We start from the raw sequence: 104516 nt of genomic DNA on the forward strand, positions 1-104516 counted from the left end.
GTGGAGACCCTAACCCAGCAGTGCTAGAGGAATTAAGACAAAGGCACAGGAATACAGTATAAAGTGAGGATTAGGGGGCTGACAGCTTTCAGAGCTGAGAGCCACAAACAGAGTTTGACCCAGAGATTTATTGACAGAAAGCCAGTGATAAGCATTGCTTCTGCAGATTGTAGATTAGCTAAAAGCATTCCTTATGGGAAACAAAGCAATTTCAGTGAGGAGCAGAGAAACAGGCTCCAGATTATCTGCAGCAAAAACATGCTCTCAAGGCACAAGCCTCTCCTGCTATCATTTGTAGTTTGAGCAGTTTTTCACTCCAGGCAGGGCCAAGTGTTCCTTGTCCTGCTCCATTAATCCAACAACTTTTAGCAGTGTGCACAACAGCCATCATGAGCATGTCATATTGCTGCAGAAATCCTGTTTATGGCCAGTTTCTTTAAGGTTTGTTTATGACAGGGTTAGGGCTTGCTACCAACATATCCCCCCTTTTTGTTTTTGCAAAGTGATAAAGGCATAGGTAGCTATGTCACAGTAGGCTACTTCTCACAGGATTCGGGATCCACATCTGCAGACTATATAAAGACAAACAACACCAATTAAAAGCACAGTCATCATTGAAATCACAGAACCTCCAAGAGTCTTGATCCATTTTAACAGGTTAATAGCTGCTAATCCATCTGAAGCACCTTCAAGCACTTCAGTTCCTGGCATTAGCGTCAGATGTGCCTGAGAAGCTTGAAATATTTGTTCCTTCAGTTTTGTAATATCTAAAGTAAATTTCCAATATGACCTTTCAAATGTTTCTTAACTCTTTCCCACTCATGCTCTGTTTCATTATACAGATAAGGAGTAATGCAAAAATCAGAAGTATTCCAATCACATTGTAGCTGCATTCTATATTCTAGACTAACTACTCGATCTCCTAGCCACATTACAGTTTGTTGGAGATAACTGATTTGATTAGCTAGTTTCTGGTCTATCTTAGTTTGGGAATTCCACAGGAAAGTAGAATTTTTCTGCCAATTATTTACATAGTCTGCTGTTTGTACTGTGGAATGCAAAGCAACTCCATCTGCCGCAGCAGTAACTGTGACAGCAATCAATCCTATAATGATTAAAATTAAAGTAGCGATGAAATGCTGAGAGTGTCTCAGAATCTTCTGAAGAATTTCAGTAATAATATGCACAGAAGGAGAGGCTTCCCAAGGATGGGAAAGCTTTACAGGTATCCATACTCCTTCTTGGGCTCTTACCACTAAAATAGAATGATCAGTATTATACAAGGAATAATTCACACAAGAAAACAATCTACATTCTTGACAAGTTACGTGATGATTAGGGAGATCAAGTTTTAAATCACCCACTACAAGCAGGAAAGGTGGACTTATTGTCAGTCTCGACATGGCTGCAAGTGGGGGATCCTCAGGTTCCTCCCAAAATCTCTTCCTCAGCGTCTGGCTCATGATAAAGTTTCAGGTGTCTTGATGATATCCAAATCGGCTGCTGGTTTTGGCCTGGAGAAACACAAACATAACCTCTACCCCCATGTTATTATTTTACCTATTTCCCAACTTTTTGTTATTGGATCTCTCCACCAAACCAGTTGTGCTGCTTCTGTCTTTGAAGCTGGTGTCTGTAGATGCTGTTCAGCTGCTAATAGCATCTGGCCTTTAGGCAGGCTCAAAAAATTTAAAGTTAATAATGCTAGATTTAGTTGTATGTGTGGAGTCCTATAATCACTGTTCCTCTAATAACTGTTCCCCCTCTTCTGCTTTTGTAATTGTTGTTTTAGGGAGTGATTCATTCTTTCCACAATGGCTTGCCCTTGTGAATTATATGGGATGCCAGTAATGTATTTAATATTCCATATAGAGAAAAATGTAGCTAGAGCTTGGCTTGTATAGCCTGGAGCATTGTCCATTTTAACTGAAGCTGGAATGCCCATGACTGCAAAGCACTGCAGAAGATGCCATTTAACACAGAAGATTCCCCCATTTGGCATGTAGCCCAAACAAAGTGAGAAAATGTATCTACACATACATGTACATGAGCTGGTCTCCCAAAAGAGGGAACGTGAATGACATCCATTTGCCAAAGAGAATTAGGTTCCAATCCTCGAGGATTAACTCCTCCTGTAAAAGATGAGGAATGCACCATTTGGCAAGTTGGGCATTGCTGGATAATAGCTTTAGCTTCTTTCCAGGTAATGCTGCATCTGCATTTGAGACCAAAGGCATTAACATGGGTTAAATTGTGAAAGTGTCTAGCATTAGATAATGCCATAGCAACTAGGCGATCAGCCATTTGATTTCCTGCAGTCAAAGGTCCTGGAAGAGGTGTATGAGCTCTAATATGAGTAATGTAAAAAGGGTGCATTCTACTCTTAACTGCTGTTTGCAATTGGGTAAATAAAGTCATCAGTTGTTTATCTGCATGAAATTGTAACTGAGCATTTTCAATTAATTGTGTGGAATGAACCACGTATAAAGAACCAGAAATTACACTGACAGGCATCTCAAAAGCAGTCAGCACCTCAATTACAACTACAAGCTCCGCTTTTGGAGCTGAAGTATAGGGTGTCTGGAAAACTTTACTTTTTGATCCAGAATGAGCAGCTCTACCATTACTAGACCCATCTGTAAAAACATTTTCAGCACCTTCAGTTGGTTTGAATTTAGTTATTCTAGGGAGAATCCAATTAGTTTCAAAAATTGAAATAATTTTGTCTTTGGAAAGTGATTATCAAGAGCACATACGAAATCAGCTAAATGGGTTGGCAATTAAGACTATTTATACAGGCTTTTTGTATTTATGCCTTTGTAAGAGGAAAAATAATTTTTCCAGAATCATACCCATGTAATTTAACAATTTCAGTTCTCCTATTTCCTATCAGAGTAGCAATTTGATCCAAATAGGGAGTGAGAGTCCGTGAATTAGTATGTGGAGGGAAAGCAGCTCTACAAGATCCTGCTGTTGGACAATAACACCAGTAGGTGAATGCTGAGTTGGAAAAATCAATAAGTCTAAAGTCTTTTCTGGATCTATTCTATTTATTTGAGCTTTATGCACTTACTTTTCAATCAGCTGTAACTCTGCCTCAGCCTCCTTTGTTAATTGCTGAGGGCTTGAGAGACTAGGATCTCCTCTAAGGACAGAAAATAGATTACTCATGGCATAGGTAGGAATGCCTAGAGCAGGTCATGCCCAATTAATGTTTCCTAGTAGTTTTTGAAAGTCATTCAATGTTTTCAATTGATCCCTACATGTGGTTACTTTCTGTGGCACAATGGTAGTGTCATTTACTAAGGTCCCCAAGTAGGAGTAAGGAGTAGGAGTCTGAATTTTGTCAGGAGCTATAATTAAACCAGCATGAGAAATCGAGTTTTGCGAGTGATTATAACATTGGACTAATATTTCCTGAGCGGGGACAGCACAAAGTGTATCGTGCATAAAATGAATAATGTAACACTGTGAACATTTTTTACAAGTAGGTTCCATTGCTTGTCCTACATAAGTCTGACAAATTGTTGGACTGTTTAACATGCCTTGTGGCAACACTTTCCAGTGAAAACATTTAGCAGGCTGCAGGTCGTTGACCGCAGGAATTATAAATGCAAACCATTCACAGTCTTGCTCAGCTAAGGGGATAGTAAAGAAACAGTCTTTTGAATCTATGACTATTAAAGGCCAATTTTTTGGAATCATAGCAGCAAAAGGCAGTCCAGGCTGCAATGCTCCCGATAGGTTGTATAACTGAATTAATGGCTCTAAGATCTGTCAACAATCTCCATTTACCACATTTTTTCTTAATAACAAAGAGTGGAAAACGTTAGAGCTATATATCCTGTTTCTAATTGTTCAGTAACTAAGACCTCTAAAGCCTCCAGTTTCTCTTTACTCAGCAGCCATTGTTCTATCCAAATTGGCTTACTTGTTAACCATTTTAAAGGTATAGGTTCTGGAGGCTTAACAATTGCCACCATCAAAAATGATCTCCTAAACCCTGACAAGAATTTTTTCCTTCCGCTTGAAGTGGTTTCTTTAACCCTTGTACATTTTTTCCTAATCCCATGCCAGGCACATACCCCATCTCTTGTATCATATGCTGATTTTGAGGGCTATATAATTGTTGTATATAAAGGGGAACTTGTACTCCCCATTGTTGTAATAAATCTCTCCCCCATAAATGTATAGGTACAGAAGTTATAGTTGGCTGAATAGTCCCAAATTGTTCATCAGGTCCTTCACAATGCAAAATATAAATACTTTGATATACTTCAGGGGCTTTACCAACTCCAACTATGTTAAATTGAGCAGGTTGAATTGACCACACAGACGGCCAGTGCTGTAGAGAAATGACTGAAATGTCTGCTCCTGTGTCTACCAAACCTTTAAATTTCTTTCCCTGAATAGTTATTGCACAGGTAGGATGTTTATCAGTAATTTGATTTACCCAGTAAGCTGCTTTCCTTGTTTATTTGTACTTCCAGATCCTCCTGTCCATTTAGTTTCACTTCTCCCCATTTCCACATACAGCACAATCAGGAGCTGTGCTATGCACTCTCCTGGCTCTGCTTTCCAGGGAACAGAAGTAGATATAACAATTTGAATTTCCCCCTTATAATCTGAATCAATGACTCCTGTTTGTACTTGCACTCCTTTTACATTTAAACTAGACCTACCTAGAAGTAATCCTGCCGTGCCCGCTGGCATCATCTGACTGGACACAGCAACATTCTTTAACAGTCCCATTACAAAAGGAAAACCTGGTCCATGTTGATTAATAGCTTGTTTAAATTCTTTAAGTATTTTAAAAGGGAAAGACTCCCATGTGGCCATAATATTTCCCTGTTGATCAGGTGGGTGCATTCTAACAGGAAACTGCCAAGTATCCAGATCACCCTCTCGTCTAGCTTGCTGGATTCCTGCCTGAATAGAACTGAGAGCGGTTGCTCGAGGCGCTGCTCAAACAGTCACTGGGGCAACTACTTTTCACCCAGTGTCTTCTGAAAAGGAAAGATTCAGAGGGTCAGGCCGCTCTTTTTCTTCAAAATAATGAGGGGGTGCAGAGGGGTAGGGACAAACCTCTCCCTCCTTTGTTGCTTTAGCTGGCAAGCAAACCTGTTCTGTCACCTCTTCTGTTACTTCATTAGACTCTCCTTCTTCCTCTGATTCCTCCTCCTCATAATCTGTGTGGAAAGGCTCCAAGGTGGAATGAACCAGAGCCCACACTGATCAGTTATAGGAATATCCCCAGCACCATCCTTGTATGCCTTTTTCAGTGTGCTGCCTACCTTCTCCCAGACCTCTACATTCATAGTTCCTCGGCTGGGAAACCAGGGGCAGTATCTCTCTACTGCACTAAAAAGCTGCATAAGTCAGCCAGTGCTAACCTTCACTCCTCCTTTTCTGAGATGTCGAAGCAGAATCAAATAAGCCTCATGCCTGCTCGACCCTTGTCCCATTGTTACCCTGATGCTTCTGAGCTCCCCTTCTTACCATGGGAATTGCTTTAACACGACTCAGGTGTCCTCCAGTGTAGTTCCACATTTTCTAACCGTCGCTCCGGTGATCCTTACACCTGGATTCAAGCCCCCACGTTGGGTACCGCTTGCTGAGACCAGCTCGGTCATGGAGACTCCAACCCAGTGGCGCTAGAGGAATTAAGACAAAGACACGGGAATATAGTATAAAGTGGGGATTGAGGGCTGACAGCCTTCAGAGCTGAGCGCCATGAACAGAGCTTGACCCACACATTTATTGACAGAAAGCCAGTGATAAGCATAGCTTTGACAGATGGTAGGTTAGCTAAAAGCATTCCTTATGGGAAACAAAGCAATCTCAGTGAGGAGCAGAGAAACAGGCTCTGGCTGATTATCTGCAGCAAAAACATGCTGTCAAAGCACAGGCCTCTCCTGCTATTGTTTGTGGTTTGAGCAGTTTTTTGCTCCAGGCAGGGACAGGTATTCCTTGCCCTGCTCCAGTAAACCAACAACTTTTAGCAGTGTGCATGACAGCCATCGTGAGCATGTCACATTGCTGCAGAAATCCTGTTTATGGCCAGTTTCTTTAAGGCTTGTTTATGACAGGGTTAGGGCTTGCTATCAACAACATGGCAAAACCCTGTCTCTACCAAAAAAGAAAAAAAGATTCTTTGAAAGATGCATATTATTAATATTGACACAAAAAGAAGTACAAAATCTGAAGGGCCATATATTTTTATTTCAATTGAATTTTAACTTAAAAGTTCCACAAAGAAAACATCTAACTACGATGGTTTCACTGGTGAATTCAATCAAATATTTAAGGAACACAGAATACCAAAACCATAACACATACATGGAAAACATTTGCCAAAATTCAAGACAAACCTACACATTCTTTTTAAACGTTCCTCCCCACCTCCAGCAAGAAAGGAAAGGAAATTTCTTAGCCCAACGGAGGGTGTATTCACACACACACTCTTAGTGATAAAATGCTGTCCCCTAAGATCAGCAACAAGGCAAGGATTATTGCTCTCCCTGCTTCCATTCAACCCTATACTAGACACTCTAATCGTTGCAGGAAGGCAAGACAATGAAATAAAATGCTTACAGATTGAAAAGAAGAAAACTGGCTTTGTTTTTACAGATGACATGACATGATGGATAGAAATCCTACATATCCTACTAATACAAAATACTACCATAACTAGTAAGTGAATTTAATAAAGTTGCAAGACACAAAATCAAACAAAAATGGATTCTTGTGGCCAGGCGTGGTGGCTTATGTCTGTAATCCCAGCACTTTGGGAGGCCAAGGTGGGTGGATCACAAGGTCGGGGGATTGAGACCATCCTGGCCAACATGGTGAAATCCCGTCTCTACTAAAAGTACAAAAATTAGCTGTGCATGGTGGCAGGTGCCTGTAATCCCAGTTACTCAGGAAGCTAAGGCAGGAGAATCGCTTGAACACAGGAGGCAGAGATTGTAGTGAGCCGAGATCGCGCCACTGCACTCCAGCCTGATGACAGAGCGAGACTCCATCTAAAAACAAAATGATTTTTGTATGTTAGCATCGAATAATTCCATATACCATAGACTATCCCTATATGCTAGCGAAAACAATCGAAAAAATGAAACACTTTTCCAACAGCATCAAAACAATTAAATGTGTACAAATGGCCAATAAGAACACGAAAAGTGCTTAACATCACTAGTCATTAGGAAAACACAAATCAAAACCACAATGAAACTTCACTTCACATCCATAAGGATGGCTATTATATATATATTTAAAAAAAGAAAAATAACAAGTGTTGACAAGGATGTAGAGAAACTAGATCCCTGTGCATTACTGCTGGGAATGTAAAATGGTGCAGCTACTGTGGAAAACTGTGGTGGGTCCTCAAAAAGTTAAACAGAATTACTGTATGATTCAGCAATTTCACTTCTAGGTATACACCTAAAAAATTGAAAGCACGGACTCAAACAGATGTTTGTACAGCAACGTTCATAGCAGCATTATTTACAATCACCAAAAGGTGAAAACAACTCAAATGTCCACTGATGGATGAATGGATAAACAGGATGTGGTATATAAAGACAGCAGAATATTATTCAGCCTTGCTACAATGTGAATGAACCTTTAAATTTAAAACATTAAAACATTAACTATTTTACATGTGTGTGGGATAAGCCAGACACAAGAGGACACATGTATGATACCACTTATATGAAAAGCCTAGAAGAGGCAAATCCATAGAGAGAAAGGATAGCGGTCATCAAGGGCTGGGGAGAGGAAAACAGGAGTTATTGTTTAGTGAGTAGAGCTGCAGCCTAGAATGATAAAAAGGTTTTGGAAATGTGTGGTGGTGATGGTAGCATAATATTGTGAATATACCTAACGCTACTGAATTTGATCTTTATATGTTCCCAATGAATAATTCAACATACCATGGAATATTCCTAAATGTTAGTAAAAACAATTGAAACAATGAACACTTTTCCACTTAAAAATGGTTAAAATGATAAATGTCATACATTTCATCACAAAATCTTTTTTAAAAATCAAATAATTTAACAAAATATGTGTAAGACATACACTAAAAACTATAAAACTTTGTTAAGGGGAATAAAAAGAATAATAGAGAATAATAGAGAACTGTCCTTTGTTTCTGGAATTTACCCCTCATTGGTACCTAGAGATCTTCCTCATTCTTTTTTATTGTGTGGATGCATTATAATCTATTCAATCTGTCCTATATTAATGTATATTTGCCTTTTCCCAAGTACTTTGCTATTATCAATAATTTCACAATAACCTTATACATACGTTATCTTGTATGTTGGAATTGTGTCTTTGTGCAGATTCCTATTGGAATGGTTCAGTCATACTCATATTTAGTTTTGTTAGATGTTGCCCAATTTCCCTCCTTAGGAGTCTCACAAAATTGCACTCCTACCAGAAATGTATATGAATGTCTATTGCTCCACAGTCATGGTAACACAGAATTTTATCAAACTCTTTGATTTTTGTCAGTAAGCATTTTAAAATATGCTTAAAGTGTATTTGCATTTTTTTCTGATACGTGTGTGTGTGTGTGTGTGTGTGTGTATATATACATATATATATTTTTTTTTTTTGAGATGGAGTCTTGCTCTGTTGCCCAGGCTGGAGTACAGTGCTGCCATCTCAGCTCACTGCAACTTCCGCCTTCCAGGTTCAAGTGATTCTCCTGTCTCAGTCTCCTGAGTAGCTGGGATTACAGGCGTCTGCGACCACGCCCACCTAACTTTTTTTTTGTATTTTTAGTAGAGACAGGGTTTCACCATGTTGGCCAGGCTGATCTTGAACTCCTGATCTCAGGTGATCCACTTGCTTCAGCCTCCCAAAGTTCTAGGATTACAGGCATGAGACACCATGCCCGACCTGCTGATACATATACAATTTTTTTATTTTTTTTTGAGACGAAGTCTCACTCTGTTGCCCAAGCTGGAGTGCAGTGGCGAGATCTCAGCTCACTGCAACCTCCACCTCTTGGGTTCAAGCGATTCTCCTGCCTCAGCCTCCCAAGCTGCTGGGACCACAGGCATGTATCACCATGCCCAGCTAATTTTTGTATTTTTAGTAGAGATGGGGTTTCACTATTTTGGCCAGGCTGGTCTTGAACTCCTGACCTCATGATCCGCCCGCCTTGGCCTCTTAAAGTGCTGCGATTACAGGCGTGAGCCACCATGCTCAGCCTAGAAACTGTCTTTTGAGCAACTGTGCCTGCTTGCTGCCCATATAAAGTTGGGGGTCCAGGGTTTTTTTTAACATTTAGTCCCTTTTAATCCTGGATAATGCCATTAGTATAGCTTCCTAAAATGTACTGTGGGTTTTATGTGTCTTATTGGAGTCTACGTACCAAAAGCCCACTCACAATTATTTTTGAGATAGCACCCTATGGGTTTAATCACTGATATGCCAGGTGTGTGAGGCTGCTGTGGGACAACAATCTTATGATTCCTAGAAGAGTCATAAGTTCCTGGGGACTACAGGCTCCTGCCACCATGCCTGGCTAATTTTTGTATTTTTTTGTAGAGATGGGGTTTCACCACGTTGGCCAAGCTGGTCTGGAACTCCTGAGCTCAAGCGATCCACCTGCCTCAGCCTCCCAAAGTGCTGGGATTACAGGTGTGAGTCATCATGCTTGCCCTAGAGGAGTATTCTTTATTATCAAGGTAGAAAGTTCAACATATATTCATTAGATCTACTTTATAGATACTGTTATTTAGATCACTTATATCCTTAAATGTATTTTTTGTCTCCTTAACTTCAGTCTTGGGTGAGACAGAGGTGTTTTAAAGTTCTCTGTTATTTCTAGGTTTCTATTCATTTTTCCTTGCATAATTTGTTATGCAAATGTTATGTGCTTTAACAAGGTAGAAGTAACACAATGGAAACAATGAAAAAAGAGGGAGAGAGAAAGAGGAAAGTACAAAGAGTTCTTTGTTGTACAGGCAATAGGTGGGAGCCAAAGAATATCATTTAAAGTTGACAAACCAGATAATTGAAGCTGTAACACTCATAAGTAGTATATCCTCATTGTGACTTGTGGCTTTTAGCATTTTAATGTATCCTTCATTGTCTTGTCTATTTTTTCCTGAATTCTACCTTTTCAGATATGGATACTGTAATCTTTGTCTTCTGTGGTCCTACTTGCCCAGTCTATTTTTGCCCATCTCTTTTTATTTAGCTTCTCTGAATCACTTATTTTAGATGTGTCTCTTATAAATAACAGACAATAAGACATTGGTTTGTAAGTCAATCTGATATTCCTTTTAATAGGTAAGTCCTTTCACATGTACTGATTTAACTTACATGTTGGACTTAATATATTTACTGTATGATGGCATGTTTTCACTGTAATCTATGCCTTTTTTCACTGTATGTTTTTCACTGTAATCTACTGCCTTTATTATTATTTCTTTGAGCATTGGAGATTTACATTTTTATTCTAGTAATTATACTATGTATTCTATACTATTACTTTAAATAGTATAGTACACCTTTAATGCTCCACATCTTCTTTTCCTTACTTACACTTCATATACTTGTTTTGTCAACTTTAAATAATGCTCTTTGACTTCTACATATTGCCTAAGCAACAAGGAGTTCTTTGTACTTTCCTCTTCCTCTCTCCCTTCTTTTTTGTTACTTCTATCTTGTCAAAGCATATACCATTTGATACTATTTCATGTGATTAGAACTTGTGTCCCCACCCAAATCTCATCTTGAATTGTAATCTCCAGGTGTTGAGGGTGAGACCTGGTGGGAGGTGACTGGATCATGGGGGTGGTTTCTCCCATGCTGTTCTCATGATAGTAAGTTCTCACGAGAGCTGATGGTTTTATAAGACAGTTTTCCCTGCTTGCTCTCGTGTGCGTTCATGCTCTTTTTGCCACCATGCGAAGGTCCTTGCTTCCCCTTCACCTTCTGCCATGATTGTAGGTTTCCTGAGGCCTCCCCAGCATGTGGAACTGTGAGTCAATTAAACCTCTTTTCTTTATAAATTACCCAGTCTTGAGTACTATCTTTATTTATTTTTTATTTTTTTGAGACAGACTCTCACTGTCGCCCAGGCTGGAGTGAAGTGGCATGATCTTGGTTCACTGCAATCTCTGCCCCCAGGTTCAAGCAATTCTCATGCCTCAGCCTCCTGAGTAGCTGAGATTACAGGGGTGCACCACCATACCCAGCTAATTTTTTTATTTTTAGTAAAGACGGGATTTCACCATGTTGGCCAGTCTGGTCTCAAACTCCTGACCTCAGGTGATCTTTCTGCCTTGGCTTCCCTAAGTGCTGGGATTACAGACATGAGCCACCATGCCCGGCTGGGTACTATCTTTATAGCAGTGTGAGAATAGACTAACACTATTCTTCCACCCTTATCCCCACTTCCATTTGGTCTCAGGTCTACAACCAAAGATATTCAAGGGTCACATCCAGTCCTTTTGCTCATTTCCCCAATCATCTCCTAGTTGGATGAAGCTTGTCTTTTAGTAGAATTCTAAGGAAGACGTTGTGGGTACAATAGTCCCTGGGTTCTTGTGTAATTAAAACTTCTTCCTATATCCTTGATACTTAAAGGACAGCTTGGAGAAATATGAAATCCTCAGTTCATGCTTTCTTTGAGTTTCTTGGAAAGGTTGCCCCATTGCTATCTCGCTTTGTTGAGAAGTCTGAGGCCAACCAGATCTTTCCTTTGTAAGAGACTAGGTCTTTTGGCCTAGAGGCTCACATAGTTCTTTTCCTTTGGCTTCAAAGTATAGTTGGCAGGATATGTCTCAGAGCTCATCATTCTGGGTCAATATTCGAAGTAACAAGATAGACCCTTTCAAGATAAAGTTTCAGGTTTTCTTTTGTTTTCAGAAAGTTCTTTTGGGTTTGAGTTTTAATATTTGAATTTTAAATATTAACTCTATTCCACTGTCTTATCTTTTGTCTTCATGAGTTCCAATTTTACCTGTATCATCTTTTCTTTGCCAATCTTCTTTATCTATCATTTTATTTCTGGGTCTTTTTGGCTCTTTCTTTAATATTGCTTTGTTTGTTTTGTTTCTCTTAGCTTTTCTTACTCCTACCTTCTACGTGCCTTAATGTACTTGTGACCATATCTATTTTCATTAAGATATAGTATAATTTAGTATTCATATTTGTGATGACTTATCTTTTTGTTCAAATTATTTCCCAAGTTCAGTCAGTTCTCTTCTCTTATATGCTTGTAGCTTTTTCATTTTTATTCTGAGGTTTTGAATTTCTGATCTCTGGTGTCCTTTTATATCCACAATTATTTATTTTCAAATTCATGTTGAAGTGTTTTGTTACAGTTTACTGTTTCATGCTCCAAGACAGCCTTTTTTCTGCTGGCCAATAATGTAAAATGTCTTTCAAAAGTAACATCTAGGGGGAGTTGTCTGTCTTCTTCGGAATCTTGGCCTTGCTGTCGTATCTAATGGGCCGTTATCTTTAGCCTCTTGCTTCCTTTGCCCCCTTTCGTCCACCATGCCTCCAAAGGACACCACTCCCTTTCAAGATGGCTTCATCTCCATCAGAAGTGATGCCTTTGATCCCACTCATTTTCTAAGCCCCTTCCTTTTAACTTCCCACTAGCTACTGCTCTGATCCACCAGGTCTTAAACCTATCTGCAGGATTTTGTCACTCTGGGTGAGAACATGAGTATTTTGATTTAGCTGGAGTCCTGAGCTCAGTAAAGACCTGGGGCAGAAGAAAAATCTGGAAGAGTCTGCAGGAGTCAGATCACAGAGGACTTTCTGTGGAGGCTTTTGCAATAATTTGAGCAAGGAATAGAGAGGTATAAAGTAAAACAGGAGGGATAAAGAGGAAGGAAAAAGGAACTCACTGTACAAATATAGGAAGAAAACTCAAAGTGAGAATCACAACTTTTCAGCTGATGAAATACTCCAATATAAAAAAGAAATCCAGAATTTGGGAAATTCTTCCAGAGAAATGACACAACTTCTTCAACAAGTGGACTGCAAGAAGAGAGAGGGAATGAGGGAGAAAAAGAGAGAGAAGTTCTAAACTGTGCCACTTGGGAGATGGTCCCTCTCAGTGATCTGTGGGAACAGCTAAAAGGAGGGCACAGGAAGCACGTCCACCAGGCCCACCGTTTGGGTGGGAGGTTGTGAATTATGCCAGGTGCGTTTGGGGAGGGAGGAGATGAAGGAGGGGGAGAGAACAGATGGTGAAAGGAGAGAATGGGGACAGCATGGAGAGGGTGAGCATAGGGCAAATAAGAGAGGCTCTGGGAGGCACCTCAGACAGCTGAAACAAGGAGGGCAGGGTGTGGGAGAGAAGAGGCTGTGGGGTTTGGATTGGGGGAGAGGATGGAAGGTAGGATCCAGATATGGGGTGGGGGCGGCTGTGGGTCATGGTTTGGGGAGGAGTGGGCAGAGAGTCAGGGTTGGAGAAAGAGATAGGATGAGGTTAGGGGGTGAGACAGGGCTTTGTCTCCCCCATTCTGCTAATTTGAGTCCCTAGATTAGCTTTAATTCTGCCTCTACAAGGGGAAAAGTCATAGTTTTTATCAGATATATCCCAGTCTCAGTGTTGTCCTGCCTCCTGGGATAAAAGACAGGAAAAGAGAGATGTTTTCCTGCCCTTGGGCACACGGGCACATGGGCACAAGGACACGAGTGCCTATCTATCTTCAGGCAGATGTGCTGAAGACGGCTTTAAAATGGTCCTGGACACTCCAAGGAGTCAGCAGAGGCAGGAAGAGCTGTTCAGAACAGGGAAGTGGATCCCTGCTGTCCGGGGCCATGTCTCCAAGTGGGGTCAGTAAATCTGGGCAGGCAGGGGCAACAAGGATGCCTGTTCACTCCAGAGGCCCCCGGGTCTGAGACAAGATTCTCTGCTCGAGTTTGGCATACTGGGGGAGGAGGGCCTCATAGACCTAGAAGAGCAGAAAAAGCAGTTTAGAACAGGGAGAGGGGAAATGCCTCTTACATCTGGTTGCACTTTGCAATTTAAAATTTTTAAATTTTGTTTACTTGCAATTTAACTTTTTTGCTGGGCAAAAGAAAGAAAGCATCAATTCACAAAAGAGGAAATGTTAGGAGTTCTCAAATCTGTAGTTTAAGATATTTTTAAACTATAAATTATGACAAGAAACTAATTTTTATGATCAAATCTACAAAAGTTTTAAAAAATTCTGGTGAGAGTACCTAGAAATGGCTGCCTCATTGCACAGCTGGTGAAAGTTGGTGATACAACTCTTTGGGAAATAGGCTTGACTTTATATCTGTATTAAGGAGCCCATAGTGTGGGACCCAGTTATTCTACTTTGGTGAAGCTCTCCTAAGGAAATAATCCTAAACATAGGATGCCAAGTCTGCCAAGGGTCTTCTTTGATACCATTGAACATTCAGATGTATAAGACCACCATGAGCCAAGGGAAGACAGCCTGGAGAAACACAGTGGCGGCAGGTGCTCCTCTCAGTGGAAGACCATGTAGCAGTTGATACAGCAGTTCACACAGTTGTACAGAAGAGGGTCTCTTTGCCTCCCAACCAGGTTACAGCCCAGGCAGAAAGAGCTGAGATCTGGCTGTGTGCGGTGGCTCATGCCTGTAATCCCAGCACTTTGGGAGGCCAAGGCGGGTGGATCACCTGAGGTCAGGAGTTCAAGACCAGCCTGACCAACCTGGTGAAACCCCGTCTCTACTAAAAATACAAAAATTAGCTGGGCATGGTGGCAGGCGCCTGTAATCCCAGCTACTCGAGAGGCTGAGGCAGGAGAATCACTTGAACCCAGGAGGATGAAGTTTCAGTGAGCTGAGATTGTACCACCGCACTCCAGACTGGGCGACAGAGTGAGACTCCGTCTCAAAAAAAAAAAAAAAAAAAAAAAAAAAAGAGTTGAGATCCACATCATACAGACAAAAGAATGACCCTGGCTTCAAAACCTCATATGCACTACAAAAGTATCTCCTGTAACAGCTTAGTAGGTAAGAGGCATGTCCAGGAGGAGTCACTGTACTCAAGGAGGCCCTGAGGAAGACTTCTCACCAGGTAGTTACAGTTTTCTCAGTTCAGATGCAGTTTCCCAAGCAAAGGCCATCTTTACAAAAGCAATGTTGCCTAGTAAAACTGTTGATATTCCACTTTTATGAGATCTCAAGGAAAAAAGAGCTAGAAAGTTAACCAAAGGTTAAATTCGCATGTAGAATAGGAAAGTTTTTTTTTTAATCCTTTATTTAAGAAGACTTAATTATAATTGTAAAACTAAAAACTGTGCTAAGGCATGGAAAATGCTCAAGTAAATTGTGATTCTGGCGAAAAATTTGCCAGACTTTTTTTTTTTTTTTTTGGTAGCGATGAGGCTGGTCTCCAAGTCCTGGCCTCAAGTGATCCTCCCGCCTCAGCCTCCCATAGTGCTGGGACTATAGGTATGAGCCATCATGCCTGGTCGACCCAGACAGAATATTATACAGTCATTAAAAATGGTATGCACATACATTTTTAAGAATGAAATATTTATGTTGTAATGTAGAAATTTTAAAGAAGCTACAAAATTATATATACAGTGTGCTTCCTTATAAGCCAAAACAAACAAAAAGTCCAACAGAGAAAAAAGACCAAAAAGAAGCACAAGCCCACATTCTTACCCTTCTTTTAACCCCCTCAGCAGTTTTCCCAGTGGCTGTCCGTCTTACCTGAGAAATGCAGATGCACTTCAGGTGAGCACATGCTGTCTCACAGACAAACAACACTGAAGACCAAGGACCTGGATTTTCCTGGGACTCGCAAGTAAACATAAGCAGGAGCTCATGCCAACCCCATTCCTTCTTAATTTAGTTTAATTTGCTCCAAAGTTAAGTTGTGTTTTTTTATTTCTTGAGACAGGGTCTCGCTGTTACCCAGGTTGGAGGTGCAGTGGTGCAATCTTGATTCACTGCAGCTTCTACCTCCTAGTTTCAAGCGATTCTCATGCCTCAACCTCTCGAGTAGCTGGGACTACAGGTGTGCACCACCACACCCGGCTAATTTTTGTGTTTTTTCTTTTTTAGTAGAGACGGGTTTTCACCATGTTGGCCAGGCTGGTTTGTAACTCCTGACCTCAGGTGATCCATCCGCCTCGGCCTCTGAAAGTGCTGGGATTACAGGCGTGAGTCACCACGCCCAGCTGGAAGTCAAGCATTTTAACAACTCACTATGCGACTGGGGCCTACTCGTGGCGCAGCTGCAGCAGCTCTGTCTGCGAAGGCTCAGGGACAGTTACACGGGGTGTCAGAGCCAGAGAGAGGGAGCCTGCTGGCTTCGAAGTCCACGATGAGTCTGTGCTGCCTAGAAGGGCTTAGCAGGATAAATTCCTTTGCTCTTCCAAATGAGGGTGACACAGCTGATGTTCTGGTTCTACCCTGTGAACTATGTGTTTGTGAAGTACTTGGGAATAGACCCCATGAGTAAAATAAAGCAAAAGATAACAGGTGACCCTTTATAAAGAGGCCCACAGGCGAGGAGCCTAAGGTTGTCCTAGCCTGTACTGGACATTAAGAAGTCAGAGAACAAAGGTAAGGGGCTTTGATTTCTCCCCATGGAGAAAACTGCAATTTGAGCCAAGGGAGAAAACATGCTTACTGCTTTGAGTTTCCGCTTGAGCACAAGCAGTGCTGTTGGTGCCACAGAAAGAATGAAGGATGTGGCCCTGCTCTCAAGGAGTTTAACTCTAGTCCACAAATGCAGTCTGCATATAAGTTGTGTATGCTGACAATCACGTAGACTGTCACTGCTTGCAACCCGCTGTTGGGAGGGCTTTTGAGGATTTGGATCCAACAACGGTAAAGGGTTCCACGAGTTGTCAGTGATTTTGGCCATGGGCAGGCCAGGGAGAGTGATGAGGCACTCTCACCAGCTCAGGGGACACAGCTCCGAGGATTTGCCACTCCATACTCTACATGAGGCAGATGCTGCTGTGCTGCCCTAAACCTTTCCCCAATTACCTTCCTCCTTGCTGGCCTCCTTCCAGATAGAATGAAAGAGCCAGACCCTACCCTAGCCTTTCCTACAATCAGAATTGACCATATATGACTAAGTGGTAGCCTGTTGGGGTGTGTGGGGTAGGGGAGGGATAGGCCAGTATTTTCCTCCCTGATGAGCAAGAGGGTGTGAGGAGAGGCTGTCTGCCCAGCGTCACCCTATGATCCCTGCCTTTGAACACAGCTGTGAAGACATGTGTGGGGCAGCTACAGCCATCCTCCCACCATGTGAGCACACCCAGAGCTGCACTATCCAGCACAGTAGCCACAAGCCATGTATACCTTTGCATACTTGAAGCATGCCCAGAACTGTAAGTATTAAATGCACACCAAATTTCAAAAGCTTCGTGCAAAAAAGGAAATGTAAAATATCATATTAGTAACTTTTTTTTTTTTTTAAAGACAGGGTCTCTGTCGCCCAGGCTGGAGTGCAGTGGTGTGATCTTGGCTTACTGCAACCTCCACCTCCTCCTGGGCTCAAGTGATGCTCCCACCTCAGCCTCCAGAGTAGCTGGGATTACAGGCATGCACCACCACACCCAGCTAATTTTTTTATTTTTTGTAGAGATGGGGTTTTTGCCATGCTGCCCGGGCTGCTCTTGAACTCCTGGGCTCAAGCAATCTGCCCACCTCGGCCTCCCAAAGTGCTGGGATTACAGGTGTGAGCCACTGCGTCCAGCCCCACATTAGTAACTTTTCTATTTATTACATGTTGACATGACAATACTTCAGATATAGTGGATTAAATAAAATGTATTATTAAAATTAATTTTAAGCATTTCTTTTTATTTTTACTTTTAAAAATGAGGCAACCAGAATATTTTAAATGACATATGTGGCTCACATTATGTTCCCATTGTCCACTGCTGACCTGAGGAATTGCAGGGAACATGACCAGAGTTCTCATGTTGAACAACTGAACCAATTCTACCTCCAGATTTCCTGTTAGACTATAATGCCATTTCGGTCAAGGATTGTTTTTAAGCCTCACAATTAGTAGGTGAAAGGGAGGCAGGACAGATGTTGTACCCACTTCACAGATAAAAAACAAAGGTCTAGAGACAAGGAGTGCTGCTTAAGGTCTCATGGTGAAGGAGAAGCAGAAAAATCAGAACTTAAATGCCCTTTATCTCGACATCGAATCTTTTCAGTGTTTCCAGTGGACTCTCAAACGTAAGAGAAAAGTGGTCTCTTACACACAACAGAAAAATCACAGATGCTTGGGCACACCTGTGTGTGTGGTTTGTCTGGGTCTCCTAGACAGCATGAGTTCCTACGTCCAAGGTATGCTGGGAGACAATTCTCCATGGTGTTTCTACATGTCTTGTGATAGCTTTCGTTTCAGACTATCTTTTCAAGGATGTTTGTAAAGCATAGAGACATATAGACAGTGTCTCCAGGGCAGAGACACTGGAGAGAGTGTTTGTCTGTTTGCTGACAAGAATAATAAGGATAATGTCTCCTTTGGTGGCAAAGTTTGGGCAGGTTTGCTCGCAGTTCCTTTACAAGGTTGGGAGTTTTCTATGCTCGGGATCATTTGGTTGTATCACAGCCTATTATGTGCACAGTATCCACCTGGGCCCACTTTGCATCACCCTGTGGAATTTGGAGGCCAAGGGAAACTGATGCAAGCATGAAGTTCATGCTTCCTGATGAACCATGAGTTCATCACGGTTCATCATCATAAAGCCCTTTGTCTCTGATCCAGGAGTCCTGTGTCTTCTGCCTGCCGCTACAAAACTGGCAGGCTCACCTGTTAGCTTGCAAGTCAGGTAAATGTCAGAGCCTTCACAGTTCCTTACAAGATGCACCCACCCCTGCTGCTGGGCTGCCAGACCCTTCTGCAAGCAGGTACAGCGGTGTGGCGGATGCTGTGGGTACCATCCAGATTCACCTCAGGAACGAAGAACTTATTCTCCCAACTGCTGGGAGTGCTGTTGGCAGACAGCCCTCAGCTGCCCGCTTTGGAGACTGCTTTCGCTATAAAGAGCTGCCTCACCCCCTCCTGGGGTGGCCCACATGTGATGACTGATTGACATGGGGTATAAAGGCCCAGCCCCTTAGCCCAACTGGATAAAACTCTAAAGGTCACCTCAGCTTCAGAGCTTTCTGTAGGAACAGCTTAGGCTCCAGAAATTGCACTGCCATTCACCTTCTCCCTCTGTCCAATCCTGTCTACTCCCTTTCCTTTCTACAGTTGTGGATTCCAAGAGCAACTCCTCCCACTCCCATAAACCTCATATATCTTAGTTGACATCTCAGACTCTGCTTTCTGAGGAACCCAACCTGCAACAAGCGAGGTCTGCCTTCACAGGGGTTTCCTGGCCTGGGTGACTGCACAGCTATCTTGGGTCTAGACTTGAGATTTGAGTGCTAGAAATCCAGCATGTCTTGAGTTTCAGTGACAGATCCTTTCAGTAGCTTTTATAGCCCAGTGACATGGAAGGGCCCACCGTGGGGCATACGAAGCAATAAAAATAGGCCCAGCAATCCACCTGACCCTGGCTGTAAAATCAGCAGCATCTGTAACTTGCAGCAGACAACCTGGCTCTTTTGCTCCGTTTTCTTGATGATTTCAATAAAGCGGAATTTCTCCTTTTGTTGAGCACATCAAGTTCAATGTAGGTGACCTGTTGGTGGGGGAAAAACCCTAGCGAGCTTTCATAATGCAAATGTTATAAACAAATTCCGACGGTCTCTCACCTGAGAAGCTCCCAGGCTTGGGGTAGCAGCTAGTCTGGGATTTGGAGCCAACTTCACAACCTCTGAAAAGGGCACATCTCTTCCACCTGCAAGACCTAGAAGGGAAAACTCACTTCACGTTAGTGCATGTTGCAAATGAAGACGTTAACCATAAACACCATGAAGGATCTCACTGGGGTGGCAAACTCTTCTAAAACTGGATTATAGTGACGGTTGCACAATTCAGTACATTTATGAAAAATCAATGGACACTTAAAATGTATGATTTTTATGTCATATAGATTGTACCTCAATAAAATTACGAAACAAAACAAAAAAATGCCAAGCGCAGGCTTGTCTCCAGCAGGACCTAGCTTGTCTTGCCCTTTGTGGTTGTGCCTTTCATGGAATGGGCCAGGTAACCTCAACATATGATGGGGAAGGGTCTGCCTGCCCCTCCTCTCTCCCCTCGTTCACCACATTCTGGACAGCCTGGTCTCCTCTCCACTCATGCTGCCTCAGAGCCTTTTCACTGTGCAGAATGTTCTTTCCACTCTTCACACGCCCGTTCCCTTCTCCTCAGCTAAGATGCACCTAGAACCATCACTTGTTCAAGAGGCCCTCCTTAGCCCTCAGCACCATCTGCTTTTCCTCAGAGCACTTTTCCCAACTTGTGCCATATATTTCAGTGAGTATTGGCTTAAGATCCCTCTTTGGCTGAGCTGTAAAGTCCACGAAGCCAGACATCGTGTCTCTCTGGGTCACCACTATAACCATGGTGCCTAGCACACCATCTGTATACAAAAGGGACTCAATAATTACTCACGAAGCAAATGAGTAGCAGGGGGAAGGTTGCCATTGGTGGGCAAGAAACAATGAGCAATTTCTAGGCAAGGTAAGTAGTAGCGTCAGATAGACAGAGAAACACACCACCACCAGGAGTGAAGAAGGGCCCTCTGAAGACGTGAGGAGCAGTTTTCCTAACCAAATGCTAGAAAATTCCAGCTCAGAGCAGAATGGGTGTGGGACTGGGATGGTGGTGGGGTGGACAGCAAGAGAAGACTCTAGTCCCATCTCTACTCATACTCGCAGACGCTACACAAGACAGTCATCCCCAGGCCCAGCTGGGGAGAAGAGATCTCTAAATGAAGCGGTTAGTAACCCTCTGGGTGGGGACCAGTGAGCTAAGATTTGGCTCAGGCTTTGGTTTTGGAGGGCAGAGCAGGGCAGTGGCCCAGGTACCCTTTGGCAAGCACAGAAAGGGAAAACGAACAAAACAAAACACAGTGCAGGATAGCAGTGAAGTCCTTAAAGGGCAACTCCTTTCCCACTTCCACAAAATAATTATGAAGCGGACCCCATACTTCTATTTAGCCACCCTGAAGGCCAGAAGATTATGGAAGAGTATCTTCAAAGCTCTCAGGAAAAGTATTTTGAACATAGAGTCTTTTGCCCAGGCAATCTTTGAGAGGATGAAACAAAAGGACTTGTTGGACATGTCAGGCCTCAAAACCATCACCTATTGAATTCTCTCTTACAATATTTATTTAGGTCGTATATTCCAACAAAACTACCACACAGCTTGGATGCGGTAATTGTAGCACTAGGATTCATGCCTGTAATCCTAGCCCTTTGGGAGGTTGAGGTGGGTGGATCACTTGAGCCCAGGAGTTCGAGTTCAGCCTGGGCAACATGGCCAAACCCTATCTCTACAAAAATTAGCCAGGTGTGGTGGTGTGTGCCTGTAGTCCCAGCTATCTGGGAGGCTGAGGTGGGGGTGGGAAGATCACCTGAGCCTAGGTGGTGGAGGCTGCAGTGAGCCATGACTACACCACTGCACTCCAGGCTGGACAACAGAGACCATGTCTCAAACAAAACAAAACAAAACCTCAGCATAGAAATAAAGGAGAAAGAAGAAGTTTTTTGTTTGTTTGTTTCTTTTTTTTTTTTGAGATGGAGTCTTGCTCTGTCGCCACGCTGGAGTGCAGTGGCGTGATCTTGGCTCACTGCAACAGCTCACTATAGCCTCCACCTCCCAGGTTCAAGCTATTCCCCTGCCTCAACCTCCCGAGTAGCTGGGACTACAGACATGTGCCACCATGCCCAGCTAATTTTTTTTTTTTTTTTTGTATTTTAGTAGAGATGGGGTTTCACTCTGTTGGCCTGTATGATCTCGATCTCCTGACCTTATAATCTGCCCGCCTTGGCCTCCCAAAGTGCTGGGATTACAGGTGTGAGCCACTGCGCCTGGCCGAAATGTCAGGAAGTTTTAAAAAAAAGAGAAAGTAAGAAACAGAGGAAGGAAGGAAGGAAGGAAGGAAGGAAGGAAGGAAGGAAGGAGGAGGGAAGGAAAGAAGGAGGGAAGGAAGGAAGGAAAGAAAGAGGGAAGGAAGGAAGGAAGGAAGGAAGGAAGGAAGGAAGGAAGGAAGGAAGGAACAAACGAACGAACGAACGAAAAAAGGCGGGCAGACTCATGGGTAAGTGTGAATAAAAGCCAATATGATGTTAAATGTATTTAATATAAGAATCTGGAAATAAATTCCCAAGTGATCTTGATATAGGATGTGGCATGAGGCGGGGTGAGGTAGACGGGGTGGGGAGAGAATAAAAGGGTAAGAGGTTAATTAATTATTTATTTTTTTTGAGATGGAGTCTCGCTTTGTCAACCAGGCTGGAGTGCAATGGTGCAGTCTCGGCTCACTGCAACCTCTGCCTCCCAGGTTCAAGCAATTCTCCTGCCTCAGCCTCCTGAGTAGCTGGGATTACAGTCGTGTGCCACCATGCCCAGCTAATTTTTGTATTTTTAGTAGAGACGTGGTTTCACCATACTAGCCAGGCTGGTCTCGAACTCCTGACCTTGTGATCCACCTGCCTCGGTCTCCCAAAGTGCTGGGATTACAGGCATGAGCCACCACACCCCGCCAAGGTTAATTATTAAGAGAAGGATATGTTGCCTGATTAATTCTCAACGTTGATAGAAAAATATAAGCTTAGGCCGGGTGTGGTGGCTCACACCTGTAATCCCAGTACTTTGGGAGGCCAAGAGCGGATCACGAAGTTAGGAGATCGAGACCATCCTGGCTAACACGGTGAAACCTCTCCTCTATTAAATATACAAAAAATTAGCTGGGCGTGGTGGCTGGTGCCTCTAGTCCCAGCTACTCAGGAGGCTGAGGCAGGAGAATGGTGTGAACCCAGGAGTTGGAGCTTGCAGTGAGCGGAGATTAAGCCACTGCACTCCAGCCTGGGTGACAGAGCAAGGCTCCGTCTCAGAAAAAAAAAAAAGAAAAAAAGAAAAAAGAAAAGAAATATATAAGCTGAAATAGGTATGTTAAAAAGTTAAGAACATGAAAAGAATAGAACCACTTGGGCTGCTACAGGAGCTCCCTGAACAGGCAGGAGGTAGGGCAAATTGATCCAACTTGAAGGATGAATGCCCTTGCGGGTATGTGCTGCTCCCGCCAGAACTCGCCTAGATCAGGGAGCTTCCCTTAATGCCGAGAGTTTCAGCGAGGCCTCCATCAGGGCAACAGGGCTCCATGGCGCTGTCCAGGGTCCTGGACTGCTTGGGCCTGAAGTCTTCCCCTTTGTTTCAACTTTTGTTCTGCTGAAAAGACGGCTCTGGACTTCGTCCACCTCTCCTGCTCTCTAGCTGTCCAGACCCATGCCCACGTGCCCTCAGCCATGCCCTGTGTTCTTTTCCCGTGTCCCGGTGCTGCCCTTAACTCTGACCAGACTTCATTCAGTTAGGACTCAGCCTCTTTTTCCCCACTTTAAGCAAAGAATAAAGGAAAAGAGAGTATGGGTTGGCTCTCATCTGCTGGGTGCTAGAAAAATGAAGCTGAAGTCCCCAAGACTCCAATGTCCCCAAAGACTGGGAACACCTCACTCTCCCCCTTCCACCCTCCTCAGCCCACCCCATGTCCTGGCCACTTCCAGAGACAGCTGTCTCCCTCCATCGACCTACCATGAAAAGCTCGGTATGCAGAACCCACACAGGCTGAGTTGGCAGTGTCTATAACATACACCGGGGCACCAAACACATCTGCAAGCACCTGAAAAGGACACAGAGGTTCTACTGTGGTGAGCCACTCCTCAGAGGGAACACAGATGTTGTGGGATGCACTTTCCAAGCTCTCTCCCTCATATGTCTTCTGACCCCCTTCCATTCCACTTCGACTGCCTTAAGAGGAGTACGCTTGGTCATGCTACCCTGGTGATAATAGTCAGGATGACCTGGGGAAAGTCCCTAGTGGAGGGCCACAGCTCCCCAGGCTGTCCCTGTACTTTTTAGCCATTTCACCAAAAACAGCAGAAGATTTAGGAAGTATGCTTAGCAAATGGCACCGACCTAGGGCTGGAGACAGCTGGGTATTAGACTAATCTTAACAAGCCCAAACAAACCCAAACTAACAAGGGCATGTTTCAAGGGGATAGTGGTGAAGTTTCCCATTTAGGTTCAAAAATAAATTGCACACATTTCAAATGGAGGACCTGTACTAAGAGGAGTTCACATGGGAAGAACTTGCGGGAGGTCTTAGTTGACCAGAGATATTGTAGTAGATGCCACTGATGCCTACACAGATCCCCCTCACTGGACCGTTGTGCATCCCGCCCCAGCTGCTGTGAGTACTGGCTACTAATGGCTTGCAGCACTACTTCCTCAAGAAAGCTGACCTTGGCTTAGCATAGGCCACTGCTCACAGGAAATTTATTCACCCTCCCTAAGGTGTCCTGTTGGCCCCTTGTTGCAAGGTAAAACCAGCTCTGTGGTATAATTCATGTTCTAGAGCCCTATCTCCCCACCAAGATGGAGGGGAAGTAGACTCCAGACAAGACGATATCCTCACTTATCCTTCTTCCTCTGCACTACCCTGAGTCCCACACTTCCTTCTTCCTGGGAGTACTCTCTCAACGAACTGCTCAGAGAAGAATTCCCATTTCAGGCTTTGTTTCTAGAAAATCTTACCTAAGATAGGTAATCACAAGTAAACAGCTAATACAATTACTCTAACAGTTAAGGCAGCCCCAGGCTACACCCAAAAATGCACAATGTCCCCATAACAGGATCTGACAGACCCACAGGTGACAGTCTGAGAGTCAGACATCTGCAGGTTGATTCTACTTTTGGTCATATGTTTCTGGCATAATGAAGGACCAGAAGGACAGTAACAGTCTGGCAACTGTGTTACAAGAGGACTAGTTGGAGAATCAGCGATGGTTAAATTGGAAGGCAGAGGCCTTGAGGAAGACAAGAACCCTGGCATTAGATGTGAGAAGGTTTGCCATGTGGAAGAACAGGCACTTTCCATGTGACTCCAGAGGACATGCTGGTGTCAGACAGTGGATTGTACACAGCCGTAGAATTCACCTGCATGTGAGACAGATCCCATCACAGTGTGAGCTGTAAGGCAACAGAGCTGCTTCCTGGAGAGTGTGAGCCAAGAACTCCCCATTCCTGCAGGAGTGGGAATGGAGACTGTACTTCCTGTTGAGTCTCTGGCTCTTAGAAGTAGCAGACATAAGAAAATGTGGCACATATACACCATGGAACACTATGCAGTCATAAAAAAGGATGAGTTCCTGTCCTTTGTAGGGACATGGATGCAGCTGGAAACCATCATTCTCAGCAAACTATCACAAGAACAGAAAACCAAACACCGCATGTTCTCACTCATAGGTGGGAATTGAACAATGAGATCACCTGGACACAGGAAGGGGAACATCACACACCGGGGCCTGTTGTGGGGAGGGGGGAGGGGGGAGGGATAGCATTAGGAGATATACCTAGTGTAAATGACGTGTTAATGGGTGCAGCACACCAACATGGCACATGTATACATATGTAACAAACCTGCACGTTGTGCACATGTACCCTAGAACATAAAATATAATATAAAAAAAAAAAGAAAAGAGAAAAGAAAAGCATGCATCAGAATGTATATTTACTCTTCAGTTTTCTTAGTGTACTGTGCATGTAGGCAAATAAAAATTTGGCACCAAAAAAAAAAAAAAAAGAAGTAACAGATATGGGAGAGGCCATGGTATAGGGCCCACTACCAACACTTACCTGTAAGATGTCTCTATTGTGAGATGCTCCTCCTGTGGCCAAAATCTTTGTCTTGGACACTGCAAGGGAAAAGAAAAAAAGTGAAATAGCTATGCCAGTTCTCCCAAGGCAGAAAGGGCTGTTTGTGCAGAGTTCTTCAGCTACAGAGGGTTCATGATGGGCCAATGCCTCCCGCTCATCACACAGGAATCTGGTAGAGATCCAAAGGTGGCTCTGTGCGTGCAGGCCTGTCACATTCATTTGCTTGTGAGGTTGCTGCCCCACTCACCTTAACTGTCCTTAATAATTTTTTTTGTTTTAAATATCTCAACAAAACAGGAGTAGAAGGTAACTTCTTTAAAGATAAAAGTCATATATCCACAACTTATAACGAATGTCATTCTTAACAGAGATTTAGAAGCACTTTCTTTCAGAATGGTGTACCAGCCAGATTCCAAAATGGCCTCCACATAATCCCTCCCTCCTGATATTCACACCTTCAAGTAGTCCCCTCCCACATTCAATAGGGCTGACTTGTATACCCAATAGAACCTTGTGTAAATGATGGAGTGTGAAGTCCAAGACTAGATGATAAAAGACATTGAGGCTTCTATCTCGCTCTGACACAGGTCACGCTCTCTTGGATCACTCACTTTGGGGGAAGCTAAGTGCCACATCCTGAAGACACTCAATCAGCCCTAGGGAGAGGTCTACACGGGAGGGGACTGAGGCCTCCTGCCAACAGTCATGCAAGTGAGCCAGCAGGGAGGCAGATCTTCCAGCCTCAGTCAAGCCTTCAGATGACTGCAGCCCCAGATGACGTTGTGACTGCAACCTCAGGAGATATCCTCAATCAGAATCACCCAACTATGCTGAAACCAAATTCTTGACCCAAAGAAACTGTATAAGAGAGTAAACATTTATTACTGTTTTAAGCTGCTAAATTTTGAGATAATTTGTTACATGGCAATAGATAACGAAGACAACTACAAACAAAACAAAGATTCACAGTATCCAGTCCACTGTTTAACACAGTATCAGATCTACCAGTCAATGCCACAAGATAACAAAAGCAACTAAAATGTTTAAGTATTGAAAGAAAGGAAAAGAAAACTGTCATTTGCAGACAATAGTCCATCTACTTGGAAAAAATAAAGAATAAGCAAACTAATAAAACTAACAAGAGTTTAATAAGTTTGCCGGATACAAAATCAACTTCTAATAATCAATGGCATTTCTAATAATAATCAACTAGCAAATGTGATAGAAAATAAATTATCATTCACAACAGCAACCAGAAATGTAAGGTAGCCTTACATATAAGGGAATACCTTAACAAAGAATTCAAAAGTCTCTATGAAGAAAAAGTTGAAATTGTTGTTAAAGTACAAAAAAAAATCTAAATAAATTAAAAGATATTCCACGAACTTGAATGAATATGAATTAACATTATAAACATGTCAATCTTTTCCAATTAATGTATACATTCTATTCAACCTAAATAAAAATTCCAACTGGACTCTTTTAAGGAACTAGACCAATTTCTTCTAAAATATTTATGGAAAAATGAAAACCTATAAACAGCTCAGACAGTATTTTAAAAAGAAAAGCAAGGAGGGGATAATTGCTATACTACATATTAAAACATTATTATGGGTTGAAGTGTGTCTACCCTAAGTTTATATGTGGAAGTCCTAAACCCCAGTATCTCAGAATGTAAGTGTATTTGAAGATAAAGGTAAAGACAGACATTACCTCTTTAAAGAGGTAATTAAGATAAAAATGAAGTCATTAGGGGTGGGCCCTAATCCAGTAGGACTGATGTCCTTATGAGAAGAGAAAATGAAGACACAGGGACACACAGGAGGAGACACAGGAAGAAGACGGCCGTCTACAAACTAAGGAAAGAGGCCTAAGAAGAAATCAGCCCTGCTGACACCTTGATCGCAGACATTCAGCCTCCAGAACTGTGAGAAAATTAATTTCTGTTGCTGAAGCCACCCATTCTGTGGCACATTCTTATGGCAGCCCTAGCCAGCTAATGCAAACATACTACAAAGCCACAATAATACAACAGGTTTTCTGCCTCAAGAACAAGACCCAATAAACCCATGAAGTAGAAACAGGAGTGCGGGTCGGGCGCCAGGGCTCACGCCTATAATCCCAGCACTTTGGGAGGCCAAGGCAGGCAGATCGCTTGAGCCCAGGAGTTTGAGACCAACCTGGGCAACATGGCAAGACCCTGTCTCTACAAAAAATATTTAAAAATTAGCCAGGCATGGTAGCACGTGTCTGTAGTCCTAGCTACTCGGGATGCTGAGGCGGGAGGAACACTTGAGCCCTGGAGGTGGAGGTTGCAGTGAGCTGAGACCGCGCCACTGCACTCCAGCCTGGGCGGCAAAGTGAGACCTTGTCTCCAAAAAAGGAAAAAAAAAATGAAAGGGAGTACAGAGAAAGAGAAAGACCTATGTATATAAAGGAACTGGATAAATGATAAAGGGGGCACTACAAGTAATGGGGTAAAACAGACCACTTAGTAGACAGTGTTTGGAAAACTGGACCAACATGTGGAAAAAATTAAATTGGATCCCAAGTTACACCATTCGCAATGACTCCAGATGGATCAAAGTCCTAAATGTGGAAGGTAAAATTGTAACATCAACAGGAGAAACATAAAACAGTACTTCTGTGATACTGGAGGAGGCGGAAAATATCTTAAATAATATCTCAAAAGCATAAAATGTAAGATGAAAAATTGATGAATTTAATCAAAATTCTGTTAAATTGCTGACACTATAAATAAGCAACAGACAAATGAGAGATATCTGCAACAAAAAACTGTCAACAACCTAATATTCAAAGCATGCAATAAACTCCTGCAAATCAGTAAGATAAAGATAGGAAATCAAATAGAAAAATGGGAAAGGATGTACATAGCCAATTCAGAGAAAGAAACCAGTTACAAAGAGCTGTTCAAAATCATTAATTGGCCGGGCATGGTGGCTCATGCCTGTAATCCCAGCACTTTGGGAGGCCGAGGCGGGTGGATCACCTGAGGTCAGGAGTTTGAGATCAGCCTGGTCAACATGGTGAAATCCTGTCTCTACTAAAAATAAAAAATTAGCTGGGCATGGTGGCGTGTGCCTGTAATCCCAGTTATTCGGGAGGCTGAGACAGGAGAATCACTTGAACCAGAAGGCGGAGGTTGCAGTGAGCTGAGATCGCGCCATCGCACTCCAACCTGGGCAAAAAAAGTGAAACTCCATCTCAAAACGAAATGAAACAAAACAAAATCATCATTAATTGAGAAAACACAAATTAAACTGACACTGAGATACCAGTTTGCACCCATCAGACTGGCAACAGATTTAAAGGTTGTTGCTGTGAAGTGTTGGTGGGGATATGGGAAAGAAGAACCCTCACAAACTGCTGCTGAGAGTACATGACCGACTTCATGACAGCAGGGCTCTCAAGCTCCTTCCCTCCACTCCCTCACACACAGCAGCAGAAGCAGCAGCAGTATTTGTCCCCAAGCTAAAGTAAAGAATTGCTCATTAGTGAAAGTGGGCTACTAGCTGGGGAGGGTGCTGGGGGCACCGAGTGAAGAGGAACTTGAAATGACACTGAGCAGCAGGCATGGAGACAAACACGGAAAGTAGCTCCACTCATCACAGAAAAAGGCTGGATTCCTCTTCTAACTAGAGTAAAATCCTGCTTATTTTGGGTTGGATAATTCTTTTTGTGAGGGATCATCCCATATATTGTAGAATGTTTAGCAGAATCCCCAGAATGCTATGTCCTCACAAGGCTGAAAAGCAGAAAACAGTGAACTCACTCCTGAAAGCACCTTTATAGTGGCATTAACACCTAAGAGCCCTCATGACCTAAACACCTTCCATCAGGCCCATCTCCCAACACTGTCACCTTGGGGATTAAGCTTTCAACATGTGAATTTGGGGAGACACGGTCAGGCCACAGAAAATGCATAAATGGTTGTATAATCACGTGATGGAATATCAGAATGCAATGAAAATTAACAGCTAATAGCTATCTATGCCCATTAACATGGATGAATTCATAAATTGACATTGAACTAAAGCAGCAAGTCACAACACATGTAGTATAATTCCATATATTATGAAGTTCAGAAAGGGCAAAAAAACACAGCGTATTAAAAGGAATGCATACACAGCTGACAAAGCCATAAAGAATTCCAGGGAAATGATAATACAAAAATCTGGATAGAGAGGGGAAGATGAGGATATAGTGGAAGAGGAGCACAGCAAGATTCTAAGGTTCTAGCAATGTTCTGTTTCTTTTTTTTTTCTTTTTTCTTTTTTTTTTCCTGAGACAAAGTCTCGCTGTGTCACCCAGGCTGGCGTGCAATGGGGCAATCTTGGCTCACTGCAAGCTCCGCCTCCTGGGTTCAAGTGATTCTCCCACCTCAGCCTCCCGAGTGGGTTATAAATGTCCAACACCATGCCCGGCTAATTTCTGTGTTTTTGGTAGAGACGGAGTTTCACCATGTTGGCCAGGCTGGTCTCGAACTCCTGACCTCAAGTGATCCGCCTGCCTCGGCATCCCAAAGTGCTGGGTTTACAGGTGTAAGTAACTGCGCCTGGCTGATGTTCTATTTCTTAACCCGAGTGCTGATCATCAGATGTTTATCAATATGTTTTATAATTAGCTGTAAGATACATATACTCTGCCATATACATGATATTTTTCACAATAAACTGAGCATAGTGGCTCATGCCTGTAATCCAAGCACTTCAGTAGGCCAAGGCAAGAGGAGGACTGCTTGAGCTCAAGAATTTGAGGCCAACCTGGACAACAAAGTAAGACCCTGTCCCTACAAAAAATACAAAAATTAGCTGGGCACGGTGGTGCATGCCTGTGGTCCCAGCTACTCGGGAGGTTGAGTGGGAGGATTGCTTGAGCCCAGGAAGTCAAGGCTGCAGTGAGCCATGATTACACCATTGTACTCCAGCCTGGGTGTATTCCTGCCTGACAAAGCCAGACTTTGTCTCCAAAAAATATAATAGGCTGGGCACAGTGGCTCATACCTGTAATCCCAGCACTTTAGGAGGCCGAGGCAGGAAGACCACCTGAGGTCAGGAGTTCGAGACCAGCCTGGTCAATATGGTAAAACCCCGTCTCTACTAAAGATACAAAAATTAGCCAGGTGTGGTGTTGGGCACCTGTAATCAGCTACTCAGGAGGTTGAGGCAGAAGAATTGCCTAAACCCAGGAGGCAGAGGTTGCAGTGAGCCAAGAATGCACCACTGCACTCCAGCCTGGGTCACGGAGCAAGCGAAACTCCATTTTAAGATAAATAGATAAAAATAAAAAATAAAAATAAATAGTAAAATAATAACAATAATAAACCTTAATCTAATAAAAGACATATAGTTCCACTTCCAGCTAAGATGATAATGGTCAAGAAAGAACACACTTGTGCTGTAACAGTGACAGAATGGAATAAACAACAACAACCAGAGCATCATATTTTTGTTTGAAGCTATCGAAAAATTATAAATTCAAGAAGTCTAAATAAAATAAATTCCAGAATGAGATGAGCCCTTAAGTGCTGATGCATACCTGCAACATGTGAAACATGAAGAAGTAAGACTCTATAGACAGATAAACTTTGCTAGAAAAGAAAAGCAACTACATTTGGGCTGGTATGGAGGACTGAAATCTGGAAGAGTCTCCAATACAGAGCTAGTCCTCCCCACCCACCAATTGTCTCCAATGAACTACTATGGAAGCAGTGATGTGGAAGTGAGGGAAGAGCTGGAAAACAGAGAAAGAGCTCTGTAATCTCAGTGGTTAGGTCCCAAAGACTTGATGGAGGGAGGGGCCTGATCCTGCTGATCCTGACCCAAGACACTGCAACGACTGGTGAACTAAAACTAATTAGTACTGATCCAACCCCTGATTAAACAAAAAAGACCACCACCTCACCCTTACTTCCTGATAGAAGGGCAAGTCTTTTGTGCAGGTAAACATTATTTATTTATTTAACAACTGCATGTGAATCTACAATTATCTCAAAAGTAAAAGGGTTAAAAATTAGCCACTGTAGTCAACACTGTACTTTTAAACACAACGTACAGCATTCAACCAAAATTAAACAGCATTTTAAGAGGCAGGAAATGGGAGTAAAATAGTAAATAGAAGCAGACTCTCAGATGAATTAGCAGATAGGAGCTTTATAATAATTATAAATATGATATAAAGTCAGAGGAAAAGATGAACAAAATGGTTAAAATATGAAAAATTTCAGCAGACAAATAAGAAAATACAAAAGAATGAAATGGAAATTCTAGAAATAGAAAAAATATAATATCCAAAATGAATTGGATATTGTTAGATGGACTTAATAGCAGACTGAATACAGCAGAAACATGAATAAAAAGAGGTGTGATAGAAATTGTCCATCTGAAGGCCAGGCACAGTAGCTCATGCCTGTAATCCCAGCACTTTGAGAGGCCAAGGCAGGTGGATCACCTGAGGTCAGGAGTTTAAGACCAGCTTGCCTAACATGGTGAAACCCCATCTCTACTAAAAATACAAAAAATTAGCTGGATGTGGTGGTACTTGCCTGTAGTCCCAGCAACTCAGGAGGCTGAGGCAGGAGAATTGCTTGAGCCTGGTAGGTGGAGCTTGCAGTGAGCCGAGATCATGCCACTGCACTCCAGCCTGAGCAACAGAGCAAGACTCCATCTCAAAAAAACAAAACATAACAAAACAAAACAAAAAATGAAATTATCCAACTGAAGCAGGGAGAGAGAGAGGAAAAAAAAAAGAACAGTGAAGTCAAAGTCCTAAGGGACAACAGCAAATGTGTAACTGAAGTCCAGAGGAAAGGAAAGAGGGAATAGGGAAAAATAAATATTTGAAGAAATAATGGCTAAGAATTTTCTAAAACTGATGAAAGAGATTAACCCACAGATCCAACAAGCTCAGTGAATCACAAAGAGGATACATACAAAATAATAATAATTAAAAAACCCTTACTTAGGTATACATCATAATCAAACTGCTGAAAATCAAAGATTAATAGAAAAATTTTAAATCAGCTAGAGAAGAAAACCCCATTACATTCAGGAGAACAACACTAAAAAGGACAGCTAATTTCTCATCTGAAACATCAGAAAACGGTGAAATGACATTTTCAAAGTGGTGAAAGTAAAAAGTGCCAACCTAGAATTCCAAAACAGAAAATGTTATTTGAATATGAGGTAAAATAAATACGTTTTCAGGCCGGGCGCGGTGGCTCACGCCTGTAATTCCAGCACTTTGGGAGGCCGAGACGGGCGGATCACGAGGTCAGGAGATCGAGACCATCCTGGCTAACATGGTGAAACGCCGTCTCTGCTAAAAATACAAAAAACTAGCCGGGCGAGGTGGCAGCGCCTGTAGTCCCAGCTGCTCGGGAGGCTGAGGCAGGAGAATGGCATGAACCCGGGAGGCGGAGCTTGCAGTGAGCTGAGATCCGGCCACTGCACTCCAGCCTAGGCGATGAGCAAGACTCCATCTCAAATAAAATAAAATAAAATAAAATAAAATAAAATAAAATAAAATAAAATAAAATAAAACAAAATAAATACGTTTTCAGAAAAAGTAAAACATAAGAGAATCCACTGTTTTTTGTTTTTTGTTTTTTTTTTGAGAAGGAGTCTCGCTCTGTCGCCCAGGCTGGAGTGTAGTGGCCGAATCTCAACTCACTGCAAGCTCCACCTCCCAGGATTACACCATTCTCCTGCCTCAGCCTCCCGAGTAGCTGGGACTACAGGTGCCCACCACCACGCCCGGCTAGTTTTTTGCATTTTTTTAGTAGAGATGGGGTTTCACCGTGTTAGCCAGGATGGTCTCGATCTCCTGCCCTCGTGATCCGCCTATCTCGGCCTCCCAAAGTGCTGGGATTATAGGCTTAAGCCACCGTGCCCAGCCGAGAATCCACTTCTTATAGATGTTCTACATTCCTTCCTGAAACTCTGACTTTCCATCTGGTATGATTTTCCCTTTAGCCCAGAAAACTTCTTTAGCTGTTTTTGTAGTGCAAGCATGTTGGTAAAAAATTCGAGTACAATATTAGTGCAAACCAGACTTTTCAAGTTAAGGATTTCAATTTAAAAATCAATTAAAAAGTGTATAGCTTAAAAAGCCAACAGAGGAGATAAAATGGAATACTAAACATTGCTCAGTTAATCCAAAAATAAGACAGGAAAAGAATAAGGAAGAAAAAAGAACATATAGAACAAAAGAAAAGAAAAAGCAAAATTGATATGTAATCCATTTTGTAAATGGATGGATTGAAAAGAATTAAAAAATAAAAAATAAATGGATGGATTGGATTAAATCCAATCATTTCAATAATTACATTAAATGTAAATGGACTCTTCCCTTTAAAAATATTTATTGCCTGCCTACCTTCCTACCTTTCTTTTTTTTCTTCCTTCCCTAAAAAGCCATTAGACAGGCAAACAGAAGTGGCTCAAGGGCCACATGTAAGTACATAACCAGAGTGGGGCAGATCCAAGAGGCTGCTGGAGAGAGGCCACAGAGACAACACAAGTAAAGGTAAGCAGAGAAGCCAAAATAGGGCCTGCATGTCAAGGAGGCAGCAATCTGGAGGGGTCAGAAGAATCAACTTTGTCACTGTTAGGATAAGATACAAATGTGGGAAGGAAGACAGCCAGAATGAACCCCATGGTGTTGGACTGGAAGTGGAGTGTATAGGGTTGAACTCATGTTTTTCAACACATGGAGAAGTAGATAGACAGATAAATAGAAAGGTAAATGTGTGTATAGATACAGACTTACATATATGATGCTGTTCCCAGCCCTTTTCAGTGGGCTGAGCTGGGAAATATTAGGATATATATATATTAGGACATATATGTATGTAGATTTATACATATACATATATACATATATATGTGCACTATATATGCTCTATACACTATATATACTCTATACACTATACACTCCCCTTCCTAATATATATATCCTAATATATACATATCCTACTATTTCCCAGCTGAGCCCACTGAAAGTGGCTGGGAACAGCATCATCCCAGTAGCAATGAGCATCCAGAGACAGCATCCAAACATCTCTCCCCACTCAAAGGAGTCAGGGCTCCTTGGATAAATGGAAGATTACAGGGCTGATCCAAGGAAAAAACAAGACGAGCCTGAAACTTTTTTTATGCTAGAAGCTATGGAAATGCTCAAGGAGTGATGGAAGATATACCAAAAGGACAAGGGGCCAGTTCACTCATTGGTGCATAAAAAGATGAAAATTACTTTCTTTTTAGAAATGAAAGATACGTTACATAAATAAAGTTAACATATAGCCTTCTGAAATGCACAAATTAGAAGTTAATACAGAATGGGAATAAATGAGCTAAGTTTTCAACTCAAAAATACAGAAAAAGAAAAAAATTCATAAAGTAGAAGGAAGGCATTTAAAAAGATAAAAGTAGAAATTAATAAAAGGGAGCACAAAACAAAATATTAACATTGCTTAATAAAATATACAAGCCTTTAGCTAACATGCTCAAGGGAAAAAAAATACACAAACAAGAATGAACTAGGGACAAGGGTACAGGACATAGAATGAGACGGTGAAAGTGGAAATTACAATCCCAGCACTTTGCGAGGCCAAGATGAGTGGATCACTTGAGGTCAAGAGTTTGAGACCAGCCTGGGCAACATGGCAAAACCTCATATCTACAAAAATACAAAAATTAGCCAGGCGGTATGGTGCACACCTGTAATCCCAGCTACTCAGGTGGCTGAGGCACAAGAATCGCTTGAACCCAGGAGGCGAAGGTTGCAGTGAGCTGAGATTGTGCCACTGCACTCCAGTCTGGGCAACAGAGTGAGACTCTGTCTCAAAACAAGAACAAAAACAAAAACAAAACAGAATAAACAATCTTAATGTCCTTCAACTAGGGCCGTAAAATAATTTAGCAGACCTCATGCCACTCATTAGAAAACATAAACGTAGACCTGTACATACTGTTATGGAAAGCAAGTCTCAGAATAACACATAGAATATAATAGCATTTCGGTTAAATATATATATACACATACACACATGTATCAGGTTGAACCATATGAAATCGCCATTTTTGTAAATCAAAACTTCTTCAATATTGGCAATTGCGTATGATTCACAGGAAGGAAGTCACAGTCTGGAAGGAAGAAAAGGAGTCTGAGAGGCATATGAAGGGGGCATTTGCTTCTTATTCCATATTTCTGTTTTGCATGAATCTTTTATGATAAAAAGACATCCATTCGTTATGTATTTTAAAACAAATAGTTGTTTTAAGACCCTGCTGCTTTCCATCCAGCCCCTTGGCTCTGTCCAGGAGAAGACATTCAGCCCCCACCTCTCAGCCTCTCTCAGCTTCATCGCTGGAACACCATCCTCCTGGGGAAACAATTCAAGCTATGGAAGATGTTCTAGTGTGATTCCACGTTGGAAAACCAAGAACAATGGCCAGGCACAGTGGCTCATGCTTGTAATCTCAGCGATTTGGGAGGCAGAGGTGGGTGGATCATTTGAGGTCAGGAGTTTGAGACCAGCCTGGCCAACATGGTGAAACCCCATCTCTACTGAAAATACAAAACTAGCTGGGCGTGGTGGTGCACACCTGTAGTCCCAGTTACTTGGGAGATTGAAGCAGGAGGATCACTTGAACCTGGGAGGCGGAGGTTGTAGTGAGCCGAGATCGCGCCACTGCACTCCAGCCTGGGCAACAGTGAAACCCTGTCCCAAAAAAACAAAAGAAGACAAACAAAAAAAACAAGAACACCTTCAGTGCCCAAATGCAGGAAAAGTAACCTGGCCATCATACGCAGCACCACAAAGATGACTTTTGACAAACTTTGGTTCTTGTATACACCCTTTGCATATAAGGTACAAAGGAACAAAACTATGGCTGTATGGAAATAAGCTCATAAAGGACACTGGGAGAAAATGCCCCCAAATGGTACCAGTGGTTGGAGAGAGGGGATGGGATTATGAGTCATTTTCCTTCATTTTTTTGAGACATGGTCTCGCTCTGTCACCCAGGCTAGAGTGCAGTGGCACAATCACAGCTCATTACAGCCTTGACCTTCCAGGCTCCAGCGATCCCCTCGGCCTCCTGCCACCCCTGCCACCTCCCTGCCACCCCACCCCCAGTAGCTGGGACCACAAGCACATGCCACTACACTGGGATATTTATAATTACTATTATTTGTAAAGATAGGGTCTCTCTGTTGCCGATCTCAAACTCCTGGGCTCAAGTGATCCTCCCACCTCCACCTCCCAAAGTGCCAGGATTACAGGTGTGAGCACTAGGCCCATTTTCTTTTCTTTATTTTTCACACTTGCTACAAGGTTTGACTGTTTTTACAATCAACCTAAACAACATGAAACACACTGAAATATAAGCTGAAAACTACGGCTTATTAGCCCTGCCCAGATGGTGTCTATCATGCCTGATGGTGTCTATAAACATCAAGAGGGCAATTGTTCCTTAAAAAAAGCAGGTTCAGCCAGTGGTTGAGAATCCAGCATCTGGAGCCAGAATGGCTTGGTTGAGATCCCAGCTCTGCCAGTCCTGACCAAGTTATTTAACCACTGCAAGATTTGGTTTCCTTGATTGTGAAGTGGGAATCATATCAGTACCTACTTCAGAGGTACTGTTGTTAATAAAGATTAATTGCTGGCCAGGTGCTGTGTTTTACGCCTGTAATCCCACCACTTTGGGAGATCGAGGTGGGCAGATCCCAAGGTCAGGAGATCGAGACCATCCTGGCTAACACAGCGAAACCCCGTCTCTACTAAAAATACAAAAAATTAGCTGGGTGTGGTGGCGGCCCCTGTAGTCCCAGCTACTTGGGAGGCTGAGGCAGGAGAATGGCGTGAACCTGGGAGGCGGAGCTTGCAGTGAGCAGGTATTGCACCACTGCACTCCAGCCTGGGCGACAGAGCGAGACTCCATCTCAAAAAGAAAAAAAAAAGATTAATTGCTAAGGAACTGGGCCGGGCACACAGTGCCCAGCAAATGCTGGCAGCTGTTCGTATCACAATAATCATTTTTATTCAAAGTGCCTCTTTATTCCTCTTAGACACTATTAAAACTAAATGAGATGATGACTGGGCAAGAACGAAAACTAGAGCTGGCCAGTCCACATGGCGGCCTGGAGAATGAGTCCTCGCGTGTGTGCAACCTCTGTTGGTTCCAAGTATGTCTATTTCAGTGATCACTCAGCAGATCGGCAAGACAGGTCTGATTCTGCATTTAAGCTTGCTAAGAGGATAAGTACCTCTATGCTGTTTTGCATAAGAAATGCTTTAGAGGCTGGGATTAATGCCACAATCCCATCAGCTCCTCCTGAGCCCATGGAGGCCTTCTACCCTAACTGCTTCTCCCTGTATGCTGGGCTGTTCCCTTCCCTGGGGTCCCCTTCTCAGAGCCAGAGGACCCCTGCCAGGCACTCCACCAACTCCAGCACCATCCCTGCCCTGCTCACCCAGTCTCATTTTCAGGGAACTTGGAAGTCTTTGCAGACCTTTGGGAAATGTCTTTGTACACTTAGGGTGGTGGGATGAGGGTATTCAGAATGCTCATGGTGGTAATTTTACATATTTTAAAATATTGTATTGACCTAGAACACACATCCTGAAAAATGCACACATCATAAGCCTATAATCTTCATAAATGTTTACAAACTAAACACACCCATGGAACATGAAACAGAACATCACCAGCACCCCACAGGCCCCTTCTGAAGGGCAACTACTAATTATCCCAACTTCCAATAACAGTAAATAGTTTTGTCTGCTTTTTAAATTTTTTTTTTGAGACAGGGTCTCATGGCTCATTACAGCCTCAACCTCCTAGGCTTAAGCGATCCTCCCACCTCAGTCTCCTGAGTAGCCAGGACTACAGGCATGGCCCACCACGCCTGGCTAATTTTTGTATTTTTTTGTACAGATGGGGTTTCACCATGTTGCCCAGTCTGGTCTCGAACTCCTGGACTCAAGTGATCTACCTGCCTTGGCCTCCCAAAATGCTGGGATTACAGGTGTGAGCCACTGTGCCTGGCCTGTAGTTTCATCTGCTTTTGAACTTGATGTACAGAGAACCCTGCCATATGTATGTCCGTGTTTGGCTTCTTTTGCTCAGTGTTACATTTGGTGAGATTCACCCATTTCATTGTGTATCACTGAGGCTGGTTCATTTTCATTTGTGTGTAGTATCCTGTTGTACAAATGCACCACCATGCATTTTTCCTGTCTACTGTTAATGGGCACTGGGCCACTTCCACTGTGGGGCTATTCAGCATAGTGCTGCCATGAATGTTCTCCTGTACATCTTTAGTAAACACATGCACAAATTCCTGTTGTGCCTTTACTTAGAAGTGAGATTGCTGGCTAGGCATTTATTCAGCTTTAGTAGATGCTGTCTAATAGGCTTTCCAGGAGGTTTCCCTAATGGGTATTTTTATAGTATCATTTTACTCTGTCAATTCAAAGGTATAAAATATATGTTACATAGAACTCGGATTGTCCATAAAGTGTCATAGGAAGGCCCTCAAGCAAAGCAGCTTCACTCTCTTCTCTAGTGACAACAGCTATAGCCCAGAGGGACAAATACATCTTAGAAACCTGGACTTTATAGGCAGCCAGTCCAACCTCCTTACAGAGCCCTAGACCATTTCAACGCCGCCTGTAAAGGGAACTCACTGACCCCCTAAAGCTGATTATTCTACAGCTCAAGTTCTCAGAAATCCCTTTCTCCTCCTTTTGTCTCCCCCAGCCCCGGGTCTGCCCTCTCCACGCCAGTTGCTATGGTTTGAGTATGTGTCCCCTCCAAAACTCATGTTGAAGCTTTACCCCCAACATCACATATTGAAAGATGGGGCCTTTAAGGAGATTGGGTTATGAGGGCTTTATGAGTGGATTAATCCATTCATGGGTTAACAGATTAACAGGTTAATGGATTAACGGGTTATCGTGGGAATGGGACTGGTGGCTTTCTGAGAAGAGGAAGGGAGACCTGAGCTAGCACACTCAGCTCCCTCACCATGTGATGCCCTCTACCTCCTTGGGACTCTGCAGAGAGCCCTACTAGCAAGCAAGCCCTCATCAGATATGATCCCTCAACCTTGGACTTCTCAGCCTCCATAATTGTAAGAAATAAATTCCTTTTCCTTATAAATTACCCAGGATCAGGTATTCTGTTATAGGCAACAGAAAATGAACTGAGATATCAGTCTTCTGAGTTTTGACAGTGCTACTACATCCCCCTCTTCCCTGTCCAAGTTGAAAGATGCAGACTGTGTCCCACAGGCAACGGGACCTGGCTAGGCTAGAAGGACAAGATCCACTCATGTCCCCAGACCTTGCACTGCCTATGTCTTTGGAGTCCAGAGCTCAAGACAGCTCATCTGCAGCTTGGAGCTTAGGGTTACAGAAAGACCTTTCCCAGGCCCTACAGGTCCTGGTCAAAAGGTCAGGCTATTGTGGACACAGCTGAGAAGCAGGAACAGCCTACCTGCTATTCTATGCCTGCCTACAAGTGCCAATTGACATACTTTCTCACCCCATCCCCAAGGTCAGGTCCACCTTCCTCCTGCACAAGGCCCCCTGAAAGAAAACTTTAGTAGACATTGACTCACTAGCCCTGGCCCCCCAGGGGTGAGCTGGCCCTGAGCCCCCACCCCGGGACACATGCTGCCAGTGGCTCACTTACTGATTCGATAGCCCAAGCCTTCTGCGTGAATCCTCTTGGCCATGAATTGTCCTTCAATCAGTGCTCGAACCTCCACATCCCCAGGGAATGCTGCGACCTGTCTCCAGGAAAAGGTGGGCACAGAGTAAGGAACTCTCATTGTCCATTCGTGTGTGTGTGTGTGTGTGTGTGTCTGTGTCTGTGTGTGTCTGTGTGTGATCTTTTTAAACAACAGCCCAGATTTGAAACTCATAGCTGGGCTCTTTAACCACTATCTTTGCCTGTCACACACACTCACACAAACACACTACTGAAGCACACAGGCCCACAGCCTCACATGCATGTCACTTTGAAGAGTCAGAGACATTACAGAATTTAGTCTCAGGCAGCTGAGAGTTCAAGTTCTGTCTACCATTCAGCTCTGCAATCTTTAATAAGTTACATTAGTCTTGCTATCATTCTTTTTCTTAACAAAACGAAGATAATAGTGGTGCCTGTTTTTTAGGGTTGTTGCAATGATCAGGTTAGACAACAGAGCCTGGAAAATGCAGTACATACTAGATAAGTGACAGCCACGAGCTTATGCTGAGATCCCACCCCTGTGGCATGTCCTTCAAGCTAGCACTGATGGGAATCAACCCCAGGCTCACCCCTGCTTCTCTGGCACCTGAGACCAATGCTAGAACCTGCCGCCATCCCCCTCATGAACAGCTACACTCTAACGTTACCTACCTTCTTCTAGTTCCCAAGCTGCTCCCTCTGCCTGGAAGTCTATCCTACTCTTTCCATGGTGAGATCCTGAGTACTTTCAGGTCTCAACCTAAAGGCCACCTTCTCAGAGAGGCCCAGACCCGATCACCCCACCCAGGGTAAGTCTCCAGCCCACCCACCAGCTGCTTTCCCTTGCAGCACTCTGTTCTGCTTCCCAGGCTTAGCACCTGCTGCATTCATGTACGTGCTCATTCACTCATCTACTGTCCCTCTCCCTCCTAGACAGCAGGCTCTAGAGAGCAAAGGCCACCGATGTCTTGTTCTCCTTTGTGTCCCGGGTGCCTGGCACCAATCATACACATCTGTTGGTTGAATGAATGAATGAAGAACACTACTTTCTCCTTGACAAATCTAGGATTGATATGCATGAAAGAGAACAGGCATAACTTCTCGCTCTAATAAAAGAAACCAAACTGATTCTCCATCAGAAGATTGAAATGAACTTCCTACTTTATACAAAGCTTTCCATTCATAATCCAACATGTAGTGCCATCATCTGCCATTGAATCCAATGCCAGCTCGGACAGTTACAGTTTCCAGACAGAGTGTCTTACATAAACTCCCCATTTACTGGGGTCAGAAACATCTCTCAGGTATAACCCAAAATGTGGTGATGACTCTCCAGTGACTATCTAACAGCAATGTCAATTTCGAGCAGCAAGAACCAACTAAATCCTTTCTGGGAAAGGTCACATTGTGGAGGAGAAAGAAAACAGCAGCTTCAGAGCCAGAGAGGACTGGATTTGAGCCCCCTCCACCACCTATGACCTGTGACTCTGGGCAGATTATTTAGCCTGAGCCTCTGAGTCTCAACCTCTCCATCTAGAAAGAGGAACAATAGTGCCTATTGCTTTGAAAAGTAAATGATAGCCGGGCATGGTGGCTCACACCTATAATCCCAGCATTTTGGGAGGGGGCGTATCACTTGAGGTCAGGAGTTCAAGACCAGCCTGGCCAACATGGAGAAATCCCTCTCTACTAAAAATACAAAACTTAGCTGGGCGTGGTGGCTTGGGTCTGTAATCCCAGCTACTCAGGAGGCTGAGGCAGGAGGATCGTTTGAACCCAGAAAGCAGGGGTTGCAGTGAGCCAAGATCGTCCCACTGCACTCGAGCCTGGGCAACAGAGTAAGACTCCAACTCAAAAAAATAAAAAAATAAAAAATAAAAGAAAAGTAAATGAGGAAGATATAGAAAACCATGAGCACAATGCCTGGCACCAAATGGGCTCAATAAACGTTAGAACCTCCCGGGCTCAGTGGCTCTTTCAACCACGAGGAAATTAATGATCTCAAGATCCATGGGTTCTTGATGGATACAGGATAAAACTCGCCAAGGAAATAAGCTCTGTGACACTCAATGATAGTGTTAGCATTTGCTAAATTGGAAGAGAACGCTCAGGTTTTCTGCATATTCCTCCCTGAGGGAAAGGACCGTGTCCTGCAGATTCCCCAGGATCTAGAATGCACGCTGGCACATCACAAGTGTGTATGATATCAGTGGATGAGTGAATGAATGAAGTCCGTAAAAGTCACACAATTTCATAGGCAATTGTTAAATTTTACACTCACAAATGGAGCCAGTGTAACTCCAATACCAACAGCACACGTACCTTGTGGTTTTCTGCGTTAAACCTATGACATCCAATAATTTCAGGGGTGATCTCCATTACATCAAAATAAATACCTGACATAAAACCAGGAAGACATCAGCTGTCATTAGTCAAAAAACAAAAGACCGGCCTCTCAACAGACGTAGAACAGGGCAAAATGACCCCATATCCCCGGGTCCCCTGGCTCTCTTTCATCCCCCAGATGAGACCTGCGAATATTCTCAGTTCTTCTCTCCAACAGGATAGAAGGGAACCAGGGAGCCCTGAGCTAGCTTTTCTCAGAGACAACTCTTCCTGCTCTCACTTGGCAGCCTTGAACAGGAAGCAGCTGCCCAGTCAATCCTAAAATACCAACACACGTTTGACCAAGGGAGGCACAGCCCCTCCCTGCTCAGGCCTTCCGAGACACTGGGCACTTTTCCTTGTGCCTGGGGCAGAGGACTGTGAACGGGGATACACCAGCGTAGAGGCTGCCCTCTCTGATGCTGTCACCAGGGGCTTGGTGGGGACAGAAGATGTAGCTATGGCCTGATCTTCTGCTCAGAGCAGAAGCCAAGGACAGCCTTACAGGCCCACCCTTGCTCAGAACACAGGGTTCCACACCAGCTTGTAGGATCTGTGGAATAGAAGTGCAGATAGACAGTGCTTCCCTGGACTTCTCCATGGCCCTCCTCTCCCCCAGTTCATGGGGCCCCAGGCCCTGCCCCTCCAGCCGGCAGCTGCTGACCCTTCACAGGCTTGGGCATCACCAACTGGCCTACCCAGGTTTCCACCGTTGCCCATCTCTGTGGACTGCAGTGCCTTAGAGAACTTGCTCCAGGAACGGGACGCGGACTTGTCGCGGATCTTCTCTCTCATGAGGGAGCCATTTTTAAAGCTGCAGAAGAGGGTATAGCTCTGAGGAAGGGAGCCAGTGCTTGCCCGCTGGACCCGTGAGTTTCAGTAAAGAGACCCAGGCAGAGGAACTGCAGGTCAGGCTGGACCACAAGCCCTAGTCAGTGCACAGCAGGCTCTGAAACTTAGGTATCAGAGGCGCTTCCTCAGATTCCAGGCCCCTGAACGTCCCTGGGAGGCACCGGAAATGCCCTTATCTTAGGCTGTTTACACAGGAGACTGACACAGAGCAGCTCCCGGTAGAGACAGGGAGCTCCAGTTTCTGCACATTCTACCATGGTCACAATGAGGCAGGGCGGGCTAGATTAACTAGCCACATTCTCCAACGCTTCTCAGGGCTTAGGAGCTCAGAAACCATTTCCCTCAGGAGCTCTGGACAGGTCTCCAAAGGCCTGTGGTCAGAGCACAGAGCATGTCCCTTCCATGAGAGCTGCTGGGAAGAAGGATGTCCTTTCCACTATGAGGGTCCACCACATGCCGGACAGGTCACAGCAACAATGTGCGGTAAATGCTCTTGCCCTCCCCATCTCATGAGGAAAGTGTGGCTCAGACATGCGACACTACGGAGTTTGCCCAAGGTCACACAGGATATAGGTGGTGAGGATAGGATTTGAACCCGGGCTTGAGGGACTCAGGGTCTTGGGTTATTCCCCACCCAGCTCTGCTGTCAGCAAGAGTCGGTGAGTCCTTGGGGGTCTCAGTTGCCCAGCAGAGCCTGGGAAAGTGGAGGGAGTCATTCTAGAGCTTAGTGGAATGACTTGGGGTCCTCAAGATGGTGCCAGATCTGCCCACATCTCCTCACCCAGGGAATGGTGCCAACCAACACCCAGGCTCACCACAGGAGTGCCATGTAGTGCTGGGAGTCAACCGGGTTGCAGAAGATGTGGCCTTCCAGGGCAGGCATGGGTTCTTGGAGCCAGAGAAACAGGGTGTCACTGGTGCCCAGGCTGACCTGGGGAGAGATGGGCAGAGGTGGGGTGCCTTGGGCTTTGCCCACACACACTGCCCTCTGCCAGCGACGCGCTGTACTCCACCCACCTTAACCCTGTCACTTTACTCCCACTGCAGACCTCAGATGCAAGGCCACTTTCTCAGAGCCACTTCTGACCCTCCCACACCAGATGAGCCAGGAGTTAGTTCCCCAGATGCAGATTTCATGGATCTTCTGTGCTGATTTCCCACAACTGCCTCTAAATAATGGTTTGGGTGATGGCTGGTTCCCCACATGACTTTCCCACTAGAAGCAGGAAGGCCTGGGTTATGTCTTCCTTATTCATCTGGGCTGCTCACAGCCCTTTGGCCCCAGGTCTGACCCTCTGCCACTGCACGCACTAAGACTGGCCACTGTGAAGCAGGCAGGGGTCTTGCCCATCTAGCAAAGAACAATGACTTTCTGAGAAAGATGTGCGCTCCCATCCCCTCCCTCCACTGTCTTCTAGAACTGGCAGACACTCTGACATACAGGGACCCAGATCCTGGTCCTTCAGGGTCTGGGTCCCAGCAGTATCTCTGCTACTTATCAGAGTGTGGGTGTGAGTGTGGAAACAGAAAGAGCCTATGGGTGTGGGAAGTCACCTTACCGCAATGTCACCTTCCTCCAGTCTCATGCCTGCCAGCGACGCTGAGAATGGGAGGGGAGCTTCTGGTTAGCTGGTGGCCACGTGGGAACCACAAAGCAAACCACAGGGCTCTCCAGGCAGGCGCACAGCCCCCACCTCCAACCCCCACCCACACCCTAGGGTGGAGGCAGGAGCAGGGGGAGCTGAGCTCTCAGGAGGCCCTAAGAGGAGAAGGTCATAGGGGTCGGGGGTGAAGTCTCTGTTAGCAGGGCCTCTGATTTGAGCTGTGAAGTCTCTTCCCTGAAGGGGTCCAAACATCCCTCCACTGTCAGGCACTCCCAGGAGTGCAGAGAATCAAGGAGGCCAAGACAAGACACCAAGGATACACAGCAGAGAAAAACACAGGCAGTAATGGAAAAGAAGCGGGTGAGGTTATGTTCACTGTCTGTGCCCTGCCTTAGACACAAGGCCCACAACAGCAGTCTTTTCTTTTTTTTTTTTTTTTTTTTTTTTGGAGATACAGAGGTGGGGTCTCACTCTGTCACCCAGGCTGGAGTGCAGTGGCATGATTATAGCTCACTGCAGCCTCGAACTCCGTGATCATGCAATCCTCCCAACCTCAGCCTGCCAAGTAGCTAAGACTACAGGTGCACACTACCACACCTGGCTCACAACAGTAATCTTTATCTGCCTTGATTGCTGAAGTGCCCCAGCGCTGAAGGAAGGCCTGACACATAATAGGCACTCACTAAATGCCGAGTGAATGAACATGTGAGTAAAGGTGAAATGGGAGTGAGGAACAGGTGCACTCAAACACTGCCACTGAGGTTCAATCAGCAGTGTGTGTGTCAGAAGCCTTGGATCCAGGAATCCCACCTTTGAGAACTTATCCTGTAACAACGAAGAGATGAGACCGAATGTGCATCTCAACATCGTTTGCACTGCCAAACACTGAAGCAACACCACCCTCCATCCATAAGGGACTGGTGAAATAAATGCTGGGACAATTGAGCTCTAGACAACTGTTAAAATGAGAAAGATACTGCCTAGGTTGATTAAAAAAAAAACAAAACAATGCTTATTTATGAGCACAGAAAGAAGACTGAAAGGACAGAAAGTAACCTTTCTAATTAGGGTTAAAATTAACCTTTCTAGTTAGAATTAAATGTAACCCTAATCTGGTGGATCGTTAGAAAAAGGCTTTTCCTGGGGTGGGGCTGAGGGGTAGTAGTCAGGGTGTTGTTTACTGCAGCCCACCTGGCCTGCCTTCAGAGATCCGAGGGCCCCTCCAGGAGTGGCTTCAGGACTACCAGAGGAGAGGAGGAAGAAGAGAAGAGGCTAGGGAAGGAGATGAGGTGTCTGGACGAGAAACAAGTCATTGCTGCAGATCAGATGACAGGGCAGAGACTTAAAACCATGTCCTAGAGGAAGGGTTGGAGGAATTGAGCTATTCATCTTGGAACAGAAAAGACAGGTTAGGGATGGGGTGGGCAAGACTGCCTTCCTTAATCATTGAGCAGTTTTCATCCAGAGAGAGCAGACTGACCAGCTCCTGAGGGCAGAGTTGGAGCTGAGATGGGGCAGGTACAAGGAGTCAGATCGCAGGGTGGGGGTGGTGGGGAATGACCACAGAAGGCTTCACCAAGAGGCTGGACTGGAATTCTCAAAAGTCCAGCATGGACCCAGTCAGGCTCATCGGACAGTGAAACTCCCTGAGATACTCACCTGGGTTGTCCCCAGTGAAGGCCACCACTTTGCATCCTGGAGGAAATCCGTAGCGCTGGATGTAATAGGAAGAAATGGCTCCCTGAGGGACGGGGATAAAGCAAAGGTGCTCTGTTGAGGTAAATCCTGCCCGCCCAGCACAGCCACCCACCCTTCAGGCCACGAAAATGCTACAGGCTCCAGGTCACCAGAGCTGAAGGAATGTTTTGCAGAGCCTGGAGTCACACCACTCCCTGTCACAAACTGGGCGTGTCCCTCCTGTTCACAAATCACCAGAGAAGTCCAGTGCAGATTTGGAACCACGAGCATGAGGTCATCTCAAAAACTGCCGATCTTGAGATTTCAGGTAGAGAGAACAAATCAACCCCTAACTAGTGCTTGCTTTATAAGCTCCAAATTCTTGATACAGCATTTAAAAAAAAAAAAAAAGGGTAACAGGACGCCAGTAAGCAAACTCATGGGAGCAGATAATGCCTCGCACACTCGCTCTATCACCCTAGCGACTGGATAAACAATAATTGGACGTGAAAGTGCAGAGAACAATGTTCTAAGGAAAGTAATCCAAAAAAGACAGTGTGCAGGGAGGGCTATCTGAGCACTACCTGCAAAAAGAGGGATGATGAAAAACATGGGTCCTGCTTGGTTCCCCCACACGTGACACCGATGTGACAAATGAAAATGCCTTTTCAGAGTCAGTTCTTTCCCGATCCTCAAGCTGCTTGTCTGCCCAGGCTCCTGCTTGGAGGCAAGGGTTCTCTCATAAGGCAAACAAAGCCTGCTCTGAATTTCACATCCAACTAAAAGCCACGTGTGGATTATCAGTCCCAATGGCTTGGCTGTTTTCTGTCTGCCCTTTCTCTGCCTTTCTGACCGGCGTCAGTCTGTCTGGGTTCTGCACTGTCAGCTTCCACAGGGCCACATGGCTCTTCCTTCAGCTCCGTGCACTGGCCTCATGGCATACTTTAGATGCTGATGGTTTGGCTTTGATGTTCTGCCTCATGGTGGCAGAGGCTGTTTTCAGCATGTCAGTGTGAAGCATACAAGTGTGTGCAGTGGTTCACACCTGTGATCCCAGCACTTTGGGAGACTGAGGCAGGAGAATTGCCCAATCTGAGCAACATAGTGAGACCCTGTCACTACCAAAATAAAAAAAAAATTAGCTGTGCATGGTGGTGCACGCCTGTGGTGCCAGCTACTCAGGAAGCTGAGGCAGAGGGATCACTTGAGCCCAGGAGTTGGTGGCTGTAGTGAGCTATGATCATGCCACTGCACTCCAACTTGGGTGACAAGGTGAGACTGTATCTCTGAAAAGAGAACAAAAGTGCTTCTGTGGCTGAGACTCCCAATGAGAAGTCCTCACAGCAGCCCCTCCTCCACATGGCCCAGGACTCCCAGTTACACGACTCCCTCTAGGCCTCAGAGTGCCCTTGTCCCTTGTTCACACCAACATTCTCTCCCACCCAGAGTTCCTTCTGGTTGTTCTGGCTCTGTGGTAAGCATTTCCCACCAAAGGGCCCCAGAGGCAGGACCCAGATCTCTCTCTTTCTCTACTCCATTGTGCCCACAGGACAATGGAGAACAGGGCTGGCCAACTAGGACACACCAGCGCATTCACAGCCGGTGTCCACTGCAAACGGGTGGGGCCGCCGTGATGGGTAAATGTTTTTCCCATTACCTGTGGGACCAGGCACTATTTTAAGTGCTTTAAACATATTAACTCATCTAATTTGCACAACAGCCCTGTAAGATGAACAGCATCATTCCCCTTGTTCCAGATGAGGAAACTGAGACACAAAGTCACAAAGCTGGTAGAACCAGGATTCAGTCCCAGGCTGTCCAGTGCCAGGGCCTGTGCTGTGCCAGCCCCGCTGGTATTTCTTTCTATTTTCCCCAAGGCTGCCTCCTTCAAGCTTCATCAGCAGTCCCTAGAATTTCAGCAGTCTGTGCATTTTTTCTTTAGCTATGCAATCACCTGCCATTTTTATCCCTATTCTAATAAATTCCTAGTGTAATTTTCCAAAGTCCTGCCGACCATAAGGCATGTACCTGAGCACCTACTATGTGCAAGGTACTGATCCAGACACTGACTTACATCTTAGGCTAAACTGAAGACCCTGCATGTGTATGCCTGTGGATGAATGAACAAGGGAGTGTGCAGCGTGTGCGTGTGTGTGTCTGTGTGTGTGTGTCTGTGTGTGTGTGTGCGCGCGCGCGCTACAGTGCTTCCCTGGTAGCTGCCAGCTCTTAAAAGAGCCACATCGCCAGAAAGGAGACCTACCACAACTGAGCATGATGGTACTGGTGGGCCAAGCTTCTCCTCTAAATGAGGTGCACAGGCACCAAGGCAAGTCTGGGACCAGACTTTATCCTGTATCTGCAACAAATTCATTCCAGAACCTGAGGAAGGAAAGAAACAAACAACAGACACATCTCGAAAACGGACCTTTTGTGAAAATGCACAAATCTGGCAAACAGTAGATAATTCTCTTGACGCAACTTGTACTGGAGCTCTTTCTTCATGGAAGGTATGTATGCTTGTGTTGTTCTGGAACCAGAGAACCAGAGGCCCTAGGGGCCCTTGGAAACACATGGCACCACACCTCCTCCAAATATTCCTCATCAACTCAAACACTACAGTTAGCTTGGAAATCTGCTGCTCAGACACCTCCCGGGGGCCTGGAACTAGCAGCAACACACTGACCAGTAACTACTCTCTATGTCCCTTAGGTTTCCAGGTCAGCCCCCAGGGATTTCTCAATCTCATCTGACCTTTCAAGGAGAGGTCTCAGAGTCCTCTAAACTTCCTCCTGGTCACTGAGATCAACCTATTAGCTCCTTCCTAAAACATCCTCCTCCCAAGGCTTCCCTGAGGATGGGAAAGGACAGGGAACCCAGAGCGTGGGTGGAGAGACCTCCTCCTCCACTGGGCCAGTGTGGAGGCAGACAGAGGTGGGCTGGGATGCTGATGGTGTCACCTGCCCAGGTGAAATTAGGAGGTGCCATCTCAGGTGAGTGAAGGGGAGCAGAGTGGAGGGCCCAGCTGTGGCTGAGGAACATAAACCTCCGGAATGCCCCCCGCAGCAGCTGCTGCGGTCATCAGCCCTGTGGCAGGAGTGCAGAACACGGGTGGACATGCAGGCTACTCCAAGTTGACTGTTCTGCCTGTCTGAGTTCTACAGAGCTAGCTGTAGGGAGTCCTGTTGCCTCCTTCAGATTGTGAGGGAAGCTTAACAGCACTCCTTAGTCACTCTCTCTCCTGAAACCAGAATAAAGCCTGGCACACAACAGCCCTCAAAACCTTCCCATGAACTCCCACGAGGCCCAGAGCATCCCGGGCTCCATTCTGAAGCCACGCCCACGGCTCTGGGCTCCTGCCCTGTATTCTCCACCCCCATTCTGTCCACACTCTTCTCACTCTTAGGCTCATCCAAGAGTTCCCGCAGCAACCTCCTCCCAGCTTTCCCTCCTCACTGGCACCATCCGCAATTTATTTTTTTTAGCGTTTTGATTCTAGAAGCTCATAAATCTCATGAGTTCACCAAATGTGAAACAAAAACTTTAATAGCTCCTTGCAGGAGCCAGGCTCCATGACTGCCCCTGCTGATCCCAACCTCCTGGTCTTCACCCCTTGTGAGGTTCCCCCCAACATTATACTGGGTCAGCTGTACCTAGTGTGTGACCAGTAAGATGAGACAAAAGTGATGGCACATCACTTCAAGATTAGGGTATAAAAGACTGCTCAGCTTCTGCTTGGCCTCTGTCTCCTCCCTCCCTCTCTGCAATGTCACTAATGGCCCCATAAAGAGGTCCACATGTGAGGAACTGCGGCCTCTTGCCTGTAGTCCTGTGCATGATGCTGGAAACGGATCCTCTAGCCCCAGTCGACCCTGAAGATGACTTCAGTCCCGGCTGCCAGCCTGACTGCCACCTTGTGGGAGATCCTAAGCCAGTACCTCCCAGCTAAGCTGCCCCCACATTCCTGACTCTCAGACCCTAGGTGAGAAAATAAACATGGTGGTCTTCAGCTGCTAAGTGTTGGGGTCATTTGTTAAGTGGCAAAAGATAATGAATACACTTCCTTCCTGGCAATAGATGACCGGGCTACAAGATTGGCACCCACTCAGGGTAGATGGGGCTCCCATTGCCTGCACACCCACATGCCACATGCAGGCTGCCCAGGCACCCACCCCATACCCTGAGGCTCACCATCGCTGTAGTCAATAGGGGAGTAAGAGCCAAGGAACAGGGAAGCAGCAAAACTACTGACCAAAGAAATTCTCTGTAAAGGAAAGAAACAGTGAGAGGTGCCTCACTTCCACACACCCTATGCTACTGAATGCTTCTGACACACACACAGCACGAAAAAAAATTGGAGACGGAAGTGGAAACTTTGAGCAAAAGGCCCAAATAATGGTGGAGACTGTGCATCTCCGATAGGAGCTGCTGGAATACCATGAGCAGACTCCTTGGGAGAGCATTCATTCTCTACAGTTTCTGATGGGCCATAAAACTGCCGAGGTCAAAAGAGACAAAAGCCAAAAGCCCTATGAGAAAGGGCTTAGGGAAGCTGCCTTTCCATCCAGAATCCACATGCTGGGGAATGTGTGCCCTGATTTCCTTCCTCTATTTCCTTGGCATTTACTTCTGCTCACAAGGGAAGTGGATGTGTGGCCTCAGAACTAACCAGGACACTCTCAGGGCTTCAGGAAAGCTGGCTCCTCAGAAGCCACAGACTCTGAGCAGTAGCCAGAGAAATAAATGATGGATTTTCAATGCCATCCTGAGGGTCTGTACTTCCGCATGAGAATCACGGGCCTTTGGAACTGTGGAGAGAATGTTATCATCCCCTGTCCTCTGTCAGGCCAACTTCGTTCCACACGCAGAATTTAGGGAGGGTTTTCACCACTCCACCCAAAGCCTACATTAATGGCTAATGCTGCCGAGTAATCTGGAACCTCGAATCATTAAATAATACACCACATGTTAATTTCTAAGATTAAAAAGGCGCTTTGGTTTAACGTGAGCTGATCGTTTCCTTATCACAAGATGAAAATCACTAGCCGGGGTGTGGGGCTGTTTCTCAGGCAGCAACAAGCGCTGGCTTCAGCAACTGTGGAGCCAGGAATGAACCTGGGTTCCTGAAGGGCCACAGCTGGGGACACAAAGGCCTAGTCCTACACATTTCCAAAGAAAACACTGACTCCACGCCAACCATGTGCCTGGTAGTCCTCCTGTGTTAACCACATAGGAAAGTGAGCAGACACAGCCTGCTCAGACACCCAGATCTTCTACTCAGGTGGTCTCGGGAACATGTCAGTCCCCAGTGCTCCCACCTGGACCCTCACCCTCACCCTTCTGGTCAGGAGAACCCCTGACTTCTCTTTCCCACATTCCATTCTTCCCCTCCTCTTTGAAAATGTCCTGACAATGAGAAAAAAACAAATCGAATATATCATTTGTTAATGTCTGCTTATCAATGTTTTCAGTCACTGCACATGAGATGTATCTATTCTAATGTATTATGAAAAGAATTCAACCTTGACTTTCAATCAAACAGGAACATTTAACCAACCTCCGTGTGTGAGTAGGCCTCGGGGTTCTGCTGGTAAATTTTTGCAATTTGGTTTCCTGTAAAACGCTGGAAAAGAAATATAAATTCTTAGGAACCCAAATCCTACACAGAATGAATAATCACCTCCATAAAGTGAGTTTACTGTAGCAAGCTCTGTATAGGAGTAGGTACCATGAAAGCTTTTAAAAGTAAGCCCCAACCGGCCGTGGTGCTGTGTGCTTGTAATCCCAGCTACTCAAGAGGCCGAAGTGGGAGGAGCTCTGGAGCCCAGGAGTCCAGGCTGGGCAACACAGTGAGACCCCATCTCTAATAAATAAAATATTTTTAAAATCAGCATTAAATCTGTTTGATATCTACTGAACAATGTGATTTGGGCCTTGAAATCCTTAAAACATCCTTAGTAATCAAATATTCAGGCAGTAAACAACAGCTCTGCACCCACAGGATAGAGAAGTGAGTAACTTTCGGGCCTTCCTGGAGGGCCTCTCCCACATCAGGACCAGACAACACTGAGTAAATGACCCTTGCTCTTCACACAGCATGGTGACTGTTCTGACCAAGGCACCAGAGGGGGGATCAGGGTATTTTCCCCATCCACATGTTGTTATTTCAGGTGGCCCAAGTAGGGTTGGCCCTATCCCCAAAACTTATCACAATCAGCCCTGGGGACATCGCTGAACCAGTGGAACAGAGACATTCTTTTTTTTTTTTTTTAACTTTGCCAGGCACTGCACTAAGTGCCTTACATGCACTGGCTTCTTTCAACTTCAAACCTACCCAAAACATAAGTCCTGTTGTAATCCCCAGGTTACAGACAATGAGAGGAGGAGCCCTCCTCACCCCCAAGCACAGCACCTCCGTGTCAGGAGCACAGCCATGTGCACACCCAACCTGGCCTGGGAACACACAGGGCGGCAGGTGGCCTGGATAAGGACCCAGGGGCCAGAGTGCCTGTTCCTAGCTCTGCAGGGCCAACACCTCCACAACCTCATGTGATCCCCACAGAGGCAGGTCACCCACTATGCCTCCAGAGCCTGCAGCCAGACCACCGCCTGCACCCCCTCCATCCTCAGCCTACCTCGTAGGCACGGGACCCCGTGAGGCAGCTGAGAGCCTGAGCCCCGCCCACAGCAGCCTCCAGCTGGCGGCACTGGGCTGTGGTACTGGAGTCCATCCACACCGGGCAGTCGCTGATGGAGAAACAGTCCTGGGAAGGAGGGCAAAGGCACAGGCTTAAGCTCCATCCGCTGACTTGGAGAGCTGCCCCAGGGCTGGCGGTCACACTGCCCATCACGGCAGTCGTGACGCTTCTTCCCAAGTGACCTTGGTTGGAGACACATGGGACAGCCCTTTGTGCTGTAAGCTAGAACTGGCCCAATGGGGTCTCTCCCCAAAAGCCTGAGGTTGAAAGCTCTTCTGGTGAGGGTGCCTGAGCATAGCTGCAACACTGAGATGAGCAGGCTTCAGAGGCCCCACAGGACGTGGGACTCTGCGGAAGTTTCTCACACTCATACAATGTAGTCACAGCTACCTGCAGCTGCTGGTGTAGCGGGAGGTCTGGTGATAGGCTTGTCAGTGCCTGCTGGGCTCCAGTCTTCCAGTATATACTTCCGTGTTGCTGTTGGGAAACCCAAGCACATGTTCACATGACCACACACTGGTGTCACCGCCTCCTGGAGACACAGAAAGACCCCAGACCACATGCCAAAGAACTGGGCTCCGCACCTGCCCCTGCCACTTAGTCACAGAGCTCATCACCCTCCTGAGACTTGGTTTCCATTTCAAGAAAATGGGGAGGAACTCTGCCCTGTCTACCCTACAACTTATAGAAAAGGTCCAAGAAGTAATTATTGGTCTAGATTTGGATGCCTTTTGTAAAACTGCATTTAAAGACATTGCTTGTAATATTACCTGAAATTCATTTATTTATTCACTCACCCCATTCATTAATTAATTCATTCATTCAACGAACATTTATTAAGCACATAGATCATGCCAGGTTTGGGACAGATGAATAGGATACTATCGTCCCTGTTCTTTAGGCTATTGGAGTTGAGTCAGGGAAAAGGACACAAGTGTACAATTACAAAACCCTATGGAGCTGCAGTGACAGGGCCGTGGGAACAGAGGCACCTGACCAGCTCGGGTACAGATGGGTGGAAGTGGTCGTATCAGGAAAGGGTCCTAGTGTGTGTTGCATGCAGAGAATCTGCAGGTGAGGGGCACCAGGCAGGTCCCGGGAAGGGTGGCATTCTAAGCAGTGGGCCTGAGGCTGGGTTGGGGGTAGGTGATGGGCTGAAGAGAAAGGAGACAGCCTGAGCACTGAGTGCCTGAAACCATGCTCAGGAGGCTGGGGTTTATCTTGGAGGTGGTGGGAACCCTGGATTAACAGGGGGAGTGGCATGGACAGGGCTGAATGTATGAAGGGCTTGTGGGAGTCATGGGGAAGGTAGGCTGGAGGCAGGGAGGCTGCAGTAGAGACCTGGAGAAGAATGACAAGCAAGTAGTGCTGGAGAAGACATGGTAGAGTCAAGAGTCACAGACAAATCAGTGGGACGTGAGGACCCTTGGATGTGGGGTGGGAAGGAGGAGGAGTCAGGGATGACAATTGAGTTGTGCCCTGGGTGGATGGGGAGAATTCCCTGAGAAAGAGAACTCAGAAAGGAGGAGGTCTGAAGGGAGACAGAACTCAGTCTGGGACATGCTAAGTTTGAGGCATTTGTGGGATATTCAATCATGGGGGTCAGGGAATATCTAGGAGGGAGATGGGTGTCCAGGCCTGGGATTCGGGAGACAGAAGTAGATAAGATCACCCAGGGAATCTCTGTTGTATTTAACAAGAACCAAAACAATAAATTCCTGTTAGGTCATGGAGGAAGAAGCATCTTCAGAAAAATTAGTTACATCCTAGTAAGGATCTGAAAATATGGCAATCTAGCATGGAGAAAAGTGATCCTAGCACAACGAAGGGACTGGATGAGATGGACCTGGGTCCTGACTCCCACTCCCAGCACGGTGTGATCTCGGGTAAGTGACATCACCTCTCTGTACCTCATGGAAATATTAATGATCATAGCAGAAGCCCAAGCTTTAATAATGCTTACTGTGTAATAATAGGAGGCACTGTGCTATGTACTTACACTCACAATGACCCTATGACAGATGAGAATACGGGGGCACCAGAATGCCAGGTGACACATCCCAGGTCACTGCTTGTGAATGGCAGAGCCAGGGATCAAACCCAGACAGGATGCCCTGAGTGTGTACCAAGCACTCCACAGCACCACCCTGTAGAATCGTAAGGATTAAGTGGGATGGCATCTGGAAAGGCCTCAGAGTTGTATCTGGCATGCACTAAGTGTTCAGTCAATATCCTTTGATATCATTATTAATACTCTTCCTTCTACGAAACAACTATTATTATTAGGATCATTTTTGACTTTGCTTTTACTTTCAGGAAACAGAAAAGCAATTGTGGTGCCCCCAAGCAGTCATAATAAATTCATGTCCATTGCTTCCTCCATCCCCTTTAGAGGACCTCTACTCAGTTCTCTCACCAAGAGTCCTATTTTATATAACACTTACTCCTAAGAACTGTCTCAGATCCTCTTGCAATGAGACAAGTTACACAGTCTCCAAAGTAAAATAGTTGTAGGGATTTTTATTCACAGTGAAATTTGTGCAGTGCCTGTCAAGAATGAGCCGCTCCCCATCCAAGGGGAGCCATCTCTTCAACACCAGCACCACTGCCCAGGACAGTCACCCTCACATGGCAGACAGAGTCTGCTGCAAACGAACCTGGCCTGCCCCGGACAAGGCTAGGACTTGAGAAAAGTCAAAGCCTGAAGCCTTCATCTTCTCCAAGATGATATCGAGTGCCTGAGAAGAAAAACAGAACCCACCATGACTGTACAGAACCACTGAATCAGACACGCAAGCCTCAGAATTGAAACACAAGTGCCTGCCATTACAGCAGAGGACTCTGGGCAGATGATGAAAAAACTCATGACTTGGGATTTGTAAGCACTAGAGTACAGTAATTAAACAAGTAGGCATCAATCAAATAAAAACGTCAACTATCCTAAAAATATTTTAAATAAATGGAATCATAAACCACCAATGCTCAAATTTTACTCCCCCTCTCTTTTATTTTTCAAGACAGGGTCTTGCTCCGGTTCCCAGACTGAAATGGAGTGGTGCAATCTTAGCTCACTGCAGCCTCAACCTCTCAGGCCCAAGTGATCCTTCCATCTCAGCCTCCCGAGTGGCTGGAACTACAGGTGCATGCCATCACCTCACACCAGTAATCCCAGCACTTTTGGAGGCCAAGGCAGGAGGATCGCTTGAGCTCAAGAGTTCAAGACCAGTGTGGGCAACATCATGAGAGCCCATCTCTACAAAAAAATGAAAAATTTAGCTGGGTGTGGTGGCATGAGCCTGTAATCCCAGCTACTCAGGAGGCTGAGGAGGGAGGATACTTGAGCCCAGGAGATTGAGGCTATAGTGAGCCATGATCACACCACTGCACTCCAGCCTGGGCAACACAGTGAGACCTTGTCTCAAAAACAAACAAAGTAAGGCAGCCAACTTTTGGCTTCTTTTATTTGCATTTTCAAGCCACTATATTAGTGATCTGACTTTACTGCAACAGGGAAGTGAAGAGCAAAGTAGAGAGCTCCCATGAGAGTGGAGCATCAGGCCCAGACTCCCTGTATCCAGGAGCCAGAGGCTGGAGGGAGTGGGTAGAGATGATGGCCGCCTGTTCCAGGCCCCTATTCCAGCCTCTACTGTCTAGTTGGACTCTCCTTTCTAGCAAAACCCAATGAGTGGGATGGATGGTGGTACCCAGCAGAGCTTGCACCATCCTCCTAAGATTTCACAGCAGGAATTAGAGATTCTCTCTGACCTGTGTTTTCCTGAAGGCAGAGAAGACTCTCTCACTTTTGCCTGACTCCACCACCCCCAGCCTTTGCTGGGAGGGCTCCTTTCAGCCCTGGCTGTGGATGCCATCTCTATCTGTGCCCATCAAACCTTGGGCAAGGAGTGGGGCGCAGCCGGAACAGGGGCTGGCAGAGCTAGGATCAAGTTTGGTCCTGGAGGCTGTGTCAGATCAGAAATCACCCTGGCCCCGCCCCCAAGCCTGGCTGTCATCCACTGCTCACCTCCCCAGGTGAAGGCCTTGGCCTATGAGATGCCCTCGCCATCATCACTGGGACCTCCTGACACTGACCATTGCCTCTAACCCCCGACCCTCCCACTCTGCCCCTTGGTCTGGCTCAGCTCCCTCTGAAGTACATTCTAGCCAGTTTGTCTGGATAAAACTCCATCCTTTACCCCAATTCTCCAGTGTATGAATCAGGGTTACACCAATAAAAAAGAAATCATACTAGTTATTTTTAACAAAAAGAATTTAATATAGGGAACTGGTTAGATAGGTACTGGAGGACAGAAAAAAGCTTTTGGAAGACACACACTTAATTGGCCTCCAGTTTCAGGGACTTGGGGACCCTGTAGCATATGATGAGGTAGCCCCTGGTGCTACCATGCCTCTCTGTGCTTTCCACATCCCTGCTCCTGTGGCCCCCTAGGTCACCAGATCCTGCTACAGGCATTCTCCTTTCCTGTTGATGCTCAGAGGCAGGCCTGGCTTGGGACTGATATGAGTCTGACTGGCCAGGCCATAACTTGCCATTCTGAGTGCTTAGGGAGCTAAGGGATCTTGGAGGCTGAGCACTAAGACCCTAAGAGCTATGTTTGTATTTCTTTTTTTCTTTTTCTTTTTTTTTGAGATGGAGTTTCACTCTTGTTATCCAGGCTGGAGTGCAATGGTGCAATCTCAGCTCACTGCAACCTCTACCTCCCAGGTTCAAGTGATTCTCCTGTCTCAGCCTCCTGAGTAGCAGGGATTACAGACGTGCCACCATGCCCGGCGTAACTTTTGTATTTTTAGTAGAGATGGGGTTTCACCATGTTGGTCAAGCTGGTCTCGAACTCCTGACTTCAGGTGATCCACCTGCCTCGGTCTCCCAAAGTGCTGGGATTACAGGCGTGAGCCACCACGCCCAGCCTATGTTTGTATTTCATGGTACAAGGGAGGCCACAGGGCCTGACTGCAGATGTTTGGAAAAGATTTGCTCTGTGGTATTTTAAAGATGGTTAATGGCAGGACTTGCCATCTACTGTGGCTCCAGTACCTGGAAGTTCTGAGCCTGGGAGTGTTGACACCAGCTGAGGCTGAGCCTGGTCCCAGGAGCCGTGCCAACTCCACTTTCCCATGAGGACCTGGTCTCAACAGATGCTCTCATTGGCTGCCACCTTTGGACTTCCTAGCAAATCAACGAGTCTGCCAGTGAGAAGGCTGGGGACAGAAGGAGAACAGGAATCCCTACGCTTACCTGGACCCACATTAGCACTGGAGAAGTGACCGTCAGCCCATCCTTGTGCACATGAACACCGCCCTGAGTCCTGCAAGAACAACAGAGAATTAGGCCAGAGCCTCAGGGCAGGCAGACTGTTGCAAAGCCAGGAGAAACCCTGTGATAGATGATTCTGGAAATGTTCAGATGAAGGAGAACCTTCCCCAACCCCAAGTGGGAACTGTTGATTGAACAGGCACAAGGGCTGCAAAGATGGAAAGAGAAGACAGGCAAATTGCCTAGAGTGGCCCAGAGGTGGCAATTCTCAGACAGCATCTTCTAAAGAAACCTTCTAGATAAGAAAGGCTCACCCTGGGGGAGTGCAGGGTTGGATTATAAAATCCCTTTCAAGCCCCATAGGTTTGGAGAGGTAGAAGAGGGGCAGCTACCCAGAGATGCTGCCTTGGAGGAAAGAGTGTCTCTACTATCACAACAGACCAGGAAGTCCTTGGACTACAGGCTTTGGAAGTTTGACTGGAACCCTCTCCCCACCCTCCTCACTCCTAGGAGATTCTAGTGCAAAGAGCTGATCTGATAAAATCCAACCCTTTTAACTATGTGTTTAAAAAGAGAAAACCAGGCTCAGAATCCACACCAAGACTCTATTAGATAACCATGTGATCTAGCCATACAATTCCTAAGTATCCAGCCAAGAGAAATGAAAGTTTAAGTCCATAGAAAGATTTGTACACAAATATTCATAGCAGACTTATTTGTAATAATTAACTGGAGTCAACCCAGTGTCCCTAAACAAGTGAACAGATAAATTGTGGTGCATATATGTGATACCATACTACAGAGCAAGAAAAAATATGAACTATTGATATGTACACAATTATAACTTATATAGGAATAGACTAGAAGGTATAAATTAATCCATACAGAGAAAAGGAGATCAGTGGTTGTCTAAATCTAGTGGGTTCTGGGAACAGGCCCTAAGCCTGTCATAAAAAGGCCTTAAAGAAACTGGCCATAAATAGGATTTCTGCAGCAATGTGACATGCTCATGATGTCTATCACACTCATGCTGGAGGTTGCTGGTTTATGAAATAAGGGCAAGGAACACCTGGCCCACCCAGGGCGGAAAACCGCTCAAGGCATTCCTAAACCACAAATGATGGCATGAGCGATCTGTGCCTTAAGGACATGTTCCTGCTGCAGATAATCAGCAAGAGCCTGTTTCTCTGCTCCTCACTAAGAATGCTTTGTTTCCCATAAGGAATGCTTTTAGCTAATCTATAATCTATAGAAACGATGTTTATCGCAAGCTTACTATCAATAAATATGTGGGTAAAACTCTGTTTGTGGCTCTCAGCTCTCAAGGCTGTTAGCCGATTCCATACTGCACTTTATTTCTGGGTCTTTGTCTTCATTCCTCTAGCGCCGCTGGGTTGGGGTCTCCACGACCGAGCTGGTCTTGGTAGGTGGCACCCAACATGGGGCTCGAACCCAGGTCGAAGGGTCGCCGGAGCAATGGTTGGAGAACGCGGAACTATGCTGGAGGACACCCAAGTACTCTTAAGCAATCCCCACGGTAAGTAAGAAGGGGAGCTCAGAAGTCTCAGGGTAACAATGGGATAAGGGTCAAGCAGGCACAAGGCTTATTTGAGTCTGCTTCAGCAGCTCCTCAGAAAACAAGGAGTGAAGGTTAGCACTAGCCAACTTATGCAGCTTTTTAGTGCGGTAGAGAAATATTGTCCCTGGTTTCTGGACCAAGGGACTATGAATGTAGAGGTCTGGGAAAAGGTAGGCAGCACACTGAAAAAGGCATATAAGGATGGTGCTGAGGATATTCCTATAACTGTCTGGTCAGTGTGGGTTCTGGTTCGTTCCACCTTGCAGCCTTTCCACACAGATGATGATGAGGAGGAATCAGAGGAAGAAGGAGAGTACAACAAAGTAACAGAAGAGATGACAAAGCAGGTTTGTTTGCCAGCTAAAGTGGCAAAGGAGGGAGAGGTTTATCCCTATCCCTCTACACCCCCTCATTATTTTGAAGAAAAAGAGTGGCCTGACCCTCCGGATCTTTCTTTTCTGGAGGACACTGAGTGAAAAGTTGTTGTCCCAGTGACTGTCCAAGCAGCGCCTCGAGCGACTGCTCTCAGGCAGGAATTCAGCAAGCTAGATGAGAGGGTTATATGGATGCTTGGCAGTTCCCTGTTAGATTACACCCAGATGATCAACAGGGGAACATTATGGCTATATTTGAGCCTTTTCCTTTGAAATTACTCTAAGAATTTAAACAAGCTATTAATCAATATGGACCAGGTTCTCCTTTTGTAATGGGACTGTTAAAGAATGTTGCTGTCTCCAGTCGGATGATTCCTACTGACTGGGACGCTCTTACTCGAGCTTGTCTGACTCCTGCTCAGTTCTTAAAATTTAAAACTTGGTGGGCAGATGAAACTTCCATCCAGGCTGCTCACAATGCCCAGGCCCAACCTCAAATTAATATAACTGCAGACCAAGTTTGGGGGTCAGCGGCTGGGCTGGTTCAGGTGCACAAGTGGTCATACAGGATGATGCTATAGAGCAGCTTAGAGGAGTGTGCATTAGAGCTTGGGAAAAAAATCACTTCAGGAGGAGAACAATATCCTTCCTTTAGTGCTGTCAAACAGGGACTGAAAGAATCTTATGCAGATTTTACAGCTCAGTTACAGGAATCTCTTAAAAAGGTGATTGCGGATTCGGCTGCTCAGGATACAGTGTTGCAGTTATTAGTTTTTGACAATGCCAATCCTGAGTGCCAAGCCGCTCTGTGACCTATTAGAGGAAAAGCACATTTGGTTGAGTATATTAAAGCTTGTGATGGTATCGGAGGTAATCTGCATAAAGCTATTCTGCTAGCCCAGGCAATTGCAGGACTAACAGTAGGTAAAGGAAATACTTCGTTTCCTGGAGCTTGTTTTAACTGTGGGAAACACGGTCATAAGAAGGTCAAAAAAATCAGTAAGTCACGCCGCCAGTTGGGGGTAAAAAGAAAACTGCTGAGCCTGGAATATGTCCAAAATGCAAAAAAGGAAAACACTGGGCTAATCAGTGTCACTCTAAGTTTGATAAAGATGTGAACCCGATTTCAGGAAATGCTATGAGGGGCCCATCCTGGGCCCCATTCCAAACTGGGGCATTTCCAGCTCAGGCCACTCCCTCACCCCTGTACAATGCCTGTCCCCCACCACAGCAGGTAGTGCCGCAGTAGATTTATGCTGCACAAAAGCTGTGAGCCTTCTGCCTGGGGAACTCCCACAAAAGGGGCCAACAGGAGTCTGTGGACCCTTGCCAGGGGGGACAGTAGGATTACTTCTAGGTACAGGTACAAACAGGAGTCATTGATTCAGATTATAAGGGGGAAATTCAAATTGTTATATCTACTTCTGTTCCCTGGAAAGCAGAGCCAGGAGAGCGTACAGCATAGCTCCTGACTGTGCCACATATGGAAACAGGGAAAGCAGAAACTAAACGAACAGGAGGATTTGGAAGCACAAATAAACAAGGCAAAGCAGCTTATTGGGTGAATCAAATTACCAATAAGCATCCTACCTGTGAAATAACCATTCAAGGAAAACAATTTAAAGGATTGGTAGATACAAGAGTGGACATTTCAATCATTTCTCTACAGCACTGGCTGTCTGTGTGGCCAATTCAACCCACTCAATTTAACATAGTTGGAGTTGGTAAAGCCCCTGAAGTATATCAAAGTAGTTACATTTGGCATTGTGAAGGGCCTGATGGACAACCTGGGACTATTTAACCAATTACAACTTCTGTACCTATAAATTTATGGTAGAAGATTTATTACAACAATGGGGAGCACAAGTGTTAATTCCAGAACAATTACAGAGCCCTCAAGTCAACATATGATGCATGAAATACGGTATGTCCCTGGTATGGGACTAGGAAAACATTTGCAAGATTTGAAGGAACTGCTTAAAATGGAAAGAAAAAGTTCCTGCCAAGGCTTAGGATACCATTTTTGATGGCAGCCATTGCTAAGCCTCCAGAACCTATACCTTTAAAATGGTTAACAGATAAGCCAATTTGGATAGAACAATGGCCACTGAGTAAAGAGAAACTGGAGGCTTTAGAGAACTTAGTTACTGAACAATTAGAAAAAGAACACAGAGCTCCAACATTTTCCCCCTGGAATTCTCCAGTCTTTGTTATTAAATCAGGTAAATGGAGATTGTTGACAGATCTTAGAGCCATTAATTCAGTTATACAACCTATCGGGGCATTACAGCCAGGACTGCCTTCTCCTGCTACGATTCCAAAAAATTGGCCTTTAATAGTCATAGATTTAAAAGACTGTTTCTTTACTATCCCCTTAGCTGAGAAAGACTCTGAATGGTTTGCATTTACGATTCCTGCGGTCAACAACCTGTAGCCTTTTAAGCGTTTTCATTGAAAAGTGTTGCCACGAGGCATGTTAAACAGTCCAACAATTTGTCAGACTTACTTAGGACAAGGAATTGAACCTACTCGTAAATTGTTACATTATTCATTATATAGATGATATTCTTTGTGCTGCCCCCATTCAAGAAATATTACTCTAATGTTATAATCACTTGCAAAACTCGATGTCTTATGCTGGTTTAATTACAGCTCCTGACAAAATTCAGACTACTACTCCTTCCTTACTCCTACTTGGGGACCTTAGTAAATGACACTACTATTGTGCCACAGAAAGTAACCACACATAGGGATCAACTGAAAACACTGAACGACTTTCAAAAACTACTAGGGGACAGTAATCGGATACGGCCTGCTGTAGGCATTCCTGCTATGCCATGAGTAATCTGTCTTCTATCCTTAGAGGAGAGCCTAGTCTCACAAGCCCTTGGTAATTAACAAAAGAAGCTGAGGCAGAGCTGCAGCTAATCGAGAAGCAAGTCCATAAGGCCCAAATACATAGAACAGATCCAGAGAAGACTATAGATTTGCTGATGTTTCCAACTCAGCATTCACTTACTAGTGTTATTGTTCAAGAGCAAGATCTTACAGAGCGGCTTTCCCTCCACATACTAATTCACGGACTTTGACTCCTTATTTGGATCAAATTGCTACTATAATAGGAAACGGGAGAACTCGGATTGTTAAATTACATGGATGTGATCCTGGAAAAGTTATTGTCCCTCTCACAAAGGCACAAATACAGCAAGCTTTTATAAATAGTCTTACTTGGCAAATCCGTTTAGCTGACTTTGTGGGTATTCTCGATAATGATTTTCCTAACACGAAACTGTTTCCATTTTTGAAACTAACTAATTGGATTCTCCCTAAAATAACTAAATTCAAACCAATTGAAGGTGCTGAGAATGTCTTCACAGATGGGTCTAGTAATGGTAAAGCCTCTTATTCTGGATCGAAAGGTAGTTTTCCAGACGCCCTATACTTCAGCTAAAAAAGCAGAGCTTGTAGCTGTAATTGAGGTATTGACTGCTTTTAATGTGCCTATTAATGTGATTTCTGATTCTTCATATATGGTTCATTCTACACAGTTAGTTGAAAATGCTCAGCTACGATTCCACACAGATGAGCAACTGATGACTTTATTTACCCAACTGCAAACAGCAGTTAGGAGCAGAATGCACCCTTTTTACATTACTCGTATTAGGGCTCATATACCTCTTTCAGGACCTTTAACTACAGGGAATCAAATGGCTGATTGCCTAGTTGCTACTGCAATATCTAATGCTAGACACTTTCACAGTTTAACCCATGTTAATGCCTCTGGTCTCAAACACAGATACAGCATTACCTGGAAAGAAGTTAAAGCTTTTATCCAGCAATGCCCAACTTGCCAAATGGTGCATTCCTCATCTTTTACAGGAGGAGTTAATTCTTGAGGATTGGAACACAATCCTCTTTGGCAAATGAATGTCACACATGTTCCCTCGTTTGGGAGACTAGCTTATGTTCATGTATGTGTGGACACCTTTTCTCACTTCGTCTGGGCTACATGCCAAACAGGAGAGTCTTCTGCTTGTGTTAAATGTCACCTTTTGCAATGTTTTGCGGTGATGGGCATTCCAGCTTCTATTAAAACAGATAATGCCCCAGGTTACACTAGCCAAGCTCTAGCTACATTTTTTTTCTATATGGAATATTAAACACATTACTGGCATCCCATATAATTCTCAAAGACAAGCCATAGTGGAAAGAATGAATCTCTCCCTGAAACAGCAGTTGCAAAAACAGAAAAGGAGAGACAGTGACTATAGGACTTCACATATGCAACTAAATCTAGCATTATTAACTTTAAATTTTTTGAGCCTGCCTAAAGGCCGGATGTTATTAGCAGCTGAACAGCATCTACAGAAACCAGCTGCAAAGACAGAAGCAGAACAACTGGTTTGGTGGAGAGATCCGATTAAAAAAAGTTGGGAAATAGGTAAAATAATAACTTGGGGTAGAGGTTATGCTTGTGTTTCTCCAGGCCAAAACCAGCAGCCGATTTGGATATCATCAAGACACCTGAAACCTTATCATGAGCCAGATGCTGAAGAAGAGATTTTGGGAGGAACCCGAGGACCCCCCAGCTGCAGCCATGTTGAGACTGGCAATCAGGAAGACACCAGTCTCAGCAAGCAATACTCGTCAGGCACAGCCACCCACCTGGGACCAGATCAAGAAGTTGACACAGATGGCGAAAGAAAATCTGAAGAAAGCGGGATGACCAATTACAATGAATAATCTAATGGTAGCTATGATGGCTGTGCTCACCATTGCCACGAGTATTCCCGCAGTAACTGCTGAAACAAAAAACAATTATACTTATTCAGCATATATTCCTTTTCCACCACTTCTACAGCCAGTAACATGGTTAGACCCCCCCCAGTGGAGGTATACACTAATGGTTTTTGGATGCCTGGTTCTGCAGATGATAGAGGCCCGTCTCACCCCCAAAAGGAGGGAACAATTATGAATATATTGTTGGGATTTGAGCATCTACCTATTTGCTTGGGAAAAGCCAACAGGTGTTTACCTCCCAGTCATCAATCTTGGCTGGCAATAGTGCCTGAACATAACATCTCTGTGGCACAATTACATATGCTTTCTGGTCTTAGTATTTATCACAGTGATTATGCTCCTATAACCAAAGTTTACCGCCCTCAAAAACCTATCTGTAAAGTAGATTGGACATGGTCAGAAAAAATGAAGGGATTTGCTTGCATCGCAGGGCACGCACAGGTGTTTCGTAATGATTCATACGGCATCGTTACTGATTGGTCCCCTAAAGGGGCACTTATGAGGCTCACCTCTCAATCTGTAGGTAATGGTCACCCTGCATCTAAACAAAATGATATCAGATGGTGGACACTATAAAAAGTACAGCAAGAGTTCCTATTATTTGGGTATATGGTGGTATAGTGACACCTCAATCCCAAATGATATGGGCTGCTGTAGGAGCTAAACATAAGGAGTTGTGGAAAATATTAATGGCACTGCAAAAGATAAAGATTTGGGAAGGGAAATACACTAAGCCAACCCAATATAATCCTAATTACATGTTAGAATTGGCTCATAATGATTCAGTCTGGATATAGAGTTGTGTCCGTCCTCCTTTCCTGCTTGTAGTGGGTGATTTAAAACTTGATCTTCCTAATCATCATGTGACTTGTCAAGAATGTAGATTGCTTTCTTGTGTGAATTCTTCCTTGTATAATACTGATCATTCAATTTTAGTGGTAAGAGCCCGAGAAGGAATATGGATACCTGTAAAGATTTCCCGTCCTTGGGAAGCCTCTCCTTCTGTGCATATTATTACTGAAATTCTTCAAAAGATTCTGAGATGCTCTCAGCATTTCATTGCCACTTTAATTTTAATCATTGTAGGATTGATTGCTGTCATAGCTACTGCTGTGGCAGCTGGAGTTGCTTTGCATTTCACAGTACAAACAGCAGACTATGTAAATAATTGGCAGAAAAATTCTACTTTGTTGTGGAATTCCCAAGCTAATATAGACCAGAAACTAGCTAATCAGATTAATGATCTCTGACAAACTATTGTATGGTTGGAAGATCGTGTAGTTAGTTTAGAATATAGAATGCAGTTACAATGTGATTAGAATACTTCTGATGTTTGCATTACTCCTCATCTGTATAATGAAACAGAACATGAGTGGGAAAGAGTTAAGAGATATTTAAAGGGTCATACTGGAAATTTATCTTTGGGTATTGCAAAACTGAAGGAACAAGTATTTCAAACCTCTCAGGCACATCCAACGCTAATGCCAGGAACTGAAGTGCCTGAAGGATCTGCAGACGGATTAGCAGCTATTAACCCATTAAAATGGATCAAGACACTTGGAGGCTCTATGACTTTAATGATGATTGTGCTTTTAATCTGTGTTGCTTGTCTTTGTGTAGTCTGCAGATGTGGATCCCGAATCCTGCGAGAAGTAGCCCACAGTGACAAAACTGCCTTTGCCTTTATCACTTTGCAGAAACAAAAAGGGAGACATGCTGGAAAAAGGTCCTAAGGCTGCCATAAAAAAGGCCTTAAAGAAACTGGCCATAAACAGGATTTCTGCAGCAATGTGACATGCTCATGATGGCTATGACACTTACGCTGGAGGTTGCTGGTTTACCGAAATAAGGGCAAGGAACACCTGGCCCACCCAGGGCGGAAAACTGCTCAAGGTATTCCTAAACCACAAACGATGGCCTGAGCGATCTGTGCCTTAAGGACATGTTCCTGCTGCAGATAATCAGCCAGAGCCTGTTTCTCTGCTCCTTGCTGAGAATGCTTTGTTTCCCATAAGGAATGCTTTTAGCTAATCATAATCTATAGAAATGATGTTTATCACAGGCTTACTGTCAATAAAAATGTGGGTAAAACTCTATTCGTGGCTCTCAGCTCTCAAGGCTGTTAGCCCCCTGATTCCCATACTGCACTTTATTTCTGGGTCTTTGTCTTCATTCTTCTAGCGCCTGTGGGTTGGGGTCTCCACAACCGAGCTTGTCTCAGTAAGTGGGAAAAAAGGAATCTTTTGGGGGGTGATATAAATATTCTGTATCTTGATTGTGGTGGTAGTTTCACAGCTATAGGCCTATAGCTGTGAAATACATTTAATTATGCATTTTTAATGGATGGCATTTTGTGCATAAATTATACTCAATAATATGGATTTTTTTGGCTGGGCGCGGTGGCTCACGCCTGTAATCCCAACACTTTGGGAGGCCAAGGCAGGTGGATCACAAGGTCAGGAGATCGAGACCATCCTGGCTAACACAGTGAAACCCTGTCTCTACTAAAAAGACAAAAAAATTAGCTGGGCGTGGTGATGGGCACCTGTATTCCCAGCTACTCGGGAGGCTGAGGCAGGAGAATGGCATGAACCCGGGAGGCAGAGCTTGCTTGCAGTAAGCCGAGATGGCGGCATTGCACTCCAACCTGGGTGACAGAGAGAGACTCCGTCTCAATAACAATAATAATAATAACATGGATTTTTTTAAAAAGATACTACTAGGGAAAAAGAGGAAGAGAGCAACAAAATTTTACTATGGACAACAAAAGCTCACCAAAAAATGTGGCCTTTACAAAACAGATAAAAACTGTAAGCAGACATTCTGCCATGTATTTAACAAATTAAAACTGGCATTTCAGCTGGGCGCGGTGGTTCACACCTATAATCCCAGTGCTTTGGGAGGCCAAGGCAGGCAGATCACCTGAAGTCGGGGAGCTCAAGACCAACCTGGCCAATATGGTGAAACCCCGTCTCTACTAAAAATACAAAAATTAGCCAGGCATGATGGAGGGCACCTGTAATCCCAGCTACTTGGGAGACTAAGGCAGGAGAATTGCTTGAACCCAGGAGGTGGAGGATGCAATGAGCTGAGATTGTGCCACTGCACTCCAGCTTGGGCGCGACAGAGCAAGGCTCTGTCTAAAAAAAAAAAGAAAGAAACCACACACACACACACACACACACACACACACAACAAAACTGGCATTTCCAGCTAAGAAGGAAGACCAGAGCTACCCCACGCCCCAAAAGCACGAGACCCAAATGGTTTCACAGAAAAATTACACCACACCTTTAAATAGCAAATATTTCTAATACTATTTAAATTGTTGTAGAGCGCCCAAAAAGAAGGAAAATTTTTCCAGTTATTTTAGTGAAGTAAATATAAAATTGATATCAAAACCTAACCAATACTGCACCAAAGCACAAACAGCAAAAGGAAAAAAGTAGGAAAATTAGACTTTATCAAAAGTAAAAACATTGCTTCAAAGGATCATCAAGAAAGTAAAAAGACAACCCACAGAATGGGACAAAAATTTTGAGATCATGTATCTGACAAGGGACTTGTATCCAGAATATATATTAAAAAAAAAAACTTTTACAACTCAATAATAAAAGAGAAATAATACAGTTTTTTTAAAAGGGCAAAAGATCTTAATAGACATTTCTCTAAAGAAGATATACAAATGGCAAAGATACTCAACATTATTTTCATTAGATAAATGCAAATCAAAAGCTCAGTGAGATAGCATTTCACATCCACTAGGATGGCTGTCATCTGTAATTAAAAAGACAGTCAATAATAAATGTTAAGCAAGGATGTGGAGAAACTGGAGGCATCATCTACCAGTGGTAGGAATGGAAAATGGTATAGCTACTTTGGAAAACAGTTTGGCAATGCTTCAAAACGTTGAACATAGAGTTCCCATGTGATCCAGCAATTCCACTTTTAGGTAATATACCCAATAGAAATGAAAACATATGTCCACACAAAAATGTATACATTGTATTAGTTTGCTCAGGTTGCTATAACAAAATATGATAAACTAGATGGTTTAAACAACCGGCATTTATTTTCTCACAGTTCTGGAGGCTAGAAGTCCACAATCAAGGTGCCAGCAAATTCAGTTTCTGGTGAGGGCTCTCTTTCTGGCTTGCAGACAGCCGCCTTCTCACAAGGCCTTTCCTTTGCGCATGTGCGCATGAAGTGGGATAGCACTGGGGTCTCTCCTTATAAGGAAACCAGTCCTATCAAATTAGGGTCCCACCCTTACAACCTCATTTAATCTTAATTATCTACCTAAAGGCCTCACCTCCAAATACACTGTCATGATGAGGGTAGGTTTTCAACAGATGAATTCTGGGGGGCCACAATTCAATCCATAACAAATGTGGATGTTCATAGCAGAATAACTCACAATAGCAAAAAAGCAGAACAATTCGAATGTCCATCAGTTGAATGGAAAAACAAACTGTGATATATCAGTGCAATGGAATATTACTGACCCACAAAAATGAATGAAGTACTGACACATGCTATGACGTGGAAGAACTTTGAAAACATTATGCCAAGTATCTGGTTCAAGTTGGTATTTGAAATAAAGAAAAAGCTAGGAAAATGTTTTAAAAAGAAAACATTATGTTAAGTAAAAGAAAGCTGTCACATATTATATATATTCACGTCTATGAAATGTCCAGAATCAGCAAATCCAGAGATAGAGAGTGGACTGTGGTTGCCACTACTGGCAGGAGGGGGACTATAGAGTGGATGCTAATTAATACAGGGTTTTCTTTCCAGGTAGTGAAAATGTTCTAAGATTACATAGTGGTGATGGTGACATGGTTCTTTGAATATACTAAAACCATCAAATTGTACATTTTAAAAGGGTGAATTTTATGGTATGTGAATTATATTTCAATAGAGCCAGTATTTTCTTTCTCCCCTCCCCTTTTTTTTTTTTTTGAGACAGAGTCTTGCTCTGTCACCCAGGCTGGAGTGCAGTGGCACTATCTCGGCTCACTACAAACTCTGCCTCCCGGGTTCACGCCATTCTCCTACCTCAGCCTCCTGAGTAGCTGGGACTACAGGCACCCACCACCATGCCTGCTAATTTTTTGTATTTTTAGTAGAGACAGGGTTTCACCATGTTAGCCAGGATGGTCTCGATCTCCTGACCTTATGATCTGCCCGCCTCGGCCTCCCAAAGTGCTGGGATTACAGGCGTGAGTGACTACGCCCAGCCCCAGTATTTTCTTTTAAAAAAAACATATGAGGGAAACAATTACGTTAGTTAAGGAAAAACATTTCTATGGCTTGATACAGCTGAAGTTTCTTTCTCACTCACGTAAAGCACAATCGGTAGGTGGTGAGGAACACGAGTTGGGAGTGGGGAGTTCTGCTCCACGTAGTCATTCAGGAACCAGGTTGATGGTGGCTCTATCAAGGGCCACACGTGCTTCCAAGGTTGCTCTGGATACCCACATCAGCCAGAAAATGGGAGAAAAGTCAGAGAAGGAGGTTTTGATGGACTAGGTCTTTTAGAGGCCTGATCACATTTTCTTATATTCCACTGGCTAGAACTCAGTCACATGGTTGAACATAACTACAAGCAAGACAGGAGAGTGCCTAGGAAGAAAGGGAAATGAGTTTGGAAGACAGCTTATAAGTGTCTGCTAGAAACCTCCCTTCCCCACTTACAGTGGTAAAAGGATAAAATAGTTAGAAATAAATTTAAAAATAAGTACCTACATTGGGTAGTTTTTGCATTGTCACAAACCACTTCAAAACTTAGTGGCTCAAAACCATTAAGCTCACAATTCTACTTGCTATCATTGGATGGGGCTCAGCTGCGCTCACTCATACATCTGCAGTCAGTTAACAGTAGCTAGAAGGCTCTGCTTCATAGGTAGCTAACAGCAGCTCGGGGCTGGCTGGCTCTTAGGTGAAGAAGTTGGGGCAACTAGGCCACATATGTCCACCTCTCTAGCAGGGTAGCCTGAGCTTGTTCATTTGGTGGCTGGGCAGAGTTCCAAGAATGACAGCAGAAGCATGTAAGGCTGCTTGAGGCTTAGGCTTAGAACTGGCACAATGCCACTTCCCCTGTTCTACGGGATAAAGCAAATCAACAGGTAGGGAAACGACTCCTCAATGGGAGGAACTGCGGTCACATTGCAAAGCGTGTGGGTACAGGGATGGGTGGAGTATTGTGGTCATTTTTGCTATCTACCAAAATGAGCAAAATCTGTACGTTACACATATTAAAACACATGTGAAGTATTCAAAAGAAGACTTGAACAAATGGAAAGTCATAACATGTGCTTAGACAGGAAGTCTTAATCTCATAAAGTTGTCAATTCCGCCAAGTTAATTTATAAAGATAATATGATCTCAATAAAAACATCAACAACAGGCTGGGTGAGGTCAGGAGTGTGAGACCAGCCTGACCAATTATGGTGAAACCCCGTCTCTACTAAAAACACAAAAGTTAGTCGAGTGTAGTGGTATGTGCCTGTAGTCCCAGCTACTCGGAAGGCTGAGACAGGAGAACTGCTTGAACCCAGGAGGTGGAGGTTGCAGTGAGCCGAGATCACACCACTGCACTCCAGCCTGAGCTCCAGAGCAAGACTCCATGTCAAAAACAAACAAAAACAAAAACAAAAAACAACAATTTGGCTTTCTGGAACCTGAAAAGCTGATTCTGAAGTACATATTGAAAAAGAACAAGAAAGAATAGCCATGGAAACTCTGGAAAAAAAGAGAACAATCAGAGGGGACCAACAATTCTAGATATTAAAACATATTACAGGCCGGGTGCAGTGGCTCATGCCTGTAATCCCAGCACTTCAGGAGGCCGAAGCAGGTGGATCACCTGAGGTCAGGAGTTAGAGACCAACCTGGCCAACATGGCAAAACCCCGTCTCTACTAAAAATACAAAAATTAGCCGGGTATGGTGGCGCATGCCTGTCATCCCAATTACTCAGGAGTCTGAGGCAGAAGAATTGCTTGAACCCAGGAGGCAGAAGTTGCAGTGAGCCGAGATCGTGCCACTGCACTCCAGCCTGGGTGACAGAGTGAGACTCCATCTCAAAAATAAATAAATAAATAAACAAACAACGCATTACAGAGCTGGGATAATTGAAACAATGTGTTACTGGCTTATGAAAAGATCTACCAACCCATGGAACAACAACAAAAAAAAAGCCCAAAACTGGACCTAAGTGAACACAGAAAGTAGCACATGATAAGGCTCACATGGAGATGAAGATGGACTTCTTTTTTTTTTTTTTTTTGAGATGGAGTCTCACTTTGTCACTCAGGCTGGAGTACAGTGGTGTGATCTCAGCTCACTGCAACCTCTGCCTCCCAGGTGCAAATGATTCTCCTGCATCAGCCTCCCGAGTAGCTGAGACTACAGGCACCCACCACCATGCTCAGCTAATTTTTGTATTTTTAGTACAGACAGGGTTTCACCATGTTGGCCAGGCTGGTCTTGAACTCCTGACCTCAAGTAATCCACCCACCTCAGCCTCTTACAGGTAAAGATGGACTTCTAAAAACCCAGTTGAGGCTGGGTGTGGTGGCTCACACCTGTAATCTCAGCACTTTAGGAGGCAGAGGTGGGTGGACTGCTTGAGCCCAGGAGTTCGTGACCAGCCTTGGCAACAGAGTGAGACCCCATCTCTACAAAAAAAAATACAAAAAAATTAGCTGGTCATGGTGGGGGCGCACCTGTGGTTTCAGCTACTTGGGAGGCTGAGGAGGGAGGACTGCTTGAGCCTGGGAGGCACAGATCGCAGTGAGCTGAATCATACCCCTGCATTTCAGCTTGGGTGACAGAGCCAACTCCTGTCTCAAATAAATAAATTAAATTAAATTAAAACATGGTTGGTGTTACAACTGAAGAGTCATGTGGGAAAAATCAAAGTTGGCTACAAATGTCATACTATGTACCTGGATAAACTCCAAATATTTTTATGTATGAAAGCTGAAATCTTACAAGAAATAGATAAAAACATAGGTGAGTTCCTTCATAATTTTGGAGTGAGAAAGGCCTTTTAAACTATGACTCAAAATCTAGAAGCAATAAAAGAGACGGGGAAATTCAATGACACAAATATGTGTGTGTAGCAATAATAGCAACAACCCGACTGGGTGCGGTGGCTCACACCTGTAATCCCAACACTTTGGGAGGCCGAGGTGGGCAGATCACAAGGTCAGGAGATCGAGACCATCCCGGCTAACATGGTGAAACCCTGTCTCTACTAAAAATATAAAAAATTAGCTGGGCGTGGTGGCAGGCACCTGTAGTCCCAGCTACTCAGGAGGCTGAGCTAGGAGAATGGTGTGAACCCGGGAGGCGGAGCTTGCAGTGAGCTGAGATCATGTCACTGCATTCCAGCCTGGGCGACAGAACGAGACTCCGTCTCAAAAAAAATAGCAACAATCCATAGTAAGTCAAAAATCAAACAAAATCTGGGAAACATATTTGCAATTCATTTAACAACAAAGAGGGAATTCCTCCAATATATGAAAAGCTCCTAGAAATTATGATAAGAAATGGATAACCAATCCAAGAGATGATAGGAAATAGATAACCAATCCAACAGAAAAACGGGCAAAGGACATTAAAAACAACTTCACAGAAAAATGAATTCGGGTAGCCCTTCAACGTATGAAAAGATGCTCAACTTCACTCCTAAGAGAAATGCAAAGTATATCATTATTCACCTATTGTATTGGCAAAGAATCAAAAGCTCAATAACCGTCACTGTGCTGGCTAGGCCGTGGGAAAACAGGCCCTGTCATGTGTTAGTGGTAGGATGCAAATCAATATAATCCCTATGGGAGGCAATCTGGCCACATCTCCTTGAACCAGCAATCCCATTCCCAAAAATTTAACTTACAAATAAATTGGCACACATCTGCAATGACATATGTAATGTAATCTACTATATTATTTTTCATTGCAAATAAGTCAGTGTCCTCCATTAGGAAATGGTACATCTACACAATGGAATACTACACATCTATAAAAAAGAACACAGAAGTTTTTATGTATTGACATGTAAACACAGTCACATTATTGTGAAGTGAGTAAAGTACAGATCAGTGAGTATAGTATGATTTTTCTTGTGTGAAAGGAGGAAAATAAGAATATTCACACCTTCCTATATTTCCATGTAAAAACACTGGGAGGACCCTGGCACAGTGGCTCAAGCCTGTAATCCTAGCACTTTGGGAGGCTGAAGTGGGTGGATCACTTAAGTCCAGGAGTTCAAGACCAGCCTAGGCAATATGGTGAAACCCTGTCTCTACCACAAAAGTGCAAAAATTAGCCATGTGTGGTGGCATGTGCCTGTAGTCCCAGATGCACAGGAGGCTGAGGTGGGAGGATCGCTTGAGCCTGGTGGAGGATGCAATGAGCCAAGATCATACCACTGCACTCTAGCTTGAGGGACAGAGCCACACCTTGTCTTAAAAAAAAAGAAAAAAAAACACTGGAAGGATACACAACAAATTAAAGTCATCTGTAGAGAAGGGATGGAGGGGAGAGATGAGCTCACAGGTAGGATTAAGACTTTTCACTGTTACATGGCCGGGCGCGGTGGCTAACGCCTGTAATCCCAGCACTTTGGGAGGCCGAGGTGGGCAGATCACAAGGTCAGGAGATCAAGACCATCCTGGCTAACATGGTGAAACCCTGTCTCTACTAAAAATACAAAAAATTAGCCAGGTGTGGTGGCAGACACCTGTAGTCCCAGCTACTCAGGAGGCTGAGGCAGGAGAATGGTGTGAACCTGGGAGGCGGAGCTTGCAGTGAGCTGAGATCGCACCACCGCACTCCAGCCTGGGTGACAGAACAAGACTCCGCCTCAAAAAAAAAAAAAAAAAAAGACTTTTCACTGTACACTTTTCATTTGAGTTACACATCAAGTGCAATGTAATGCCTGTTAACAACATAAAATATTTTTTATTAACATCACCACTTTGGAAGAGAATGTCTTAAGAAGTTAAACATATACCTGCCATATGATCCACTGTACTCCTGGTATGTCATTTCCAAGAGAAATGAAATCATATGTCCATGAAAAGACTTGTATGTGACTCTCATAGCCCTTTGCTTATAACAGTAAAAAAGAGAAACAACCCCAATATCCCTCATCAGGTGAAACCAATTGCAGTCCATCCATACAACATCATACAATGAGATACTACCCAGCGATAATAGGAACCAGCTATTGACACACATAGCCACATGGATGAATCTCAAAACCATGATGTGAAATTTTAAAGGTTTTAAAAAAGAGTACATAATTATGATTCCATCTACACAAAATTCTAGAAAATACAAACTAGTGATAGAAAACACATCAGCAGTTGCCAGTGGGTAGGGGTATGGGGAAGGAGGCACGGATTGCAAAGAGGCAGGAGGAAATTTTTAGGACATGGAAATACTCATTATCTTATTTTGGTGAGAGTTTCATGAAAGAATATAGATGTTAAAGCTTCTAACTGTATACTCCAAATACGTACAGTATTGTACATCAGTTATACCCTAATAAAGTTGTTTAAAAAAAAAAAAAACCCACAGTGTAATTGAGGTGATGGGGAAGGAATGAACTAAATCTATAGGTATCTGGTTTAAAATATCTTGAAAATATAACAGAAAAAAGCAATTCTGTATTTTGGTTATGGACACCTTTCTTTAAATGTTCAGTGGAGAGGATTGACTTATTAAATGGAAGAGAGACAGAGGAAGAGAAAATTTTAAAATTTTGAAAGACTAGAAGTCATATAGGGTATGTTCTCAGACCACAATGAAATTAAACTAGAAATCAATGACAGAAAGCTGGAAAAGCTGCAAATTAAACAACATACTTCCATACTTCTTTTTTTTTTTTTTTTTTTTTGAGACAGGGTCTCCCTATGTTGTCCAGGCTGGAGTGCAGTGGTGCGATCTTGGTTCACTGAAACCTCCACCTCCACAGTTCAAGCAATTCTCCTGCCTCAGCCTCCCGAGTAGCTAGGATTACAGGTGTGCACCACCATACACAGTGCCTGCCACCATGCCTGCCACCACATCCAGCTAATTTTTTTGTATTTTTAGTAGAAACAGGGTTTCACCATGTTGACCAGGCTGGTCTCCAACTCCGGACCTTAAGTGATCTGCCTGCTTCAGCCTCCCAAAGTGCTGGGATTACAGCACCGCACCCAGCCTAAACAACATTCTTCTAAATAATCTATGAGTCTAAGAAGTCTCAAGAGAACTAAAAAATATTTTGAACCAGAAAAAATGAAACTATAACTTATCAAAATTTATGGGATGCTGCTAAGGCATCCCATAAAAAGCATTTGTGCTTACAGAGAAAATTATAGCATTAAATGCGTATATTAGACAAGAAGGTCTTAAATCAATCCTCTAAGCTTCCACTTCAGAAAACTAGAGAAAGAAGAGCAATTTAAACCTAAAGCAAGCAGAAGAAACTAAGTAATAAAAATTAGAACACAACTTGAGGAAAACAACAGGGGAAAATCAACAAAACCAAAAGTTGAACTTTGAAAAGATCAATACAATTGATAAAACTCTAGCCAGGATAACCAAAGAAAAAAAGAGACAAGACATAAATTACAATATCAGAAATGACCAACAGCAAGCTATCATCACTACTGGTCCCATAGATCTCATAAGGAGGATAAAAGAATATTATGAACAACACTATAGCCACACATTTGACGGCTTAGTTAAAAAGACCAATTCCTTGAAACATACCAACTACCAAAAGGCAAACCATGCAAGGCCTGCAATAATAAAAAATGTGAAAAAGCAAGATGGCTTCTAACCTTGACTTCAATGGGCCGCATTAGCTAGGGGAAAAGAGTTGGCAACACAAAGGTGATGGGTAATGAGAGGCGCACAAAGGGCCAGCTGGGAAGGCTTCAAAGAGGAAGTGTGTCTAAAACAGACAGGGAAGGACACTTTTACCAGGACCTCACAAGGATGTCTCAGAACCAGCAAGTCCACAGTATTACGGACTGAATTGTGCCCCCTCTGACCCCAAAACTCATATGCTGAAATCCTAACCCCGAGGGCCTTAGATTGTGATTATTTGGAGATAGGGCCTTTAAAAAGGCACTTAAGTTAAAATGAAGTCATTAGGATGGGCCTTAATCCAGTATGACTCATGTCCTTATAAGAAGATTAGGATACAGATGACACAGACACCAAGCTCCTGCACCGAGTGACCATCACGTGGAGACACAGCAACAGAGTGGCCACCTGCAAGCCAAGGAGAGAGGCCCCAGAGGAGACCAAACTTCCCAGCACTTTGATTTTAGACTCCTAACGTCCAGATGTGTGAGAATATAAATTTCCACTCTTTAAGCCACCCAGTCTATGGTACCTTGTTATAGCAGCCCAAGCTGAACTCATGATCCTTCTCTCCAAAACCCATTCTTTCCCACAGTCCGACATCCACCCTGAAGGACAGCCAGAAATCCCACCCTTACACCTCACATTCAATCTTGTAACAGGACCTGTCTATTTTACTACTCAGCTCTCTCCTATCCATCATTTCATACCCAGATGACCTGCAAAAACCTCTTCAATAGTTCTCCATGTCCATTCCAGTCATGCTCTGAATCCGTTCTCCCAATGCCCCCAGAGAGATCTTTTCAAAACACAAATACAACCTGTCATACGTCACCCATACCCCTACCCCTTATGGCCCTTAGTGGCTGACCACAGCTTTTAGAATAAAGACAAACTCTATACCATGGCCTATGGAGCTCTGCCCAGCCTCCACCTCTCTCTCCCCAGCCTCACTGGCTTTCTTCAGTTGCACGAAGGAACGAACGATGCTCTTGCTTGCCACAGGGCCCTTGCACATGTTGTTCCTTCTGCCTGGAATGCTCTTTCATCACCTGGCCAACTTCCCTTCCATCGCTTGGCTAACTTCACTCACTCTGATCTCTAGCTTAAGCACTACTTCCCTAGAAACCCTCTGGGACTTCCCCTCCCAAGTCTGAGTCACATTCCTTATGATAAGCACTTGGAGAAGTGAGTTCCTTTCCTTCAGAAGCCTTCTCAAAGTTTATAATGAAACACTCTTTTGTGAGAGTCTTTGTTTGATACCAGTCTCCACTACCCAGTGGGAAGCTCTGGGAGAGCAAGGACCATTTCTCTTTTTGGTTCACCATCAAGTCCTAGCACCTGGCACAAAGTAGGTCTGAACTGATGCTTACTGCATGAATGGATGAATGAAATTATGAATAGGGGAGATGGCACTCCCAGTATGGGAAAAAAGATACTTAAAAGGTCTGCTGAGACCACCATTCCTGTAGTTTGGCAAAGCCTGAACAGTGCAGTCTGTGAATATAAAAGGTTGTGGGAGAACCCCAAAACCAACACCCACATCACACACGCATGCACATCAGGTACATACCCAAATTCTGGAAGGTCTCTGTCAAAATGCACACTTTCCTCGTAGAAGACATTCAACTCTGCATCAACAGCAACAACCTTGACCTGGAAGGCATTTTTAAAAATGAAGTGTAGAATTTTCCTCAGCTTCTACACTGGTCCAGGGGGTACTAACATCACCAGATGAGGCCCCACACCCTAGGAGCAGTTCAGCCCAGAGACCTCCTTGAAGGCAGGGCTGCCTCACCGTAATTGTGGTAACAGAGGACTCATCTGGGTGACACTCAAAGATTTAGTAAAATGAAGAAACCGAGGCTGAGGAGGAATACCCACATGTCTCAAGGAATCTTTGTTCCCCAAACAGCCAAAGCCAAGATCCTCTAGAGGAAGATGTTCACAGATGAGTTGGTTCATGCACCTGACAAGGAGGCAGGAGAAAGTGCCAGAGAGGAAGGAATGGGAAGCAAGGTTTGGAGGCATCTCTGGGGGTCCCTGTTTGCAGAGGCCTGAGGCCAGGCAAGGCCATGGGCTGTTCTCACAGGCCATGGTTGTGGTCCAGAAACATTAATACCCCACGGAAGCGATATCCAAGCTTGGGAGTATAATCACTTTCCTGGACACCTGGGGAAACTGAGGTCTAGCAAGGCAACTCGAGTCATCCAGAGTCCCACAGGACTTTCACCCCAAGGACTGGCCAGAGGCCTGCCTCCCTTGACCCATTCGAGAAGAGGGGTTTGACTGCAACTGTGTATACAAAAGGTGCCCCTGGTCACCCCATGCCCTGTTTGAAGGCAGATTTTGAGTTGCTTGCCTGTTTGCAGGGCGTTGGCAGCAGCACATTGTTCCTCTGACCAGCAGTCCTGGGTCCGCAGACCAGGCAAGCTGGTGTCAACGAAGGGCGGTCACAGGGTAAAGTCCATTTGTACAGTATGCATTTCACTTTTTTTTTTTTTTTTTTTTTGAGACAGGGTCCCGCTCTGTCGCCCAGGCTGGAGAGCGGTGGCGCCATCTTAGCTCACTGCAATCTCCACCTCCTGGGCTCAAGCGATCCACCTCGGCCTCCCGAGAAACTGGGACTATAGGTGTGCGTCACCATGCCTGGCTAATTTTTTGTATTTTCTGCTAGAGACGGAGGTTCTTCCACATTGCCCAGGCTGGTCTCGAACTCCTGGGCTCCAGCGATCCACCCACCTCGGCCTCCCAAAGTGCTGGGATTACAGGCAAGAGCCACCAGGCCTGGCCCATTTCAATTTTTAAAAAAAGGTTTCGGGCTATAATTTGCTTCCAGGTCACTGGTCGTGCATGTGCGCAGGGCTACCCGCCTGTCTGTTCCCCTGCCTTACAGTAGCTGTTCGGGTCCCTGTCACTCGGTGCCCATAACAGCAAACGAACCCACCGAGTCCTCCCGCCCCTCTGGGCACCGGGGGTCCTGCCGAGGGACGCCCGCAGTTTCCTGGGGTAGCGAGGTCTAGGCGGGGTCGAGGCTGCATCTTGCGAATGGGTGGCATTGGCAGGGCATCTCCGGGCAAGGGCACCGGTGCCCCACGGCCGCGCGCGGGGTAGGGGCGCGGGGGGCCCGGGAAGCCCGAGAGGTAGGCGCGCCCGCGGCCGGGCCCATGTTTTTCCCGCGTCCGGGTGACAGCCCGCCCCTACCCCCAGCGTAGCGGAGGAGGCGGCCCGGTGACCCTGCGACCAGGCGACTGTACCTGCTGCGTGCTGAAGTCCCAGCCCAGGCAGCAGCGACGAAGGGCGTGCTCCGCCATGACCCTGGCGGGTAACGCTGCACGTCCGTCAGTCCGTCCGTCCGTCCGCACCGCCGCGCTCCAGCGCCCAGAGACGCAGGGGCCCGCCCCTCGCTCCGCCCGGCCGGACTGTGGACCCGAGTCACGAGGCGGGCTTGCGCTCTGGCGCCGCCTGCGGGACGACGCGAGCCGGCACCGCGTCCTGTGCAATCGACGGTGCCCCCACGCAGCCGGCTTTCCTTCCAAGCGCACCCACTCTGGTCCTCCCCATCTTCATCTTCTCTCTACATGGGCCTTGCCTTGACACAGCCTGGCTTCCCTTAGAGGACGCCTGGGCCAGAGGTTTCAGCTAGAAGCCAGCTTGTCTCTCAGAGGGACCTTGCCTGTCCTTCTGGAGGCCCTATGCCTGCAGTGCTCTGTGGCTGTATCTTGGCACTGGAACAGCTGTCCACCCATGGGGGTGACTCAGGGGCCACAGGGAAATGGGCCCTGGGGTTGGAAGCACTGGATCCTGACAAGCCCCGCCTAGATCCAGCAAATCTGAGTGGTTCCCAGTGTGTCACATCCCTGCCGTGTATTTAAACTCAGAGCTCCTGACGCCCCCACGGGGAGACACTCATTCCTGGAGTCAGCTGGTATTGATAGTCTAAATGTGTGCCAGACGTGGTGAAGGGGAATGGGAACCAGAGTCAGACTCACTCCCTTTATTCATGGAGCTGAGGGCACCTGTCCCACTAGCTACATCCTCCTGGTCCCTAAGACTGACTGCTTTCCAGAATTCCTCCGCAAACCCAGCATGTGCGAGTCTCCTCCTACCAACTTCCCAGCCCACCAGTGCCCTTCTCATGCACTTGCAATGGTCTGTCTCCCTTGCTGAACTTGAGCTGCTTGGAGTCTACATGGGATCCTCTTCATTGCTGGAACAAGAAGGGGCCAACTTGTCCTCCAAGACATTCACAGCTTATTGGGGACACAGCCCCTCTAGCAGTCACCACCTGTGACAATAGACAAATACTGGATACTAGCTAGATCGCAAACAATTAGGCAACCTGCTGAGCACATTTAATCCTCACAATGATGCTGGGAAGTAGGTAATATTATCTCCACTTTTAAAACATTTTAAATAAAGGTATCTAATCTAATAAAGGTAACTAATCTAATTAAGATTAGATTACTGCATTTTAACCTAATCTTAACTGCTTGATGACTTTTTTTTTTTTTTTTTTTTTTTGGACAGAGTTTCGCTCTTGTCACCCAGGCTGGAGTACAGTGGCATGATCTCGGCTCACTGCAACCTCCACCTCCCAGGTTCAAGTGATTCTTCTGCCTCAGCCTCCCATGTAGCTGGGATTACAGGCGCCCACCACCATGCCTAGCTAATTTTTTTTGTTTTTTGAAACAGAGTTTCACTCTTGTTGCCCAGGCTGGAGAGCAATGGCGCAATCTCAGCTCATCGAAAACTCCGCCTCCTGGGTTCAAGTGATTCTCCTGCCTCAGCCACTCAAGTAGCTGGGATTACAAGAGTGAGCCACTGCACCTGGCTCTAATTTTGAATTTTTAGTAGAGACGGGGTTTCAACATGTTGGTCAGGCTGGTCTCGAACTCCGACCTCATTTGATCCACCTGCCTCGGTCTCCCAAAGTGCTGTGATTACAGGCGTGAGTCACCATGCCTGGCCGATGATTTTTTTAAAATGTGTGTATATACCCATATAAACATTGAGATCAAAACAGAACATTTCCACCACTCCAGAAGTTTCCTTCATGATCCTTCCCAATCATTAACTCCCAAGGCAATCACTATTCTGATGTCTGCCAGTATAAACTCACTTTGAACTTTGTATAACTTACCATCTTCATTTTACAGAGTGAGAAACTGAGGTGTAGAGAAGTTAATTAACGTGGCCTAATGAAATTGCCATTGCGAAATTATAACTGAGAGAGTGAAAGAGATCTGACTTAACCAACTCCATCTTGCTTCTAGCCTCCAAGCTGTCATTGCTCATTCCTGGGCATAGGCAGAACTAACTCTGGGAGGAACTTACTTTATAGTTTAAAACAAAGATGATAACAGCATCCCCTTCTTACCTGTGACTAGACTGCCTTTATAGGGCTAACAAATTAGCTACAAGATTAGAAATTAAGGTTTAGGAGTCATGCAGCTGAAGACTACAAGATTCTGACCATCTCCAAATTGCTCCTGGGGATAACATCACTATTGTGCTTGAGGTATTTTAGAGACCCTGCACTTGATGGATCAGCTGGCCCCACCCAGATCCATAAGCTGGCTCATATGATCTTGTGGCCTCCACCCAGGAACTGACTCAGCGCATGAAGATAGCTTCAAATTTCTGAGTTCATTTCTGACCCAACCAATCAGCACTCCCAACTCACTGGCCTCCACCCACCTACCAAATTATCCTTAAAATCTCTGATTCCCAAATACTCTGGGAGACTGATTTGAGTAATAATAAAACTCTGGTCTCCTACAGAGCTGGCTCTGTGTGAATTACTCTTTCTCTATTGCAGTCCCCCTGTCTTGATAAATTGGCTCTGTCTAGGTAGTGGGCAAGGTGAACCTGTTAGGTACTTAGAGCTCCTTTGCTCAGATCGTTGGACCACTCCTTCCTTTGTACAGAATGAGGTGTTGCCCAATTCTAGAATCACAAATAAAATCCATTTAGGATCTTTAAACTAAATTTGTTGTAATTTTGTCTTTTGACAGGAGATATCAGCTCCCAATAAGAGTGGGTTAGATTGCACAGAAAGGGCTCAGAGTGGACAGATGAACCCCCATAGGGAGCTGTGAAGGCTATCAAAGACACAGAAAGAGATCATGAGAGGGGCATAATGGTGGAATTCACTAGACTGAGCTTGTCCAACCTGCAGCCCATGGGCCACATGTGGCCCAGGATGGCTTTGAATGCAGCCCAACACAAATCAGTAAACTTTCTTAAAACATTGTAAGATTTTGGGGGGGATTTTTATTGTAGCTCATCAGCCATCATTGGTATAATTTATGTGTGGCTCAATGTGGCCCAGGGAAGTGAAAAGATAGGACACTCCTGCACTAGAACCTTCCTGGGAGGTGGGGCTTTTGACAGGGTCACGTGCTGCCTAGGAGCCTCTCCCTCAGGCTTAGCACTAAAGAGGACAGGTCATTGAAACAGCAAGAGCAGGACCACGGACCTTACTTTGTGCCTTTTGGCCGGAGCTGCTTTCACAGATTGCCACAGATTGATGGCTTAAACGACAGGTATTTATTTTCCACAGTTCTGGAGGTTGGGAATTCTGACATCAAGGGGCTGGCAAATTCAGTCCCTGATGAGGGCTCTTTTCTTGGCTTGTAGACAGCAGCCTTCTTAATGTATACTCACATACAGCCTTATTTCCAAGTGTGCATGTGGGGAGAGGGAAAACTCTCTTATCTTTTCCTCTTCTTAAAATTTAATAATCTCATCATGAGGTCCCCACCCTCCTGACCTAATCTAGATCTAATTACCTCCCAAAGACCCCATCTCCTAATACCATCACATTGGGGTTAGGACTTCAGTGAATTTTGGAGAGACACAAACATTCAGCCCATAACAGTTTAAATACTTTTAAAATTCAACACCGTTTTGAAGATTTATTAATATTCATGTGTATATCTAATCCTGTGGTTCCCAAACTGTGCACAAACATGCTCTGGGTAGCTGCAGGGAGCCTATGGAGGTGCTCTGGGATACTTTCCATTTTGGTGGGAAACACAGTGATGCAAAACATCTGTCAGGCATCATGTGAACCACTAACTTGAGGCAGTTCACAGTTCCAGCATTAGACTGCTGCATTCCTTTCCATGACATCTTATTTTTGCGAAGCTGTATTTTCAGCAGTTGCAGTGACAAGCAGATACTACATGAAAATCAAGGAGAAACAAAATAAGGGCACAGTGTCCAATCTGACCCCAACATTTGAGAAGTCACACGGTGCCCAACAGGCACACATATCACATCCCCTCAGAAAATAATTCTGGTTATTTAAGAATGAAATCTAGGCTGGGCGCGGTGGCTCACGTCTGTAATCCCAGCACTTTGGGAGGCCGAGGTGGGCGGATCACAAGGTCAGGAGATCGAGACCACGGTGAAACCCCGTCTCTACTAAAAATACAAAAAAATTAGCCGGGCGCGGTGGCGGGCGCCTGTAGTCCCAGCTACTCGGGAGGCTGAGGCAGGAGAATGGCGTGAACCCGGGAGGCGGAGCTTGCAGTGAGCTGAGATCCGGTCACTGCACTCCAGCCTGGGCGACAGAGCGAGACTCCGTCTCAAAACAAAAAAACAAACAAACAAACAAAAAAAAAGAATGAAATCTTTTTTCCTCCAATGTATGTGTGTAAATTTCTTCAAAGAGGTACTAGTGTGTTGGTACATAAATACATATTAAGCTGTTTGGACCATCTACTTAATAACAGAACAGAATGGCTAGCCAGAGCTGTTAGCTATTTCTTTTGGCCTAGGAACACTGTGAAGACATTGGTGCGTGAAGTGAGAATGTTTGCGAACCCCTGGTCTAGTTGATCATATTTGTTAGTGAGCCAACACCACATTTTATTATCCAGGCCCCCAGTGAGCGACACCTGGGTGGAGTCCAGTTCCGTGCAAAGAGCATTGCATGGAACGTCCTCCCCCATGGCCCTATGGACCTGTGTAAGAGAAAGTTTCTGGACTTCATGTCTGAGAGTAGGATTTATATGATGTGTGCATGGCTGATTGGACCAGAGAGTGCTGGAGTACTCCTGAGAATGGCTGTGCCAGTCAACGCTCCCGCCTGGAATGCATGAGGCTACCCCATTCCTACCCCATGTATTTAGCACTTGGCACTTTCATCCTTCTAATTTTTTGCCGGTTTAATAGATGAGAAGTGATTTCCCTTACTGTTGTAATTTGCATTTTTTCTCATTATTGATGAATTGGAGCATTTCTTCATATAGACTCATTGGCCACTCAGGATTTCTCATTCAGTGAATCCCATACTTATCCTTTGCTCATTTCTCAGTTGAGTATTTTTGTCTCTTTCTTGTGGATTTGCAGGAATTTCTGGATGTTTCAAGATGTAAACCCTCTGTTCATTTTAGATGTTGCAACTCTCTTCTCCCAATATGTCATTTATCTGTTAACTTGATCCAACTAACCTTTTGTTGACTGGAAATCTTTAAATTGAATATAATAAAATCTATCAATTTTTTTGCCTTATTGTCCAAGTTATTTGATCTTAAGAAGTGCTTCCCCACCCTCGGTTCACAAAGATATAATCCTATATTTTCTACGAAGACATTAGCCTACATTTTTTTCTATTAACAAGATCTTTGAATTTCACATTATTAAATTTTCTTTGAATCTAGGCATTTTTCAGCTGAATAAATTATCATCATAACAAACCAGTGAAAATGAATTCAAGGATAAGCACTAGCTGTAAGCTTTTCAGAGAAAGAAAAAACTTTTCATTTAGTAAATATAATAATGAAAATGTATCAAACATCAATCCAATTCTTATACGCTGGTCTCCAATGAAACAACATCAGAACATTTCTTTGAGGTTTGTCGCCATGTGAAACATGAATTTTTCTCAAAGTAAAACTTTATCTTGGCAAAGATCCTTAAGAAAATGTGCTTTCTTCATAAAGATGCATTATTTTCAAATTCCAGTATGCTTTATTCTGTTCTTTATTTTACTTTATTCTATTAATTGCAGGCTAGCTGTTTTTAGCTCACACATTCCTAAATCTGCATTCATTAACATCGAAAACTATTGAAACCACTCAGGCTTATATATATTTTTCAGAATGAGTAATTTTATCTTATTTATTTTTACTTATTGTTTTTGAGACAGTGTCTATTGCCCAGACTGGAGTGCAGTGGTATGATCTTGGCTCACTGCAACCTCCGCCTCCCAGGCTCAAGTGATTCTCCTGCCTCAGCCTCCCAAGTAGCTGGGATTATAGGCGCGCACCACTACCACCCAGCTAATTTTTGTATTTTTAGTAGAGACGGAGTTTCACCATGTTGGGCAGGCTGGTCTCGAACTCCTGACCTCAAATGATCCACCCACCTCAGCCTCCCAAAGTGCTGGGATTACAGGCGTGAGCCACCACGATGGGCCACAATGAGTAATTTTAAAAGTAAAAAGTTGGCAGTATATTAGTAGCTTAAATTTTATCCCTTCTACTTCTAAGTCAAAGATAAAATTACTGAGTTAAAAATAATCAGAGGGCAGGCATGGTGACTCATGCCTGTAATCCCAGCACTTTGGGAGGTATATGTGGGAGGATTGCTTAAACCCAGGAGTTTGAGGCCACTCTGGATAATATAGTGAGACCCCACCTCTAAAAAATGAAATACAAATAAATAAATAATAAAAATAATCCGAAATTAGGGAATGAATTAGACACATCAATTATAATTCAGATTCACTAATTGATTGTATATATCTGAAATTCTATAACACGTACACATATAGAAGATTTCATCTTGTGATACATTGGAAATGAATATTTCTTCTGTCCTTTCTATACCAGAGGCAGTAAAATTATTTGTAAGATCAGTGGGATGCTCTTACAAGTGAAAATAAATGTTTCACACTACAGCCCATAGCAGGTCAAATGTTTGAGGGTGGGGGTAGGTCTGCCTCCAGTTAAATAAGTAACTCATGCAGCTGAGGTTAAAATTTTTTAAAGCTGAGTTTGGGTTTGTATCTGGAGAAAAGTTTAATGGACTTTGATATTTAAGCAAACAGATTCCAAAGAGCTCTGAGGAGAAAAGTTTTTATTTTCACCAAAGTGTGAATATATCTGCTGTTAATTTGTTTGTACTCACTTTAGGAGCAAATTTGGTTTAGGAAAATTAGATGTGAATATCTTCCTTTTTTTCCTGGTTTCACTGCGTTCACTCCTTGGGATCTGCCCTTCTCCCACTCCATGAGTATTTGAAGCACATAATTCACCCAAGTACTTCTTTTGTTTTGTTTTGTTTTTTAAAATAAATTGAAGGTATACAAGTGCAGTTTTGTGACATGAATGTATCGAGTGGTGATTGAGTCTGGGCTTTTAGTGTAATCATCACCTGAAGAGTGTACATTAGCATTAGATAATTCCTCATCCCTCATCCCCCTCCCACTGTCCCTAAGCCAAGTACTTCTGTATACATGAAAGAAAGGTTTGCAGAGATAAACTCCAAGTTATCAATAACAATGATCTGTGGGAGTGGGATTGAGAAACTGTTGGTTAGGGGATGACTTTGCATTTTAATGTATTCTGTATTAATGAATTTTTGTGAACTAAAAGAATAAAGAAAAAGAAAATAAACAAATTAATAATAATTGAAGGAATCTCAAGCTGCTTGGAGCATTTAAATCATTCTCTTAAATAATTAATGGCTCAAAGAGGCAATAATAATACAACACACTAGTTAGAAAGCAGGAAAATGAAAACATTCTTATCAGAACCTTTAAGATATCCTCAAAGATAAATGCACATTCTTGAATGTTTTCATTAAAGAGTGAAAGTAAATTAACCCCATGTAGTGCGTAGAACTGTGTATCCCAAAAAGACGTGCTCAGGTCCTAACTCTCAGTATCTGGGAGTGTGACTTACTTGGAAATAGGGTCTTTGCAAGTGTAATCAAGTTAAGATGATGTCATACTGGACTGGGGGGCTCCAATCCAATGACCAGTGTCCTTATAAGAAGAGGAAAATTGGCCGGGCATGGTGGCTCACGCCTGTAACCTTAGCACTTTGGGAGGCCGAGGTGGGTGGATCACCTGAGGTTGGGAGTTCGAGACCAGCTTGACCAACATGGAGAAACCCCACCTCTACTAAAAATACAAAATTAGCTGGGCGTGGTGGTACATGCCTGTAATCCCAGCTACTTGGGAGGCTGAGGCAGGAGAATCGCTTGAACCTGGGAGGTGGAGGTCGCAGTAAGCCGAGATCCAGTCATTGCACTCCAGCCTGGGCAACAAGAGCGAAACTCCATCTCAAAAAAAAAAAAAAAAAAAAAAAGAAGGGGAAAATGTGGACACAGACACATGGGGGAAGGCCATGTGAAGGTGGAAGCAGAGACTAGAGTTTTGCATCTGCAAACTAAGGAACCCCAAGAATTACTGGCAACCACCAGAAGCAGGGAGAGGCAAGGAAGGACTTTCCCCGGGATCCTCCAGAGAGCGCATGGCCCTGCTGATGCCTGATTTGGGACTTCTAACCTCCAGAACTGTGAGAGAATCAACTTCTTTTTTAAACCACCTAGTTGGTGGTACTTTTCAAATGGAAGCCCTAGGAAATTAATACACTCCGTAATCCAGGAGGTCAGAACAAACAAAGCCAAGACTGGGCATGATGGATCATGCCTGTAATCTCAGCACTTTGGGAGGCCAAGGTGGGAGGATTGTTTGACCCCAGGAGTTTGAGACCAACCTGGGCAACACAGTGAGACCCTGTCTCTACCCAAAATCAAAAATAAACTGGGTGCGGCAGTGTGTGCCAGTAGTCCTAGCTACTTGGGAGGCTGAGGCAGGAGGATTGCTTGAGCCCAGGAGATTGAAGCTGCAGTGAGCTGTGATTGCACCACTGCACTCCAGCCTGAGACCCTGTATCAAAAAGCGAAGATGAAGAAGAGGAGGAGGAGGAGAAAGAGGAAGATGAAAATGAGGGGAGGAGGAGAAGAAGAAGGACGAGGAGGGGGAGGAGGAATAAAAACAAAAGCAGGAAAGCAGAAAGAAGAAGACAAGAAGGCAAAAACATGAGAAAACAGTAAAAGCACCAAAATGGAATAATAATAAATAACTACAAGAGCTGATCTTTGAAACCAGAGAAAAAGATAAGCCTCTAGAAGAAAACAAAAACAAAAATTAAAACAAAAAAAACTCATAAAAATAAACCTGTAATGCACAATGTTGAACCCAAGCCCTGACCTAATGGTACTTGGGCCCTTTTACCATGTAGGTCTCTAGAGGAGGCAAAATCAGCTGCTGGGCTTCTGCAGGGTTGCAGAATCCAGTCTAAAGGGACACTGGCCTCAGGTGTCCAGGACACAGGTCACCCAGGCCCTGCCAAGGCTCTGGGAAGTCTGGTAGCTCCACACAGGGCCCTGGATCCAATGCCACATGAGGATGTTTCCTTCAGCTCTTCATCTGGGACATGTTCTGAAGCATCCAGATGTGGAACTTCATAATCCCATCCATGGAAATACAGGGCCTTGATGTCTGTAGCTCCTTTGCCTTCACCTTATCCCTACTTTATCCTTTGCTCCCAGATCTTACCATCACTGCCCTACCTCTGAACCATAGTATCCTCTGCCCCATGCTGCGCCCACCCTTCCACCTCCCCACCCCATTGCATGAGCTTTGAGACCTTATCAAGACCTGTTTAGTGTTTCCTCACCTCACTGCTTTTGGCACTACTTCCTTTTCTAACCAGCCCATCGCTTTAACCACTCTGTTGACATCACACTCAACTCCTGGTGCTTGACAGGCAGTGGAAAAACCCTAACTTGGCATCAACCCAGCCAGGTTTCCCTTTTGGAGCCCACACTACTGGATAATGCTAAAGAAAATTGCACACCCTCCTGGCCTCCAGCCCTACCCAGGGCTTAGGGCTAGTGCACTCTGCTCAGCTGCTTCTCCCGTCCCCCACTGCAGCTCTGTCCAGCCTTCACCACAGTCCTCAGGCTCCTGTCCAACATGCTTGCTGCTCATACTCAGCAGAATTGCCTCCTCCTTCTCAGAAAAATGTGGAAGGCATCAAATTCCCCACATCCTCACAACAAACCTATGAGCATCAACACTCACCCACATTTATGCATGCAACAAACATTATGGGGCAACCAATTATGTGCCGATTTCTGTGCTAGGGCTGGGCTAGAGAGATGAATGGCAGAGTCATTGTTCCTTCCTCAGAGGAGGTGTCAGCAGCTGAGGACAATAGGATGCTATTGAGAGACTTGAGCTGGGGAGCGACTGGTCAGGTCGTGTTTATTTGTTTAAAATTGGGAACTTATTTGTTAAAAAACATTTTTTGGCTTTTTTCCCCCAAGGCCGCTTCATGGTTTATGGTGTTCAGATTTGTTTTTGGAAGATCACTCTGGATGGGGTGAAGGAGGGGCAGAAACAAGGCAGTGACAGGACTTGTGAAGCTGTTATGGGTGGGAGGTGATGGTGGTCGGAACCAGGGAGTTCAGTGACAGAGGAAGAGATCAGAACCAAGAGATATATTGGGAGGAAGACTTGACAGGTCTTGGAGATTGAATGCGGAAACATGAAGGAGAGGAAGATGCAAAACTGGGCATCACCCACTTGCCCTCCCAGTTGCAGGGATGGAGGGGTCCTCCGGGTTCTGTGTTTCATGGGAGTCATCTCTGCCCACCTTTCTTCATCTCTGCCCACCTTTCTTCATTATTTTCTGTCTCTTTAACAGCTTTATTTAAGTTGAGCTCCTAATATCTCAGTGAAGTTTTGTAAACCTTGCAAGATCTTCACTTTGTGCCTTGAAATATGGGACCTCTTCTTACACTCCATGCTCTCCTGGAGGTTTCCTAATAAGCACACTGCTTGGCATTATCCCCAGGTGAAAGACCAGCTCCTTAGTCTGGGCATCAGTTAGGCCTGGACATGAAAAAGGAGTGTTGCTGCCTTAGCTAACATGCTCCGACGAACTTTACAAGCAGTGTGTGAATTCAGACTGAAAACATTCCTGGAGACTAGCTAAGTCTATCATTTATTTTATTCATGCATAGAGTTTTACATATTTTCTGCAGAGACCATAATGTTGTCTGCAATTATAATTATATTTTAACTTCCTGCCTGATGCTCATACTCGATTTCTCTTATTTCTTTTTCTTGCGTTACTCCACCAGCTTCGATGTCTAGTACTTGTGGAACAGAAGTAGTGAGGGAACAGTACCTGATCTCAAAGGAAATGCTTTCAACATCTTAACATGAAGTATAATCTTTGCTGTTTTAAGTATAATCAATTTTATATAGATGCCCTTTATTAGGTTAAATAAATTCTTTCCTATCTTGAGTTTTCGCTAAGACAGGAAAAAAATGTATGTTGAATTTTAAATGATAAATTTAAATGTATTAATATGATTAAATATATTACTCTATTTTATAACATTAAACCAATCTTATATTTCAGGAAGAAACTCAATCTGGTCACACATGTTTTTCTTTCAAAATGTATTTTTTTAAGTAAATGTTTTGCACATTACCAGGGCTTAGGAATAACTTTTATTTATTTATTTATTTTTTTGAGACTGGGTCTCACTGTGTCACCCAGGCTGGAGTGCAGTAACACTATCTTGGCTCACTGCAACCTCCGCCTCCCAGGTTCCAGTGATTCTCCTGCCTCAGCCTCCCAAGCAGCTGGGATTACAGGCACGTGACACCATACCCAGCTAATTTTTGTATTTTTAGTAGAGATGGTGTTTCACCATGTTGGCCAGGCTGGTCTCGAACTCCTGGCCTCAAGTGATCCACTTGCCTCAGCCTCCCAAAGTGCTGAGATTACAGGCATGAGCCACCACGCCTAGCCTTGTACTTTTAATAGAGACAGAGTTTTGCTATGTCGGCCAGGCTGTCAAAGTGTATTTTTATTTTTAAATATCTTTCTGGATTTGATTTATCATATGTTGCTTAGGATTTTTATAATTATGTTAGTGAATGAAATTAACATCCATTTTTCCTTTATTAAACTGTCCTAATCTGTGTGTGTGTTTTATTCAAGGCTTTGCAAGACTCATAAATTAGAAGTACTTCCTCTTTTCTTTTTTTTTTGGAGACAGAGTTTTGCTCCAGAAAAATTTCTGTAAGGTTGGATTATATAGAACTTGCCCTTTTTACCCCCCCTTTTTTTTTTTGGTCTTGCTCTGTCACCCAAGCTGAAGTGTAGTGGCGCCATCATAGCTCACTGTAACCTCGAACTTGCGGGCTCAAGTGATCTTCCTGCCTCAGCCTCTCAGGTAGCTGGGACTTGTCCTCTTTCATTTTTTTTTTTTTTTTCATTTCCCCTCTTTGGGAATAACTTTAATGTCTTGTAATCATGATGCATACCTATTTTTTAAAATTCCAGCACTACCTTAAAATACAAATAAGAAAACATTTAAATATTTTCATGAAACCATCTGGTGGAAATCAGTCAACATTTTGATGAATGTAATTCTGAACATCCCTCTATGTAAAAATAAATTTCTGAATTTTACATACATGGTGTACATACATTATATGTGAGGTTCTGTTAAACTGCTTTCTTCCATTATGTCATGGACGCGTTTTCTTTTTTCTTTTTCTTTTTTTACAGATAGGGTCTCACTCTGTTGCCCAGGCCGGAGCGCAGTGGTGCAATCATAGCTCACTGCAGCCTTGAATTTCTAAGCTCAGGCGATCCTTCCACCTCAGCCCCCAAAGTGCTGGGATTACAGGCACGAGCCACTGTGCTCAGCCATGGACATCTTTTCATGTCAGTAAATATGGAGTTTTCTCATAAATCGTACTGATTACTTCCTCTAAACAATAGTGCCTCCTAGCAATGACAAAGTTACTTTCAATTTTTCTTTATTTTTACCGTAACAAAGCAATAATGAACATCCTTGTGCACGCGTATTTTTATATTTGGGTAACTATTCAGGTAAATAGTGAAAGGGTATACAAATCTTAACTATTCATACATATTTCCAAACTCCCATCTAGAAATGTTGCACAATTTGTACTCCTACACCATTGCAGAGAGAATACCTTACTCTCCACTTCTCCACCCTTTGACTCCTACTCTTTCTTTCTTTAAAACTAACTTCCAGACCAGGTGTGGTGGCTCATGACTGTAATCACAGCACTTTGGGAGGCCAAAACAGGACAGTCACTTGAATCCAAGAGTTAGAGACCAACCTGGGCACCATAGGGAAACCCTGTCTCTACCAAAAAAAAAAAAAAAATGTTAAATTAACTAGGTCTGATGGTGTGGGCCTGTAGTCCCAGCTATTGGGAGGCTGAGGGGGAAGGATCCCCTGAATCAGGGAGGGTGAGGCTGCAGTGAGCCGTGATCACGCCAGTGCACATTAGGGCAAGACCCTGTCTCAAAAACAAAATAAAACAACAAAACGAATATCCCTATTGACATATGTCACATGCCACATAATTAACCTATTTATAGCATATACAGTTCAATTATTTTTGGTGTATTCACAGAATTGTGCAACTATCATCACAACCAATTTTAGAACACATTTATCACCCCCAAAAGAATCTCCACACCCTATAGCGTCATTCTTATTATTACCAAACCCCAGTACCTGGCAACCATCAATCTACTTTCTATCTCTATAGATTTGCCTATTCTGGGCATTTCAAATAAATGGAATCATACAATATGTGGTCTTTTGTGGTTGGTATATTTAACTTAACATAATGCTTTCAAGATTCATCCATATTACAGAATGTGTTAGTACATCTTTCCCTTTTTTTTGCCAAAAATATTCTATGGTATGGATATAGCACATTTTATTTATCCACTCATCAGTTGATGAACATTTGAGTTGTTTTAATTTTTTGTTATTGTGAATAATGCTGCTATGAACATTCATGTACAAGTTTTTGTGTGGACATCGGTTTTTATTTCTCTTGGGTATATATCTAGGAGTGGAATTGCTGGACCATACAATAATTATGCTTGACATTTTGAGGAACCATGTTCCCTCTTAATTGCTAATATTATTCATTTGTACCTTCTCTCTTTAGAAAGAATTAATATTGGCAGGTCCATATAATTAATCTTCTCAAGTAATTACCTTTCGGCCTTCTTTATCTCCTGTATTACATTTTTGTTTTCTATTTCACTGATCTCTGCACTTATCTTTATCATTTCATTTTCTACATGTTTGATGAGCATATTTAACTATTCTTACTTCTTAAACTAAAATACCTAGTTAATTAATTTTCAGCCTTTTTCTTTGTTAATATAATCATTAAGACTAAGTTTGCTTTCTTAGTATTGTTTTAGCTGTAATCCACAAATTTGTACACAATCATTTCGTTATCGTTCAGTTTCAAATATTTTCTAATTTCTGTAGTGATTTCTTCCTCTTAGACCCAGCATTGCTTGGAAATATTTCAAAATCTCCCAATCTTGTGGAGGTGTTACGTTTATCTCCTTGTTATTGAAGTCTAACTTAGTGAGTCTCAAACTTGAGCCTTATCAGGATCACCTTATTAAAGCACAGACTTCCAGGCCCTGCCCCTAGAGTTTCTGATTCACTATGTCTGAGTGGGACCCTGCATTACAGTAGCCACTAGCCACATGTGGCCATTTAAATTAAACTTAATCTAAATAAATTTTAAAATTCAGCTCCTCAGTCATATTATCCACACTTTAAGTGTTCAATACCTACATGTGGCTAGTGGCTACCATACTAAACAACATTAATATAGAACAATACCACAGAAGCTCCTATTAAACTATCACAGTCCAGTTGAAAGGGCCCTGGAGGCACAGTCAAATCTAAGGTCTTAATACAGGGTCTGACTGACTTGCTCTTAACCTTGTATTTCCAACAGGTGCCTTGGGTAAATCTGTTGAGCCAGATCTGCGGGCCTGTGTCTGGGAGCCAGGAGTCCAAGCTCCATCCTGTCCAGCCTCAGTTACAATCTTAGCCTCCATTCTGGCAACCTCACACCTATGCCTGCTTCTGTAGCCCCCCTCTCCACAGAGCCAGGGACCACTGTGCAAGCAAAAGCTGACGTGGATGTACACCTGCTTAAAACCTGTCAGAGGCTCCTTGCTGTCCTCAGCATAGGGACCTCTGAGCCTGACCAGAGCCCTGGGCATTCGAGATGGTAAAGGGTGGTTTGTTCATGTCCCTTCTCCTCTAGCCTGTGATCCCTGAGGGCAGGTGCAGCTCATCCCTGGCACTAGCATGGTGCTGGGCAGAGTACGTGCTGAGCATCACTTGTGGAATGAAAGCACCAGGTTGGGGAGCTGCTGGGCTGCTGGCAGGGCAAGGCTGAGCCAGTCCCAGCCTGCAGGGACTGGGCTTCGGAGGGAAGGAGGATAGAGCTCCAGGTAAGGAAGTGGCCACCTGCCCTCTGCAGCCAGAGTTGACAGCATGTCCACATCTGCTCAGGTGAATGTCTCCTTCTCGCTCTCCCTAGAGCTGCTCTCCTATCAACAGCTCCCAGCCAACCAGATGCTGCCTGGGGTGGACATTCAGCTGAGCACGAATGGAGAGAGAGATGGTGTTTACTCAGAACCTGCTCCTGAAATACGCAAACTAGACCACTCAGGCCCGCCCAAGGCCCACCCAACATGGAGAGGAGGGCCAAAGTAGGCTGGTTTCTGTTCTGCTGGGGCCAGAGAAGGAAAGACCTGGCAGGGCCCTCAGAAATAAGGAGCTCCTGCCCCTGTCCTGGGGCTCAGTCTCCCCTAGAAGAGGCCCTGTGTGCAGAGAGATGAGGGCCATCCATTCTTACCTGCCTCATGAGCCCAAAGCTGGGTGAGGGGCCAGAGTGTGGGAAATCAGGGAAGACTACCTGCAGGAGGTGGCATGTGAAACCTGTATGCTTTTTAATCAGAGGAGACGGTAAACACATTGATAGGCTGAGGAAATGCCTGACGGGTGGAAACAGTGAGAGTACCTGACACAGGTGTAAGGATGTAAGGAATGAGCACCATGGGCCAGAAGGTCACTAGGCTGTGGTGTGGAGGCTAAGGTGGGATGCAGATGAGGAGTGTGAAGAAGTGGCCCATGGGAGTGTTGCCCACACAGCTGAAATCACCTTTATGAAGATTATGACAGGGAGAGAAATCTAACAAAGCTGACCCCATCCTGGTTGTAACCGCACAGGCTAACTGTCCTCGTTCATTCCTGGGCATAGGCCAAGCTAACTATGCGAGGAATATAGCTTATAGGTTTTTTGTTGTTGTTGTTTTTGAGAAAGGGTCTTGCTCTGTCACCCAGGTTGCCTCCCTGGGACTACAGGCATGCACTCTCATGCCCAGTTAGTTTATTTCTATTTTTTATTCTTTGGGTTTTTTTTGTTTTTGTTTTTGTTTTTTTTTTGAGACAGAGTCTCACTCTGTCACCCAGGCTGGAGTGCAGTGGTGGGACCTTGGCTCACTGCAAGCTCCACCTCCCGGGTTCACACCATTCTCCTGCCTCAGCCTCTGGAGTAGCTGGAACTACAGGCACCTACCACCACACCCAGCTAATTTTTTGTGTTTTTAGTAGAGATGGGGTTTCACCATGTTAGCCAGGATGGTCTTGATCTCCTGACCTCATGATCTGCCCGCCTAGGCCTCCCAAAGTGCTGGGATTACAGGTGTGAGCCACCACGTCTGGCCTATTTTTATTCTTATAGAGACAGGGTCTCACTATGTTACCCAGACTGGTCTCAAACTCCTGAACTCAAGTGATTCTCCTGCCTCAGCCTCCCACAATGCTGGGATTACAAGTGAGCCACTGTGCCTGGCCTTATAGTTTAACTTTAAAGCAAGGACGATAATAGCCCCTTCTCAAAACTAACCCCCTGCTTGTTTGGGGACCAAATCCACCTTTGTAAAACTAATAAAAGACCACAAGGTTAGAATTATGGTAGGGACCTGAATCCTGCTAAGCTCTAAGCATAGTAAAGTGATAACCAGCCATTGTTCCCTAGTTTGCTTACTGCTCAGGAGTCATGTAGCTGGAGGCCACAAGATTTATAACTTTCTCAATTGCTCCTATAGATAACATCACTATTGTTAAAACCTAGGATTGGTCTGTGAGATATTTTTCTGACTTTTGCATTCAGGCAGACCAAATGACACCACCTAGACCCATGACTAATACCAAGGAGCTGACTCAACAAGTCCTATGACCCCCTACCCAGAAAATGGCTCAGCATGTGAAGACAGTTTAGATGCTCTTATAGGTTCATCCCCAAACAATCAGTAGGACCCATTCCCTATCCCCCTGCCAGCCTAATTATGCTTTAAAGCCCTAGCCTCTGAGCTCTTGGGGAGGCAGATTAGAGAAATATCTCCCATCCTTCTGCTTGACCATCTTGCAATAATTAAACTCTTTCTCTGCTGCAATTCTGCTGACTCGATGTATTGGCTTTTCTGTGCAGTGGTCAAGAATAACCCATTGGATTGTAATACAATGGATGGGTTTGGTCACTTGGCAGGTGACAGTCCAATGACCACAACCAAGGAGGGTTTAACAAGGGGACTTTATTACTTGCAACAATTAAGGAGGATGCCAGGGATAGCACCCAAGAACAATGCCTCCCCAAATAATGGTGAAAACAGGGCTTTTATTAGGTAGGTTAGCCGAGTCATTGTATGTAAAGGCAGGGCAGATGCAGTCACTGTTCATGCTTCTACATACATAGCATGTATAGAAAATGGCAAATAAGCTCCCCTCTTGGTGGGTGGGGTTTTTAGTATGATAACGAGGACAGTTCATCAAAATTCATCTCCAACTCAAGTATCTCTGGATCCAAGTGATTTTTGTTTTTCCCCAGGGGCTGAGCCTCTTCCTGGAACTTTCTGAAACAACAAGATCTCAGGATGCAACAGTTACCTGTGGGTACTTTTCCAGAAGGACTCCAGAGAGGCCAGAAACAAGAGGCTGAGCAATGGAGCTCAGGGTTTCCAGCCCGGCACCTGGGCAGCTGCTGGGGCTGAGAAGCTGGGGCTGAGGTGATGAGGCTGTGCATGCCTGAGGTGCCTGAGGTGCCTGAGGGAGGGTGATGCAGGGACTGCCAGGAGCTACAGAAGGCAGGGCACAGACAAGGCATGAGGCTGAGGGATGGGGCCAGGTGGCTCAGGGCCTGAGAGGAACTGAAGGCTGAGCCCTGTGGGCCCCATGGAGGTGCAAGGAGGAAGAGGAGGGCAGCCCAATTGACCAGGGAGCAGGGAGCAGAGCTTGGGGGGAGTGAGGGAGGCAGGGATGGTAGGGGGAGTAGATGGCATATCATCCTGGTCCTTTCCCTGCACAGACTCCCACCAGCAGCCCTGGCCTTTAAAGGTGGCACTAGCCCCCTGCCATCTGTTGGGCACTTCCCCTGTTCTCCTCAGGAGCATCAGCACTTGGGGTCAGCAGGGTTCCCTGTGTCCCAGAGGCCTTGACTCAGAGCCCACCCAGAATGGACAAGGTTGCCTGGTCCCCCAAGGGTGCTGCTCCTGTAAGCCATGGTGGCCGTGCCTGAGCTGCAGCTCTCCACAGCTGGGTGGACTTTGGGACGTGCTTTGTGAGCCAGCAGCGAGTCTGGGAGGTCTACATGATGCACCTGAGCAGCTGCCGAAGTTACTGGGCCACAGAAACTGGAGAGAAGATGATCCCCCAGGAAGGGTCCTGTCTTAGTCCATTTTCTGTTGCTTAGAATACCTGAAAGTGGGTCATTTATTTAAAAAATAATTTGTTTCTTACAGGTACGGAGAATGAGCAGTCCAAGGCTGAGGGGCTGCATTTGGTGAGGGCCTTCTTGTGGGTGGGGACGGTTTGCCTGAGTGAACACAGGGTATCACATGGTGAGGGAGAAAAGTGTTCTAGCTCAGGTCTCTCTTCTGATAAAGCCAGCATCCCCACTCACATAATAACCTGTTAATCCAGTAATCCATGAATGGATTAATTTATTCATAAGGGCAGAGCCTCCATGACCTAATCATCTCTTAAAGGCCCAGCTCTGAATACTGCCACATCGGAGATTTAATTTCACCATGAGTTTTGGAAGAGACAAATGTTTAAACCATAGTGGAGCTCATGTATCATGTCCCTGTGAGGTGGCTCCCCAGGGCTGGCACCATTTGGAATTCCTGCAGAGCAGCCAGTCCTCCAATCCCATGTGATCTCAGGGTTGCCCTGCCCTGTGGTGCTGAGCAAGACCAGAGGTGCACACCTGAGAGGCAGGCAAGCCTGGGGGTGGCTGAAATCTTCCTGTAGTGGTACATGGGGCCACCTGTGCTCATGTTTGTCCTCCCTTCCTCTTGGAGCTGGCCAAAGACACAGTGACCTTCAAGGTCTCTCCAAACAGTGGGCTGCTGGAAGTGTGACCCACCAATGCACTCCCAACCTCCATCACCTTGTAGGTTTTCTTCACTGCCAGTTACAGCCCCTCCCAGAGTCCCCTGCACTGCCCACAGAGCCTGGACATCCTGCCCAGGGCCCTTCCTAACCTGCTACCTATAGGAGCAGTAAGCTACCACATTGATGGTGCAAGATGTGCTGGCAAGAAGGCCTGTACCCTGTGGTTCTGGGGCCAAGGGTCTTATGATGATGAGAGATACCTGTCCCCTCACCAGCTCTGAGGCTCTGCCTTATCCCTCAGCCCCAGCCCACAGCTATGGAATAAACATGGCCCAGGGCCGAGGAACAGGTCTGCTGGGCAGGGGGCTGTACCAGGTCACAGACTAGGGTGGTGGGGTGGAAACTGGAGAGGGGACAAGCTGGCACCTCAGGTCTCCAACTACTCTAGAACACCCCCCTGGGATGGAGGAGGCTCCTTTCCAAAACTGCAATATTTGATACAATTTAATATCAAAAGGAGAAGAAAAACTCCTGGAAATACAGAAACAGTAAAACACTTCCTTAATCTGATCATGGCTATATACAACACAACAAACTTACAAAAAACATCATGCAATGTTAAAATGGTGAGTGATTTCCCTTTAAAATCAGAGTCAAGACAAGAATTCCTACACATATCACTTCTTTTCCATGTTGTACTGGAGGAACTAGCTAGTATAGCAAAGCAAGGAAGAGAAATATAAGACAAACATTGGAAAGGAAGAGAAACTATTTAACAAGACTGTGGATATAAAAATCAACATGTAAAATTATAATTCTCAATACCAGCAATTAATGGAAAATGAAATTAAGAAAACAAAAACAAAAGACAGTGTTTACAAAAGCTTAAAATTATAAGGCACCCATACATAAGTAAAAACATACAAGGGCTCTAGGGAGAAAACTATAAACTAAAAGTTTACCAATGGACTTTGGAGAAGACAAATAAATGTAGAGATGATTTAACATGTTCTTGGTTTGGAAGACTCAATATTACAAACTGTCCTTTAGCGTCACTACAACTCTGATCAAAATTCCATCACATTATTTGTTGTTGTGTAACTTCACAAGCTGACTCTAAGATTTAAATGGAAATGCAAAGAGCCAAGAAAAGCCAAGACCGTCTTAAAGAAAAAACAGGCCGGGCGCGGTGGCTCAAGCCTGTAATCCCAGCACTTTGGGAGGCCGAGACAGGCGGATCACGAGGTCAGGAGATCGTAGACCATCCTGGTTAACATGGTGAAACCCCGTCTCTACTAAAAAATACAAAAAACTAGCCGGGCGAGGTGGCGGCGCCTGTAGTCCCAGCTACTCGGGAGGCTGAGGCAGGAGAATGGCGTGAACCCGGGAGGAGGAGCTTGCAGTGAGCTGAGATCCGGCCACTGCACTCCAGCCTGGGTGACAGAGCAAGACTCCGTCTCAAAAAAAAAAAAAAAAAAAAAACAACAACATGGGAGAACTTGCTGTGCTAGATACCAAGAGGTTAACACACTAGAATCCTTAAGAAAGTGCGGTATTGACAGAAGAATGGCCAGGTGACTGAAACAGAACAGAGAACCAGAACCAGACCCACATGTACAGTCACTTGATTTATGATGGCACTGAGACAAGTGGGAGGAAGACCATCTTTCCAATAAAGGATCCTGGAAAAATCAGGCATCCATATAAAAAAAAATGAAGATGAAAGCCTTCTTCACATCATACATGTACACAAGAAAACCAGTCTCAGGCAGATTAGATATGTAAATATGAAAGGCAAAAAAAATTGGGTGAAAAGGCAAGCCAAAGGAGGGCAAGATGTTTGCAAAACAGATAAGATAACAATGGACTCATGGCAAGAATACATAAGGCACTCCAGTGAACCTCTAAGGACAAGAACAGACAACTCAATACAAAAATGGGGCTAAGCATGGTGGCTCATGCCTGTAATCCCAGCACTTTGGGAGTCCGGGGTGGGCAGATCACCTGAGGCCAGGGATTTGAGACCAGCCTGGCCAACATGGTGAAACCCCGTCTCTACTAAAAATACAAAAATTAGTCAAGTGTGGTGGTGGCATGCTTGTGATCCCAGCCACTTGGGAGGCTAAAGTGGGAGGATCACTTGAACCCAGGAGGTGGAGGTTGCAGTTTGCCAAGATCGTGCCACTGTACTCTAACCTGGGTGACAGAGCAAGACTCCATCTCAAAACAACAACAACAACAACAAAATCCAAAAAACAAAAATGGGTGAAAGACTTGACTAGGTACTTCACAAAACAGAAAATCCAAGTGGCCAATGCATTTATGAAAAAGTTCTCAACCTCCTTAGGAAGGGGGGAAATGCAATTTTAAACTCAAGATACATCACTACATAGCCATAGATTGTGTAAAACTTACATCTGAAAAAAAATCAAGTATTATCAAAGATGTGACATGCATGAAGTCTTCTACCCTGCTTTTTAAAAGTGTACATTGAAACACCATTTTGGATAATGGCTTGGCATATCTAGTAAAATTGAGTGATGTATTCTCTCTGACTCAGCATTCTTGCTCCCAGGTAAAAACCCTAGAGAAACCAGGGTGTCTGTCCTCCAGGATACAGTTACAAGAAGGTTCATAAAGGCATTATTCATCATAGTACATTTTCACCATTTGGAAAGCACCAAAGGTTTATCACTTTGGATATGGATGAATAACCTGTGGCCCATTCATACAACAGAACATAGCATAAAAACAAACAACTTGCTGGGCATGGTGGCTTGCACCTGTAACCTCAGCTGCTTGGGAGATGGAAGTGGCCAGATCACTTGAGATCAGGAGTTCAAGACCAGCTAGGGTGACATAGCAAGATCTTGTCTCTTAAAAAAAAAAAAAATTTGAGATGGAGTTTCACTCTGACGCCCAGGCTGGGGTGTAGTGGCACCATCTCGGGTCACTGCAACCTCTGCCTCCCAGGTTCAAGCCATCCTCTCACCTCAGCCTCCCAGATAGCTGGGATTACAGGCATGCATCACCATGCCAGGCTAATTTTTGTATGTTTAATAGAGATGGGGTTTCTCCATGTTGGCCAAGCTGGTCTTGAACTGCTGACCTCAAGTGATCCAGCCACCTCAGCCTCCCAAAGTGCTGGGATTACAGGCGTGAACCACTGTGCCCAGCCTCCAATTTTTTTTTTTAATTAACCAGATATAGTGGCATGTGCCTGCAGCCCCAGCTACTCTAGAGCCTGAAGCAGGAGGATTGTTTGAGCCCAGGAGTTTGAGGCTGCAGTGAGCTATGATGGATGAATCTCAGAGTTGAGTGAAAGAAGCAAGAGTTCAAACTGTGACTGCTCTTATAAAGTTCAAAAACCAGTAAAAGTAACCTATATTGTTAGAAATGAGTAATTACCTTGAAGGAAGGGGAGATGGTGACTGAGAGAGGAAGGAGGGAGCTTTGGGATGCTGATAATTTTTTGTTTCTTGATAAGGGCAATGGGTACCCAGTATGTGCTTTGTGATATTCAAAAAAACAGGGCTGGGCATGGTGGCTCACACCTGTAATCTCAGCACTTTGGGAGGCTGAGGCAGGAGGATCACTTGAGCCCAGGAAATCGAGGATGCAGTGAGCTATGATTGCACCACTGTATTTCGGCTTGGGAAAGAGAGCGAGACCCTGTCTCTAAAAACAAATAAACAAAATCACATTAAATGATTTATGCACTTCTACATGTGTTATTCTTCAATGAAAAAGTTTAAAAGATTACTGTAAGAATGTCAGGTGAAATAAAACTTACAGTAAAAAGCATTAATAGAGACAGGGGAGTTATATTTAATAATAAAAGAATCGAGTAACTCACTCCCTCTTGGGCAGTATCTTATTCTGATTTTACTTCTCTATTGTGTTCTTTAATTCAGCCACTATGGTGTTCATTTCTAGGATTTATGGGTGTCTTTTTCCAAGTTCGTGTCTTAGGAGTTATGTGACTTTATCTCTGAACATTTTAAACAAAGTCTTTTCAGAAACAGCACTATCACCCCTAGTTCATTGATGGCAAACCCTCCAGTGTATTCCTTCTGTTTTTATGCCATTTTATTTCTTCATGTGCTCAGTAATTTTTACTTACAAGTTCATTTTCATTGAGATTCATCTTCCTTAGAAGCCCTGTAAGTCTTGAGTTGCTGTGGCAACCTTGTTGTGGATTGCTTTAGTGTTTGCTTCTGCCAAGGCCTTACAGGATTCACAACTGTTTGTTTCTGGGCTTGGGGCTTGCATTCATGGGGGGCTAAGTTTTCTACTCATGGTCTGGGGGCCTCATCCTGTACCGAGCTGCTTCACACTCACCCCAGGCATCCCCTCAACATGACCTCAAGGCCTTTGGTAAATGGTCAGCAGCATCCCATGTCAAGGATAGGGATGAAAGGGGATAACCTAGGACAAGAGGCTGCTGCCACATTTAGGCCACTGCTTGAACAATGGTAGAAATATACAAACAGCTAAAAGAAGCAGGTGAGAATTCCACAAAGGCA

The 104516-nt window shown here is 44.5% G+C and overlaps 1 protein-coding gene across 3 annotated transcripts; it reads right to left on the reverse strand.

Moving 5' to 3' along the window:
- Positions 1 to 6202: 6202 nt before the first annotated feature.
- Positions 6203 to 81081, reverse strand: XYLB (xylulokinase). 3 transcript variants are annotated; one of them, XM_073023356.1, is made up of 19 exons: positions 80928 to 81070; positions 79244 to 79326; positions 59030 to 59099; positions 56433 to 56513; positions 54166 to 54252; positions 53713 to 53841; positions 52635 to 52700; positions 51269 to 51341; positions 49341 to 49459; positions 47063 to 47144; positions 45359 to 45399; positions 44615 to 44730; positions 43646 to 43761; positions 42885 to 42958; positions 40524 to 40620; positions 25780 to 25838; positions 23677 to 23764; positions 19731 to 19825; positions 6203 to 7025 (listed from the first exon to the last, which is right to left on the reverse strand). In XM_073023356.1, the coding sequence occupies exons 1-19, from the start codon at positions 80982 to 80984 to the stop codon at positions 6921 to 6923; spliced, it is 1638 nt and encodes a 545-aa protein (XP_072879457.1). In that variant the 5' UTR covers positions 80985 to 81070; the 3' UTR covers positions 6203 to 6920. The 3 variants fall into 3 exon arrangements, with proteins under 3 accessions (XP_072879457.1, XP_007969936.3, XP_037844375.2); XM_007971745.3 differs by lacking the exon at positions 6203 to 7025 and adding an exon at positions 8570 to 13943 and having other exon boundaries at positions 80928 to 81069; XM_037988447.2 differs by lacking the exons at positions 6203 to 7025; positions 19731 to 19825; positions 23677 to 23764; ... (12 more) ...; positions 56433 to 56513; positions 59030 to 59099 and adding an exon at positions 69778 to 71269 and having other exon boundaries at positions 80928 to 81081.
- Between the last annotated feature and the right edge of the window lie 23435 nt (positions 81082 to 104516).

The sequence above is a fragment of the Chlorocebus sabaeus genome, chromosome 15 (assembly GCF_047675955.1).
Source record: "Chlorocebus sabaeus isolate Y175 chromosome 15, mChlSab1.0.hap1, whole genome shotgun sequence".
In the NCBI taxonomy this organism is placed as follows: Eukaryota; Metazoa; Chordata; class Mammalia; order Primates; family Cercopithecidae; genus Chlorocebus; species Chlorocebus sabaeus.

Excerpts from the sequence above, each read along its gene's own strand:
- XYLB (XM_073023356.1), bottom strand. The coding sequence starts at position 80,984 with ATGGCGGAGCACGCCCTTCGTCGCTGCTGCCTGGGCTGGGACTTCAGC. Across the intron at positions 43,762-44,614 it reads CACTACATGGCACTCCTGTG|CTTTAAAAATGGCTCCCTCA; the intron begins GTGAGCCTGGGT and ends CCTCTTCTGCAG. Across the intron at positions 23,765-25,779 it reads ACAATAGAGACATCTTACAG|GTGCTTGCAGATGTGTTTGG; the intron begins GTAAGTGTTGGT and ends TGTCCTTTTCAG.